Genomic DNA, 144,179 nt, shown 5'->3' on the forward strand with positions numbered 1-144,179 from the left:
GTCTATATCTTTCTTCCCCTCCAGTCAGTGTCTATATCTTTCCTCCCCTACAGTCAGTGTCTATATCTTTCCTCCCCTACAGTCAGTGTCTATATCTTTCCTCCCCTACAGTCAGTGTCTATATCTTTCCTCCCCTCCAGTCAGTGTCTATATCTTTCTTCCCCTACAGTCAGTGTCTATATCTTTCTTCCCCTACAGTCAGTGTCTATATCTTTCCTCCCCTCAAGTCAGTGTCTATATCTTTCTTCCCCTACAGTCAGTGTCTATATCTTTCCTCCCCTACAGTCAGTGTCTATATCTTTCTTCCCCTACAGTCAGTGTCTATATCTTTCTTCCCCTACAGTCAGTGTCTATATCTTTCCTCCCCTCCAGTCAGTGTCTATATCTTTCCTCCCCTACAGTCAGTGTCTATATCTTTCCTCCCCTACAGTCAGTGTCTATATCTTTCTTCCCCTACAGTCAGTGTCTATATCTTTCTTCCCCTACAGTCAGTGTCTATATCTTTCTTCCCCTACAGTCAGTGTCTATATCTTTCTTCCCCTACAGTCAGTGTCTATATCTTTCTTCCCCTACAGTCAGTGTCTATATCTTTCTTCCCCTACAGTCAGTGTCTATATCTTTCCTCCCCTCCAGTCAGTGTCTATATCTTTCCTCCCCTCCAGTCAGTGTCTATATCTTTCTTCCCCTACAGTCAGTGTCTATATCTTTCTTCCCCTACAGTCAGTGTCTATATCTTTCTTCCCCTACAGTCAGTGTCTCTATCTTTCCTCCCCTACAGTCAGTGTCTATATCTTTCTTCCCCTACAGTCAGTGTCTCTATCTTTCTTCCCCTACAGTCAGTGTCTATATCTTTCTTCCCCTACAGTCAGTGTCTCTATCTTTCCTCCCCTACAGTCAGTGTCTATATCTTTCCTCCCCTACAGTCAGTGTCTATATCTTTCTTCCCCTACAGTCAGTGTCTATATCTTTCTTCCCCTACAGTCAGTGTCTATATCTTTCTTCCCCTACAGTCAGTGTCTATATCTTTCTTCCCCTACAGTCAGTGTCTCTATCTTTCCTCCCCTACAGTCAGTGTCTATATCTTTCCTCCCCTACAGTCAGTGTCTATATCTTTCTTCCCCTACAGTCAGTGTCTATATCTTTCCTCCCCTACAGTCAGTGTCTATATCTTTCTTCCCCTACAGTCAGTGTCTCTATCTTTCCTCCCCTACAGTCAGTGTCTATATCTTTCTTCCCCTACAGTCAGTGTCTATATCTTTCCTCCCCTACAGTCAGTGTCTATATCTTTCTTCCCCTACAGTCAGTGTCTATATCTTTCTTCCCCTACAGTCAGTGTCTATATCTTTCCTCCCCTACAGTCAGTGTCTCTATCTTTCCTCCCCTACAGAGTCAGAGTGTCTATATCTTTCTTCCCCTACAGTCAGTGTCTATATCTTTCCTCCCCTACAGAGTCAGAGTGTCTATATCTTTCTTCCCCTACAGTCAGTGTCTATATCTTTCTTCCCCTAGAGTCAGTGTCTATATCTTTCCTCCCCTACAGTCAGTGTCTATATCTTTCTTCCCCTCCAGTCAGTGTCTATATCTTTCTTCCCCTACAGTCAGTGTCTATATCTTTCTTCCCCTACAGTCAGTGTCTATATCTTTCCTCCCCTACAGTCAGTGTCTATATCTTTCTTCCCCTACAGTCAGTGTCTATATCTTTCTTCCCCTACAGTCAGTGTCTATATCTTTCTTCCCCTACAGTCAGTGTCTATATCTTTCCTCCCCTACAGTCAGTGTCTATATCTTTCTTCCCCTACAGTCAGTGTCTATATCTTTCTTCCCCTACAGTCAGTGTCTATATCTTTCTTCCCCTACAGTCAGTGTCTATATCTTTCTTCCCCTACAGTCAGTGTCTATATCTTTCTTCCCCTACAGTCAGTGTCTATATCTTTCTTCCCCTACAGTCAGTGTCTATATCTTTCCTCCCCTACAGTCAGTGTCTATATCTTTCCTCCCCTACAGTCAGTGTCTATATCTTTCCTCCCCTACAGTCAGTGTCTATATCTTTCTTCCCCTACAGTCAGTGTCTATATCTTTCCTCCCCTACAGTCAGTGTCTATATCTTTCTTCCCCTACAGTCAGTGTCTATATCTTTCTTCCCCTACAGTCAGTGTCTATATCTTTCTTCCCCTACAGTCAGTGTCTATATCTTTCTTCCCCTACAGTCAGTGTCTATATCTTTCCTCCCCTACAGTCAGTGTCTATATCTTTCTTCCCCTACAGTCAGTGTCTATATCTTTCTTCCCCTACAGTCAGTGTCTATATCTTTCCTCCCCTACAGTCAGTGTCTATATCTTTCTTCCCCTCCAGTCAGTGTCTATATCTTTCTTCCCCTACAGTCAGTGTCTATATCTTTCTTCCCCTACAGTCAGTGTCTATATCTTTCTTCCCCTCCAGTCAGTGTCTATATCTTTCTTCCCCTACAGTCAGTGTCTATATCTTTCCTCCCCTCCAGTCAGTGTCTATATCTTTCTTCCCCTCCAGTCAGTGTCTATATCTTTCTTCCCCTACAGTCAGTGTCTATATCTTTCTTCCCCTACAGTCAGTGTCTATATCTTTCCTCCCCTCCAGTCAGTGTCTATATCTTTCTTCCCCTCCAGTCAGTGTCTATATCTTTCTTCCCCTACAGTCAGTGTCTATATCTTTCCTCCCCTCCAGTCAGTGTCTATATCTTTCTTCCCCTACAGTCAGTGTCTATATCTTTCTTCCCCTACAGTCAGTGTCTATATCTTTCTTCCCCTCCAGTCAGTGTCTATATCTTTCCTCCCCTACAGTCAGTGTCTATATCTTTCCTCCCCTACAGTCAGTGTCTATATCTTTCTTCCCCTACAGTCAGTGTCTATATCTTTCTTCCCCTCCAGTCAGTGTCTATATCTTTCCTCCCCTACAGTCAGTGTCTATATCTTTCCTCCCCTACAGTCAGTGTCTATATCTTTCTTCCCCTACAGTCAGTGTCTATATCTTTCTTCCCCTCCAGTCAGTGTCTATATCTTTCCTCCCCTACAGTCAGTGTCTCTATCTTTCCTCCCCTACAGTCAGTGTCTATATCTTTCTTCCCCTACAGTCAGTGTCTATATCTTTCCTCCCCTACAGTCAGTGTCTATATCTTTCTTCCCCTACAGTCAGTGTCTATATCTTTCCTCCCCTACAGTCAGTGTCTATATCTTTCTTCCCCTACAGTCAGTGTCTATATCTTTCTTCCCCTACAGTCAGTGTCTATATCTTTCTTCCCCTACAGTCAGTGTCTATATCTTTCCTCCCCTACAGAGTCAGTGTCTATATCTTTCCTCCCCTACAGAGTCAGTGTCTATATCTTTCTTCCCCTACAGTCAGTGTCTATATCTTTCTTCCCCTACAGTCAGTGTCTATATCTTTCTTCCCCTACAGTCAGTGTCTATATCTTTCCTCCCCTACAGAGTCAGTGTCTATATCTTTCCTCCCCTACAGAGTCAGTGTCTATATCTTTCTTCCCCTACAGTCAGTGTCTCTATCTTTCCTCCCCTACAGAGTCAGTGTCTATATCTTTCCTCCCCTACAGTCAGTGTCTATATCTTTCCTCCCCTACAGTCAGTGTCTATATCTTTCCTCCCCTACAGTCAGTGTCTATATCTTTCTTCCCCTACAGTCAGTGTCTATATCTTTCCTCCCCTACAGTCAGTGTCTATATCTTTCTTCCCCTACAGTCAGTGTCTCTATCTTTCCTCCCCTACAGAGTCAGTGTCTATATCTTTCCTCCCCTACAGAGTCAGTGTCTATATCTTTCCTCCCCTACAGAGTCAGAGTCTCTATCTTTCCTCCCCTATAGAGTCACTGTCTCTATCTTTCCTCCCCTACAGAGTCAGAGTGTCTCTATCTTTCCTTCCCTATAGAGTCACTGTCTCTATCTTTCCTCCCGTACAGAGTCAGAGTGTCTCTATCTTTCCTCCCCTATAGAGTCACTGTCTCTATCTTTCCTCCCCTACAGAGTCAGAGTGTCTATATCTTTCCTCCCCTATAGAGTCACTGTCTCTATCTTTCCTCCCCTACAGAGTCAGAGTGTCTCTATCTTTCCTGGACTACAGAGTCACTGTCTCTATCTTTCCTCCCCTACAGAGTCAGAGTGTCGAGGGGAGCCTGTGAGGGATTTCTACCAGGTGCAGCGTGGATACACCATCTGCCAGACCACACGCATGGTCTCCTGGGTAGAGTGCTCCGGCACCTGCGACACGGGTGCCTGCTGCGCCAGCCAGCGAATGAAACGTCGGAAATACACCTTTGAGTGCAGCGACGGAAGATCATTCAGCGAGGAAGTGGAGAAGACCATCAAGTGTGGCTGCGTGGGCTGTATGTAGCACGCTTCACACAAACCTGCTATTGCCACCGCCGCCGAACGCACCACAGAAAGAGAGAGAAGAAGAAGAAATAAGATAAATAGTATAAAGAAATGTATATAAAAACCGCTATGTATTATGGACAATAATCTTTATAAAATAGGACATTACCTCCTCTTTCTTTGGGTGTGTGACGTACAGAAACACAGAGGAAAAACACAACAACCAAACCATTGTATCTGCGACATTGTTTGGAAAGGGTTCTAAAGATGTGAAAGGTGTTGCATTCAGAGCAAGGACTCAACCAACCCCTCATACACACATGGTCTCAACCTTTGGCCTCTTGGACATCATCCATTAGGTCCCAGAAAGCCTCAGCACCATCTCTCATCTTTTCTTCCTGATGGCAGTGTGTGTAATGTAGCGTCTGGCCTGGTCAGGGTGGCAGGAGGGAAGAGGTACAGAGATATTGAAAGAGAGGGAGGAGACTGGGTTGGGCTGGAATTGAGTTTGGTTAGGCAAGACTGGAGTTGGGCTAGAGTTGAGTTTGGTTAGGCAAGACTGGAGTTGGGCTAGAGTTGAGTTTGGTTAGGCAAGACTGGAGTTGGGCTAGAGTTGAGTTTGGTTAGGCAAGACTGGAGTTGGGCTAGAGTTGAGTTTGGTTAGGCAAGACTGGAGTTGGGCTAGAGTTGAGTTTGGTTAGGCAAGACTGGAGTTGGGCTAGAGTTGAGTTTGGTTAGGCAAGACTGGAGTTGGGCTAGAGTTGAGTTTGGTTAGGCAAGACTGGAGTTGGGCTAGAGTTGAGTTTGGTTAGGCAAGACTGGAGTTGGGCTAGAGTTGAGTTTGGTTAGGCAAGACTGGAGTTGGGCTAGAGTTGAGTTTGGTTAGGCAAGACTGGAGTTGGGCTAGAGTTGAGTTTGGTTAGGCAAGACTGGAGTTGGGCTAGAGTTGAGTTTGGTTAGGCAAGACTGGAGTTGGGCTGGAGCTGAGCAGAAGCTGGGCAGGGCTGGTATAAGCTTGCCTGGGCTGAGTTGAGCCAAATAAAGTCAGGCTTAGCTGGGCTGGGCCGGATTGCAGTGGAGCTGTGCTGGGCTGAGCAGAGCTAGGGCTAGGTCGGGCTATAGCTGGTCTAGTCTGAAGCTTATTTGACTCCTGGAGTCTTTAGAACAAGATATGTCCATTATTTTCCTTATTTATAACACTACTGCACTGAAAATCAGTGCCCTTCACAGTGCACATACATACACGCACCCACACAGTAGAGAAAGGCCTTGTCTGAGCAGAAGGAAACACACACAAACACACATTTTCTGTCTGAGCAGAAAGGTCATTTCATTAGAAGCAATACACATTGTGATGCAGGTAGACTCTCCATTTCCCTACTGTGGGCTATAAGCTATAACCCCATCCGGAGCAGGCAGTGCCCGTTGGAGAACCATCTCCCAGCATGCATTGCCTCCGGATGATTTGCCCTCCCCACTTTGAGCAGGATGATTAGGCCCCTCAATGCCTTCAGTATTAAACGTGTGCAAATTGTTGCATGCAAGAAGTTTGCAAATTATTATGTAGAACTTTTTCTTATCATGATGTATATTATTACAGAACAAAGGTGCAGAGTATAATTTTTTGTTTGTTATGTTATGTCTAATTTCAATGATTTGTTTTGCATTATGTTGTTTTCTGATGTAACCTAAATCCTTTTGCCCTCTCTTTATACAAACATGCCTAACAGATTCTAATATATATATTTGTATTTCATTTTGGTATAGTATTTTTATATGTTAAAGAGTAAATCTGTGTTTTCTGGAAGCTTCCAATGGAACGGGCAGGACGGCATTTGATTGGTTCCATAGCTGTTTTCATTTGTTTATTTCAATTGCTCAAACAAGCTCGTTTGTAATTGTCCAAAACAAGGTAGCGAATGGTTGGCCTTGTTTTATAGGAGGCAGTATTTATGTAAAAACACGTTTAATATTGTATGTGTTGTCTTCCATGTGAATATGACGTGTAATTCATTTAAAAGTCTGTCTGCTGTTTTGTTTTATTTATTTTCTCTTAAGTCTTTTTCCTGTAGAGTATAAAAGGCATAATAATTGTTGCAGATTTTCAAAAATTATTGGGAAAAAAGGAATACAAAGTTACAATAAAAACTAGTGTAACAAAAAGAAAAGCTGGAAGGTATTTGTGACAGAGCTTGAACCCTCTGGCTCAGACAGATTCCTCATGGTCTGTTGGGCCCGAGTGGGTGGAGTTAAAATGCAAATGAGAGAGATGCCCCTCCTGCTCTGAAATACATTTGTCCTGTATTTACCATACTCTGAAATATAGTGAAAGGGTTTTGATCATCGTGTTGATTTTGTTGAAGTGTTCGGTTGAATTTCTGTCATTTTAAATTGGGGACATTTTCCGTCGTAGATAGAAGTAATTATAAGATTCAAGTGAAACAGTCACAGTTGACTGAAATGTATCTGCTGTAGGAAGCTTACTTATTGTGGATGTGCACAAAGATGGAGTCTACATTTTACCTCCATTAAGCACAATTGATGCTGCCATCTTACCATTGTACTGTGGTGGGGGCATGGGTTGAATGACAGCAAACTGTAGACCTACCATCTTTCTGTACATCTGCCATCTTACCATTGTACTGTGGTGGGGGCATGGGTTGAATGACAGCAAACTGTAGACCTACCATCTTTCTGTACATCTGCCATCTTACCATTGTACTGTGGTGGGGGCATGGGTTGAATGACAGCAAACTGTAGACCTACCATCTTTCTGTACATCTGCCATCTTACCATTGTACTGTGGTGGGGGCATGGGTTGAATGACAGCAAACTGTAGACCTACCATCTTTCTGTACATCTGCCATCTTACCATTGTACTGTGGTGGGGGCATGGGTTGAATGACAGCAAACTGTAGACCTACCATCTTTCTGTACATCTGCCATCTTACCATTGTACTGTGGTGGGGGCATGGGTTGAATGACAGCAAACTGTAGACCTACCATCTTTCTGTACATCTGCCATCTTACCATTGTACTGTGGTGGGGGCATGGGTTGAATGACAGCAAACTGTAGACCTACCATCTTTCTGTACATCTGCCATCTTACCATTGTACTGTGGTGGGGGCATGGGTTGAATGACAGCAAACTGTAGACCTACCATCTTTCTGTACATCTGCCATCTTACCATTGTACTGTGGTGGGGGCATGGGTTGAATGACAGCAAACTGTAGACCTACCATCTTTCTGTACATCTGCCATCTTACCATTGTACTGTGGTGGGGGCATGGGTTGAATGACAGCAAACTGTAGACCTACCATCTTTCTGTATATCTACAATTGGATCCACCTATGAGTGTTTTGTCCATTTTGACATGTACAGTTAAATCTCTCTACTCTGACAGGCTATAGAACAAGCTACAGAGATGAAAGAAGGTGCCATTCATAGTGTAGAACAGTCCAACCTGAATGTTTATAGATAAATATTTACTGAGCTCACTCCTGAAGGGGTTCAGCCATTATCCTGTTTAGTTCCCATTATAAAAGGTACATCACATCCTCTGTGTTTTAGAAGTGGGAGACCTACAGGACTGTGGAGTAGGATAGAGACCTACAGGACTGTGGAGTAGGATAGAGACCTACAGGACTGTGGAGTAGTATAGAGACCTACATGACTGTGGAGTAGGATAGAGACCTACAGGACTGTTGAGTAGCATAGAGACCTACAGGACTGTGGAGTAGCATAGAGACCTACAGGACTGTGGAGTAGGATAGAGACCTACAGGACTGTGGAGTAGGATAGAGACCTACAGGACTGTGGAGTAGTATAGAGACCTACAGGACTGTGGAGTAGGATAGAGACCTACAGGACTGTGGAGTAGGATAGAGACCTACAGGACTGTGGAGTAGGATAGAGACCTACAGGACTGTGGAGTAGTATAGAGACCTACAGGACTGTGGAGTAGGATAGAGACCTACAGGACTGTGGAGTAGGATAGAGACCTACAGGGCTGTGGAGTAGCATAGAGACCTACATGACTGTGGAGTAGGATAGAGACCTACAGTACTGTGGAGTAGCATAGAGACCTACAGGACTGTTGAGTAGGATGGAGACCTACAGGACTGTGGAGTAGGATAGAGACCTACAGGACTGTGGAGTAGTATAGAGACCTACAGGACTGTGGAGTAGTATAGAGACCTACAGGACTGTGGAGTAGTATAGAGACCTACAGGACTGTGGAGTAGTATAGAGACCTACAGGACTGTGGAGTAGTATAGAGACCTACAGGACTGTGGAGTAGGATAGAGACCTACAGGACTGTGGAGTAGTATAGAGACCTACAGGACTGTGGAGTAGGATAGAGACCTACAGGACTGTTGAGTAGGATGGAGGCCTACAGGACTGTTGAGTAGGATGGAGGCCTACAGGGCTGTGGAGTAGGATAGAGACCTACAGGACTGTGGAGTAGGATGGAGGCCTACAAGACTGTGGAGTAGGATAGAGACCTACAGGACTGTGGAGCAGGATAGAGACCTACATGACTGTGGAGTAGGATAGAGACCTACATGACTGTGGAGTAGGATAGAGACCTACAGGACTGTGGAGTAGGATAGAGACCTACAGGACTGTGGAGCAGGATAGAGACCGACATGACTGTGGAGTAGGATAGAGACCTACATGACTGTGGAGTAGGATAGAGACCTACATGACTGTGGAGTAGGATAGAGACCTACATGACTGTGGAGTAGGATAGAGACCTACATGACTGTGGAGTAGGATAGAGACCTACAGGACTGTGGAGTAGGATAGAGACCTACAGGACTGTTGAGTAGGATAGAGACCTACAGGACTGTGGAGTAGGATAGAGACCTACAGGACTGTGGAGTAGGATGGAGGCCTACAGGACTGTGGAGTAGGATAGAGACCTACAGGACTGTGGAGTAGTATAGAGACCTACACGACTGTTGAGTAGGATGGAGGCCTACAGGACTGTGGAGTAGGATAGAGACCTACAGGACTGTTGAGTAGGATAGAGACCTACAGGACTGTGGAGTAGCATAGAGACCTACAGGACTGTGGAGTAGCATAGAGACCTACAGGACTGTGGAGTAGGATAGAGACCTACAGGACTGTTGAGTAGGATGGAGGCCTACAGGACTGTGGAGTAGCATAGAGACCTACAGGACTGTTGAGTAGGATAGAGACCTACAGGACTGTGGAGTAGGATGGAGGCCTACAGGACTGTGGAGTAGGATAGAGACCTACATGACTGTGGAGTAGGATAGAGACCTACAGGACTGTGGAGTAGTATAGAGACCTACAGGACTGTGGAGTAGTATAGAGACCTACAGGACTGTGGAGTAGTATAGAGACCTACATGACTGTGGAGTAGTATAGAGACCTACAGGACTGTGGAGTAGGATAGAGACCTACAGGACTGTGGAGTAGGATAGAGACCTACATGACTGTGGAGTAGGATAGAGACCTACATGACTGTGGAGTAGCATAGAGACCTACAGGACTGTGGAGTAGTGTAGGCTTTATAGAAATAATTGAAAATCATTCAACTAAGTTAGAATTTCTCTCAGCCGAATCGAGGTGTAGATTATATATCACATTCCAATGTTCGAACTTGTAAACAAGGCTGCATGGGATTTCTGTTAATGCGACTCCGTGCGGCCAATAGAGCCTTACAGTGGAGGTGTCATAATACCCATAAAACCTAGCGGTCAAACAGGGAAATGGTTCCAATAATTTTTCGCATAGGGAATTTTCAAAGCACTTAAAATAAGGTCTGTGTTTCGTGTAGGCATACAGTACCATGGAGTGACGTTTTGACAACCATGTTCATCTCTCTAGGACAAGGTTCCTTTTATCAATGTATTAGTCTCTATTTACTCTCAAGATCAAAATGCTAATTAGCATCAAAGTAGACATCATGCAAGACTACAAATCCCTGCAAGCTCCTGCACGTAATCTCTGTTTGACACCTTTACTAACAAGCATTGAGTTAATTTAAAACTTGCACAAGACAGTTCACAGAATTCTAATTTTAAAGAAAGGTAGCCCATTCATTAATTACTCAATTTAGCTAACATTAGGTTGGAACCACTTCCTTGTTTGACCGCTAGGATTTATGGGTATTAAGACTCATACTGTGGTACACTATGACAATGTCCACTTTAGATAACACGCCAGGAGCTGCTTGTGGATTTGACAGCTCTAATGCAATGCCACCTCCGACACCACCAAAACAACTGTTCTTCAATGTCAGCTAAAGCAGATCTGATTGAATAGAGCCCTTAGTCTTGTATAGCCCTGAGGTTTTCCTAAGGTGTCCATATTGTATGATATTGATGAAGTGTCATCTCATCCTTTAGCTAAACATTTAGCTCTATCCCTCCTAGGTTTCAACATCAGTTCATCACAGTTCTCAGAAAAAGGACTTTCACAAATATGGATATGGATAGTTGAAATTCAGCCCGATCCTTTTGGTCTAGTGTGAAACCCTTAGAGACTCAACCACCATACATGGACAGAGAACTGTTCTCAGTATCATTTCATTGTGAAAGACACTCTGTTGTATTGAACTTGTGCAACAACAAAAATAATCACAAAAACTACACTGCTCAAAAAAAGGGAACACTAAAATAACACATCCTAGATCTGAATGAATGAAATATTCTTATTAAATACTTTTTTTCTTTACATAGTTGAATGTGCTGACAACAAAATCATACAAAAATGATCAATGGAAATCAAATTTATCAACCCATGGAGGTCTGGATTTGGAGTCACACTCAAAATTAAAGTGGAAAACCACACTACAGGCTGATCCAACTTTGATGTAATGTCCTTTAAACAAGTCAAAATGAGGCTCAGTAGTGTGTGTGGCCTCCACGTGCCTGTATGACCTCCTTACAACGCCTGGGCATGCTCCTGATGAGGTGGCGGAGGGTCTCCTGTGGGATCTCCTCCCAGACCTGGACTAAAGCATCCGCCAACTCCTGGACAGTCTGTGCTGCAACGTGGCGTTGGTGGATGGAGCGAAACATGATGTCCCAGATGTGCTCAATTGGATTCAGGTCTGGGGAACGGGCGGGCCAGTCCATAGCATCCAATGCCTTCCTCTTGCAGGAACTGCTGACACACTCCAGCCACATGAGGTCTAGCATTGTCTTGCATTAGAAGGAACCCAGGGCTAACCGCACCAGCATATGGTCTCACAAGGGGTCTGAGGATCTCATCTTGGTACCTAATGGCAGTCAGGCTCCCTCTGGCGAGCACATGGAGGGCTGTGCGGCCCCCCAAAGAAATGCCACCCCACACCATGACTGACCCACCGCCAAACCGATCATGCTGGAGGATGATGCAGGCAGCAGAACGTTCTCCACGGCGTCTCCAGACTGTCATGTCTGTCACATGTGCTCCAGACCAGACTGTCATGTCTGTCACATGTGCTCAGTGTGAACCTGCTTTCATCTGTGAAGAGCACAGGGCACCAGTGGCGAATTTGCCAATCTTGGTGTTCTCTGGCAAATGCCAAACGTCCTGCACGGTGTTGGGCTGTAAGCACAACCCCCAGCTGTGGACGTTGGGCCCTCATACCACCCTCATGGAGTCAGTTTCTGACCGTTTGAGCAGAGACATGCACATTTGTGGCCTGCTGGAGGTCATTTTGCAGGGCTCTGGCAGTGCTCCTCCTTGCACAAAGGCAGAGGTAGCGGTCCTGCTGCTGGGTTGTTGCCCTCCTACGGCCTCCTCCACGTCTCCTGATGTACTGGCCTGTCTCCTGACAGCGCCTCCATGTTCTGGACACTATGCTGACAGACACAGCAAACTTTCTTGCCACAGCTCGCATTGATGTGCCATCCTGGATGAGCTGCACTACCTGAGCCACTTGTGTGGGTTGTAGACTCCGTCTCATGCTACCACTAGAGTGAAAGCACCACCAGCATTCAAAAGTGACCAAAACATCAGCCTGGAAGCATTGGAACTGAGAAGTGGTCTATGGTCACCACCTGCAGAACCACTCCTTTATTGGGGGTGTCTTGCTAATTGCCTATAATTTCCACCTGTTGTCTATTCCATTTGCACAACAGCATGTGAAATTTTTTGTCAATCAGTGTTGCTTCCTAAGTGGACAGTTCGATTTCACAGAAGTGTGATTGACTTGGAGTTACATTGTGTTGTTTAAGTGTTCCCTTTATTTTTTGAGCACTGTATTTCCTACAGATGTGGTACTATAGTTGTGTTCCATCGCAGGTGTGATGGTGGGATTTAACTGGAAGTCCCAGTGATGCTGAATGTATGTAGTATCTATCTCATCTATTGCCACTGACAAAATGTTTACTCCTCCACTTCTCATTCATTAAACTTTAATGTGTGTACTTTTAATATGGACTCTAACGTGTCCCTTCATTGGTTTGAATGGATCTTGTGTGTGTGATAAGGTTGAGGGGAGGGGGGGGATCGACAGAGTTCAAAATCAGTTTGAGTGACCTGAGCTGGAAAATGTTTAAAATTTGTATTTTAAAGCATGTACAGTGCCTTTCAAGAAGTATTCAGATTCCTTGACATCAACTTGATTTGAGTCCTTGTGGTCAATTCAATTGATTGGATATGATTTGGAAAGGAACATACCGGTCTATATGAAGGTCCCATAGTTGGCAGAGCAAAAATCAAGCCATGAGGTCGAAAGAATTGTCCATAGAGCTCTGAGACAGGATTGTTTCGAAGCACCAATTTAGGGAAGGGTATAAAACTTTTTCTGCAGCACTGAAGGTCTCCAAGAACACAGTGGCCTCCATCATTCTTAAATTGAAGAAGTTTGGAACCACCAAGACTATTTCTAGAGCTGGCCTCCAGGCCAAACTGAGTAATCAGGGAAGAAGGGCCTTGGTCAGGGAGGTGATCAAGAACCTGATGGTCACTCTGACAGAGCTCTAGAGTTCCTCTGTAGAGATGGGAGAACCTTCCAGAAGGACTAACACTTCTGCAGCACTTCACCAATCAGGCCTTTATGGTAGAGTGGCCAGACGGAAACTATACCTCTGCAAAAGGCAGATGACAGCCCGCTTGGAGTTTGCCAAAAGGCACCTAAAGACTCTCAGACCATGAGAAGCCAGATTCTCTGATCCGATGAAACCAAGATTTAACTCCTTGGCCTGAATGCCAAGCCGACAGAGATGGCCACCTCGCTTCGCGCTATGCAGTTTTTTTTTTTACATGTTATTTCTTACATTAGTACCCCAGGTCATCTTAGGTTTCATTGCATACAGTCGAGAAGAACTACTGAATATAAGAGCAGCGTCAACTCACCATCAGTACGACCAAGAATATGACTTTCGCGAAGCGGATCCTGTGTTCTGCCTTTCACCCAAGACAACGGAATGGATCCCAGCAGGTGACCCAAAAAAACGACTTCGTAAAAGAGGGAAACGAAGCGGTCTTCTGGTCAGACTCCGGAGACGGGCACATCGTGCACCACTCCCTAATATACTTCTCGCCAATGTCCAGTCTCTTGACAACAAGGTTGATGAAATCCGAGCAAGGGTAGCATTCGAGAGGGACATCAGAGACTGTAACGTTCTTTGCTTCACGGAAACATGGCTCACTGGAGAGACGCTATTGGAGTCGGTGCAGCCAGCTGGTTTCTCCACGCATCGCGCCGACAGAAACAAACATCTTTCTGGTAAGAAGAGGGGCGGGGACGTATGCCTTATGGCTAACGAGACGTGGTGTGATCACAAAAACATACAGGAACTCAAATCCTTCTGTTCACCTGATTTAGAATTCCTCACAATCAAATGTCGACCGCATTATCTACCAAGGGAATTCTCTTCGATTATAATCACAGCCGTATATATTCCCCCCCAAGCAGACACATCGATGGCTCTGAACGAACTTTATTTGACTCTTTGAAAACTGGAACCCATACATCCTGAGGCTGCATTCATTGTAGCTGGGGATTTTAACAAGGCTAATCTGAAAACAAGACTCCCTAAATTGTATCAGCATATCGATTGCGCAACCAGGGCTGGCAAAACCTTGGATCATTGCTATTCTAACTATCGCGACGCATATAAGGCCCTGCCCTCCTTTCGGAAAAGCTGACCATGACTCCATTTTGTTGATCCCTGCCTACAGACAGAAACTAAAACAAGAAGCTCCCACGCTGAGGTCTGTCCAACGCTAGTCCGACCAATCTAATTCCACACTCCAAGACTGCTTCCATCACGTGGACTGGGATATGTTTCGTATTGCGTCAGACAACAACATTGACGAATACGCTGATTCGGTATGCGAGTTCATTAGAATGTGCGTTGAAGATGTCATTCCCATAGCAATGATTAAAACATTCCCAAACCAGAAACCGTGCATTGATGGCAGCATTCGCGTGAAACTGAAAGCGCGAACCACTGCTTTTAATCAGGGCAAGGTGACCGGAAACATGACCGAATACAAACAGTGTAGCTATTCCCTCCGCAAGGCAATCAAACAAGCTAAGCGTCAGTATAGAGACAAAGTAGAATCTCAATTCAATGGCTCAGACACAAGACGTATGTGGCAGGGTCTACAGTCAATCACGGATTACAAAAAGAAAACCAGCCCCGTCACGGACCAGGATGTCCTGCTCCCAGGCAGAGTAAATAACTTTTTTGCCTGCTTTGAGGACAATACAGTGCCACTGACACGGCTTGCAACCAAAAACTAAAACATTTAAACGTGTTATCCCTCGCAAGGCTGCAGGCCCAGACGGCATCCCCAGCCGCGCCCTCAGAGGATGCGCAAACCAGCTGGCTGGTGTGTTTACGGACATATTCAATCAATCCCTATCCCAGTCTGCTGTTCCCACATGCTTCAAGAGGGCCAGCATTGTTACTGTTCCCAAGAAAGCTAAGGTAACTGAGCTAAACGACTACCGCCCCGTAGCACTCACTTCCGTCATCATGAAGTGCTTTGAGAGACTAGTCAAGGACCATATCACCTCCACCCTACCTGACACCCTAGACCCACTCCAATTTGCTTACCGCCCAAATAGGTCCACAGACGATGCAATCTCAACCACACTGCCCTAACCCATCTGGACAAGAGGAATACCTATGTGAGAATGCTGTTCATCGACTACAGCTCGGCATTTAACACCATAGTACCCTCCAAGCTCGTCATCAAGCTCGAGACCCTGGGTCTCGACCCCGCCCTGTGCAACTGGGTACTGGACTTCCTGACGGGCCGCCCCCAGGTGGTGAGGGTAGGCAACAACATCTCCACCCCGCTGATCCTCAACACTGGGGCCCCACAAGGGTGCGTTCTGAGCCCTCTCCTATACTACCTGTTCAACCACGACTGCGTGGCCACGCACGCCTCCAACTCAATCATCAAGTTTGTGGACGACACAACAGTGGTAGGCTTGAGTACCAACAACGACGAGACGGCCTACAGGGAGGAGGTGAGGGCCCTCGGAGTGTGGTGTCAGGAAAATAACCTCACACTCAACGTCAACAAAACTAAGGAGATGATTGTGGACTTCAGGAAACAGCAGAGGGAACACCCCCCTATCCACATCGATGGAACAGTAGTGGAGAGGGTAGTACGTTTTAAGTTCCTCTGCATACACATCACAGACAAACTGAATTGGTCCACCCACACAGACAGCATCGTGAAGAAGGCGCAGCAGCGCCTCTTCAACCTCAGGAGGCTGAAGAAATTCGGCTTGTCACCAAAAGCACTCACAAACTTCTACAGATGCACAATCGAGAGCATCCTGGCAGGCTGTATCACCGCCTGGTACGGCAACTGCTCCGCTCACAACCGTAAGGCTCTCCAGAGGGTAGTGTGGTCTGCACAACGCATCACCGGGGGCAAACTACCTGCCCTCCAGGACACCTACACCACCCGATGTTACAGGAAGGCCATAAAGATCATCAAGGACAACAACCACCCGAGCCACTGCCTGTTCACCCCGCTATCATCCAGAAGGCGAGGTCAGTATAGGTGCATCAAAGCTGGGACCGAGAGACTGAAAAACAGCTTCTATCTCAAGGCCATCAGACTGTTAAACAGCCACCACTAACATTGAGTGGCTGCTGCCAACACACTGACTCAACTCCAGCCACTTTAATAATGGGAATTGATGGGAAATGATGTAACATGTATCACTAGCCACTTTAAACAATGCTACCTAATATAATGTTTACATACCCTACAATATTCATCTCATATGTATACGTATATACTGTACTCTATATCATCTACTGCATCCTTATGTAATACATGTATCACTAGCCACTTTAACTAGGCCACTTTGTTTACATACTCATCTCATATGTATATACTGTACTCGATACCATCTACTGTATCTTGCCTATGCTGCTCTGTACCATCACTCATTCATATATCTTTATGTACATATTCTTTATCCCCTTACACTTGTGTGTATAAGACAGTAGTTTTGGAATTGTTAGTTAGATTACTTGTTGGTTATTACTGCATTGTCGGAACTAGAAGCACAAGCATTTCGCTACACTCGCATTAACATCTGCTAACCATGTGTATGTGACAAATACAATTTGATTTGATTTGAAACATCACGTCTGGAGGAAACCTGGCACCATCCCTACGTTGAAGCACGGTGGTGGAAGCATCATGCTGTGGGGAGTTTTTCAGCGGCAGGGACTGGGAGGCTAGTCGGGATCGAATCAAAGATGAACGGAGCAAAGTACAGAGATCCTTGATGAAAACCTGCTCCAGAGCATTCAGGACCTCAGACTGGGTTGAAGGTTCACCTTCCAACAGGACAATGACCCTAAGCACACAGCCAAGACAATGCAGTCTCTGAATGTCCTTGAGTGGCCCAGCCAGAGCCTGGACTTGAACCCATCTCTGGAGAGACCTGAACTGGACTTGAACCCCATCCAACCTGACAGAGCTTGAGAGGATCTGCAGAGAAGAATGGGAAAACTCCCCAAATACAGGTGTGCCAAGCGTGTAGCATCATAACCAAAAAGACTTGAGACTGTAATTGCTGCCAAAGGTGCTTCAACAAAGTACTAAGTAAAGGGTCTGAATACTTAAGTAAATATGATATTTTGCCTTAATTTTTTTTAAATAAATTAGCAAAATGTTCTAAAAGACCTGTTTTTGCTTTGTCATTATGGGGTATTGTGTGTAGATTGAGGAGGTATCCAGTTTAAATTCAGGCTGTAACAAAATGTTGAAGGGGTCTGAATACTTTCCGAATGTTTTTAGAAACCTTTGCAAATGTACAGTATCTCATTTACCTAAGTATTCACGCCCCTGAGTCAATACATGTTAGAATCACCTTTGGCAGCGATTACAGCTGTGAGTCTTTCTAGGTAAGTCTAAGAGCTTTGCAAAGCTGGATTGGATTTAATTTAAACATAATTATTGAAATTATTCAAGCTCTGTGATGTTTCAAGTACAGTTTTAACTCAAAACTGTTAACTAGGACATTTAGGAAGATTAAATATTGTCTTGGTAACCAACTTGTGTAGATTTGGCCATACGTTTTAGGTTATTGTCCTGCTGAACGGTGAACTTCTCCCAGTGTCTGTTGGAAATCAGACAACCAGCTTCTCCTCCAGGATTTTGCTTCTCTCTATTCTATTTATTTTTATACTAAAAAATCTCCCTAGTTCTCGCCGATGACAAGAATACCCATAACATGATGCAGCCACCACCATGATTGAAAATATGAAGAGTGGTACTCAGTGATGTGGACATGAAGTTAATTTCTCTACCACATATTGCAGTTTTACTTTAGTGTCTTATTGCAATCAGGATGCATGATTCTGAATGTTTTTATTCTGTACAGGTGTCTTTTTCACTCTGTCATTTAGGTTGGTATTGTTGATACATCATTAATACACCGTCCAAAGTGTAATTGATAACTTCACCATCAAAGAGATATTCAACGTCTGCATAAATAAAATACTCGTCTACCAATAGGTGCCCTTTGCGAGGCATTGAAAAACCTCCCTGGTCATTGTGGTTGAAATTCAGTGCTCGACTGAGGGACCTAGCAGATAATGTATGTGTGGGGTACAGAGATAAGGTAGTCCTTAAAAAAAATCAGATTGAACACTATTGCACAGTTTTGTACTCCTGAACTTATTTAGGCTTGCCATAACAAAGGGGTTGAATACTTATTGACTTGAGACATAAGATTTTCATTTCTAATTCATACATGAATAACTCTAAAAACAATTCCACTGACATTATAGGATATTATGTTCAGGCCAATGACACAAAAATCAAATTGTAATCCATTTTTAATTCAACTTGAAACAATGTGGTAAAAAGTCAAGGGGTGTGAATACTTTCTGAAGGCACAATGAGGATGATTAGAGTGCAATTTGACTTGTAATTCCAGGACGGTATGAACATATGAGAATGATATTTATAAGATCAAAGTGAGGAATACAGTTGTTTTAGTTCTACCTCAAAATGCTTGACAGTAGATTAGTGAAAGCTAACCACTGGAGATGGACAAACGAAGCATGAAACCAAATATACAACTCAAACACCTTTTTATCGAGTCCAGCAAAAATACAGCGTCATCACCTTAAGACGTCTCATTATTGGGATTAACACATAAATCAGTTATTTATTTTCCAATATACAAAATCAAAAACTATAAATATCCACAGTAAAGAAGAATAAAACATGTTCAAGTTTGATATTTGGTGGGTTGCTTAATTTAGGTCTACTGTATGTATTTACCTATAGGGATTTCTTAAATAACAATATAAAACATGATTTATACCTTTTTGCATTTACAAATGATGAATACGTGAAATAACCATGATAAAAATAACATTGTGCTAAAATGTGTCTTCTTTCTATTGACGTAGACAAATGGAGGTCAAACTATTGCTGAAGTACAGAAGCGCCGCACCAAGAGAACATCTTCCTGAAGCAAAATATCAACACAATCTGACAACTACAAATAATACATGGCAGACAAGCCATTTCTATAACAGTGGGATAAACACTATCAGTCAAACGTTTTAGAACACATACTCATTTCAAGGGTTTTTCTTTATTTTTACTATTTTCTACATTGTAGAATAATAGTGAAGACATCATATGAAATAACACATATGGAATCATGTAGTAACCAAAAAAGTGTTAAACAAATCAAAATATATTTTATATTTGAGATTCTTCAAATCGCCAAAATTTGCCTTGATGACAGCTTTGCACAATTTAGGCATTCTCTCAACCAGCTTCATGAGATAGTCACCTGGAATGCACTTAAATTAACAGGTGTGTCTTCTTAAAGGTTCATTTGTGGATTTTCTTTCCTTCTTAATGCATGTGAGTAGTGTTATGAAAAGGTAGGGTGGGTATACAGAAGATAGCCCTATTTGGTAAAAGAGTCCATATTATGGCAAGAACAGCTCAAATAAGAAAAGAGAAATGACAGTCCATCATTACTTTCAGTCAAAACGGAAAATTGCAAGGACTTCGAAAGTTTCTTCAAATGCAGTCGCAAAAACAATCAAGCGCTATAATGAAACTGGCTCTCATGAGGACCGCCACAGGAATGGAAGACCCAGAGTTACCAGCCTCAGAAATCGTAGCCCAAATAAATGCTTCACAGAGCTCAAGTAACAGACACAGCTCAACACCAACTGTTCAGATGAGACTGTGTGTATCAGGCCTTCATGGTCAAATTGCTGCAAAGAAACTACTACTAAAGGACACCAATAAGAAGAAGACTTGCTTGGGCCAAGAAACATGAGCAACGGAAATTAGAACGGTGGAAATTTGTCCTTTGGAGATTTTTGGTTCCAACCGCTGTATCTTTGTGAGTGAACAGATGATCTCAGCATGTGTATTTCCCACCATGAAGCATGGAGGAGGTGGTGAGATGGTGCTTTGCTGGTGACACGGTCTGTGATTTATTTAGAACTCAAGGCACACTTAACCAGCATGGCTACCACAGCATTCTGTAGTGATACGCCATCCCATCTGGTTTGGGCTTAGTGGGACTATCATTTGTTTTTCAACAGGACAATGACCCAACACACCTCCAGGCTGTGTAAGGCCTATTTTACCAAGAAGGAGCATGATGGTGTGCTGCATCAGATGACCTGGCCTCCAGAATCACCTGACCTCACCCCAATTGAGATGGTTTGGGATTAGTTGGACCGCAGAGTGAAAGAAAAGCAGCCAACAAGTGCTCAGCATATGTGGGAACTCCTTCAAGACTGTTGGAAAAACATTCCAGGTGATGCTGGTTGAGAGAATGCCAAGAGTGTGCAAAGGGTAGCTATTTGAAGAATCTCAAATATAAAATATATTTTGATTTGTTTAACACTTTTGATTACTACATGATTCCATGTGTGTTATTTCATAGTTTTGATGTCTTCACTATTATTTTACAATGTAGAAAATAGTACAAATAAAGAAAAACCCTTGAATGAGTAGGTGTTCTAAAGCTTTTGACCAGTAGTATATAAATATATATAAAAAATATGAACGCAATATGTAAAGAGTTGGTCCCATGTTTCATGAACTGAAATAAAAGATCCCAGAATGTTTCCATATGCACTAAAAGCATATTTCTCAAATTTTGTGCACAAATTTGTTTCAATGTATTTATTTAAATGTCCTTATATGAACTGTAAACTCAGTAAAATGGTTGCATGTTGCGTTTATATTCTTGTTCCGTATAATACTTACAGATCATACAAAGATATGAAAAGGTGAAGCATTTTCTTCAACAGTTTTCAAATGGCCAACAGGGGTCATTATACGGCAATATTGTACAAATAAAAGGCAAACACTCCCATAAAGCACAGGAAAAACATATACAGCCAACATTAGATACAAAGTGTGGCTCCATGTAGCGTCAACCCTGGTATCTGCTCTCAAACAGCAAACCCCCTTCCAAAATAGCTGACCAATGACACGTCTTCCAAGGGTCCATTTCTTCAGTTGTTAATGCTCATACAGTTCAGCACACAGAGGGCCACGGTAACGTGCATGCATAGTCTTAGTTAAAGAAGTTTCAGAAACAAATGCTAGTTCAGGAAGAAAAAAAAAACAAGGTGAAAAGGCTCAACAAGAATTTTGTTAAATGTAAATGCTACAGGCAGCTACAGCATGCAATAAGCAGGTAATGACCACACCAGACCATTCAACTTTAACGGGAATCAAATAAGACAAGAAGGACTGGATCAGAGTTACAACATAACAAGGCAGGTGTAAATATCTCACACGCATTGCAACGGAAAAAAACCCTCCTTTGTTAACTCAGACAGTATTTGAAAGTTAAACAAAGCTACCATAACATCAGTTATAAGGCTACATCTCTGAAAAGAAATATCCCCAGGATCTAAAAACAAAAAGACATTAAAAAGAGAACTCATGGGAATAACAACCCATGATGGTGGTTTATATAGCAGGAAGACCGAGGAAACTCGGGAACATGGAGGGCTGAACCCATGGAGGGAAGTTGTGCATTAAGACGCACAAATCCACAAATATGGTGCAGGTCTTGAACAAATGACCTAGATCTACAAGATAACCGGAGAAGAGTTTAACCTGTGAAGGACCCCAACATGACAACGTGCGCTGACCTGCACCAAATCCATATCTAGAAAGCTCCCTTTCTCACTCTTCCTACAGTACACGTGTTTTTGCAATGGCCAGAGAACTGAGTCTTCACCTGTTGTCAACGCATTACTCTACATCTGATAAATAAGGCACCTGATCACAAAGTCACAAACTCCTTGATTGCGAGATGGGCGGGAGACATTGATGAATATAGGCTATAGTTCCAAGAGAATGTTCAGTGAAACCTGAGCTGTGCTACAGTCAGAGAACATCATCATTTATTTCGTAGCAACATGGTGCTGATGTTTTCATGCCAGTATACCTCACTATTTTTCAAACCGTGGAATAGACACTATGGAATATAAAAAACTTGGACAACCAAAGGTGGAGGACCTGGCATGCTGTAGTCTGAATAACTCATCAGCTCTGCATCAAAACCCCAAAATAAAATGGCTTACATGTTTACAATGCAGATATACCCGCATAATAAGATACATCTCCAGGCCAGTTAGACAAAACTAAACAAGACAAAACCACTATTTTTCCTCTTTCTTCAGCATGTCGATCTCCTTCCAAACGATCATTTACCAACACCGCTTGGGAAGTACACACAAAAATAGATAGATACTACCAGTCCTTTCTAATATATTCCAGAAAAAACAAAACAACTAAATGTCGTCAGATTGGCTGTTACAGTCCATGTCTGGACACAAGCTTTATTTCTGTAGGGATGTCCTGGTGCGCTTGGCTGGAGTCTGTGGGCTCTCCTGGCTTCTCTTTGTGGCACCTTTAGGAGTTCCGCTCTGAGCAGGTTCACTGGCTCTCTTTATGGCAGGCTTAGGGCTTGTACTAACAGTATGTGTAGGCTCCAGAGCTCTCTTTGTGGCACCCTTAGGAGTTCCACTCTGAGCAGGTTCATTTGCTTTCTTAGTGGCAGGCTTAGGGCTTGCACTCTGAGGGACGGAGGGGGGTGGAGTGGCCTCCATCTTCCTCTGTGACCTAGTGAGAACCTGGTCAGGAGAACCTGGTGTTTTGACGTCCATGTTCTGTTGAGGAGTCTCTGCAGCACTTTCAGCGCCATTGCGCTCATTACTTTTACTTTCAGTGACTTTAGTCTCAAAGACTCTACTTTGAGAGGGTCTCTTTGTTTGACCTTTTGTTGCCATAGTCTTATCCGCCACTGCCTTCTCTGCTCCAACCTGCTGCTTGTTAAAGTCAGTCTTGGGGATGGTGGCAGGAGCAGGGGTGTTTTTCTGTGCTTTTGGAGTCATTACTCTTTGGGGAGACCTCTGTGGTGATGCACTCTCTTTCCTACTGAGATCTCTTAAAGTTCTACTGCTTCTGCTAATCTTGACTGATCTCTCCAGGACAGCAGATTTTACTGGAGGCTTTCTACTAGGAGATGGCTGTGCTCGCTCTGTTTTTACTACACTTGTCTCCTTTACACTTTTATCACCAGAAACGGATAATTTCTGCCTCTGGGCAATGGCCGGTTTCAATTTTGACGGTTTTGCCAATTTTTTCTTTGGGGGTTTAGAGGGTTTGACTTTGGAAACTTCAAGCTCTTTTCTTGGGGCCCCTTTCGGATTCTTGGAGCTCTGTTGACCTTGCATCTTCTCCCTTATATTGGAGTACTTCCTCAGGATCCGGGCGCTGGCTGGGTTCTTGGCCTTTGCTGAGGCCTTCTGGCCGTCGGCTGGTTGGACCTGTGCCTCTGCAGAGGAAACATAGGCTTTGGTGGAGATCCGGGTGGCTGTAGTCAGCTCTCTCTTTTCCTTCCCTTTGGGCATACTTGTACTGACCTCCTGCTCCAGGGCTTTAGCAATCAGCTTCTGACTCTTAGGGTTGCTCTTCACAGGGGAAGCCATGGCAAACTTCTTCAAATGTTTCTTCAAGCGCTCGGCTTGAAGGCTAGGGAAAACCCCTTGAGATGGCCTTTGGGACATACCGGGGAAGAGCAGCTGGGTCTCAGAGGGAAGACGCGTGTTCACCTTCTTTACGATGACCAGTGATTGGGTTTCTGTTGACTCCATGTACCAGTGGCAAATGCTGGCTAGGTCCAAATCGTTCTTGAAAAGCATTTGAACTAGAGAGTACCTCTGATGATCCGAAGACTTGGGCTTGCGAACCCTGCGCTTACTCTTCCATATCGCTGCCTGTCTGTCTGCCTTATTTTTGTGTCTTGGCGTTGGATGTCCCTCTTTGTCCATCTGGACCCAGCCTCTTTGCATCTTATCGAACCTGGTGTTCAGAGAGGAGATTTTCTGTTGGTTTTCCTCTACATCCAGTAACTCCAGGAACTTGTGTCGAGTCTGTACTGGAAGCTCCAGCTTGGGCAGGAGGAGAGGAGTGACTGAGCTGGAGGGCAGAGGGGAACTGTCCAGCAAAGGTGATTCCCTCAATGGAGACTTGATGATCCTCTCTGGTTTGAACCTGATTGGTGATGGAAGTCTCACGGGGGATTTCAGCCTAATGGGAGATGCTACTTCACTCCATTTCTCAGCTGTGATTGGAGCACTGGTCGAGGGTGTGGGCGATCTCTGGACTCTCAAAGCTGACTTCCTGTTCTCCATTGGGGTTGGTGGGGTTGCCAGGGTAATGGACTGGCTGGCCACGTCAGTTTTACTACTCTCACTCCTCAATGGCATTCGCCCAGGTTTGTCTGAAGCACTGCTGACGGAAGACCTACTGGACCATTCAGATGAAGTTTTGTTATCCATTAAAGTTGGTGCCTCTGCCTTCTTTAGCAAAGTAGGTTCCTCTGAGTTTTTCAGCAAAGTCAATTTTCTTGATTCTCCATCCTTTTTGAGAGTTCTTTTGCTTCTTAGTGGACTACTTTGTGTGTGGGCCTCACTCTTTTTAATGCTTGTACCCTCTGTGAGAGCAGAATCCTCACTGCTAACTTGCTGACTCTCAACAACTTCAACTTCCTTTGCTACCATCATTGACGACCTAAGCTTCGGTCTAGTTTGCACCCTAGTTTCCTCTGCTGTTTTCTCTGTCTCGCTGGGTTTGGCATTTGGAGCTGGCTGAGATGTTTGAACTTTCAGCTCTGCAGAACTCTGGGTGACTGCACTGTTTTGATGAGATGAAGGAAAGAGATGGGAGACGGGGTTGAGCTCAGTGGAGGGGAGTGGGAGGGAGGTAGACGGTTCTGGGGAAACAATGAAAGTAACAGCCCCTTCAAAAGAAGGGGAGGCATCAGGGACGAAAAGGGGGGCGTCAGGGACGAGAGGGGAGGTGTCAGGGACAAGAGGGGAGGCGTCAGGGACGAGAGGGGAGGCGACAGGGGTGGCGACAGGGATGACATGGATGAGAGGGGAGGTGACAGGGACGAGACGGGAGGCGACAGGGACGAGAGGGGAGGCGTCAGGGACGAGAGGGGAGGCGTCAGGGACGAGAGGGGAGGCGTCAGGGACGAGAGGGGAGGCGTCAGGGACGAGAGGGGAGGCGTCAGGGACGAGAGGGGAGGCGTCAGGAACGAGAGGGGAGGCGTCAGGGACGAGAGGGGAGGCGTCAGGGACGAGAGGGGAGGCGTCAGGGACGAGAGGGGAGGCGTCAGGGACGAGAGGGGAGACGTCAGGGATGAGAGCTGAGGCGTCAGGGATGAGAGCTGAGGCGTCAGGGATGAGAGCTGAGGCGTCAGGGACGAGAGGGGAGGCAACAGCTGCTGCCTGTTGCAGTCTGGCAGATCTGAGGGGCTGTCTGGACCCAGGTCTCCTGGAGGAGTTGACTGGTGTTTCTGGGACTTGAGGAGTGTCAGGAATGCTCTGGCTTGCTGTTATAGGGGCAATAGGGGTCCTTGTGTCAGACATGTTCTGGCTTGCTTCAGCAGGGGTCAGTGTGTCAGGCAGGTTCTGGCTTGCTTCAGCAGGGGTCTGTGTGTCAGGCAGGTTCTGGCTTGCTTCAGCAGGGGTCTGTCTGTCAGACATGTTCTGGCTTGCTTCAGCAGGGGTCTGTGTGTCAGACATGTTCTGGCTTGCTTCAGCAGGGGTCTGTGTGTCAGACATGTTCTGGCTTGCTTCAGCAGGGGTCTGTGTGTCAGACATGTTCTGGCTTGCTTCAGCAGGGGTCAGTGTGTCAGGCAGGTTCTGGCTTGCTTCAGCAGGGGTCTGTGTGTCAGGCAGGTTCTGGCTTGCTTCAGCAGGGGTCTGTGTGTCAGACAGGTTCTGGGTGATTTTAGCTTTAGGGGTTCTTTTGGGCCGTATGGACACAGGGCTTTTGATCACTTCGGCTAAAGGGAGTGAGACTTGAGGAACCTCTGGCATGTTCTCAGAATATTTCTCAGATTGTTTCAGGGAGGCCTTGGTGAGGCGCTTCGACGAAGGGCTTTTGATCACTTCGGCTAAAGGGAGTGAGACTTGAGGAACCTCTGGCATGTTCTCAGAATATTTCTCAGATTGTTTCAGGGAGGCCTTGGTGAGGCGCTTCGCCGAAGGGCTTTTGATCACTTCGGCTAAAGGGAGTGAGACTTGAGGAACCTCTGGCATGTTCTCAGAATATTTCTCAGATTGTTTCAGGGAGGCCTTGGTGAGGCGCTTCGACGAAGGGCTTTTGATCACTTCGGCTAAAGGGAGTGAGACTTGAGGAAACTCTGGCATGTTCTCAGAATATTTCTCAGATTGTTTCAGGGAGGCCTTGGTGAGGCGCTTCGACGAAGGGCTTTTGACGCTTTCCCCAGCAGGGATCGGAGTGAGAGGAGTCTCAGGTGAGACTTGTGGAATCTCAGCCGCGTTCTCAGAAGGGTTCTCTGTCTGTTTCAGAGACGCCTTAGTGGGGCGTTTAGTCTTAGTAGGAGTAGACTCTGGGGTGGTTCTGGCTGGCCGTTCACGCAAACATCTGTCAGAATGTCCAATAGGTCTACCATTCACATATCCACATATAATCATACTCTCTGTATCAATCACTGCAGCTTCCTTCACCCTTGAAGGAATCACTCGTGCTGGAATACCCTGTTTTTCAGAACGCCTGAGAGTCAATTCTCTCTCAACTGCCTTACTGACCTTTTTAGAGGACGAATCAACATGTGTCTTTTCCTCTTCAGGCACATTGTCGCCATCGCCTGGACCCAAGTCTGGTTCAACCTTGCCCGTTTCCTGCACCTCTATCCTTTCGCTCTCTGTGGAAACCTCCATGCCAGCATTTGCTTCTCCTCCAGAGCCCTCAGACGGTTTCTGGTCAATTGAAATTTGAGGTTCCAGAGGCATGGCCTGCTCTTTGTCAACTGCACCTGCACCCACTACCTCTTTGTCAACTGCACCTGCACCCACTACCTCTTTGTCAACTGCACCTGCACCCACTACCTCTTTGTCAACTGCACTCACTACCTCTTTGTCTTCATTGCTCTCCAGGGAAGGGGTCAGTGATGCAGATTCCTGTTGGGTTTCAGAGATAACTTTCTGGCCCTCTGGCACACTCTGCAGTATATCCTGGACAAGCTCAGCTTCTTCTGATGTCTTATCCTGTGATAAGTTTACATCTTTCCCCATCACCACCTGCTCTGGGTTTTCACTTAAAACGATGTAATTGTGTATACTGTTTAAATCCTGATCTGGTGTCTCGACCACAGTCTGAGCTAGATTATCCTCTGGTGCTACGCTCTGCCTTGGCTGCTCCGAGTTCATCCCTGTACTCTGCTCGTTATCCACTGGGGGACTCTGTGAAGGAGGTGGAGGGGCAGTCTGCTCTTTACACTGACTCTGGTCTGTCTGACTAGTCTCAACGATCAGTGCCATCTCACTGGCTGATGCTGCTGCAGCCTCCACATCCCCAGCCACCTCACTTTCAGCTGGAAGCTCGGAAGGAGTTTTCTGATTGACCGTCTCCACAAAACCTCCAACAAAAGGCATATCCACAAGAGGTAGTCCCTCAGGCTTGCCAAGCACCTGTTTAGGTGTGACCAGAGTGATGGGCTCTGGCATTGGAGTGGGACAGTTGCCACTATCATTGCGGGCAGACGTCTTGGCTAATGTACGAACAGTCTTCAGCTCCCACATTTCTTCCACATACATGTGACCTCGGGTGCTTTTCCTGGCATTGCGTCGAGGGAGCAGACGGTGCTGCCGTTCCCGGAAACACTCTGTGATTGGTTTGTCGATGTAGACGATGTCGCAGTGGCCGAGATCAGGGTCGGTTACAAACCGACACACTGAGGAAGTGGCCCTAGGCCGATGGTAGGAAGACCCCTTTATGGTCTTCCTTGCTGTCCCGGGGGAAACTGGGGGTATGTTGTTGGGGGTCTTTTCAGGTGGACTTTGTTTGACCAGCGTGTCTTTGGTATGTTCAATGGAGCCTCTTTGTCTTGTTGAGCGATCAGCATGATCGTGCCTTTTCACAGAGGAGCCTTGTCCAGCACTGTAAGTATCTGCTCTGGTTGAGGAGTCAGAAATGCCCTGCATTTCTTCCAAAGTACCGGCGCCAGCAGGAAGAGATGTGGTGAGCACACAGGATAGCTTTTTACCATCAGCCAGGCTGCTGGACTTCATGATTTTGATCTTTAGCGGAGCATGGTCACTAAGACGTTTACTCACACTGTTATCTGCGCTTCTGAACAGTGTTGCCAAAGCCTTAGACTCCCCTGGGCCAGGTTTACGGAGATCCAAGGCCGGCCCAGAGGCCCCAGACACATTTCGTAACACAGCAGTCTGCTCTGGGGCTACCAACCTTTCTTGCCCCTCCGTCGATCCTTTTGGAGTGGAAGCCAGGGGAAGTTTCTGACCAGTCCTCCCCCTCTCTGGGGTCTGTAGGCAAGGTGCAGGGCTAGGACCCAGGAGGGCTCCGTGCTCCACTGAGCAAGAGGGTTTGGAGGCAGAAGCTAGCGAAGTGCTGGAGGAGGATATAGCCTTAACCTAGAACAAGAACCACCATGGGGTTATTCAATACCTCAGTTTAGTTTTTACATAGACAAATCCAGAGCCCTGTATAGAGTTTTGCCATTGGGGTTTATGGAATTGTTGCATTTACACTACAACTATAGATTTAGGAATTAGAATACTAGAATGAACATTAACCTTATGACAGTATAAAATGGCATCCATTTTGGTAAGGAAGCTGGTCAACCATGGTCAGCCAGTGCTGTGATAAGATGGTGTAAAATATTATTTGCACATTACCTTTGCTAGCTAGCCAGACAGTTTTAGTGGAATGATTCCAAATGTTTTCAAATGAACAGCCAATATGCCAACATTCCATTCAAACAATGCAGTCAATCGGCTGAAATCAGTTGATGACAGGACTTAGAAAAGTTGTAAATCCGACAACTACTGATATTGTATCTTATAATGAGACACAGCATTCCAAGAAAATAAACATCCAGACATTTATTGTCTGTTGACATATATTTTAGTGCAGGGATCATCAACTAGATTCAGCCGTGGGACGATATTTTCCTGAGCGCATGGTCAGGGGACCGGAACAAAATTACAAATCATTTGCAGACTGCAAATTGCCCGCAAGAAGCCCAAACATATATAATATTCGACTAAAACATAATCATTTCAAACATTGCTTGCATTTGTATACAATCAAATATCTCTCTACGATGCGTAGGCATACTTTAGAACAGATTTCCAAAATGAAAATTCCTTGGAGCTGATTTGCCAGTGTTTTTATAGTCCAGCAATAACATAAAATAAAATAAAGAAAAATGTTCAGAAAACTTAGGGAGAAAAATAAAATCACTGCCAATTGGCAGTTTTATAGGCTATTTAGACAAACAAAATATTGGTACATAATTGTCATAAAACCTGAATAAACTGTATTTATAATTATAGAACAATATTTTCAGGTGACAATTTCTGAAATATTAAATGCCTTTAATTTCCTGTATAAAGTAAAAGCAGGAAGTGCATCACCGAAGCCTCTATAGACATTCATTCAAATGAGACTGGTTTGGACTTCTGTATGACCAAAAGGGCTCCCATTATTCTACCGTTCTGGAACTGAGGGTTTATGTCAGAGATCCTATTAAATTACTAGAGGCTATGACTACAACAGTCTATGGCCGCCATGTTAGCGCCTCAACATTACATGGGGACTATTTCAATAATACTATGTACTTACCAGAACAGTATTCAAAAAGTTGGCCCAACTCTCTATATACATGGCTCTGGACAAAACAATCACTGGACAGTACCTCGGTCTTATTTACCTCCTCTGCTGTGCGGTATCTTCTTGTTTACGCATGTATGTATCCTCTGTTGCGTGTGATTTGCGATTTACTTTCAGGAAAAATAACTTCCTGTCAAATTTTACCGAATTGAAAATGCACAATGAGAGTAATGCCTATACAGACCTCTGTCTGTAGGAAGCCCAGAGCGTCGACAATCTGCCTCTGGTGGTGCAGACAGAGCTTGGTCATGAACTCCTCCAGCGTGGAGGTGGACTGCAGGTCCCGGGCCTTTTCTGTCGTCAGCTCCAGACATTCACTGCAAGACAAACAGGACAAGGATGTTTATATCGTTGTCATGAATATACAAGTACGCTTACAAAAATGTCCAAAAGCATATGAATTCATTTTCAATCAAAGGTTATTAGAAGGATAAAGAGAAGTCAGACTCGAGGTTAAAACATATGAAGCCCACATGGATTATAATGAGAGTTGTAGCGATAGGTAGTGGGAGGCGGTATGCCTTGTACACCGGGGTATTTTGAAATACCCACAGTATGATTTCAATACTGTAGAATATCTTTTTTTTTTAAATGTGGATATTTCTACTTTTTCCAATAAATACCTGCAGTCAACTTACTTACTGACTTTATTGTACCAATGGGGACATTTTGTTGCAGTGTCATGTACACGTTTAAAGTGCCGTTTAAATACGATAGGAACATTAGCCCAAGCTATTTAGGAAGGATATCACACCTGGCACAAATTGTGTTTTTCCTGCCGAGGGTTGCCCTATATCTGTGCCCAGAGGGGAGTAGTTCACAAGTTTACAGATTGCATTCTTTATTCCAGCCGTTAGATCATTTTTCCATTATGAAGCTTACCGGTAGTTCACCAAAACAGCTGATTAAGTGAGTCATGTGTTTGTTTACAAAGAAGCACAACCAGCAAACAGAAGCTTCATGAGGTGAGTGATACCTCTGCAGTGCAATTTAGAGAGGTGATCAAGTTAGAAATTCACTGCTCATGTTTGTCAGCAACACATCTTGGAACTATTGAGTAACTAACTAAGGTGTGCCAAATAAATTCTCTCCAGCGGTGTATTCGGTTTGCTAATTTGCCAAGTGACTCGCTTGCAACATCAAGCTTCTTGAATCTTGGTAACTGAAGAGACATTCCCCTCCTGGATTAAGATCCCTGCTGTCTAATAGTTTTGTGTGTGCAGCAAACTGAGTAGCCCTTTGAAAAACATGCATAACTTCATGAGCTGGGTTGTCTGTCCTTGCAATTAGTTTGCATGCGCTCGTTAGCATTTACCTAGCATCCGCTATGGGAATTCCTTAGTATTAGTTAAAATACGTTTTTGGGCCTTCTTTTTGTTTAAAAAAAATGGCGCCCCTTGTATTTACCACTGGTAATACGGTGTAACCAAGGATGGCACAGGCATGATATGAAGGTATGAAAATGTGAATAACGCCCAAACCCTAGCTGTAGGTACTTCATGCATTTATCCTGCTGTATGGCAGCTCCTTCAATCACTTTCCCTATGAAGATGAATAAAGTATTCACAGCACCCATCTAAATGAATTATGTTTCTATAGTTCAGAAAGAAATGCTATCATGAAAATGCAACATACTGGGCTGGGTTACATGCTAAGAGAAAAATGATATGGATATAAAACAAAACTGCCAGGATAAAGATGGGGAACAGTAACTGACCCATAATTCACTCATGTTCGGTTTTTGTAAACCCTAAACCAAACATATTGATTTCACTTGTCCATGTCAGGATTTCCATCAGTCCATGATATCCTCACATTCAATCAAATCTATAGAATGAACATGGACCCATGACAACAAAGAAGCAGTGGTCATCATCAAAGCCCGTCTGTTGGTCCATCTTGGTGACACCATTCCCAGGTAATTATTTCATAGACAGAACCATGAGGCTTATCATCCACATTGCTGGTGGAAAATGTTTACATTTTGATACTATTGACACACCATAGAGTTTAACAAGAGTTAAGGCCGAAATATTGTTCGAGTTGCATAAAAATATAACTTAATATCAACCCAATTAATGACTGAGTCAGACAATATGACCTTTATTACCAGCCATGGTTTCTAATTGTGTGGGAGGAATGAGAAGCTCATGAGCAGTGTTAAATATGTCTTTATCAAAATACGAGTATTCACAGAGTTGGCCTAATGAGATATTTGACAGCAATGAGTAGGAGCGTATAATTAGATACAGTATTTAATTAAATTCATATTTAATGTATTAATTTTATGAAACAACAAAAGAAAATCGAGCCCATTACAAAATTGTGAAAAATCCAATGCTAAGTGTTTGTTTGAAAAAGACGACAGAGAACATTACATTTTCACAAAATTTATTAGAAGAATAGGTGATTTTGAAAAGTGAATATTTCGTCCAGTGAATTTGACCTGTTAGATTGTTAGAATTCATCTCTTTTTCAAAATGGCATTTTTTTCCTTAAAAGGATACATTGAGTAAATTCTTACACTTACACAAAGACAATCATTGGTGCCCCAGGTTCAATGCAACATACACAAAATGGAGATCATATCAACCACTTCAGTTCAAATATTATAAAGGGGCATATAAGAAGCAGTCATATTTTATTAGTAAAGTTGCCAAATCAAAATTGCATTAAAAAAAAATGAAAATTTACCAGTGCAACCAAATTAACTTAGTGATCATTAAATTCTCTCTACTACAAAGACACTTGCCCATAGCCAAGTTCTAATAACATAGTAACCCCCCAAAAAAACATTCAGAAATAAATTACAATAGAAAACAAAACAAATCTGCCAAATTGTGCAAATGGCAATTATTGAAATGAGGTTGTTAGGTTTGTGTGTACCTGTTGTAATCTGAGCATCTGAATACATTAACCATTGAGACTAACGAATCCGAGGCATTTCATATGAAACCGAATTGCTTATAGCCCACTTAAGATAGAAAATATTTTCTGACGTTTTATTTCCATTTAATTCTTTCTGAAAAGCCTCCCAGTCTGTTTGACGTTTGACATGTTTGACGTGTATTGTTCCAAGCATTGCAAGTCATCACAATTAGTCCACCGTATAGGGTTGAAAAGAGCTGCTTTCAAACGTTTTAAAAGGGAATAACTTCCTATGACAGACTTCATATAGAACAGTCTTAGAGACAAGCAGCAGCATGTAGACTACCAAAACCAGCTCTAAATCCAGTGGGTTTAGAGAGAGGGAATAGGAGGGACTGCTCAGAGGACATTAACAAAATAAATCTCCCAACAAAAGGAGTCGCAAGTCAGAATCTCTTCATCTGTTCATATGCGGAAAGACCAGTTTTGAATCTTTTCTTTAACGATACCTTGCACTCAGAAGAAAGGTTCAACTAACGAGTTGTCCAGCTACATCAGTTTAGAAATTAGACCAAAATGCACTATTTTTTTTTCTTCAGGATTCACATTGTCCACAGATGCTCAGAGAGTAGGTTCAAACGTATTCTGTTAAACAGTAGTTAATTATCAACGGAGTGTGATAACTATGGTGTCTGAGGCACTGTGAGCAGGATAGATTACTGCAGTTTGGCTAACATCTTACCTGAACGGAGTTTACATTGACATTCATTGTGTTTAAATAAATAAAATAAACATTAAAAATAAAATTAAAACTCAGAGGTTCAATTGGATGTTTTTTTTTTGGCTCACTTGCAGGATCAGCTTCAGTCAAAGAAACCCCCACGCCCTCCCAAATCCACATGCAATTAAAAAGATCAACTGAAACAGACACTGTTAAGCCTAAATTAGTAACTGACCTGTTTTGTGGTGATTGTTGTGTTTTATTTACAGGACATTAAGTTGCTGCTAGGTCTAAATGTGTAGACAGTACCTGAAGGAGTGAGGGGTGTGTTTTATTTATTTACAGGACATTAAGTTGCTGCTAGGTCTAAATGTGTAGACAGTACCTGAAGGAGTGAGGGGTGTGTTTTATTTATTTACAGGACATTAAGTTGCTGCTAGGTCTAAATGTGTAGACAGTACCTGAAGGAGTGAGGGGTGTGTTTTATTTATTTACAGGACATTAAGTTGCTGCTAGGTCTAAATGTGTAGACAGTACCTGAAGGAGTGAGGGGTGTGTTTTATTTATTTACAGGACATTAAGTTGCTGCTAGGTCTAAATGTGTAGACAGTACCTGAAGGAGTGAGGGGTGTGTTTTATTTATTTACAGGACATTAAGTTGCTGCTAGGTCTAAATGTGTAGACAGTACCTGAAGGAGTGAGGGGTGTGTTTTATTTATTTACAGGACATTAAGTTGCTGCTAGGTCTAAATGTGTAGACAGTACCTGAAGGAGTGAGGGGTGTGTTTTATTTATTTACAGGACATTAAGTTGCTGCTAGGTCTAAATGTGTAGACAGTACCTGAAGGAGTGAGGGGTGTGTTTTATTTATTTACAGGACATTAAGTTGCTGCTAGGTCTAAATGTGTAGACAGTACCTGAAGGAGTGAGGGATGTGTTTTGTCCCTGAGGGTTTCTATGTCTCGATCTCTCCACTTTTCTTTCAACATTGTGAGTTAAGATCTGACCACAATAATCTGAATATGTGTACATGACAATTCACACATTTGTGTTTTCTCAACAAAAAAGGAGTGGACGGGAGAGACGAGCAGAAATAGAGCAAGAGACAACAGCAGCAAGAATAACAGAAGGGGAAGATATTTCACAAACGCATACAAAAAACAGATGGAAATACACCTCCTTTTTAAACCTTATAATACATAGAGGGAGTAAAAATAATTTAACAAACATTAAGAACACATGGTATGTATGAGTTCATTACACAAATCTTAAGTAGGTCATTGTATAGATCATGGCCGGGATGACTAAGAATTCAAGTCTCAAAGGTTGTCTGTGACAATAATTTGCCTTCCATACACCAGTGTTTTCAACCAATCCTTCGCCTACAGGATCAAACCAATTCCACTTCACATATCCAACAGTGTCTTGAATCCACACCGCCAATAATTCTAAATCTCATTCCTTCATACATTCCCCAAAATATAAAAGGTATTTTAAAGTAAAAAGTATATTGAAGTTAATGTCTTCAGAAATGAATACACAAGTACTTTAAATAAGTAGACAACGTGTATGTACAACAACCCAAACTGCATGTACACATCAGCTTAAAGTCTTTAAACAAAGGCCTTTATGAAGACTGCTTTCATATGGAATCATACCATCGTAGAACATCCACTCAAAACAGAGGAATGGAAATTAGAAAAGCAGTTTTGACATCAGCTGTTGCCTACCTCCCTGGATCTGTGATAGGAGCTAAATATAACTATGTATCAAGTAACACACACGTTCAAAAGTTTGGGGTCACTTAGACAATTCCTTGATTTTGAAAACAAAAGCAAATGTTTTGTCCACTAAAATATCATGAAATCGATAAGAAATACAGTGTAGACATTGTTAATGTTGTAAATGACTACTGTAACTGGAATGGCAGAATATCTACAGTGCCTTGCAAAAGCATTCATCCCCCTTGGCATTGTTCCATTACAACCTGTCATTTAAAAATCGATTTTTATTTGGATTTCATGTAATGGACATAAACAAAATAGACCAAATTGGTGAGAAAAAAAATAAAAACAGAAAAGTGGTGTGTGCATATGTATTCACCCCCTTTGTTATGAAGCCCCATTGGGGCGGCAGGGTAGCCTAGTGGTTAGAGTGTTGGACTAGTAACCGAAAGGTTGCAAGTTCAAATCCATGAGCTGACAAGGTACAAATCTGTCGTTCTGCCCCTGAACAGGCAGTTAACCCACTGTTCCTAGGCCATCATTGAAAATAAGAATTTGTTCTTAACTGACTTGCCTAGTAAAATAAAGGTAAAATTAAAAAATGAAGCCCCTAAATAAGATCTGGTGCTAACAATTACCTTCAGAAGTCACTTAGTTAAATAAAGTCCACCTGTGTGCAATCTAAGTGTCACATGATCTATATATATATATACACACACACACACACACACACCTGTTTTGAAAGGCTCCAGAGTCTGCAACACCACCAAGCAAGCAGCAAGGAGCTCTCCAAACAGGTCAGGGACAAAGTTGGGTAGAAGTACAGATCAGGGTTGGGTTATAAAAAAATATCAGAAACTTTGAACATCCCACGGATCAACATTAAATCCATTATTAAAAAAATGGAAAGAATATGGTCAACACAACAAACCTGCCAAGAGAGGGCCACCCACCAAAACTCACGGACCAGGCAAGGAGGGAATTAATCATAGAGGCAACAAAGATAACCCTGAAGTAGCTGCAAAGCTCCACAGCGGAGATTGGAGCAACTGTCCATAGGACCACCTTAAGCCGTACACTCCACAGAGCTGGACTTTACGGACGTGGCCAGAAAAAAAGCCAATGCTTAAAGAAAAAAAATAAGCAAACACGTATGGTGTTCACCAAAAGGCATGTGGGAGACTCCCCAAATGTATGGAAGAAGGTACTCTGGTCAGATGAGACTAAAATGTAGCTTTTTGGCCATCAAGGAAAATGCTTTGCCTGGCGCAAGCCCAACACTTCATCACACCGAGAACACCATCCCCACAGTGAAGTATGGTAGTGGTAGCATCATGCCATCCCATGTTTTCCCATCGGCAGGGACTGGGAAACTGGTCAGAATTGAAGGAATGATGGATGGCGCTAAATACAGGAAAATTCTTGAGGGAAACCTGTTTCAGTCTTCCAGAGATTTGAGACTGGGACGGAGGTTAACCTTCCAGCAGGACAATGACCCTAAGCATACTGCGAATACAACACTTCGGTGGTTTAAGAGGAAACATATGGAATGGCCTAGTCAAAGCCAAGACCTCAATCCAATTGAGAATCTGTGCTATGATTTAAAGATTGTTGTACACCAGCGGAACCCATCCAACCTGAAGGAGCTGGGGAAGATTTGCCTTGAAGAATGGGCAAAAATCCCAGTGGCTAGATGTGCCAAGCTTATAGAGACATGCCTAAAGAGACTTGCAGCTGTGATTGCTGTAAAAGATGGCTCTACAAAGTATTGACTTTGGGGGGGGTTGAATAGTTATGCACGCTCAAGTTGTTTGTCTTATTTCACAATAAAAAATATTTTTCTTATTCAAAAGTGGTAGGCATGTTGTGTAAATCAAATGATACAAACCACCCAAAAAAATACATTTGAATGCCAGGTTGTAAAGCAACAAAATAGGAAAAATGCCATGGGGGTATTTACGCAAGCCACTGTACATAAGTTTACAGAGGGCCATTATCAGCAACCATCACTCCTGTGTTCCAATGCCACGTTGTGTTAGCTAGTCCACGTTTATCATTTTAAAAAGGCTAACACAACGTGGCATTGGAACACAGGAGTGATGGTTGCTGATAGTGGCCCTCTGTAAACTTATGTAGTTATTCCATTTTATTCCAGTTTCCAGCTACAATAGTCATTTACAACATTAACAATGTCTACACCGTATTTCTGATTATTTTGAAATGGTCAAAAAGTGCTTTTCTTTCAGAAACAAGGACATTTCTAAGTGACCCCAAACTTTAACAATAGTGTATATATGAGGTTTTAATATAATGTGCATTCTGGAAATAGTCAAACCCCTTCCCTTTTCCACATTACAGCCTTATTCCAAAATGCCTTAAATCTACACACAATAACCCATAATGACAAAGCGAAAACACATTTTTAGAATTGTTTGCAAATTAAAAAACAGAAATACCCCATTTACATAAGAATTCAGACCCTTTGCTATGGAACTCGAAATTGAGCTCAGGTGCATCCTGTTTCCATTGATCATCATAGAGATGTTTCTACAACTTGGGAGTCCACCTGTGGTAAATTCAACTGACTGGACATGATTTATAAAAAAGGCACACACCTGTATATATGAAGTCCCACAGTTGACAGTGCATGTCAGAGCAAAAAACCAAGCCTCAGACAGGATTGTGTCTTAACACAGATCTGGGGAAGGGGACCAAAAAAAAAAAATCTGCAGCATTGATGGTCCCCAAGAACACAGTGGCATACATCAGTCTTAAATGGAATAAGTTAGGAACAACCAAGACTCTTCCTAGATCTAACAAGAATCTCTGGTCTGATGAATACCAAGATTGAGCTCATTTGCCTTAATGCCAAGCGACACGTCTGGAGGAAACCTGGCACCATCCCTACTGTGAGGAAAGGTGGTGGCAGCATGTTGGAGAGTTTTCCAGCGGCAGGGACTGGGAGACTAGTCAGGATCGAGGGAAAGATGAACGGAGCAAAGTACAGAGCGATCCTCAATGAAAACCTGCTCAGGACTTCAGAATGGGTCCAAGATTCAAATCAAATTGTATTTGTCACATGCACCGAATACAACCTTGCAAGTCCTTAACATTGCAGTTCAAAAAATAGAGTTAAGAAAATAAAAAAAGCGAAATATATATTGTTTTAATTACATAGCCTCTTTATTGTTATGTACAGGCGGTACCGGTACAGAGTCAATGTTCGGGGGTGCAGGTTTGTCGAGAAAAGGGACTATGCACAGATAAATGCGAGTAGCAGCAGTGTAAAAAACAAAGGGGGGGAGGATCAATGTAAAATGGTTGGCCATTTGATGAATTGTTCAGCAGTCTTATGGCTTGGGGGGTAGAAGCTGTTAAGGGGCCTTTTGGTCCTAAACGTGGTGCTCCGGTACCGCATGCCGTGCGGTAGCAGACAGAACGAACGGTCTATGGACTTAGGTGACTGGAGTCTGACAATTTTTGGGGTCTTTATCGGACACTGCCTAGTATAGGTCCTGGATGTCAGGAAGCCCCAGTGATGTGCTGGGCCATATGCACTACCCTCTGTAGTTCCTTACGGTCAGATGCCGAGCTATTGCCATACCAGATGGTGATGCAACCTGTCAGGATGCTCTTGATGGGGCATTTATAGAACTTTGAGGATCTGGGGACCCATGACAAATCTTTTCAGTCTCCTGGGAGAAAAGGTGTTGTCGTGCCCCCTTCACAACTGTCTTGGTGTGTCTGGACCATGATAGTTTGTTGACCCGCTTCATGTCAGCCCAGTTTGTTAATTGGGGCCTGATCGGCCCTCCTTTTCCGATAGTCCAGAATCAGCTCCTTTGTCTTTCTCGCATTGAGGGAGAAATAAGTGCCTGAATTGGATCACTTTCCTGTCCTTCTAAGCATTCACCATGTAAAAAGTATTTTGGGCGTCAGGAAAAATGTATGGAGTAAAAAGGAATGTAGTGAAGTAAAAGTTAAAATATAAAAGTAGAGTACAGATACTTTAAAGTACTAAAGTACTTGACTCCATTGGTTATTACAGACTTGGTCAGGGGTTGAAAATGTCAGTGAAGACACTTCCCAGTTGGTCCGTGCATGCTTTGAGTACACTTGCGGGGAATCCATCTGGCCCCGCGGCTTTGTGAATGTTGACCAGTTTAAAAAAGGTCTTCCTCACGTTGGCTACGAAGAGCGTGATCACAGCTGGTGCCCTCAAGCATTCTTCAGTGTTGCTTGCCTCGAGGGAGCATAAAAGGCATTTAGCTCATCTGGTTGAATCACGTCACTGGGCAGCTTGTGGTTGGGTTTCCCTTTGTTGTCCGTAATAGTTTTCAAGCCCTGCCACATCCGACAAGCGTCTGGAGCCAGTGTAGTAGGATTCAATCTTAGTCCTGTATTGACGCTTTGCTTGTTTGGTGGTTTGTCTGAGGTCATAGCGGGATTTCTTAGAAGCATACGGACTGGAAAACAGCAGCAGCTCTAATCTTTAGCTCGATGCGGATGTTGCCAGTAATCCATGGCTTCTGGTTGGGATGTGTATGTACGTTCACTGTGGGGACGACATCGTTGATGCACTTATTGATGAAGCCGGTGACCGAGGTGGTGTACCCCTCAATGCAATTGGATAAATCCCAGAACATATTCCAGAGCTAGCAAAAACAGTCCTGTAGTGTAGCATCCGTGTCATCTGACAACTTCCATATTGAGCGTGTCACTGGTAAAAATCGTAGATGGTCCAGTTTGTCTTCTAATGATGACATGGTGTCCAATAATACAGAGGGTATGGTGGTTTATCTCCTCGTCGGTGAATTCTTACAAGGCACCCCGCCCTCCTCCCCCTTTATCTCAGTTTTTTTCCCCACGAGGATGATGGGTATTTGGGCCATGTCTTGACAAAGCAGTATATGCTTCGCGTCGGACTCATTAAAGAAAAAATAATACTCATCCAGTTCGAGGTGAGTAAGCCCTGTTCTGATGCCTGTAAAACGGCAGCCGTCCTCTCTGGCGCCATTATCAACCTTCCAACAGGATCAATGACACTACGCACACAGCCAAGACAATGGAGAAGTGGCTTCGGGACAAGTCTCTGAATGTCCTTGAGTGGGCCCAGCCAGAGCCTGGACTTGAACCCGATCGAACATCTCTGTTGAGACCTGAAAATAGCTGTGCAGTGACGCTCACCATCCAACCGGACAGAGCCTGAGAGGATCTACAGAGAAGAATGAGAGCGTCAGACCCAAGAAGACTTGAGGCTGTAATCGCTGCTTCAACAAAGTACTGATTAAATTATCTAAATACTTATGTAAACGTGATATTTCAGTGTTTTTTTATACATTTGAAAAAATGTATAAAAACCTGATTTTGGGATATTGTGTGCAGACTGGAGGAAAAAACCAATTGAATCCATTTTAGAATAAGGCTGTAACATAACAAAATGTGGAAAAAGTCAAGGGGTCTGAATACTTTCTGAATGCATCTGTAAAATCTGTCTGTCTGTATAGTTTGGTATAATTAGTGTTAAGACTATTTTTATAAGTACTGCAGGAGTCAAAAGGACTACAACTATCTTGTCAAGAAACATCATCTAATTGACCTGAAGGGTGTGCAAGCTTCTGAAAAGCTTCTGATCGAAGCATTGGAGTGTGAAGGGTCAATTGACATGTCTGACTAATTGGGAAGAACGCCTACAAGCTATTTAATCAAAAACACATTAGTAGAAACACTGACAAAAACCAACAACCAAATATTGAAAAACATTAAACACCCTCACCTTTAAAATATGAATGAGTCAATTAGGGTGCATTTCACTTTTACAGAACCTTGACATATTTACAAAAAGTGTACCAACCAAGTCCTTCAATTTTCAGTAGTCTTGTATAATAGATCTCATCCAAGAAAATATTTGCTAATATCAACCTTTACCAAGTGGTATTCACATCTCCATACATTAATCATTTTGTAGCTTAATTAACCTGATGGGCCATGGACAGCAAATCGCAAAACTGTTGACAACAAGATTACGGCATACATCTAAAGCAGCGAGTCAACAAACAGCTAGCAGAGTTCAACACATACTGCAAAAAAGCTTTGGCCCATATCCTTCGCTTGTGTTTATGGGAAATTGCTCCATACCGCCTCAAGAAGTAAGATGTATTTGATGCAGGTTCAGTTTTTTTCAAGATGAGGTTGCAGAAACTAACAGTGGCTGCTGTGGATTTCTGTCATTTTAACATTAAAACAGGTTCCACAAGGGTTGTGTTAACACGGAAACTGTTTGTGTATTGTGGAAGAACATGCAAAAGGCTAATAAGAAACAAAACCTTGAATTTCTCTCCAAATAGTCTAATCTTGTCTCAGTATCTGGATTTATAAATGTCCATGTTATGGCAGCGACTACTTAGGAGCAAGGCTCCGTGATTGTCATGGTAACACAGAAAAGCCTTGCAACTGTTTCATTTGATTAAAAGTAACTCACTTTGATATGTTTACCTTTTTTGTTGTCAATCCCATCGAATCCACTAATAAAAACAGACTCATCCTCAAAACAAAGACGTAATCTTGATTGGTTTCCGACGATCAATTACCATGAAATGAAATCATCACCCAAACCTATTGCAACTACAGTGAAGCATATGTCTCGACTTGAGTGTTATCACAGTTGGTTTGCAAGTTCATCAAAAGATTTCTACATATACAGTACCAGTCAAAATAGCTGACACCTCATTCAAGGGGTTTTCTTTATTTTTACTATCATCTAAATTGTAGAATAATAGCAAAGACAAAACCCATATGGAATCATGTAGTAAAATAAAAAAAAGGTGTTGAATCAAAATATATTTTCTATATTTGAGATTCTTCAAAGAAGCAAACCTTTGCCTTGACAACAGCTTGCACACTTTGCATTCTCTCAACCAGCTTCATGAGGAATGCTTTTACAACAGTCTTGAAGGAGTTTCCATGTATGCTGAACACTTGTTGGCTACTTTTCCTTCACTCTGTGGTCCAACTCATCCCAAACCATCTCAAATTGGTTGAGGTCGGGTGATTGTGGCGGCCAGGTCATCTGATGCAGCACTCCATCACTCTCCTTGGTCAAATAGCCATTACGCAGCCTGGAGGTGTTTTGGGTCATTGTCCTGCTGAAAATCAACAGATGGGATGGCGTATCGCTGCAGAATACTGTGGTAGCCATGCTGGTTAAGTGTGCCTTGAATTCTAAATCAATCACAGTGTCACCAGCAAAGCTCCCCCACACCATCACACCTCCATGGTTCACGGTGGGGAAAACACACGCGGAGATCATCCGTTCACTTACTCTGCGTCTCACAAAGACACGGCAGTTGGAACCAAAAATCTCAAATTTGGACTCCACTGATCTAATGTCCATTGCTTAAGTTTCTTGGCCCAAGCAAGTCTCCGTTCTTATTGGTGTCCTTTAGTAGTAGTTTCTTTGCAGTAATTTGACCATGAAGGCCTGATTCACACAGTCTCATCTGAACAGTTGATGTTGAGATGTGTCTGTTAAGTGAACTCAGAAGCATTTATTTGGGCTGCAATTTCTGAGGCTGGTAACTCTAATAAATGTATCCTCTGCGGCAGAAAAGTTCTTTAAATTTTCCAGATTGACTGGCCTTCATGTCTTAAAGTAATGATGGACTGTCATTTCTCTTTGCTTATTTGAACTGTTTTTGCCATAATATGGACTTGGTCTTTTACCAAATAGGGCTATCTTCTGTATACCCCCTACCTTTTCACAACACAACTGATTGAATGCATTAAGAAAGAAAGAAATTCCACAAATTAACTTTTAAAAAGGAACCCCTGTTAATTGAAATGCATTCCAGGTGACTTCCTCCTGAAGCTGGTTGAGAATGCCAAGCGTGTGCAAAGGTATCATCAAGGCAAAGGGTGGATACTTTGAAGAATCTCAAATATAAAATAGCATTTTTGGTTACTGCATTTCTCGGTGTGTGTTATTTCATAGTTGACGTCTTAACTATTATTGTACAATGTAGAAAATAGTAAAAAAAAAAATAAAGAAAACCCCTTGAATGAGTAGGTGTGTACAAGCTTTTGACTGACATACATTGCACATTTAAAAAGTAGCATTTACAGTAGATTCATACTAATTAGTTAACCTAGTAGTATATTTATTTTCACTGTACTTATATACACCTGAAAGACTAAAGGAAATGTCAGAGATTCTGAAATGTAATAATAAAAAAATCTGAAAAGGAGACCGTAGGACCAGCCTTGCTTAAGGAAAGTTCTTGTTTTTTGCATTTCATGTGATATCAGTTAAGTTTGACCAATTATCTAAGAGTTTGTAGCTGTGTGTTCACGGTGGGCCAAAATCAAACTTTTAACTCAAATGTCTGTCTAAATATTTAATTTACATGAGTCTCAAAAATGCATAAGAACTTACTGGGTCAAGAGTAAGAAATAAACACCTTACAGTCTTGTTAACTATAAATATTTCCTTAGAACTGTTGTAATACAACCTGTCTGATGACAGTATTAAAACCAGCACTGTAATAGAAACCTTATACAAGGACAATAGGGGCTTGGTCTAATATTCTGAAATGTCCTGAGGTATAACTGTCGATAGGGTAAGTAGTACTCCCAGCAGTTTTGCCAAAATCACAGCGGGACGCCATGTTGCTGCTTCCGTGTGTTCTAGTCACAATGAGTATTTGGATTCTAGTTCTGATTGTAGAATTAGATAAGTAAACATTGTGTACAATTCTGAGATTTCCATAAATTGTTATTGGTCGGTATTACCAAGGAGGAGCAAATATGGCATCCATTGAATGTGACGTTTTCTAAAAACATCACGATGTTTAAACTGCAATGGGCTTCAGCATATTCTACACTTCTCCAAAGAATTTCCTTAGTGCTATGCGCCACATGGTGAAACCTTTGAAACCGTTGAGACTCATCAATTTACTGCACCTTAAAGCTGCAATCTAACACATGAATAAAACCAATCTTTAAATACATAGTTAAGATTTTTTTTTTATGTTTTAAGAACAAACATTTCCACCTGTCCCTTGTCCTCATCTTCTTCTGTTAAGCAGGGACAGTCATCACTAGAGCTAACGAAACTACCCGACTTCACACCTGAAGTTTGTGCTAACTGCAGCGCCGCACAGATTTAAAAATGTCCAGGAGGCTCAAACTGGTAAACAAATGCTCGGTTAAGGTAAGTTGTGAGAACATCTGATAAGAGTCGGGTGCATATATGTATCAGTCAATGGTAAGACATCCCAAAAGTGTCTGTTCGCAGACAACAACAACAAAATGAAAATGTACCCCTTTTCAGATGATTCTGAGTAAGATACAAGAGGCATGGAAATAAGTAGGAGATATACATCTGAGTGAGGTATGTTTGTGTATAGATATCTAACATAGTATATACATTTCTGATAAAGATAGAAATATACACATTCACACAAGTACTGCAGCCACACAGAAACATTATCCTGAGTTGTGGTGAAGGCTACAGGTAAACACAGGTAAAGAAATGTCCCAGTCACACAGCGGAGAGACATCTGAGTGGTTGTAAATTTGCCGTGCTTTTGGAGAGTATAAACGGTTAGCTTGCGTCACAAAAACAATGTGCAGACTTCAATGAGGCAGAAGTCGTGTGATTCTGGATGGCCAGACTGCTAGCAACAATGACAAGAAACTGCCACCTGGGGAATTGTGGGTGGCGTGTTTTAGCTAGTTTGATCTCTTTGATACAATGTCTTGTTTTGAGGTGTTTTGACTGATGTCACATCTATGCTAATATAGCCAAAATTCACTAGCTAGCTCACCAACAACTGACATGTACTTCAGAGAAAAGTGCTCATTGTGCAAATGTACGTTTCAATACACATTTGAGACAAAATATAGTTTACGTGTCAACAATCTAGGCCAAACCAGTTTCTCTATAGTGATTTTGTAGCTAAACAACCAACAAGTCTATAGCTGAGGTTTGGTTGGTAACTAAGGAGGAGGTGAAATTGCAGACGGAGGAATCTGTTCTCCCAACAAACAAAAACATACAACCTCACAATAAGATTTTCAGTAGTTGCGGGCATCCTTGCAAGCACATATTCTTTCTGCTGTAGTATGGTCTATTCAATCTCAGGTGTGCATTTGCTGAACAGTGACAGGGAAAGAGATTATGAGCTTAAAGTCAAACACTGGTTGACAAAGTAAAATAAACATTATAAACCCCATTTAGGTGATCAAATATGAAGAGTTTCAAATAGAAATAAGCCTTGATTCTACATGTCGAGGGCTGAGCGTTATCATTATGACCCAAACAAAGAAATGAGGTTGGTGAAGCCAACCCAAATGTCTCCAACCTTGGTGCTACAAGGTCTGCAGGCTTTTGATTCAGCTGGCCTCCAATAAGACCATACATTTCCTGTAGTTCTACAGGACCTGGGTTGCAGGCCGTTGGCTCAACCCGAAGTGCTGTAATACCTAGAGTACTCCTAGAAGACAGTAAGGGGCGCCACTGATCAATATAGAACTCTGAAGACAATTGGGCTTGGTCCAATTGCAATTTTGCCAACACATCACCCATTATATTAGTCAAATAGTAAAAATATTAGATTATGTTATAGCACTGTATCTAAAGCAGTTTCAGGATGAACAGCTACAATATTGTTTGATATCCTTATACAGTACAAACAAGCTTCATAAAACACTGCCAAAACATATTTAAAATATGGAGTGTTTCAACAATGTCTAGGACAACGTCGAGGGGCAGAGACAATTTAGTGTTTGATTGATTTAGACAACAGCTACTTATAGGCTTACCAAACATATTGAAACAATTAAAGAGCTAAGATGAATAGGTCAGATTGATTCACGGGGTAAATCACAGTAAGTAGAAGTGCATTTGGAATAAATCAACATACCTAACTCATCAATTGTGTACTAGCTATATAGACTCCACAGGAGGTTGGTGGCACCCTAATTGGGGAGGACAGGCTTGTGGTAATGGCTGGAGCGGAATGGTATCAAACACATGGTTTGATGCCATTTCATTTGCTCTGTTCCAAACATTATTATGAGCCATCCTCCCCTCAGCAGCCGCCCCTGATAGACTCCTCTGTCATTGCCACTGCCTGGCAAATGCAAACAATTACCTGGTCTGGGAAAAAACATCACATATCATGAAGTACTGAATCTCTTTCAATCGTGACTTTATTCGTCTGGGGAGAGGCGTGTACTGAGCAGTTGCCTGCCGTTCTCTCCGGATGCTGACACAGACTGAAGGTCCATGGTCGCATCCAGAGCTTCTTGGCTCTCTGGGGCCTCCGTATCCTCCGGTTCCTCCATGTGGCTCATCAGCTTCAGCTTCTTCTTGGGTGGATGTTTCAGGGTGCCAAGGCGCTCCTTGACTTTATACTCCAGCGTGCTGTGAGGGATCCCGTAGATGGTCTGAGCCTTGGACACGCTCATCTTCCCCTGCATCACCACTCCGATAGCTTCCTCGAGCAGCTCTGCGTTGTACTGGCGGTATCGTCCCCTCTTCTTCCTCAGGTGCATGTTGCTGAGGTCTGCCTCTGGGTCAGAGGTAGGATACTGCCCCCCAGAGGCAGGGAGGTCTGCATCGGATGAAGCCCAGTACTCCCGCTCTCCTCCACTGCTTCCCAGGCGGCTGTGTTTGGGCAGGATGGACCCCAGGCTGTTCTCACAGTGGTGGCTGAGGAGTCTGTAGGGATCAGAGCTCAGGGAGCCCAAGCAGAAGTCCATCCCCAGGCCTCCAAGGCCTCTCACCTGGGGGATTTTGAGGTCAACGGTTGGGGAGTGGGAAAGAGAGAGGCCCGGGTCTCTGGGGGCCTCCTGGATGATTGCCTTCCCACAGGAGGGCGACTTGGTAAAGAGCCCTGCAGCCTCCAGCAAGCTGGGTAGGTCTTTGAGGTGGTCTCCAGCTCTGCTGTTGGCCCGGAGCTTCAGGAGGGCTCCGAAGTGGGTCTTGGAGGCCCAGGACGGAGAGCCGTACCTGGAAAGGAGAGAGAGGTGGTCGAAGGGTCTGGACATCTGGTTCTGGTTGGGAGACAACTCTGGGCTGGAATATAGGTTCACTTCCTGTTTGATGTGCAGGGCGTGACAGAGAGGCGAGGGGGGCTTTAAAGGGACAGAGTGGCTGAAATTCTCCCTCCTCCCATCCTGCAGGCTCCACATAGGCAGCCCGGCCTGTCCGTCAGCACTCAGGGAACGCCTGATTGGATGGAAGGAAATTGGGTGTAAGCAGAGCTTGCACAGTGCTTTAATGTTTCTCTCTCTAGGGGAGGATGGGTTGGGGGAGGGAAGATGAGGCCACTCCTTTATTGGTTGATCTTGCTTAGGTAACATTATAAAATATATACGTCTGTGAGTGTGTGCTACTTTTAAGAACAAAAAAGGCTCAAGGTTTGGGAATTTGTTTATTTTGGCTTCGCATTATATTACAAATTATGCGTCAGTCAACATAACAATAAGAAAACAATAAAAAAAGGATATGCAGGAAAAAGAAAATCAACAGAAAAATATGAAATCTAAAAAAAGAAAAGTTAATAATGTCCAGCTCTGTTCAGATAGGGCAGGAGAGTGAGGAGGGCGTGTTGGTCATTAGTCCTGTCCATATAGCTCAGGGGGGGGCATGTTGGTCATTAGTCCTGTCCATATAGCTCAGGGGGGAGGGAGGAGGGCATGTTGGTCATTAGTCCTGTCCATATAGCTCAGGAGGGGAGGGAGGAGGGCATGTTGGTCATTAGTCCTGTCCATATAGCTCAGGGGGAGGGAGGGGTGCATGTTGGTCATTAGTCCTATCCATATAGCTCAGGGGGAGGGGGGCATGTTGGTCATTAGTCCTATCCATATAGCTCAGGGGGAGGGGGCATGTTGGTCATTAGTCCTGTCCATATAGCTCAGGAGGGGAGGGAGGAGGGCATGTTGGTCATTAGTCCTGTCCATATAGCTCAGGAGGGGAGGGAGGAGGGCATGTTGGTCATTAGTCCTGTCCATATAGCTCAGGGGGGAGGGAGGAGGACATGTTGGTCATTAGTCCTGTCCATGTAGCTCAGGGGGAGGGGGGCATGTTGGTCATAAGTCCTGTCCATATAGCTAAGGAGGGAGGGGGGCATGTTGGTCATAAGTCCTGTCCATATAGCTCAGGAGGGGGGGGGCATGTTGGTCATTAGTCCTGTCCATATAGCTCAGGAGGGGAGGGAGGAGGGCATGTTGGTCATTAGTCCTGTCCATATAGCTCAGGGGGAGGGAGGAGGGCATGTTGGTCATTAGTCCTGTCCATATAGCTCAGGAGGGGAGGGAGGAGGGCATGTTGGTCATTAGTCCTGTCCATATAGCTCAGGAGGGGAGGGAGGAGGGCATGTTGGTCATTAGTCCTGTCCATATAGCTCAGGGGGGAGGGAGGAGGACATGTTGGTCATTAGTCCTGTCCATGTAGCTCAGGGGAGGGGGGCATGTTGGTCATAAGTCCTGTCCATATAGCTCAGGAGGGAGGGGGGCATGTTGGTCATAAGTCCTGTCCATATAGCTCAGGAGGGAGGGGGGCATGTTGGTCACTAGTCCTGTCCATATAGCTCAGGGGGGAGGAGGACATGTTGGTCATTAGTCCTGTCCATTATAGCTCAGGGGGGAGTGAGGAGGGCATGTTGGTCATTAGTCCTGTCCATATAGCTCAGGGGGGAGTGAGGAGGGCATGTTGGTCATTTGTCCTGTCCATATAGCTCAGGGGGGAGTGAGGAGGGCATGTTGGTCATTTGTCCTGTCCATATAGCTCAGGGGGGAGTGAGGAGGGCATGTTGGTCATTTGTCCTGTCCATATAGCTCAGGGGGGAGTGAGGAGGGCATGTTGGTCATTTGTCCTGTCCATATAGCTCAGGGGGGAGTGAGGAGGGCATGTTGGTCATTAGTCCTGTCCATATAGCTCAGGGGGGAGGAGGGGGTGCATGTTGGTCAATTGCCCTGTCCATATAGTTCAGGGGGGAGTGGGGCATGTTGGTCATTAGTCCTGTCCATGTAGCTCAGGGGGAGGGGGGCATGTTGGTCATAAGTCCTGTCCATATAGCTCAGGAGGGAGGATGGCATGTTGGTCATTAGTCCTATCCATATAGCTCAGGGGGGGGGGTGGCATGTTTGTCATTAGTCCTGTCCATATAGCTCAGGGGGAGGGAGGGGGCATGTTGGTCATTAGTCCTGTTCATATAGCTCAGGGGGGGGGTGGCATGTTGGTCATTAGTCCTGTCCATATAGCTCATGGGGGAGGGAGGGGGCATGTTGGTCATTAGTCCTGTCCATATAGCTCAGGGGGGGGGGGGGGTGGCATGTTGGTCATTAGTCCTGTCCATATAGCTCAGGGGGGAGGGGGGCATGTTGGTCATTAGTCCTGTCCATATAGCTCAGGGGGAGGGAGGGGGCATGTTGGTCATTAGTCCTATCCATATAGCTCAGGGGGGAGGGGGGCATGTTGGTCATTAGTCCTATCCATATAGCTCAGGGGGGAGGGGGGCATGTTGGTCATTAGTCCTGTCCATATAGCTCAGGAGGGGAGGGAGGAGGGCATGTTGGTCATTAGTCCTGTCCATATAGCTCAGGAGGGGAGGGAGGAGGGCATGTTGGTCATTAGTCCTGTCCATATAGCTCAGGGGGAGGGAGGAGGACATGTTGGTCATTAGTCCTGTCCATGTAGCTCAGGGGGAGGGGGGCATGTTGGTCATAAGTCCTGTCCATATAGCTCAGGAGGGAGGGGGGCATGTTGGTCATAAGTCCTGTCCATATAGCTCAGGAGGGAGGGGGGCATGTTGGTCATTAGTCCTGTCCATATAGCTCAGGAGGGGAGGGAGGAGGGCATGTTGGTCATTAGTCCTGTCCATATAGCTCAGGGGGGAGGGAGGAGGGCATGTTGGTCATTAGTCCTGTCCATATAGCTCAGGAGGGGAGGGAGGAGGGCATGTTGGTCATTAGTCCTGTCCATATAGCTCAGGAGGGGAGGGAGGAGGGCATGTTGGTCATTAGTCTTGTCCATATAGCTCAGGGGGAGGAGGAGGACATGTTGGTCATTAGTCCTGTCCATGTAGCTCAGGGGAGGGGGGCATGTTGGTCATAAGTCCTGTCCATATAGCTCAGGAGGGAGGGGGGCATGTTGGTCATAAGTCCTGTCCATATAGCTCAGGAGGGAGGGAGGGGGCATGTTGGTCACTAGTCCTGTCCATATAGCTCAGGGGGAGGAGGACATGTTGGTCATAGTCCTGTCCATTATAGCTCAGGGGGAGTGAGGAGGGCATGTTGGTCATTAGTCCTGTCCATATAGCTCAGGGGGAGTGAGGAGGGCATGTTGGTCATTTGTCCTGTCCATATAGCTCAGGGGGGAGTGAGGAGGGCATGTTGGTCATTTGTCCTGTCCATATAGCTCAGGGGGAGTGAGGAGGGCATGTTGGTCATTTGTCCTGTCCATATAGCTCAGGGGGGAGTGAGGAGGGCATGTTGGTCATTTGTCCTGTCCATATAGCTCAGGGGGGAGTGAGGAGGGCATGTTGGTCATTTGTCCTGTCCATATAGCTCAGGGGGAGGAGGGGGTGCATGTTGGTCAATTGCCCTGTCCATATAGTTCAGGGGGAGTGGGGCATGTTGGTCATTAGTCCTGTCCATGTAGCTCAGGGGGAGGGGGCATGTTGGTCATAAGTCCTGTCCATATAGCTCAGGAGGGAGGATGGCATGTTGGTCATTAGTCCTATCCATATAGCTCAGGGGGGTGGCATGTTGGTCATTAGTCCTGTCCATATAGCTCAGGGGGAGGGAGGGGGCATGTTGGTCATTAGTCCTGTCCATATAGCTCAGGGGGGGGTGGCATGTTGGTCATTAGTCCTGTCCATATAGCTCATGGGGGAGGGAGGGGGGGCATGTTGGTCATTAGTCCTGCCCATATAGCTCAGGGGGGGGGGGGTGGCATGTTGGTCATTAGTCCTGTCCATATAGCTCAGGGGGAGGGAGGGGGCATGTTGGTCATTAGTCCTGTCCATATAGCTCAGGGGGAGGGCATGTTGGTCATTAGTCCTGTCCGTATAGCTCAGGGGGAGGGAGGATGGCATGTTGGTCATTCGTCCTGTCCATATAGCTCAGGAGGGGGAGGGGGCATGTTGGTCATTAGTCCTGCCCATATAGCTCAGGGGGGAGGGGGCATGTTGGTCATTAGTCCTGTCCATATAGCTCAGGGGGAGGGAGGAGGGCATGTTGGTCATTCGTCCTGTCCATATAGCTCAGGAGGGGGAGGGGGCATGTTGGTCATTAGTCCTGCCCATATAGCTCAGGGGGAGGGGGCATGTTGGTCATTAGTCCTGTCCATATAGCTCAGGGGGGAGGGGGGCATGTTGGTCATTAGTCCTGTCCATATAGCTCAGGGGGGGGAGGGAGGGCATGTTGGTCATTAGTCATGTCCATATAGCTCAGGGGGGAGGGAGGAGGGCATGTTGGTCATTACAGCAAGGCAGTCAGGCATTTAATAACAGAGCAGGGCACGATGACCGTGTTGCCAAATGACTAATGCTAACGTAGCGATAGCCCTTAGCGAGTGACGTTACCACTGAACAAGCACAGCAATAAAAGAGTAAGCCATCAGTATGGGATGTTATAGGGCTACTTACTGTACATAAACACTCACAATATCAACCTGACAAATACTGTTACTAAGAAAAACATCTGAAATACTTGTCTGCCAGGTCAGCACTCAAGGCACACACAGAATGTGTGACAGAACATAGCAAATCATCTGGTCTTATTGAGTGAACATGATTACATTAAATTGATGGGTGAATGATTGATTTGTGATGAGGAAATAATGACGGACACCGAGGCAAATAAAATAAGCATGTGCTTTACTGTTGCTAATGCACGAGCAGGCATTAACCAATATATTATGACTTGGCAGGTGTCTGGGGTTTTGCACTTCTAAATATTCCCTCCACCTTCAAATCAGTTCTCCATCTCACCTCAGCTTTGAAATATCATTTCAGAGAGAGAAAAGGGGGGAGAAAGAGAGAGGAGGTAGATTGGTAGATACTAGATATATGGACCTATACATCTGTGAATCTCTGCATATAGAGCTGTACATTGTGAACAGCTTTACCACAAGCAGCTGGCTCTCTTCCTTCACTCACTCCCTCACACTCACTCACTCACCCTCCCTTGCTTGCTTCCTTCCCTCCACACTCCCCTCCCTCCCCCTCACTTCACTCGCACCCCCCCTTCCTTCCCTTCGTGTCCTTCCCTTCCTTCACCCCCTCCCTTCCTTCCCTCCCCCTCGTGTCCTTCCCTTCACCCCCTCCCTTCCTTCCCTTCACCCCCTCCCTTCCTTCCCTCCCCCTCGTGTTCTTCCCTTCACCCCCCTTCCTTCCCTCCCCCTCGTGTCCTTCCCTTCACCCCCTTCCTTCCCTCCCCCTCATGTCCTTCCCTTCCTTCACCCCCTCCCTTCCTTCCCTCCCCCTCGTGTCCTTCCCTTCACCCCCTCCCTTCCTTCCCTCCCCCTCGTGTCCTTCCCTTCACCCCCTCCCTTCCCACCCCCTCGTGTCCTTCCCTTCACCCCCTCCCTTCCATCCCTCCCCCTCACCCCCCTTCCTTCCCATCCCTCCCCCTCACCCCCCTTCCTTCCCTCCCCCTCACCCCCTTCCTTCCCTCCCCCTCATGTCCTTCCCTTCACCCCCCTTCCTTCCCTCCCCCTCATGTCATTCCCTTCCTTCACCCCCTCGTGTCCTTCCCTTCACCCCCTCCCTTTCCACCCCCTCGTGTGTTTCCCTTCACCCCCTCCCTTCCATCCCTCCCCCTCACCCCCCTTCCTTCCCTCCCCCTCATGTCCTTCCCTTCCTTCACACCCCTCTAAAGACAGGAGTGTAGCTCGAGAGCGGAGAAACTTGCTTAATTAATCCAAATTAAAATGAAATACGCTGTGTTCCACTTCAAATGCACTAACATCCATACCACGGTGTGATGATATCATGAGGCATTGCCCTAGGGCAAAACACAAGAGTTTACTGGATTAAAGATTTTACATTATTTTTGACATTGAAATGAAGGTCAATGTAAACCATTGAACACCATGCAGTGTATTTAGTAGAACGGAAAGCTCTACTGGTTATGGGGTTATTTGGATTATTTTGCTTATTTCTAAAAATCCATTGGAATCTTAACTACATCCTATTGTGTATTTAAAAGGAATACGAATAGGAATAATACTAATATAATGTCTCCTGATACCAAAGCATTTCCTTCAAGATGTCCTTCTTGAAGATGCACATGTGAAACCACTAATGTCACAGTCAAATCAACACGCACACCATGCATCTCCCCAGGACCAGAGTTGGTGACAACCACTTCATGAGCTCCTACAGGTTATTATAAACTGTTGTTTGAACGGGTTGGGTAGTGAGCTATGGTAAAGCCCTACAGGAAGTAGAAACAGAAAGTTGGTCTTACCCTTTAAGAGTGGGCGTCTGGGAAAGATGTGGGCTGCGGAGCGATGATGTGCTGCTTTTGGCCCGCCCCTTTTTGAGTGACAGGTCCAGGACTCCATCTAGGTACAGGACACAAGGATTAGCGCAAAAGGGTTTAATATATTCCCAGTATTTTACAAAACGTTCCATCCCAAGAATAAATCCCTTTCTCCCGGGTAACCCAGTATTTCCCGCCAAAACCGGAAGGGTCTTTCAAAAGCATTATAAAGCATTGAAATATACTTTGATAAGCATGAAAATTCAAACCTGATGCTACCTCAGCCTGATAAGCAAAATAAGTCATATTTTACGAGCCTAACGACATTAACGACATTTAACGAGCCCAAGCAAGGCCAAATGTTCGTGCTGTTCACGAATAAATATCTGATATAGGCTACTGCACATTACGCACGACAGGAAAACATAAAAATCCATAGCTAGCTACAGTTGAAGTTGGAAGGTAACATACACCGAAGTTGGAGTCATTAAAACTTGTTTTTCAACCATTCCACAAATTTCTTGTAAACAAACTAGCATTTTGGCAATTAGGTTCGGACATCTACTTTGTGCATGACAAGTTATATTTCCAACAATTGTTTTCCAGACAGATTATTTCACTTATAACTCACTGTATCACAATTCCAGTGGGTCAGAAGTTTACATACACTAAGTTGACTGTGCCTTTAAACAGCTTGAAAAATTCCAGAAAATTAGGTCATGGCTTTAGAAGCTTCTGATAGGCTAATTGACATAAATGAGTCAATTGGAGGTGTATCTGTGGATGTATTTCAAGGTCTACCTTCAAAATTCATCCAACGTATTGTGGGAAGCTTGTGGAAGGCTACCCGAAACATTTGACCCAAGTTAAACAATTTAAAGGCAATGCTACCAAATACTAATTGAGTGCATGTAAACTTCTGACCTACTGGGAATGTGATGAAAGAAAAAAGCTGAAATAAATAATTCTCTACTATTCTACTGACATTTCACATTCTTAAAATAAAGTGGTGATCCTAATTGACCTGAGACAGGGAATTTTTACTACGATTAAATGTTAGGAATTGTGAAAAACTGAGTTGAAATGTATTTGGCTAAGGTGTATGTAAACTTCCGACTTCAGCTGTATGTGCTGTCTTGGGTAAATAAATTAAACTAGCTCCATTAAGCTAATCGTTTTGAGTGTGAACTATTACATGGACTGGAATTACGCACATCATTCAAACCATGATAAAGCAAAAGAGAACATGTGATTCTGGTGCAGCACATGCTGCCTACAAAGTTAAATGTAGCCTGTTTTGAAATATAAAAATGTGGCGCATTTCCATATTGAGTATGCTGACGCATATGTAGCTTTCATAATATTTCCACTAATGTTATTAGTCTTCCTCTTTCGCTTAATTCCTTCCTCGTTAAGTTAACAGTTAAGGACAACAAAACTTATTTAATTAATCGTCATCATGCTAATGACATCCTTGAATAATATAGGACTAGAATTAGATGCAGAAGGCTTTCACGTCTCTTCGTGAAGAGTGACTGGTTCTGGTTCTGAATTAATAACTGCTATAGCATACCGCCATCGCGTGTTCACTCTTCTTTCAAAGTACCCGAGAGTTCTATTGGCTGCTGAATTTAAAAATCTGCAAAAAAAAAAAAGAACTTGAGTCCCTCTTCGAATAGTTTATTGGTATAACGCTAAAATAAATTATGTCCAGCAGGCTATTCTAGTCTACCTTTTCCTGCTTGGGACTCCAAGAGCTAAGGAGTGGTTTTTAAGGAGAGGCCAGCGGAGAACAGGTCTGTGTATTGAGCAAGAGACATAATCTATAAGCTTATTATGCCCATCATTAATTAGCTAAATATAAGGCTAATACAGCAGTGAATGTAAATATGAAAGAGGTAGGCTAGGACATCAATATATAGGGCTATACATACACATACAAATCTAGAACAGGGTTATCTATTTTGGATGCAATTTGAATAGAGTTGGAGAGAGAGAAAGACAGTGTTTGCACATGCACTGATTTAAACAATATTAGAGTGATAGTCTGTTTAAAAACTCTGCAATTAAAAAATTATCTTTACAATGAAAAAACAAGGTGACCCTCAAAAGCCAGATGGAGATGGTAAATTAGATGCACATTTGGTCTATATGTTACTGTATCATAGGCTATGCTGCAGCAAATGCACCTGTCAGAAGGGGAGAAAAAGTTAGCATGGTGAGATGATAAGTCTACATGCATTGTGAACTGCGCTCCATACTGAGATGGGCTGTCCGTTCCCACCCTGAGGGTTGATGATTCATCAGAGGATATAGAGAGGCCAGATTTAGACATGACATATAATGTAGCAGTTTGATTTCACGCCATGCTGTTCATAAAAATAATTTATTATAATTTACCAGTATCTGGCAGTTACTTATCCTGGGAAAAAGGAGTGGTTTTGGGTGGTAAATTCCAATAAATTTCAGTAACCAGGTTCCCATCATTCAACCCTAGTGTGCAGTACAGTAGTGTAGTGAATCTGCTGGTACCTTGTTCTGCAGGCTGTGGCGGGAACCTCTTGAAAGTTAGGAAGAGGTTACTTTACATGAAATATATTACCAGTACAAGTGTGTCTGCTCGGTCAGTCTACTACCAGCACTAGTGCATCTGCTGCTACCTTGTTCTACAGGCTGTGGCAGAGGCTTCTTGACAGTGAGATCGAGAGGCAAGTCCTGGTCGGCCATCAGCAGCTTGGAGAGGACGGGGTTCTGGCTGGGTACGGAGTGGGTAGCAGTACCACCAGGGATGGCAGCTGGGGGCACCGTGGGCAGCGAGGGGGGAGGAGGCAGGCTTTGGTCTGGGTGGGGACCAGGCCTGGGAGTGGAGCGGCTGTCCGGAGTAGAGGAACTACTTTTTGAGGTATATTCTGCAGCAAACTGGCGGATCATCCTCTGCATTATGTCCAGAGCCACTCCTGGAATGTGCGGGTCTGAGAAGCTGGGCACATCTGAGGGAGGGACAGTGAAAAATAACATTATAAAGACACCTGTAGAGACGGTTGACCCTAAGCCCGTGAGGGAAAGCCATCTCAACCATAGCAACAGTTTCTCAAATGTAACTAAGATCACACATGGTCCTGTTAGATATTCCTGTCGATACACAATCTTATAGAAATTGCTGTAACAAATATAGTTCTTCGTAAGTAAAGACCTACCTTTTTTGTAGAGGACAGCATTAAAAAATTCCTCTGCTTGTTTCTCAAGTCTGTTGATCTTGGTCTGGTCTTTGACCAGCAGGGGTTCAGCCCCACTCTCCAACCCCTGGTTGCTCAGGCCAACTAAGTGCTCCTTGGAGAAGAGAGAAACAGAAACAAATGGATTAGCGTCTTAGCAGCAGAAGTGACATGCTGTGGCATATGGTAGACACGTACTTAACTTCTTGGTGACTGGGGGGCAGTATTGAGTAGCTTGGATGAATAAGGTGCCCAGAGTAAACAGCCTGCTACTCAGCCATAAAAGCTGGAATATGCATATAATTAGCAAATTTGGATAGAAAACACTCAAGTTTCTAAAACTGTTTGAATGATGTCTGAGTATAAACAACTCATATGGCAGGCGAAAACCTGAGACACATCCAAACAGGAAGTGGGAAATCTGAGGTTTGTAGTTTTTCAACTCATTGCCAATCCAATATACAGTGTCTGTGGGGTCATTTTGCACTTCATAAGGCTTCCACTAGATGTTAAGGGTCTTTAGAGACTTTGTCTGAGGATTCTACTGTGAAGTGGGAGTGAATGAGAGGGGATTGAGCCAGGTGTCTGGCAGATTGCCACGAGCTCGTGACACGCAGTCATGTGAAAGTTAGCTTGCGTTCCATTGCTTTTCTACAGACAAAAGAATTCTCCAGTTGGAACATTATTGAAGATTTATGATAAAAACATCCTAAAGATTGATTCTATACTTCATTTGACATGTTTCTACAGCCTGTAATATAACTTTTTGGACTTTTCATTCAACCTTTCGTCTGGACATGCACGCGCGTTTGCATTTGTTTACCAAACGCCCTAACAAAAGGAGGTATTTGGACATAAATTATGAACTTTATCGAACAAATCAAACATATATACACACTGCTCAAAAAAATTAAAGGGAACACAAACAACACAACGTAACTCCAAGTCAATCACACTTCTGTGAAATCAAACTGTCCACTTAGGAAGCAACACTGATTGATAATAAATTTCATATGCTGTTGTGCAAATGGAATCGACAACAGGTGGAAATTATAAGCAATTGGCAAGACACCCCCAATAAAGGAGTGGTTCTGCAGGTGGTGACCACAGACCACTTCATTTCCTATGCTTCCGGGCTCATGTTTTGGTCACTTTAGAATGCTGGCGGTGCTTTTACTCTAGTGTTGCATGAGACGGAGTCTATAACCCACACAAGTAGCTCAGGTAGTGCAGCTCATCCAGGATGGCACATCAATGCGAGCTGTGGCAAGAAGGTTTGCTGTGTCTGTCAGCATAGTGTCCAGAGCATGGAGGCGCTACCAGGAGACGGGCGAGTACATCAGGAGATGTGCAGGAGGCCGTAGGAGGGCAACAACCCAGCAGCAGGACCGCGACCTCCGCCTTTGTGCAAGGAGGAGCAGGAGGAGCACTGCAAAATGACCTCCAGCAGGCAACAAATGTGTATGTGTCTGCTCAAACGGTCAGAAACAGACTACATGAAGGTGGCATGAGGGCCCAATGTCCACAGGTGGGGGTTGTGCTTACAGCCCAACACCGTGCAGGACGTTTGGCATTTGCCAGAGAACACCAAGATTGGCAAATTCGCCACTGGCGCCCTGTGCAGATGAAAGCAGGTTCACACTGAGCACGTGACAGACGTGACAGTCTGGAGACGCCGTGGAGAACATTCTGCTGCCTGCAACATCTTCCAGCATGACCGGTTTGGCGGTGGGTCAGTCATGGTGTGGGGTGGCATTTCTTTGGGGGGCCGCACAGCCCTCCGTGTGCTCACCAGAGGTAGCCTGACTGCCATTAGGTACCGAGATGAGATCCTCAGACCCCTTGTGAGACCATATGCTAGTGCGGTTGGCCCTGGGTTCCTCCTAATGCAAGACAATGCTCGACCTCATGTGGCTGGAGTGTGTCAGCAGTTCCTGCAAGAGGAAGGCATTGATGCTATGGACTGGCCCGTCCGTTCCCCAGACCTGAATCCAATTGAGCACATCTGGGACATCATGTCTCGCTCCATCCACCAACGCCACGTTGCACCACAGACTGTCCAGGAGTTGGCGGATGCTTTAGTCCAGGTCTGGGAGGAGATCCCTCAGGAGACCATCCGCCACCTCATCAGGAGCATGCCCAGGAGTTGTAGGGAGGTCATACAGGCACGTGGAGGCCACACACACTACTGAGCCTCATTTTGACTTGTTTTAAGGACATTACATCAAAGTTTGATCAGCCTGTAGTGTTTTTTTCCACTTTAATTTTGAGTGTGACTCCAAATCCAGACCTCCATGGGTTGATAAATTTAAATTTGTGTGATTTTGTTGTCAGCACTTTGAACTATGTAAAGAAAAAAGTATTTAATAAGAATATTTCATTCATTCGTATCTAGGATGTGTTATTTTAGTGTTCCCTTTATTTTTTTGAACAGTGTATATCTCTTTGGCTGTTTTGGTCTCTGAGCGCCGTACTCAGATTATTGCATGTGTGCTTTTTCCGTGAAGTTTTTTTGAAATCTGACTCAGCTGTTGCATTAAGGATACGTTTATCTAAAGTTCCATGTATAATAGTTGTATCTTTCATCAATGTTTATTATGAGTACTTCTGTAAATTGATGTGGCTCTCTGCAAAATCACTGCATGTTTTGGAACTTCTGAACATAACACGCCAATGTAAAATTAGATTTTTGGATATAAATATGCACTTTATCGAACAAAACATACATGTATTGTGTAACATGAAGTCCTATGAGTGTCATCTGATGAAGATCAAAGGTTAGTGATTCATTTTATCTATATTCCTGCTTTTTGTGACTCCTCTCTTTGGCTTGAAAAATGGCTGTGTTTTTCTGTGACTTGGTGGTGACCAAACAATCGTTTGTGGTGCTTTCGCTGTTTAGCCTTTTTGAAATCGGACACTGTGGCTGGATTAACGAGAATTTTTAAAATGGTGTAAAATAATTGTATGCTTGAGGAATTTTAATAAGGAGATTTTTGTTGTTTTGAATTTGGCGCCCTGCACTTTCACTGGCTGTTGGCGGGGTGGGACGCTACCATCCCGAAAATCCCAGAGAGGTTAAGCAATAAGCCACAAGGGGGTGTGGTATATGGCCAATATACCACTGCTAAGGGGTGTTCTTATGCACGACAACACAGAGTGTCTGGATATAAGCCCTTTTACATGTATAAATGTATTTTGTCCCCCTACACCAAATGCGATCACGACACGCAGGTTAAAATAGCAAAACAAACTTTGAACCAATTACATTAATTTGGGGACAGGTCGAAAAGCATTAAACATGTATTGCAATTTAGCTAGTTCGCTTGCACTTGCTGGCTAATTTGTCCTTTTTAACTAGCTTGCTGTTGCTAGCTAATTTGTCCTGGGATAGAAACGTTGAGTTGTTATTTTACCTGAAATGCACAAGGTACTCTACTCTGCCAATTAATCCACACAAAAAACAGCCAACCGAATAATTTCTAGTCATCTCTCCTCCTTCCAGGCTTTTTCATCGTTGAACTTATATGGTGATTGGCATCTAAACTTTCATAGTATTACCACAACTACTGGGAAAACGGTTAATCTTTCAATCACCCACGTGGGTATAACCAATGAGATGAAGGCACATGGGTACCTGCTTCTATAAACCATTGAGGAGATGGGAGAGGCAGGACTTGCAGCACAATCTGCATCAGAAATAGAAAGGAGTTCTATTTTAGCCCTTTGAATCACAGACGCTTGTTGGCGTGCGTGAGCAGTGTGGGTGTAATAATTGAATAACATGGATTTCTACATTTATTTTGCCACGCTTGTGCACGCGATGTGTCCGGTCAGCATGTTAGCCATGGTGTATTGGCCATATACCACAAACCAAGGTGCCTTATTGCTATTATGAACTGGTTACCAACATAATTACAGCAGAGAAAATAAATGTTGTCATACCCATGGTATACGGTCTGACATACCACGGCTGTCAGTCAATCAGCACTCAGGGCTCAAACAAACCAGTTTATAAAAATAGATAAATACCTTTGCTGCATGAATGACATGACTTGCTATGTGAGTGTATTCTAAGAGCAATTGTCATCGTTATAAAGACCCTACACAGAGCTCATACCAGTGGATATCTGGAAAGATTGAATAATTACATGGCAGATTTGTCACAGAGCAAGCTAAGGATGTGCTGAATGGGTTAGCAGAGTGCTTGTGGTAAATCGAAGATTCCCCTAACTACAGATCTAGGATCAGATTAAGGTTACCATAGGGGATGGGGGTAGGGATGCAAAGGGTCGGAAACTTTCCAGGAAATTTCAGGAATTTTTCCGGAAATCTCCCATGGGAAGTTAAGAAATATTCTCTAATTCTCTAAATTCATTTTTTTTATTAAGTTAGCTTATAACAGTTAACCTTTGTGGTATTGCAACCCTCTGCATGCAGTGCCCTCTTCCATCACATGTGCAGCTGATTCTCAAGATCTTGCACACTAATGAGATGCTATTGAGCCCACACCACTACACTGTCTGAGACAAGGACTACATGCTTTATGGTACGTTTTAATTTCAATACTGGGTGGGGTGAATATATTTTATATAACAATCATGATTTTTTTGTTAACGAGTAAAGAGTAGACTACAGCAAATTGTGTTTAAATAATTTCTAACTTAGTTTTTGCGACCATGTGGGTTTTAGCTTGCTTGAGCCTGCTAACTGAGGAGTGTTAATTCACCTGTCTCATTTCAAAAACACTTCTTAAAGGAGTTGTTCAATCTAACTGCTTAACTATTTATCTGTACATGAAATTTAAATTGTTGTTTTTTTTACTCCTTTTTTTCTAATCTTAACAGGAAAATGCCAAGATTTCCAGAGACATTTCACTGCAGCTAATGTAGAAGGAATAGCTGTGTACATTTGTAAATACTGTGCCAAATCATGTGAAGAATGCAACAAAGATGCAGAATCATCTGGCCACGTGCATAAAGTTCCCTCAGCGCACACAACAAGCAACCTGACAAAAGTCCCTCTACTTCGATTCGAGGTGAAAATGATGAATCAGACACATTGTTAGCAACAGCTCATGGTCCTCCTGGAATCAGAAGTTTCTTTGACTCAATGGAGGAACGTAGTCTGATGAATGTCTTGCTCGAGCTGTGTATGCAACTGATTCACCTGATGCTCACAGGCAATGTGTATTGGAAGAGATTTCTGAATGTTCTTCACCCAGCATACACCCCTCCAACCAGACATGCTTTATCTAATAATTTATGGATGCAGAGTTCAAGTGAAGGTCAAGCAAATCATAGAGAAAGCAGACTATTGCAATCATCTGATGGGTGGTCGAATGTTCTTTGGCAGGGAATAATTAACATCCCCACCCCTCAACCAGCATTTTACAAGAGCGCAGACACAAGGGACAACAGACACACTGGTCTCTACATTGCAGATGAGCTGAAGGCAGTTATCAATGACCTTGGACCACAGAAGGTATTTGCACTGGACAATGCTGCGAACATGAAGGCTGCTTGGTCTCAAGTGGAGGAGTCCTACCCTCACATCACACCCATTGGCTGTGATGCTCATGCATTGAATCTGCTTCTCAAGGACATCATGGCACTGAAAACAATGGATACACTCTACAAGAGAGCCAAGGAAAAGGGTTAGATATGTGAAGGGTCATCAAGTTATAGCAGCAATCTACCTCATAAAGCAAATTGAAAAGAATAAGAGCACCACATTGAAGCTGCCCAGCAACAACCTGTTTGGGGTGGTGTTGTCATCATGTTTGACAGTCTCCTGGAGAGGAAGGAGTCTCTCCAAGAAATGGCCACAGAAATATCACAGTCCGCTGACATGGACAGCCCCATCAAGAGGATCCTACTGGATGATGTATTTTGGGAAAGCGTGGTAAGCAGAGTGAAACCTATAGCAGTAGCCATTGCACAGATTGAGGGAGACAATGCCATTCTGTCTGATGTTCAGACTCTGCTTGCAGATGTAATATAATAAATCCATACTTCCCTGCCCACTTCACTGTTGTGCCAAGCAGAGGAAACTACAGTTCTGAAATGCATCAAAAAGTGTGAAGACTTCTGCCTGAAGCCTAAAAACACTGCAATGTACATGTTGGACCCCAAGTATGCTGGCAAGAGCATCCTGTCTGGTGCAGAGATCAACAAGGCCTATGGTGTCATCACTACCGTGTCTCGCCACCTTGGCCTGGATGAGGGCAAGGTTCTTGGCAGTCTGGCAAAGTACACTTCTAAGCAAGGGCTTTGGGATGGAGATGCAATATGGCAGGTTTGCCAACATCTCATCAGCCACCGGGTGGAAGGGACTTTGTGGATCTGAGGCTCTTTCCCCTGTTGCCTCCATTATCCTCCAAATCCCACCAACATCAGCTGCATCAGAGCGCAACTGGTCCTTGTTTGGGAACACACACACCAAAGCACGCAACAGGCTGACCAGTAACAAGGGTTGAAAAATGTGTAGCCATCCGGGCAAATTTAAGGCTTGTTGAGCCTGACAACGAGCCATCCTCAACAAGGTTGGAAAGTGACAGTGAAGATGAGGCCTCAGAGTCTGAAGTTCAAGAGGTGGACATTGAGGAGGTCCAGGGTGAAGACAACCAAAGCCTTGGTTTCTAGACTGTCATTTTATGTTGAAAACATTTTTGGGAGATGCAATGGATCATTCAATATTCCCTTTTTGTTGTTCAGTGAAATAATCCCATGTGAAGAATCACATCATTTAATTAAACATTTATTTATTTATTTTTCAGTTGGAAGGATTTAATCAATTTGCAATTATGTATACTTATGATAAGGTAAAAGTAGTGTTTGTCTCCTTATGATATGGTAAATATATAATAATAATAATAATATTCAATGCAAAAACCATTACATTTAAATGGTATTAATATTAATTTGCATACATTCCTGTTAATTCCCATATATTCCCACAGAAAGATTCCACCTCTGAATATTCCCCAAAATGTGCAACCCGAGTTGGGGGTAAAGGCGCAGTGCCATTAAACACATGATTTCCTTGTTTTTTTGTACAAATATAACTCTGAAATTGTGAAAATTATGATACACACACAAAGGGCATAAGAGCTTTTTGAAAAAAAAAAATCCTAGAATTTCAGCCTGTTCAGGTGGGATGGAATTTATGGCCCACATCATGACACCACAATGTTATCTGATTAAAATAGTCCAGACTGTTCATCTAGGTAAGGATGGTCTAGAGCCCATCCCCTATCAGGGCTGTGCATGTAAATATCTTCAAAATGTGTTTCCTAACACCCACACGATTAGACTGAGCATTTCAAGGGCCAAAGGAGGCTCAGGGAAATAAATGATAAATCACTGTTTAATGAAAATATATTTATTAGATAGTGGTGATTACAAAATACTACATGGGGGCTTTATCCATTAGGGAGATGTCAATATTTGACCCTGGACTGTATCTGTTAGGGGCCATGTTTGTTGCTTTCCTAGATCAGCGGGTCCCAAACCTTTTCATTCAGGCCCCCTACCCAGCATTGGGGAACATCCCGCGGGTCACATCTATTTCTATGGGCAGAAGCACTGTTCATGACAAATGCTTCACACACACACCTCTTGCTGGCATTTACCTGTAATTCTACAAATTTTGTTGTGGGGTGAAATTAAAATTTAAAAAAAAATCATTTTAAAGCAAATTTCAATGCAGTTCTATAGATTACGCCACATCTAATGTGTATGCATGTGATATGAGTGATTCAAACATTAACACTAAATGTATAGGCTAAAAACAACTAGCTAAAAAATTATGGCTGAAATGGACTAGTTGATCCAGACACTTCTTATAAATAGCTCTAAGGTTAGCAATTACTGAGGAAAACTGATAATGCACTACTCAATTACAAAAAAATGGCACCTTGTGCATTCTACTATTATGACTTTCAAGAGTTAGCTGAAAGCTGGACTGAGTTTTGGAACCACTGTCCTAGATCAGAACAGTAGCCAGTTGGAATGGGAGGATGAGCAGCTTGTACTTTTGATTTCTCTTCAAGTGCAGATCTGCACTTGCTGTTCCACATTCAGTTCTGAATTTGCTTTCTTTGTAGCCTATGGTCTTTGAAAATATTACCACTTCACAGCAGATAGGTACGTGTACAACAGTTGCGCGAGAGAGAGAGATTGTTGAATTATTCCATTTCCAATTATTCAATCAGACACAAGGTGCTTCTAAAGGACAATGTTGCTGCTTTTGTAGTGTGGTAATACAGAAGATACACTCATCTCGGGGTGGAACAGCAGAACACAAGAGAAAGACGTGAAAAGAAAAGTCCTTACCTTGACTTTGTCTCGTCTTACGCAGCAGAACGGGCAGTTCTCATCAAATGACCAGTCTGTACCGCCTTCGGGCTCACTGCCTGTGGATCCACGAGAAGAGACATTTTAGAAAGGACAGGGCAGGGTATAGTATGACAAAATACATCTAAGATGGTGGTGAAGAACAAGGTAACAAAAGAAACACTTTAGAAGTTTTGGCTACACTGACACAGTCCCCTAGACTTAAGGATCACAGATGTCAGAGTCAACCACTTATTGTAGAAATCAAAACATGAGTAGACATTGACAATTGATTGGTAATTATTATTTTTTTTTGCATTTTCCAGTGAATGTGGTTTCTAAGGTTATATTATGCACTACATTCACAACTGATTGTTTTCTTTACTTACATGAATACCTAAAATGAGATTAGAGCAGTGTTTCCCTAACTCGGTCCTCGAGTGCCCTAGCACTGCACAGAGGATTCACATAATCAAATAATCATCGAGCTTTGATCATTTGAAATCAGCGGTGCAGTGTTAAGGCAAAAAACTAAACATGTACCCCTTGGGGATTCATTTAAGAGTCATGGGGAGGGGGGATTTAGACAAAATAAACATGAACAGACACAAGGAGTTCATCTCAGACCATCAACACAAAGAAAATTACCAAATGGTGTCAGTGAGCGCGAATTGGTGCCTGGTTTGTCAGTTGCCATGGAAATCCATTTGCTTTGAGTCCTACTAACCTTCAGCAAAGAGCATGATAATATACCTAGTCAGAGGCGTTGGGCATGTTCATATTGATTCACTGTTGAACTAGGTCTACAGGGACTATTAAACAATCTAAATGAAGAATGTCTGATGGAATAGGCTTTCATAGCCAGTTCATCGTTAACCACTCTAAATTCATATTGTATTCTGTGTTCTATGAGCAATGTGTTACACTAACTTAAAATCCAGTATATTTTTTACGGGTCTTTTTTTTATAAATGAATTCCTGTCTTAATCAAGTATAGAAATTAAGAGCCTCCCGGGTGGCACAGTGGTTAAGGGCGCTGTACTGCAGCGCCAGCTGTGCCACCAGAGACTCTGGGTTCACGCCCAGGCTCTGTCGTAATCGGCCGCGACTGGGAGGTCCGTGGGGCGACGCACAATTGGCCTAGCGTCGTCTGGGTTAGGGAGGTGTGATTATGACAAATTGAATGGAGCCGAGGGTTCTAGCTTTAGTTTTAGCTGAACCCCACTGACTTCCATCATTTTCTTGGTATGGATCCTGTTGTACTTTTCCTTAAAACCAAAATAAATGGTATTGTAGTCCCGTTTAGTTGTTTACAGCTCTCAAAAAGAAGTTGTCAAAACCCCAAATAATGCCTAAAAGAACCGTACAGGCTTTTACATCGGCTCCAAACTCCGACTTCATATGTAAGGGGGCGGGGCTTGGCGAGGGGGGGGGGTGTAAAAGCCTGTGATATGTTTGATTCTGTTAACAAAATCAACGCAGGCTACCGTTCAGGAGTCTTGGATCGATGATTTGTGGTTGTGAATGGAAGGGACATCATTTAGGTTTAAGTGATGTTGGTTTGTGTGTCAGTGCAACATACGGACTCACCTTTAAATAACGTTAGGTCCTCCACCAACCTCGACCCAAACAGCCCTTCTAGAATGCTCTCAAAACCTGTGGAAACAGAACAGCGCATTCCATGAATATACAGAACATTCCAGAAGTGCTGTGGAATTTGTATCCATTGGAGGCCCAAAAACATGTAGCCTATAGTTTCTCTGAAGATGTAAGCCTATGCATCCCGTTGCATTCACTGGAAATGTACGTACATAGGCCCTAGTCTTCTGCCAAATGGCACAATTGACCCTTTGCTAAGCCCTGCCCCCCTTGGTTACTGTTGCAACCGCAGACAATATTCTCCTGGGAAGACCAATTCCCCATTCAACCCCATTCAACCACTGATCACAATGATCCCTAACTGTGTTTCTAATACGCATTAAAACTGAATGAAATTAAAATCAGACTACCCCTTGCTAATCAGGATACTCTTGGGCATGTTGTGGTGGACTGTTGTGGTGGTGTAGCTAGCCTCTGAATGGCTCCGAATTCCCTGTCAGCATGCAGTCAAAGCTATATAACCACATTTTGGCGCTAACTAGTGCTCTCAAATCGTATCCTGATGTCGACAGCAGATGGGAGTCATACTCATAAAATTGTTAATTTGAGAAAACATTTTATATTAAGTGGCTAGCTAGCATTAGCATTGCTTTGAGCGGATTTGAAGGGTCATTAAAAAAATAAAAATGTAGCTTTTCTCCAAAATGGCAATTCCTGGGAATCTTTGACATTCTCAGTGATCAAACACCAATCCTTCCTATATAGGCCTAGCTAACCTAATTCTCCACAACGCCACGGACTTCCAATTTTATCTTGAAGTCCCCCTCATCAAATCCCCCCCCCCCCAAAAAAAAATAAAATACAAAAACATTAGCGGAATGCACATACACTACCGTTCAAATGGTTGGGGTCACTTAGAAATGTCCTTGTTTTTGAAAGAAAAGCTACATTTTTGGTCCATTAAAATAACATCAAATTGATCAGAAATACAGTGTAGACATTGTTAATGTTGTAAATTACTATTGTAGCTGGAAACCGCAGATTTGTAATGGAATATCTACATTGGCGTACAGAGGCCCATTATCAGCAACCATCACTCCTGTGTTCCAATGGCCCGTTTTGTTAGCTAATCCAAGTTTATGATTTTTAAAAGGCTAATTGAACATCAGAAAAACCCTTTTGCAATTATGTTAGCACAGCTGAAAACTGTTGTTCTGATAAAGAAGCAATAAAACTGGCCTTCTTTAGACTAGTTGAGTATCTGGAATATCAGCATGTGTGGGTTTGATTACAGGCTCATGATAGCCAGAAACAAAGCACTTTCTTCTGAAACTCAGTCTATTCTTGTTCTGAGAAATTAAGGCTATTCCATGCGAGAAACTGCCAAGAAACCGAAGATCTCGTACAGCGCTGTGTACTACTCCCTTCACAGAACAGCGCAAACAGGCTCTAACCAGAATAGAAAGAGAAGTGGGAGGCCCCGGTGCACAACTGAGCAAGAAGACAAGTACATTAGTGTCTAGTTTGAGAAACAGACACCTCACAAGACCTCAACTGGCAGCTTCATTAAATAGTACCCGCAAAACATTAGTCAACGTCAACAGTGAAGAGGCGACTCCAGGATGCTGGACTTCTAGGCAGAGTTGCAAAGAAAAAGCCATATCTCAGACTGGCCAACAAAAAGAAAAACCTCACCATAGTTTCAAAACCCTTAAACGCAGGATACCGTTGTTGTTTTGGTGTAATGGCAAAATCAAGGACAGAGTAGTTACATTGACATAGCCTATGTTGTAAGTAGTACAGTTTTAGTAGTCCACTCTACTCAAATAAAAATGTTGTAATTTGCTTATTTACATAGGATGTGTTACTTGGGCCAAACACTTTGCACAAGTTACTTTCCCGGTAAATACTGTCAGGACACAAACTAACACAACATGTATTTACTCCCTTTTAAAAAACGACGATCCAAGTCACCCACCCAATTCTCTTCTTCAACCAGTAATCAGCGTTGTTAGTTTAACCCCCCCCCCCCCAATTCCAACCCCTTCCTCCTCCAGAACATAATGTGAAAAAAGAAACTTGCCAATCAATCCAGCTAGAGCAGGGTTCTTTGGTTTCTGGGTTAGTGAACAGGACTTAGCCTAGCCACCACTTAAAATCCTGCCTCACTCCCATTACCCCAATCACATCCTCCTCCTTCAGAACAAAACGTGAGGAAAACTATTTCATAAAGAAGTGGTCAAATACAGCTATAGCCCCTAGCTGAAGGCAGTACTGTAAATTAAAAATACTTTAAAGTACTACTTAAGTAGTTGTTTGGGGTATCTATAGTTTATAATTGATAACTTTTACTTTACCACATTCCTAAAGAAAATAAATATACTTTTTACTCCATACATTTCCCCTGACGCCCAAAAGTACTCGTTACATTTTGAATGCTTAGCAGGACATGAAAGTGGTCCGATTCACACACTTATCAAGAGAAAAATCCCTGGTCAATCTGGCAGCTCACTAAACACAAATGCATTGTTTGGAAATGATGTCTGATTGTTGGAGTGTGCCTCTGGCTTTCCGTAAATATAAAAACACAAGAAAATGGCGCCAACTGGTTTGCTTAATAAGTCTGTGTATAACAGAACTGATGTTGCAAGCGAAAGCCTGAGAAAAATCCAATCCGGAAGTCCCCCAGGTTTTGAAAGCTCTGCGTTCCAATGACTCCCTATTTGGCTGTGAATGTACCATCAACGAGCTTACGCTTTCTACGTATCCCCCAAGGTGTCTACGGCATTGTGACGTAATTTTACGCATTTCTGTTGAAGAATAGCCGTAGGCGAGCACATTGCGTAAGTGGTCACATTGTGGCTCCAAGAGAGATTCTCGCATAAAGTACAGAGGTAGCCATTAATCCAATCGGTCCTAGAGAAAACGAATTTTCCCGACGGATATATTATCAAATAGATATTAGAAAAAAACCTTGAGGATGGATTCTAAACAACGTTTGCCATGTTTCTGTCGATATTATGGAGCCAATTTTGAAAAAATTTCACCGTTGTGGTGACCGCAATTTCCGGGCGATTTCTCAGCCAAACGTGAAGAACAAACGGAGCTGTTTCGCCTACAAATATAATATTTGGGGGGGGGGGGGATGAACTTTGGCTATTTACCTGGGAGTCTCGTGAGTGAAAACATCCTAAGTTCATCAAAGGTAAACGATTTAATTTGATTGCTTTTCTGATTTCCGTGACAAGGTTGCCTGCTGATAGCAAGGCATAATGCTATGCTAGGCTATTATAAACGTACACAAATGCTTGTCTCGCGTTGTCTGTAAAGCATATTTTGAAAATCTGAGATGACAGGGTGATTAACAAAAGGCTAAGCTGTGTCTCAATATATTTCATTTGTGATTTTCATGAATAGGAATATTTTCTAGGGATATTTATGTCCGCTGCTTTATGCTAATTAGTTTCAGGCGATGATTACGCTCCTGCATGCAGGTTTGGGAGTCACTAAAGGCTCTGGACAGTCAGGGAGCACCGAACATATATAAAAAAAATGAGGACTAGTTTTTGCTCATTTTGACAGCAAGCAAATAACACGTTTTCAGTGCGGCCCTCGGGACCTCGTGCGGCTCACAGGGCAAAAATGAGTGACTCTCCTACGCTACACAAAAATAGGCTAACTCATAGAGCATTCAGTATTGGGTTGTGGGTGTGGTGGTGCTGAATGCAACAAAAACACATGGAGAAAAAAAAATTGCCTACTATCTCACCATCAAAAACACACCACTAGCAGTGAGCTATCAAAAAGCATGCTAAACAATATAGGAAGGAAGCGGTAAACCAGTGACATGTGAGTTGGGACTTTGACCACCTGAAACCTCTAGGCCTAACCCATTCAATGACTGAAGAAATGAATGAGGCTGATGTGGATAAGCAGATATATAGGCCGACAGTATTTAGGGAAGAATAGGCCTACAGAGTAGAGACATGCTTCTGGCGCTCGCCTATAGCCTGTAGACATGGCAGTAACAAGGTGCAAGTTAAAGAAGTGTGGAACAAAGACTTAATGATTCAATAACCATTAGGCTTGGCTACACAACTAAATTAATGAGAGAGAAAATCTATTAAGGCCAATCGTGAAAAGATTCAGGCTAAATATCAAAGTATAACAAAGAAAGTTGCCCTACCATTACATTTTTTCCAATAAACCCCCCCCCCCCCCACCGGAACCTTCCATTTCCATTGGCTTTGTGCCCCGTCTCCAGTGTCGTGTTTCGTAACGGACCACACACACACAAATGGCAGATCACCATTTTGTTCATTTTGTTCGGCACAATGTGTTTTGGGGACCACCCCGCTGGGGGATGTCAGGCTGCCGTCACAAACCGACTCTACATGTAGTATCGTACAAACTACAGCACATTTACGCCCAAAAACGATTTTACTCTGTTTCACCAGTCCATTGTTGATATAGTCACAACATGTTTTGCATGTCAGTGTTCAAGTTTTCAAGATAGAACTTTCAAAAACACAGCCGATATGACGTAAAATACATCACATCATACCGCCTGTATCTTGAAAGTCATACAGCTTGAAAACAGGATTGTTGACGTGCAAAACATGTTGGGACTATATCAACAACGGACTGATGAAACAAAGAGCTAAATAGTTTTTGGGTGGAGTTTTCCTTTAAGAGCATCTGAACTGAGACCACCTCTCCTACATCCCAAAAGGCGGTTATGTATAAAAGATCACGTAGTCTAACTAAATGTTATATGAGCTCCTCATATAAGCTATACTTTAGGACTGCATGAAAACAGTTAAGCTTCTTTCTACTATGAGGAACCAGCTGCAGCACAACTGTCTGTTGTTACCATGCAGCTACACTGAGTTCACCACTCAATCTCCATTTTCCTACCTATATCTCTAACCAATCAGGGCTGAGGATGAAGAAGAGATTTGGAGCAACACCCTCTCCCCTCCCAAAAGCACTTAACTCCTGAAATCCCATTTTAGTAAAGCTCTGGGTAGTAATTCCCCTTAGGTACAGCTCTAGGATCAGTTTAACATCCCCAAATCTTAATCTTAACTATTTAAGGGAAACCTAGAATCTGACCTTGGATGAGTGTCATGGGAAAAACTTGATCCAAATCTAAAAGACTGGACCACTACAGTAAGCTAACTACTAATACAGAAAGTATAATACTGGTTAAGTGATCTTAAATGGACAAGATATACAGGCTGTAATGGTATAGGATGATATCAACTACTTTGGGCATGAAGCCTAACGAAAGACATACAGTGTTGATAAGACTAGGGTTCTGAACATTATGCCTACAGTTACATATTCATCAGATAAGCAGTGAAGGAAGAGGTTGAGAGTAGAGGTTGACCGATTATTCAGAATGGCCGATTAATTAGGGCCGATTTCAAGTTTTCATAAGAAATCGGAATTTCTGGACGCCGATGTTGCAGTTTTTTTATTTTATTTTTGACACCTTTATTTAACCTTTATTTAACTAGGCAAGTCAGTTAAGAACACATTCTTATTTTCAATGACGGCCTAGGAACGGTGGGTTAACTGCCTTGTTCAGGGGCAGAACGACAGATTTTTACCTTATCAGCTCAGGGATTCAATCTTGCAACCTTACGGTTAACTAGTCCAACGCTCTAACCACCTGCCTCACGAGGAGACTGCCTGTTACACAAATGCAGTAAGAAGCCAAGGTAAGCTGCTAGCTAGCATTAAACAGCTCATAAAAACAATGAATCATAATCACTAGTTATAACTACACATGGTTGATGATATTAGTAGTTTATCTAGCATGTCCTGCGCTCCATATAATCGATGCGGTGCACATTTGCGAAAAAGGACTGTCGTTGTGCCAACGTGTACCGAACCATAAACATCAATGCCTTTCTTAAAATCAATACACAGGTGTATATATTTTTAAACCTGCATATTTAGCTAAAATAAATGCAGATTAGATTAGGCAATATTAACCAGGTGAAATTGTGTCACTTCTCTTGTGTTCATTGCACGCAGAGTCAGGATATATGCAACAGTTTGGGCAGCCTGGCTCTTTGCGAACAAATTTGCCAGAATTTTATGTAATTATGACATAACATTGAAGGTAATGTAACAGCAATATTTAGACTTATGGATGCCATCCGTTAGAAAAATACGGAACGGCTCTGTATTTCACTGAAAGAATAAAAGTTTTGTTTTCAAAATTATAGTTTCTGGATGCGACCATATTAATGACCTAAGGGTCGAATTTCTGTGTGTTATTATGTTATAATTAAGTCTATGATTTGATAGAGCAGTCTGAGCGATGGTAGGCACCAGCAGACTCGTAAGCATTCATTCAAACAGCACTTTTGTGCGTTTTGCCAGCAGCTCATGGCAATGCTTCAAGCATTGAGCTGTTTATGACTTCAAGCCTATCAACTCCCGAGATTAGGCTGGTGTAACCAATGTGAAATGGCTAGGTAGTTAGCAGGGTGCACGCTAATAGTGTTTCAAACATCACTTGCTCTGAGACTTGGAGTAGTTGTTCCCCTTGCTCTGCATGGGTAACGCTGCTTTGAGGGTGGCTGTTGTCAATGTGTTCGTGGTTCGAGCCCAGGTAGCAGCGAGGAGAGGGATGGAAGCTATATTGTTACACTGGCGATACTGGGGCGGCAGTGTAGCCTAGTGGTTAGAGCATTGGACTAGTAACCAAAAGGTTGCAAGTTCAAATCCCCGAGCTGACAAGGTACAAAATCTGTCGTTCTGCCCCTGAACAGGACGTCATTGAAAATAAGAATTTGTTCTTAACAGACTTGCCTAGTAAAATAAAAAATAAAACAAACTAAAGTGCCTATAAGAACATCCAATAGTCAAAAAGCATATGAAATACAAATGGTATAGAGAGAAATAGTCATATTATTATAATAACCTCAACCTAAAAGTTCTTACCTGGGAATATTGAAGACTCATGTGAAGAGGAACCACCAGCTTTCATATGTTCTCATGTTCTGAGCAAGGAACTTAAACGTTAGCTTTCTTACATGGCACATACTTTCTTCTCCAAAACTTTGTTTTTGCATTATTTAAACCAAATTGAACATGTTTCATTAAATTACTTGAGGGTAAATTGATTTTATTGATGAATTATATTAAGTTAAAATAAGTGTTCATTCAGTATTGTTGTAATTATCATTATTACAAATAAATAAATACATTTAAAAATAATAATTGTAAAAAATAAAAATAGTCCGATTAACCGGTATCGGCTTTTTTGGTCCTCCAATAAATCGGTGTCGGGGCGGCAGGGTAGCCTAGTGGTTAGAGCGTTGGACTAGTAACCAGCAGGGTAGCCTAGTGGTTAGAGCGTTGGACTAGTAACCAGCAGGGTAGCCTAGTGGTTAGAGCGTTGGACTAGTAACCAGCAGGGTAGCCTAGTGGTTAGAGCGTTGGACTAGTAACCAGCAGGGTAGCCTAGTGGTTAGAGCGTTGGACTAGTAACCAGCAGGGTAGCCTAGTGGTTAGAACGTTGGACTAGTAACCAGCAGGGTAGCCTAGTGGTTAGAGCGTTGGACTAGTAACCAGCAGGGTAGCCTAATGGTTAGAGCGTTGGACTAGTAACCAGCAGGGTAGCCTAGTGGTTAGAGCGTTGGACTAGTAACCAGCAGGGTAGCCTAGTGGTTAGAGCGTTGGACTAGTAACCAGCAGGGTAGCCTAGTGGTTAGAGCGTTGGACTAGTAACCAGCAGGGTAGCCTAGTGGTTAGAGCGTTGGACTAGTAACCAGCAGGGTAGCCTAGTGGTTAGAGCGTTGGACTAGTAACCAGCAGGGTAGCCTAGTGGTTAGAGCGTTGGACTAGTAACCAGCAGGGTAGCCTAGTGGTTAGAACGTTGGACTAGTAACCAGCAGGGTAGCCTAGTGGTTAGAGCGTTGGACTAGTAACCAGCAGGGTAGCCTAGTGGTTAGAGCGTTGGACTAGTAACCAGCAGGGTAGCCTAGTGGTTAGAGCGTTGGACTAGTAACCAGCAGGGTAGCCTAGTGGTTAGAACGTTGGACTAGTAACCAGCAGGGTAGCCTAGTGGTTAGAGCGTTGGACTAGTAACCAGCAGGGTAGCCTAGTGGTTAGAGCGTTGGACTAGTAACCAGCAGGGTAGCCTAGTGGTTAGAGCGTTGGACTAGTAACCAGCAGGGTAGCCTAGTGGTTAGAGCGTTGGACTAGTAACCAGCAGGGTAGCCTAGTGGTTAGAGCGTTGGACTAGTAACCAGCAGGGTAGCCTAGTGGTTAGAGCGTTGGACTAGTAACCAGCAGGGTAGCCTAGTGGTTAGAGCGTTGGACTAGTAACCAGCAGGGTAGCCTAGTGGTTAGAGCGTTGGACTAGTAACCAGCAGGGTAGCCTAGTGGTTAGAGCGTTGGACTAGTAACCAGCAGGGTAGCCTAGTGGTTAGAGCGTTGGACTAGTAACCAGCAGGGTAGCCTAGTGGTTAGAGCGTTGGACTAGTAACCAGCAGGGTAGCCTAGTGGTTAGAGCGTTGGACTAGTAACCAGCAGGGTAGCCTAATGGTTAGAGCGTTGGACTAGTAACCAGCAGGTAGCCTAATGGTTAGAGCATTGGACTAGGAACCGAAAGGTTGCAAGTTTGAATCCCCAAGCTGACAAGGTACAAATCTGTCGTTCGGGCACTGAACAGGCAGTTAACCTACTGTTCCTAGGCCATCATTGAAAATAAGAATTTGTTCTTAACGGACTTGCCTAGTTAAGTTTTAAAAAAATTGGTATCGGCGTTGAAAAATCATAAATCAGTCAACCTCTAGTTGTGAGCCAAAGTTAGTATGTGTGTGTGTGTCAGAGTTGTGACAAACTGAACCTTTTTCTTCAAGTCTAAACTGCACATCTACATTGTGCTTCCCGCAGAGAGACAATGGTATCATGCTGCTGGCACTCTTGTTTTTCCACAAGAGTGGCACATGCAGCTTGTTGTTGTATAAAGACCCCAGCTGGGCCCCGAAGTGAGAGGGCCAGGAGGTATGCGGTCAACAATGCTTGACTCAGGGAGGAGTACGCCCCTGCCATGCCATGGGATGTTGGCTATCAACAACAAGGCAACTCCTATGACTAATTGGGAATGGGACGCAAGCGTAGGATTGATCTCCCTGTCGCTGGCCGCCTTTGGGGAGGGTGTGAAAGGCCGAAACACCCTAGGAACCAAAAAGGTACACTACTGACGATGCGCTCCCCAAATTTCACCAGGCTCACTGTTCATTAACTCTTGGAAGTGCTTGCACAAAGATAGTAACATCTCATCCTGTGTTCTTGGAATATATAATCACAAGTCATCAAACCTGCACTAAGCTACAGTCAAAGCAAGTCTCTGTTTGGCAAGTTATTAGGATATATCTAAGGTAAATAAATGGAAGATGGAATTAAAATGACAGAACTAAAAGTTAAATGAGATGGACAGGCTACAAAACAACAAAAAGTCAACAATGCAGTTCAAGAAATACTTGCTAAAGATACAAAAGTAAAAAATAAAACTTTAAAATAATAACGAGGCTATATACAGATGGTACCGATACCGGGTCAATGTGCAGGGATACAGGTTAGTTGAGGTAATTTGTACATGTAGGTAGGGGTAAAGTGACCATGCTTAGATAATAAAACAGAGAGTAGCAGCAGTGTAAAAGCAGAGTCATGTAAATAGTCCGGGTGGCCAGTTTATTAATTGTTTAGCAGTCTTATGACTTGGGGGTAGAAGCTGTTAAGGAGCCTAACATTTGATGTTCACATCCCTGGTTGGTTGGCTGGTTGGTTGGTAGGTAGGTATGTGTGTGTATATATGCATGTATGTACCAGAGGTCAACGGATTAATTAGGCCCGATTTCAAGTTTTCAGAACAATCGGAAACCGGTATTTTTTGACAGAGATTTTTTCCTTGTTAATTTTTTATTTTTTTTACACCTTTATTAAATCTTTATTTGACTAGGCAAGTCAGTTAAGAACACATTCTTATTTTCAATGACGGCCTAGGAACGGTGGGTTAACTGCCTCCTTCAGGGGCAGAACGACAGATTTTCACCTTGTCAGCACAGTTGGACTAGTTACAGTTAACTAGTCCAACACAATAACGACCTGCCTCTTGTTGCACTCCATGAGGAGACTGCCTGTTACGTGAATGCAGTAAGCCAAGGTAAGTTGCTAGCTAGCATTAAACTTATAAAAAACAACCAATCATAATCACTAGTTAACTACACATGGCTGATGATATTGCTAGATAATATCTAGCGTGTCCTGCGTTGCGTATAATCTGACTGAGCATACAAGTATCTAAGTATCTGACTGAGCAGTGGTAGGCAGAAGCAGGCACGTAAACATTCATTCAAACAGCACTTTCGTGCGTTTTGCCAGCAGCTCTTCATTGTGCGTCGAGCATTGCTCTGTTTATGACTTCAAGCCTATCAACTCCCGAAATGAGGCTGGTGTAACCGAAGTGAAGTGGCTGGCTAGTTAGCGCGCGCTAATAACGTTTCAAACGTCACTCGCTCTGAGCCTGTGGTTGTTTCCCTTGCTCTGCATGGGTAACGCTGCTTTGAGGGTGGCTGTCGTTGTTGTGTTTCTGCTTTGAGCCCAGGGAGGAGCGAGAAGAGGAAGCTATACTGTTACACTGGCAATACTAAAGTGCCTATAAATACTAGCAATACTAAAGTGCACCAAACCCTCCTGCAGCAAAGCACCCCAACAACATGATGCTGCCACCCCCGTGCTTCACGGCTGGGATGGTGTTCTTCAGCTTGCAAGCATCCCACTTTTCCTCCAAATATAACAATGGCCATTATGGCCAAACAGTTCTATTTTTGTTTCATCAGACCAGAGGACATTTCTTCAAAAAGAACGATCTTTGTCCCATGTGCAGTTGCAAACCGTAGTCTGGCTTTTTTTAATGGAGGTTTTGGAGCAGTGGCTTCTTCCTTACTGAGCAGCCTTTCAGGTTATGTCGATATAGGACTCGTTTTACTGTGGATATAGATACTTTTATACCGGTTTCCTCCAGCATCTTCACAAGGTCCTTTGCTGTTGTTCTGGGATTGATTTGCACTTTTCGCACCCAAGTACGTTCATCTCTAGGAGACAGAACGCGTCTCCTTCCTGAGCGGTATAAAGCTACGTGGTCCCATGCTGTTTATACTTGCATACTATTGTTTGTACCGATGAACGTGGTACCTTCAGTCATTTGGAAATTGCTACCAAGGATAAACCAGACTTGTTGAGGTCTACAATTTGTTTTCTGAGGTCTTGGCTGATTTCTTTTGACTTTCCCACAATGTCAAGCAAAGAGACACTGAGTTTGAAGTTAGGCCTTGAAATACATCCACAGGTACACCTCAAATGGACTCAAATTATGTCAATTAGCCTCTTAGAAGCTTCTAAAGCCATGACATAATTTTCTGGAATTTTCCAAGCTGTGTAAAAGGCACAATCAACTTAGTGTCTGTAAACTTCTGACCCACTGGAATTGTGATAAAGTGAATTATAAGTGAAATAATGTCTGTTAACAATTGTTAGAAAAATTACTTGTCATGCACAAAGTAGATGTCCTAACCGACTTGTCAAAACTATAGTTTGCCAACAAGAAATGTGTGGAGTGTTTGAAAAACAGGTTTTAAAGACTAAGTGTATGTAAACTTCAGACTTCAAATGTATGTATGTATGCATGTATGTACGTACAGTGGGGAGAACAAGTATTTGATAACCTGCAAAATCAGGCAGTGTTTCCTACTTACAAAGCATGTAGAGGTCTGTAATTTTTAATCATAGGTACATTTCTACTGTGAGAGACAGAATCTAAAACAAAAATCAAGAAAATCACATTGTATGATTTTTAAGTAATTAATTTGCATGACATAAGCATTTGATCACCTACCAACCAGTAAGAATTCCGTCTCTCACAGACCTGTTAGTTTTTCTTTAAGAAGCCCGCCTGTTCTCCACTCATTACCTGTATTAACTGCACCTGTCCACACACTCAATCAAACAGACTCCAACCAGAGAGCTGTGTAAGGACATCAGGGGTAAAATTGTAGACCTGCACAAGGCTGGGATGGACGACAGGACAATAGGCAAGCAGCTTGGTGAGAAGGCAACAACTGTTGGTGCAATTATTAGAAAATGTTCAAGATGACGGTCAATCACCCTCGGTCTGGGGCTCCATGCAAGATCTCACCTCGTGGGGCATCAATGATCATGAGGAAGGTGAGGGATCAGCCAAGAACTACACGGCTGGACCTGGTCAATGACCTGAAGAGAGCTGGGACCACAGTCTCAAAGAAAACCATTAGTAACACACTATGCCGTCATGGATTAAAATCCTGCAGCGCACGCAAGGTCCCCCTGCTCAAGCCAGCGCATGTCCAGGCCCGTCTGAAGTTTGCCAATGACCATCTGGATGATCCAAAGGAGGAATGGGAGAAGGTCATGTGGTCTGATGAGACAAAAATAGAGCTTTTTGGTCTAAACTCCACTCGCCGTGTTTGGAGGAAGAAGGAAGATTACAACCTCAAGAACACCATCCCAACAATGAAGCATGGGAGGTGGAAATATAATTATTTGGGGATGCTTTTCTGCAAAGGGGACAGGACAACTGCACTGTATTGAGAGGAGGATGGATGGGGCCATGTATCGCGAGATCTTGGCTAACAACCTCCTTCCCTCCGTAAGAGCATTGAAGATGGGTCGGGGCTGGGTCTTCCAGCATGATAACGACCCCAAACAAACAGCCAGGGCAACTAAGGAGTGGCTCCGTAAGAAGCATCTCAAGGTCCTGGAGTGGCCAAGCCAGTGTCCAGACCTGAACCCAATAGAACATCTTTGGAGGGTGCTGAAAGTCCATATTGCCCAGCAACAGCCCCAAAACCTGAAGGATCTGGAGAAGGTCTGTATGGAGGAGTGGGCCAAAATCCCTGCTGCAGTGTGCGCAAACCTGGTCAAGAACTACAGGAAACGTATGATCTCTGTAATTGCAAACAAAGTTCTCTGTCCCAAAAATTAAGTTCTGCTTTTCTGATGTATCAAATACTTATGTCATACAATAAAATGCAAATTAATTAATCATACAATGTGATTATCTGGATTTTTGTTTTAGATTCCGTCTCTCACAGTTGAAGTGTACCTATGAAAAAAATGACAGACCTCTACATGCTTTGTAAGTAGGAAAACCTGCAAAATCGGCAGTGTATCATATACTTGTCCTCCCCACTGTATGTATGTATGTATGTATGTATGTATGTATGTATGTATGTATGTATGTATGTATGTATGTATGTATGTATGTATGTATGTATGTATGTATGTATGTATGTATGTATGTATGTATGTATGTATGTATGTATGTATGTATGTATGTATGTATGTATGTATGTATGTATGTATGTATGTATGTATGTATGTATGTATGTATGTATGTATGTATGTATGTATGTATGTATGTATGTATGTATGTATGTATGTATGTATGTATGTATGTATGTATGTATGTATGTATGTATGTATGTATGTATGTATGTATGTATGTATGTATGTATGTATGTATGTATGTATGTATGTATGTATGTATGTATGTATGTATGTATGTATGTATGTATGTATGTATGTATGTATGTATGTATGTATGTATGTATGTATGTATGTATGTATGTATGTATGTATGTATGTATGTATGTATGTATGTATGTATGTATGTATGTATGTATGTATGTATGTATGTATGTATGTATGTATGTATGTATGTATGTATGTATGTATGTATGTATGTATGTATGTATGTATGTATGTATGTATGTATGTATGTATGTATGTATGTATGTATGTATGTATGTATGTATGTATGTATGTATGTATGTATGTATGTATGTATGTATGTATGTATGTATGTATGTATGTATGTATGTATGTATGTATGTATGTATGTATGTATGTATGTATGTATGTATGTATGTATGTATGTATGTATGTATGTATGTATGTATGTATGTATGTATGTATGTATGTATGTATGTATGTATGTATGTATGTATGTATGTATGTATGTATATAGATAAGGACGTTTGAGAGTCTCTTGCTGAGTTGACAGGAAAATCAAATCCGACTGATGATACTGGACCGTTTTATTCCTGTGAGTGTGTGTGCATGGGTCAGCTCTGACGTTTATGATGGGGGAAGAGTGAAAAGAGATGACGGACTCATCAAAAGAAAACAGCCTACATATCTGACACAATAGCAGCTATAGCAGGACTAGAGTCACTTCTATTTTAAGTAAATTGATTCAGTAGCCTGTGAATAAAAATCCTATTCATTAAAAGAAAAGTAAGGGACTTTGAGGGCACGCTCCCTAGCCTACTTCAAAACTCTGGCAATTTCTAAGCAGTGATATGAAGGCTCTAAGACCTTCTTACACCACAGTTTGAGCTGGAAAAAAAACATGTGCCTCAGCGCATGACGTTGTTACGTCTCTCTGTCCTAATGTTAATAGTATGCAAACATTTCATCATCAAGGTACTTCCTCTCCTCTTGGTTAGGGGCAGTGTACCATGCTCCCTCTCTCCAATCACTGTTCTCTACTCCAGACAGTATAGGGTTATGGCTGACATTTAGTCTCCTCTAAGCAGCCTTCACAGATCTTGCACACACACACACAGCGGTGGTCAGTGTCGCTTCCCTACATGAGCATTGTCTTATTTCTATTACAGCGTGTTGGATGACTGTCATTCATATTCCATTCACCCAGTTCAATGTAACAGCGATAGGTTTAGGCTACTACATGATACCAAATTTACCCTATACCCCTCACGAGGATACTACAACCTATCCTATGAGTTTACAACGTAGGTGCACACAGGTCGAAAGACAAATGTGACAGACATTGACATTCAATACCGCCTTGCACACTCTTGCCTACATCTAGCTGATATAGGGTGTAATCATTAGTCCAACAGTTGCAAACAAGAGTTTATATAGAACAAATTCAGGTATGTTTATCCTCATTTTGTTCCGTTTGCTTCCGTTTAAGAAGAGTAAACAGAAGAGGCGGAATGAATACACCCCTGATCACATAAACACAGTTCACATTCATAACAGCCACATTGTATTCCTTCTCTTCCCTTCAATTGTGGACTTCAAAGGCACAACACATCAGCTGTATGTGACCAGCTGAAAAAACCTTTCCAAACCAAACCATATCACTGCTACACACAGCCTACATCGTTGTCACCATATCAGCTAAAGTAACATCATAGTGAACATAGCTAATAGAACTAACGCATTATTTGAAAATGGGTGGTTTGAGCCCTGAATTCTGATTGGCTGAAAGTCATGGTATATCAGACGGTATACCACAGGTATGACAAAACATTTCGTTTTACTGCTCTATTTACGTTGGTAACCAGTCTATAACATCAATAAGGCACCTTTGGGGTTTGTGGTATATGGCGAATATACCACGGCCAAGGTCTGTATCCAGGCACTCGGCGTGGCGCATAACATCAGCCGTTGTATATTGGACATATATTTCACCTCCTCAGGCCTTATTGCTTAAGTAAACCCGCTACAATCATGCAGTAACGTTAGTGTACAGTCAGTAAGAAGTTACACCGACGGGCCTGGTGGCAATAAATGAGTAATAACAAAAGCTTCCCTTGACTAGGAAGAGTTCCAGTGCCGTGTTGGAAAGTCACGGCCAGCAAGCTAACATAGCAATCTGTGTTTGAGCAGGGTGTTTAAATAGCTATAAAATGCAGCTAGCTAGTTTAGCCTAAGTAAATGAAACTGAAAGAAAAACAAATTCTCTTTCTCTTGCTTCTTCATTTTGGAAGAAATTAAATTTGGTCAAAATGATTAGTTGACTCAAAGAGAGAGAGAAACACTCACCATGTTGTGCGCTGCAGTGCTAGCTAGTTAGCTAGCTGTAGTTTATGCTTTCAGTACTAGATTAATTATCTGATCCTTTAATTGGGTGGACAACATTTCAGTCCATGCTGCAAGAGGCTGGAGGATGTCCTCTGGAAGTTGTCATAATTACTATGCAAGTCTATGGAAGGGGGTGAGAAACATGAGCCTTCTATGTTTTGTTTTGAAGTCAATGTACCCCAGAGGAGGACGGATGCTAGCTGTCCTCAGACAACACCATGGTGCTACCCTACAGAGTGCTGTTGAGGCTACTGTAGAGCTTCTTTGCAAAAGTGTGTTTTAATCAGTTATTTGGTGATGTGATTATATTTAGTATAGTTTTTATCTAAAAAGGATCCCTTTGAATGTTTTACTATTTTAATTAAGAAATTCACTGAGGAGGATGGCCCTCACCTTCCTCTGAGGAGCCTCCACTGCACAGCACAAAGGAAATGCTAGAGCAAGGCTTAATGCATCAGAATCAGAGCAGACTATAGCCAAGTACACAGGGCTATCCTATGCTATATTTCTCTGACCCGAAAACATTTATTAGGGATGTCAGACAACAACAAAATTGGTTGACAGTATTTTTCTATATACAGACAAACACACCCTATGTGTTTGAATAAAATCCACTACATATGCACTGAGCTTGTCTGATGCTTTAAGCACACTATTTGATAAAATAATTAAGACTAGGGTTGCAAAGGGTCAGAAAAGTTTCTGTAAATTTCCAGATTTTTTCAGGAAATTTTCCATGGGAAGTTAAGCCCAGGAATATTGCTTAAATTCATCAAAAAAGTTAGCTTATAACAGTGAACCTTTTTGTGGGATACACAAGGCAATTCTAGGTCTTGTGGCATATTTTGGTAAACTTTCCCCAATTCAATGGAATTGCAACCCTCTGCATGCAGAGTGCATTCTTCCATCACATGTACAGCTGATTCTCAAGATCTTGCACACTAATGAGATGCTATTGAGCCAACACTACTACACTGTCTGAGCCAAGGACTACCTGCTTTATGGTAAGTTTTGATTACAATACTGGGTGGGGTGAATATATGACATTCATGATTTTTTGTTAACTAGTTAAAATAATTTCTAACAATTTCTGCTAGTTAGTTGTTGCTACCATGTGGGTTTCAGCTTGCTTGAGCCTGCTAACTGAGGAGTGTTAATTCACTTGTTTCATACATGTTTAATTTCAAAAAAACTTCTTACAAAGGAGTTGTTCAATCTAACTGCTTAACTATTTATCTGTATATGGAATTGTATTTGGGCTGTTTTTTTTCTAATTATTTCTAATATTTACAGGAATATGGCATGGGCACTATTTGATGTGTGGAGACATTTCACTGCAGCTAATGTAGAAGGAAAATGTGTATATATTTGCAAATATTGAGCCAAATCATGTGAAAAACGCAACAAAGATGCAGAATCCTCTGGCCAAGTGCATATCGGTCCCTCAGCGTTCACAACAAGCAACCTCTGACAAAGGTCACTCTACTTCTAATCGACGTGAAAATGATGAATCAGACACATTGTTAGCAACAGCTCATGGTCCTCCTGGAAGCAGAAGTATTTTTGACTCAATGGAGGAACGTAGTCAGAGAAATGCTGATGAATGTCTTGCTCGAGCTGTGTATGCAACTGATTCACCTGATGCTCACAGGCAATGTGTATTGGAAGAGATTTCTGAATGTTCTTCACCCAGCATACACCCCTCCAACCAGACATGCTTTGTCTACACTTTTGCTGGATGCAGAGTTCAGAGTTCAAGTAAAAGATCAAGCAAATCATAGAGATAGCAGACTGTACTGCAATCATCTCTGATGGTGGTCAATTGTCCGTATGCAAGGAACTAACTAACTCCATCATCTCCACCCCTCAACCATTATTCTACAATAGCACAGACAAGGGACAACAGACACACACAGTCTCTACATTGCAGATGGGCTGAAGGCAGTCATCAATGACCTTGGACCACAGAAGGTATTTGCACTGGTGACAGACAATGCTGCGAACATGAAGGCTGCTTGGTCTCAAGTGGAGGAGTCCAACCTTCACACCCATTGGTTGTGATGCTCATGCATTGAATCTGCTCCTCAAGGACATCATGGCACTGAAAACAATGGATACACTCTACAAGAGAGCCAAGGAAATGGTAAGGTATGTGAAGGGTGATCAAGTAACAGCAACAATTTACCTCATCAAGAAAAGTGAAAAGAAAAAGAGCACCACATTGAAGCTGCCCAGCAACAACCCTTGGGGTGGTTGTCATCATGTTTGACAAGTCTTCTGGAGGGGAAGGAGTCTCTCCAAGAAATTGCCATATCACAGTCTGCCGATATGGACAGCCACGTCAAAGGGATCCTCCTGGATGATGCATTTTGGGAGAGAGTGGTAAGCAGCCTGAAATCTATATCAGTAGCCATTGCACAGATTGATGGAGACAATGCCATCCTGTCTGATGTTCAGACTGCTTGCAGATGTAAGAGAAGAAATCCGTACTGCCCTGCTCACTTCACTGTCGCTCCAAGCAGTGGAAACTGCAGTTCTGAAATACATAAAAAGCGTGAAGACTTGTGCCTGAAGCCCAAACACGCCGCAGCGTACATGTTGGACCCCAAGTATGCGGGCAAGAGCATCCTGTCTGGTGCAGAGATCAACAAGGCCTATGGTGTCATCACTATCATGTCTCGCACCTTGGCCTGGATGAGGGCAAGGTTCTTGGCAGTCGGGCGATGTACACTTCCAAGCAAGGGCTTTGGGATGGTGACGCAATATGGCAGTCGTGCCAAGATATCTCATCAGCCACCTGGTGGAAGTGACTTTGTGGATCTGAGGGTCTTTCCCCTGTTGCCTCCATCGTCCTCCAAATCCCACCAACATCAGGCACCTCAGAGCGCAACTGGTCCATGTTTGGGAACACACACCAAAGCACACAACAGGCTGACCAATACAAGGGTTGAAAAATGTGTGGCCATCTGGGCAAATTTGAGGCTTTTTGAGCCTGACAATGAGCCATCCTCATCATGGTTGGAAAGTGACAGTGAAGAGTCTGATGTTCAAGAGGTGGACATTGAGGTCCAGGGAGAAGACATGGAAGCCTGAGAGAAAGACAACCAAAGACTTACATCTGTAAAATGATAGTTTCTAGACTATGTTGAATTCGTAACTGAATTGTTTTTTTGTTTTTTTCATTTGGAAGGATTTAATCAATTTGCAATTATGTCTACTTATGATAAAGTAAAAAGGTTTAATGTTTGTCTCCATTTGATATAGAAAATATATCCAAAGCAAAAAACATCTGCATTTAAATTGCATTCATATTAATTTGCATATATTTCCGTTAATTCCGATATATTCCCACGTAAAGTTTCCACCTCTGAATATTCCCCAAAATGTGCAACCCTAATGAAGACCTGGTCAATGAGCCCCATGGTCACAAAATAAATGATTGGGAGTTCCTGTGTGACAAGCGCACGTTGTCTCGCTCTCCACCCTACTGCAGCAAAAAAAAAAATCACCATAGCAAAGCAAGTGTTTGTTGTGCTGTCTGTGCTGAAGCTGCAACTTAATTTCAGTCATATAGATTCTTCTTCTTTGACTGAAAATTTCACATCAACAAATTGGTTATAACAAACTCCGATCACAGCAATGTCGACAGCAAAATGGATGCAGAGGACATGAAAAATAAACTTGAAAACAGGCAAATGTTTACTGGTTGCTCAGGAGGGAAAGGTGAAGATAGTTGTAGAAACTACTAGAGATCAAGAAAAAGGTGGTTTATCGGAGCAAGCATTGTATGAGTATTATGTGGACAAACAGTTACTATTAGATTACAATATTATTTTTTCTGACCATTTGGAACAGTAATGAACTCTCTAATAAATAAGTGTACTCTGCTGCCTCGTCTCTGCTGCCTCGTCTCTGCTGCCTCCACCACATTGTTCTCCCAATATGCTGCTTAACTTTGCTATTATGCAAATAGCAACATAGGGAAAGGTGTAAATTCTACAGCATACTGAAGACTATTTCAGAACCGCGGACAGCGACCAGAATCCAAAGTGGGAGACAGAGCATGTTATAAAATAATGATTTATTACTGTTGCAGCATTATTTTTACATAATATAATAATATACAATTTAAGTATCACGTCCTACAGTAGACTGTGCCATCCCCGTGGCTTCTACAATGGATTACACCACTAAGACAGGTGCCAATCAGACAGGTGTCTTGTGCACCAAAGAAAAATAAATGTGCAATTGCTCGACTAAAGAAATCCCAGTCGACCAAACCATTGACCAGTCGACTAAATGGGGTCAGCCAAATTCTACAGGACATTCAACATATCTTATAGGGTGCTGTCCTGTAGAGATGGAACAATAGGTGTGAAAATCAATGCGTCGTTTCCTATGCACCGTAAGGCGTCAGTAACAGTACTGAAAATGGCAAGGGTTACAGCATTCTGGGAGGGGAAACAAATACACGCTCAACTAATCCACCCTAAACCTAATGTGACCTAACAGTCCAATAGTGTAATGCTGCTCTTAAAATAACCTACAGAGACTAAAGCCTATGCACATATGTACGTCTCTATGTAAAACCAATTAAAAGGCCATGTGATAAAGTATGTTGGTGTTTTGGTGCATCTCTCTGTAAAGACTACCCGACCTATGGTATAGCCTACGGTCGTTACAATGAGGCCATGCACCAAATCAAGATTATTAGTCTACCAATTAGAAGACATGGTTTAATCTATGCTAGGGAAAAAATAATTAATTTAATCCCAAACATAGATATGCTAAATAAAAGGGGTCTTTAACCATTTTTTGCCCAGGGACCCCTCCCTGGTAAACCAGCGACCAACAACGTACATTAGAAAATAGCTTTCACATCAAGGCTTTACTTTTTTTTTGGCCACTTGTCCTTTGGACAAGTAGGTCAGATTCTTTGACAAATGCTCAACTCACTAGTGTGTATATAACATGTTTTACAGATATTTACATTATTGGCTGATGCAAGGAACCACTTTACAAAATAAAAGCCTGTCTTAAAATACACCACTGCTCCTTTAAGGCTCTCCTGGAGGATGATTGGTAAGACATGCTTCATAAAAATGACAAAATGGCCACAATTAAGTTCATGGTTAAATAATTTCAAAAAATCTTGAGCGCCTCTCTGCTCAGATTCAAGGTGGGTGATGTGCGGTGGACAACAGGCACTGTCCTTCTATCTCAAGTCTTGTAACCATTTGACCTAAACAAGCCATGTATGACCATGTCGACAGAATCAAGCCTTTGGAAATTAATTACCTTTGTCAAACATGACTGGCATTTAGCCTATATTTATGTAATTAAGTCTCCTCAAAGTTTGGCTACATTTCCTGGCGCCTCCCTCATGTCCAAACCGATGCTGACATGAGGCTGTATCCAATATGCATACAACCTACACTTTGAGTCTTTTTAAATGTTATTTATTTTCATGAAATGTATTTGAATAATATTCCAGTGAATCGAGTTGGGGTCAAAATAAGGAAACACATTATAAATTGGAAGAGGAAGTGTAAACTCTAACGTCGCCTATTAGCTAGAAAACGCCAAACACATTTTCACTAAGAACAGAGCAGTTAAACAAAAGGTCAGCCATGTGTTGTCAAAAACAAAAATGTTCAAGTCAAGAAACCAGCAGTCAGAGGCACTTGCCAAACTGATAACTAATTCACATTTGCTTTTTCAAAGCCTCGGTCAGATACTCCATCTTTTTTTCCGAAATATATTTTTGCAGATCCCTAGAGGACCCCGGTTGAATCCCCCGGTGCTAAATGATACAAAACAGCCCAACAACATACAATGTAAGCTACCTGTAAAGAGAAGAAAAGTGCACCATTCCCTTTTCTTTTGAAATAGAATTGTTTTAATAAGAATTATTGGTGGGTAAGGGGGGGGGGGGATTCTGCCTTCCATTAAGAAAATGCTTTAGCAGGGACGAAATGGCTTTTTATGTAGGCCTTGTTATAGTGGGAATTCTAAAGAATTCTGCCAATTGCGCTGGGCTACATAACTATGGATGAAGTACTGATATAAGCAGTGTATTAAAGACATAAAGATAAACCGTATAGCCATTGTGTTTTCAACCATGTTGTCAACTATAATCTACTGTCAAATGGAACACATTTTCACTCATTTGCACTGTTTGTCTAAGCACATCCCTGTGTAATAACACAGGCCCGGGCCACACCAAGGGCTTCTGTAGAAAATAACCAACGTCATTAGGATGAAGGAGCTACGCTAGTCTACCTCTTAGAACAGGCTCGGAGAAGCACATCAACTAAATGTTTCGAACCGCCAGCCATGACTTTGTTTGGAGACGCCACAACAGTGTTTCCCCTACTATTATTTAGACAGGGTGGGGTTCTCCACCTAGCCCTGAAGCCCCTAGCCATAATACACTCCTCTTCAAAAGGGAATCCTAAAGAATTAGGACTAGCCATGGCTTCAGCTGAAAGCTACATGTTGGTACTACGAGACTGTTGCTTTGAGGAAACCTTTCGACCCGCTCTGTAACAAGGAGAGAAGCACTGCACTATAACCCAGAACCCTCAAAATTAACACAGAGATAGAGAACTAGGCTACAACCCAATACTGGTGGGATTTTAGAGCTAGGCTACCTGCCTCGACCACTACAGCTCTGGTTTGGGGCAGTGCAGTGAAGAATGATTTAAACTAGACTAAGTGAGTGCCACATCTAGCCTAATTCACAGCAATGTGTTACTCCGCTCCCAGCAGTAAAAGTCAGTCAGTTCAGATACCATCTGAAATTGGTATGACCCCCCCCTCCAATTGACTTTTTCTCCACCATAAAATCTGTATTGGACTTCCATGTTTCACTGGCATTCATGGTTCTTGTTAGGCTATTCCAAACCATTTGGAATGCAAAACATTGCCAAAACAAAACAGAGGATTCATGTACAGTGAAGACACACTTTGCATACGGATGCTGGTGGACACAGAGACAGATAATAGTTCTGCTGTTCTATTGGACAATCACTCTCCTCTGCATTACTTTAGTGTTTAGTGTTCACCTGAAAACACACAACAAGGAACAAAATGTAAATTTCAGTTTGAGCAGGGCGGTGGTGCTACTCTTGTTCCTCTTGTTCCAAAACATTGTGTTGTCTTGACTTCAGGTAATAATAGGGGATGTTATGATGTCTGCTCCCCAGGCCTCCATACTGTAGCATAGCAGCAGGGAAACAACCGGAAAGTTGTGAGTCAAGGATGGAAGGCTGACCATAGGGGCTAACTATAGGGGCTGACTTGGCCTGGAGCAATGGACAGAGAGATTTACCTTTGTTTAGGTTTCTCTTTCACCCCCTTCCCCACTTTCCTTTTCACTGCATTAAAGATGCACTACACAGAAATTGCTCCACCATTTTATGGTTGCTAAAATTAGAAGAGGTCACCTAATTTCAGTTTGTGTGACAAAACAAGCAAGTACAGTGTAGAGAATTATTGTACCATCTAAACTGCTGTGAAATACATTTTCCATCAGCTGAAAATACATTTTTTTGGTTGTGTACAGAACGTAAAAAACACAAAAACTAAACTTAACAGGAAGCATAGAACTAGTGCACATAAAAACAGACCAACCGCTTCTTAGACTTCATTTGAATGACAGATCTATAACTAATATTTCTATATGAATTTGGACAGGTCGCCCAAAAAGTTATATATTGAAGCTTTAAGTAGACAACGGAGATCTGGGTGGGCTTCAGTAAGCATGTGACGAAACACGGATAAATGTTGTTGTTTTCTTAAACAGAAGAGGTAACCTACCTGCATCCCCCCCCCCCCCCCCCCCCAAAGCATTACATACTAAACGCTGCACATGTTATTATGTTCAAAATATTTTATCCCGTTTCGTGCATGCTGAAGTCCAGCTTGGCCAAATGCACTGTAAAAGAACAGCAGAGTGAAACAAAACAAAAACAAACAACATTTGACCCACTTCGCAAGTAGAGGTACAAATTGTTTCAATTCCATGGCCAGTATGTTTAACTCCTTCTGTAAGTAGGTGAGTGTCACTGAGAAATTGGGCCTGGGTATATCCACAGAATGAACACACACAAAGTTTAGGGAATTCTAATAGTAACCCGAGGTGTAATCATTAGTCCAAACAAGTAAAACAAGTTTATTTTGGACAAATGCAGGCCCCTCCCAGTTTCTTTCCGTTTGCTGATGTTAAAGAAACGTTTTGCAATAGAATCCGCATAATGAATACATCCCAGATTAGTAAGTAATTACAGGTAAGGTTGATTCAATGCCAAAACAACTAATCCCACTTACTGGAGCAAGAACACACTGATCAAGAGGTGTTGCAAGTCAGTTTCAGACTAGTGGAGTAGAATGCACATAATGTTGACAAACAATGCAGGAAATAAGAATTTAGTAGAGCCAAAAAGTGCTGCCTGACTGGCTTTTTTTCTAAGGAGCAAATTCCACCCTATCAGAGGGTCGAACCTTACTTCCTCATTGTAGCAAAGCGCGCTACCGAAAGCTGATTTGGAAGAAAGCTCGTTGACCCCCGAGCATCGCCCTCCCCCAACCAAAATACAGTAAAATAACGCGGGAGCGCGCATCTCAATGAAACGGAATCTGCGCTCATTGGTCGAGGAATCATTCCTGCTCGGTTTGACACTCCCTCTACAACTAACAGTGCCCTTTAAACAAATTATAAACTACAGATAAAACCACAAATACACAGATAACAGATAGATACACATGCATTAATAAATAGTAAACGTATAATACAGGGAGCCGTGTAATTACATTCCGATGTAAACAATATTACATTGCGCTCAACAGTGACTGTCGAGAGGAAATAGAACAGTTGAAGACAAAACAAAAAGTCGCTCTGTGTTGCCCCTGATGGTCACAGCCCGAATTTGCGCAACGTAAATAGCGAAGAAATGAACAATTACAGAAATTGGTACCTGAAAACCCGCCTGTCGCTTCGGCGTGCATTTCTGAACATCCTTACCTACACAATGAATGAGTTTATGCCGCCACGAATCAAGATCCTGCCGAAAGCCTCGCCTCTCGATCGTACATTGCTGCCTCTTGCACAGACTCGCCATTTTCTACCGAGCACTCTCGGGAACGCGCGCGTTGGCAGAGAGGAAGCGCTAACATTAAGATGAGCGCGCACGCAATGTAGAATAGGCGCTCTACCGAATGCGCACTAAAACGACTGTCAAAGCTCATTTGCGCTGTCGCACCGTACAAGTTCACATCTATTTAAAAAAATATATATATTTAACCTTTATTTAACTAGGCAAGTCAGTTAAAAATTACTATTTACAATGATGGCCTACCCTGGCCAAACCCTAACCTGGTTGTGATTACCGCCTGGAATCGAACCAGGGTCTGTAGTGCCTTAGACTGCTACGCCACACAGAAGCCTCAGATATTAACAGAAATTATTTTTCAATCTTGAAAATAAATGAAAATTGGGATAACTAGTCTGTTCTCCAACTGAATGCATTCAACTGAAATGTGTCTTCCGCATTTAACCCAACCCCTCTGAATCAGAAAGGTGTGGGGGGCTGCCATAATTGACAACCACATCTTCGGGGCCCTGGGTGTAGTGGGTTAACTGCCTTGCTAAGGGGCAGCACGACAGATTTTTACCTTGTCAGCTCAGGGATTCGATCCAGCAACCTTCCGGTTACTAGCCCAATGCTCTAACCACTAAAGCCTGACTTTGCTTTCTAAGATTCATTTAGCCGTGGACTACAGAATAATAAGTAGCCTTTGGATTTTGAAAAAACATGCATTTACTTTTTTTTTTTTTTTTTACAAATACAAGTTTTAAAATTCAATAACTGTACTATTTTAAGGCCTGTCAATTAGAACACCATTAAAACCATTCAAATAATTAACGACTGCTATACATTTTTGCCTATTCAATTAGGCTAATTAGGCTAATTCATTATTCAAAAATATTGTGCCTCTACATATTTGAGCTAGTCATTGAAATAGTCTTTAAAATGCAGCATTAATTCACTGCCCCATTGAACCATGTCTGCCAGAGTGCTGGAACACAGCGGTTCCCAAACTGTTTCACTCTGGGCCCCCTTATGTCATTGGGGAACATTCCGCCCCCCACCCTCCCACCCTGCGTGCGCACCACATCTATATCTATGGGAAAAATCATTGTTCATGGCACAAACTGTTCACACCGCTCTTGTTGGCGGAGAGACATTTTAGCAGTTTTGAAGCAAATTTTCTTGCAATTCAAATCAAATCAAAGTTTATTTGTTGTGCACCGAATACAACAGTGAAATGCTTACTTACAGGCTCTAACCAATAGTGTGGAGAAAAAAAAGTATGTGTGTGTGTGTTGTGTGTGTGTGTGCGTGTGTGTGTGCGTGTGTGTGCGTGTGTGTGCGTGTGTGTGCGTGTGTGTGTGTGTGTGTGTGTGTGTGTGTGTGTGTGTGTGTGTGTGTGTGTGTGTGTGTGTGTGTGTGTGTGTGGGTAAGTAAAGAAATAAAACAACAGTAAAAAGACGTGAAAATAAGAGTAGCATGGCTATTTACAGACACCGGTTAGTCAGGCTGATTGAGGTAGTATGTACATGTAGATATGGTTAAAGTGACTGTGATTATATGATGAACAGAGAGTAGCAGTAGCGTAAAAAGAGGGGTTGGCGGGTGGTGGGACACAATGCAGATAGCCCGGTTAGCCAATGTGCAGGAGCACTGGTTGGTCGGGCAAATTGATGTAGTATGTACATGAATGTATAGTTAAAGTGACTATGCATATAAGATAAACAGAGAGTAGAAGCAGCGTAAAAGAAGGGTTGGGGGGGGCACACAATGCAAATAGTCCGGGTAGCCATTTGATGACCTGTTCAGGAGTCTTATGGCTTGGGGGTAAAAACTGTTGAGAAGCCTTTTTGTCCTAAACTTGGCACTCCAGCACCGCTTGCCATGCGGTAGTAGAGAGAACAGTCTATGATTGGGGTAGCTGGGGTCTTTGACAATTTTCAGGGCCTTCCTCTGACACCGCCTGGTGTAGAGGTCCTGGATGGCAGGTAGCTCTGCCCCAGTGATGTACTGGGCCGTACGCACTACCCTCTGAAGTGCCTTGCGGTCGGAGGCCGAGCAATTGCCGTACCAGGCAGTGATGCAACCGGTCAGGATGCTCTCGATGTTGCAGCTGTAGAACCTTTTGAGGATCTCAGGACCCATGCCAAATCTATAATTCTATACATTTGTCCATATCTAACACAAACACTACAACAAAATATGGGCTAAAAACAAACCTGACTAAAAAATGTTACCTGACATTTCTGACAAGTTCTAAATAGCTCTCTAAGGTTTGCAATGACTAAGGAAAACTGATGATGCACTACCCAATTTCGAAATTGCACCTTGGGCATTCTAGTATTACAACTTTCAAGAGTTAACTGAAAGCTGGACTGAGTTCCTTAAAAATATACACTACTGTTCAAAAGTTTGGGGTCACTTAGAAATGTCCTTGTTTTTGCAAAATATTTGTCCATTAAAATAACATCACATTGATCAGAAATACTGTGTAGACATTGTTAATGTTGTAAATGACTCTTGTAGCTGGAAACGGCAGATTTTTTATGGAATATCTACAGAGGCCCATTATCAGCAACCATCACTCCTGTGTTCCAATGGCACGTTGTGTTAGCTAATCCAAGTTAATCATTTTAAAAGGCTAATTGATCCTTAGAAAACCCTTTTGCAATTATGTTAGAACAGTTGAAAACTGTTGTTCTGATAAAGAAGCAATAAAACTGGCCTTCTTTAGACTAGTTGAGTACCTGGAATGTCAGTATTAGTGGGTTTAATTACAGGCTCAAAATGGTCTGAAACAAATAACTTTCTTCTGAAACTCATCAGTCAATTCTTGTTCTGAGAAATGCGAGAAATTGCCAAGAAACTGAAGATCTCGTACAACGCTGTGTACTACTCCCTTCACAGAGCTCTAACCAGAATAGAAAGAGAAGTGGGAGGCCCCGGTGCACAACTGATTATGAGGACAAGTACATTACCGTGTCTAGTTTGAGAAACAGACGCCTAACAAGTCTTCAACTGGCAACTTCATTAAATAGTACCCACAAAACACCAGTCTCAACAACAACAGTGAAGAGGCGACTCCAGGATGCTGGCCTTCTAGGCAGAGTTCCTCTGTTCAGTGTCTGTGTTATTTTGCCCATCTTAATCTTTTATTTTTATTGGCCAGTCTGAGATACTGCATTTTCTTTTCAAATCTGCCTAGAATGCCAGCATCTTCACTGTCGACATTGAGAATGGTGTTTTGCGGGTACTATTTAATGAAGCTGCCAGTGACGTTGTTTTAATGGACAAAAAATGTGCTTTTCTTTCAAAATAAGAACATTTCTAAGTGACCCCAAACTTTTGAAGGTAGTGCATATATTTATCTTGAACACTACATGACCAAAATATATGTGGACAACTGCTCGTTGAAAGTCTCATTACAAAATCATTAATATGGAGTTGGTCCCCCCTTTGCTGCTATAACAGCCTCCACACTCTGGGAAGGCTTTCCACTAGAAAATTGCTGGGGGGACTTGCATCCATTCAGCCCCAAGAGCATTAGTGAGGTCGGCACTGATGTTGGGCGATTAGGCCTGGCTTGAAGTCGACGTTCCAATTCATCCCTAAGGTGTTCGATCTTGTTTATTTCAGTGCTCTGTGAAGGCCAGTCAAGTTCTTCCACACCGATCTCGTCAAACCATTTCTGCATATGGACCTAGCTTTGTGCACGGGAATTGTCATGCTGACACAGGCAAGGGCCTTCCCCAAACTGTTGCCATAAACGCCTAGCCCAAGCCATGAAAAACAGCCCCAGACCATCATTCCTCATCCACCAAACTTTACAGTTGGCACTATGCATTGGGACAAGTACCGTTCTCCAGGCATTCACCAAACCCAGATTAGTTCATCGGACTTCCAGATGGTGAAGCGTGATTCATCACTCCAGAGAACTTGTTTCCACTGCTCCAGAATTCAAAAGCAGCGAGCTTTACTCCACTCCACCTGACGCTTGGAATTGTTCATCGTGATCTTAGGCTTGTGGGCGGCTGCTCGGCCATGGAAACCCATTTCATGAAGCTCCAGGCTAACTGTTCTTGTGCTGACGTTGCTTCCAGAGGCATTTTGGAATATTGTTGCAATGGATTGCAGACGATTTTGATGCGCTACACGCTTCAGCACTCAGTTGTTCCGATTTTATACACTTGTCAGCAACTTGTGTGGCTGAAATAGCCAAATGCACTAATTTAAAGTGGTGTCCACATACATACGTATATAGTGCATTCAGAAAGTATTCTGACCCCTTGTCTTTTCCCACATTTGTTAGGTTTCAGCATTCTTCTAAAACAGATTAAATTGTTTAATACTCCATAATGACAAAGAAGAAACAGATTTTTGAAAATGTAGCAAATTTTTAAAAAATGACGAAAGTAAATATCACATTTACATACAGTAAATATTACTCAGTACTTTGTTGTATTATCTTAGGCAGCGATTATAGCCTTGAGTCATCTTGGGTATGATGCTACAAGCTTGGCACACCTGCATTTGGGGATTTTCTCCCATTCTTCTCTGCAGATTCTCTCAAGCTCTGTCAGATTGGTTGGGGAGCGTTGCTGCACAGCCATTTTCAGGTCTCTTCAGAGATGTTCAAGTCCGGGCTCTGGCTGGGTCACTCAAGGACATTCCCGAAGACTTGTCCCGAAGCCACTCATGCATTGTCTTGGCTGTGTGCTTAGGGTCATTGTCCTGTTCGCGCCACACTGAAGTCCTGAGCGCTCTGGAGCAGGTTTTCATCAAGGATCTCTCTGTATATTGCTTTGTTAATCTTTGCCTCAATCCTGACTAGTCTCCCAGTCTCTGCCACTGAAAAACATCACCAAGGCATGATGCTGCCACCACCATGCTTCACTGTAGGGGATGGTGCCAGGTCTCCTCCAGACATGACGTTTGTCAATCAGGCCAAAGAGTTTAATCTTGGTTTCATCAGATCAGAGTGTCTTGTTTCTCATGGCCTGAGAGTCTTTAGGTGCCTTTTGTCAAAATTCAAGCGGTCATCTGCCTTTGACTGAGGAGTGGCTTCCATCTGGCCGCTCTACCATAAAGGCCTGATTGGTGTCATGTTGCAAAGATGGTTGTCCTTCTGGAAGGTTCTCCAATCTCCCCAGAGGATCTCTGGAGCTCTGTCAGAGTGACCCTTGTGTTCTTGGTCACCTCCCTTACCAAGGCCCATCTCCACCGATTGCTCAGTTTTGCCGGGCGGCCAACTCTCGGAAGATTCTTGGTGGTTCCAAACTTCTTCCATTTAAGAATGATGGAGGTCACTGGGAACTTTAATGCTGAAGAAATGTTTTGTACCCTTCCCCAGATCTGTGCCTCGACACAATCCTGTCTCTATGGACAACCGTGAGACCTTAAATAGACAGGTGGGTTCCTTTCCAAATCAGAGAAATTAATCCATTTAATTTACCACAGGTGGATTCCAATCAAGTTGTAGAAACATCTGAAGGATAATCAGGGGAAACAGGTTGCACCTGTGCTCAATTTCGAGTCTCATAGCTAAGGGTCTGAATACTTATGGAAATAAGGTATTTCATTTTTATTTATTTTTTAACATTTACAATAAAAAAATAAAAAAACTGTTTTCGCTTTGTCATTAGAGGTATGGTATTGTGTGTAGATTGCTGAGGATTTGTTTTTATTTAATCAATTTTAGAACAAGGCTGTAAGGTAATAAAATGTGGAAAAAGTCAAGGGGTCTGAATACTTTCAGAAGGTACTGTGTGCATATGGAACCCGCGCCCCCCCGCCGCCCCTCGCGCCCCCCGGCTGACCCCCCCCGCCCCCCCTGCCCCACACACACACACCCTCTGCCCCCCACCCCAGGGGGCGTGCCCCACAGTCTGGGAACCACTGCTGAAACACATCAAACCAATCAGAACAGGGTTTAAATGAGCGGCAGCCTAAACCCTGCAATGAAACAGCACGGTTATGTGAGCGCGTAGTGATGCCATACGGTCCGCGTCAGGAACACTGAAGCTTATAGCGGCAGGCTTATAATGTCCACTAGTCGATATGTGCGTCTGCTCTCTAATCGTCAAATCAACTCGCTAATGTCGTAAAGGTGGATTCCAATGCTCCAGAGACAGAGAAGGTAGCGCACAGGTAAGCCGTTTGGTTATTTGATTGTAGGCTATGTACACTGTCAATAGAATGCATTTCAGGATTTGTCCAAATTGGCTCAGTTACTGTAGCTACAGTAGCTACAGTAGCTACTGTAATATACAGACATGATAGACGATACACCGGCGAAATAATAATACGAATGTTGACAACATGTATGAAGGCAGACGTGTGATCACCTAGGATTGCTCAACCAAGTGTTTTACAGGTGAGAATATAGCTGCATTGGGAGAGCGGTGTCACTGTAGCCTGATTTACATATAGACGAGTCTTTGAATAATTTATTACTCATCCAGTGTCAACGGGTTCATACTTGAATTACATCATTGGCAGCATTTGTCTCACATGCCAATGTGGCAGCGAATAGCCTACCTTATCAAGTGCTCTGACTGATTAGGTTATATTCCTGCTGCAAGTTGATAAGAAATTATTGAAAATGAAGGGAAGCTTTGCCAATCCTTTTTCTCACACATTCCCCTTTTCCTTTGTGTGTGTAAAAACCATTCAGTCCAGTAGAGGCCCCTGCTTTAGATTTTTGTGATGCACTGTCCATAGGCTAGCTAGCCCACCTCAAGTGTGCACACTTCACTTGATAGTACAGTCTCTGAAGAGCTATTGATCTTTTGTCTTTCCTGCTGTGCCTCTGGACTCAGCACCTGTCCTCTGCCCTCATGCCTACCTCGTCCCTCCTCTCCCTTCTCTTCTCTCTCTCCCCATCCTTGTCTTCTGCCCATCCTCTCCCCCGACCTCAGCCTATCAATTTGTCTCACATCTCTCCATTCGTCTTTCCCCAGCCTCCTTTGCCCATCCTTCAATCTCTCCCCATCCCTTAATCTCACTGTCCCTCCCTCCCCTCTCTCCACCGCCCTCTCTCCCCTTGACTTTAACATACTGTACCTCTGAGGTCACACTAATGTCAGGGTTACGTTAAGAGAGTGTGTGTGTGTGTGTGTGTGTGTGTGTGTGTGTGTGTGTGTGTGTGTGTGTGTGTGTGTGTGTGTGTGTGTGTGTGTGTGTGTGTGTGTGTGTGTGTGTGTGTGTGTGTGTGTGTGTGTGTGTGTGTGTGTGTGTGTGTGTTCAGAGCAGAGGAGCCATGACTCTGACGAGAGGGTCGTTCACCTACACCACGGGGGAGGAGTACCACGGGGAGTGGAAAGAAGGCAAGGCATCTCCTCTATTAACCTTCTCTATCAAGTTCACTTCATTTGACATCATTATACTGTACAGTAGGCACATACAGTGGCTGATCAATATGGCACCAAAGGGTCAGTGCATCATGCTCTATACTGTTATGTAGGCCTTCATGTATTTGAGAGTCTGGGGATTCTCTAATCCGCGTTGTGTTCTAATATTACTACGAAGCCTTCACACTGAAGTCCAGAGGGTACTCAATTCATAGGCTGAATAATCTGAGCGTAATATCTTCAGGGGGTAGCATCAGCCAGATAATTCATCCACAGAGCTGTCGGATATAACATCCTTACAGCCTCATTACCAGCAGCTAGCCTATCTAGGCAGTCCCCCGGCGTCTCTGACTCCATAATATGTTAACCGTCTCTCGTGGCTCTGTTTCTCTGTGTCATAACTAACAGTATCCCGCTGTCTGTTTCTCTGTGTCTTAACTAACAGTATCCCGTGTCTGTTTCTCTGTGTCTTAACTAACAGTATCCCGTGTCTGTTTCTCTGTGTCTTAACTAACAGTATCCCGTGTCTGTTTCTCTGTGTCTTAACTAACTGTATCCCGTGGCTCTGTTTCTCTGTGTCTTAACTAACAGTATCCCGTGGCTCTGTTTCTCTGTGTCTTAACTAACAGTATCCCGTGTCTGTTTCTCTGTGTCTTAACTAACAGTATCCCGTGTCTGTGTCTTAACTAACAGTATCCCGTGTCTGTGTCTTAACTAACAGTATCCCGTGTCTGTTTCTCTGTGTCTTAACTAACAGTATCCCGTGGCTCTGTTTCTCTGTGTCTTAACTAACAGTATCCCGTGTCTGTGTCTTAACTAACAGTATCCCGTGTCTGTTTCTCTGTGTCTTAACTAACAGTATCCTGTGGCTCTGTTTCTCTGTGTCTTAACTAACAGTATCCCGTGTCTGTGTCTTAACTGTACGTATTTATTGTGTTAGTCAGTAGTTGGTGCTGTCAGTAATTAGGGGTAATCTGGGCAGGATGAATACCACTGAGAGGATGGGGGTTGGGGGAATACTGTGAACTTAACAACCCTTTGTCTTCCTCCTGTCCTTTGTTCTTTCTGTAAGGCACCAGTCTAGGCTTTTAAACATAGAAACATATGTGACAAACATGTCTCTCCATTTCTAAAAGTGTTTGATCTTATTATTCTGACTACACACACAGTCGTAGTCTATTAAGCCAAATCCTAACTAACCTTTAACGTCAAGGCTGACCTCCCGTAGCTTTTTTTTTAAACCTTTATTTAACTAGTCAGTTAAGAACAAATTCTTATTTTCAGTGACAGCCTAGGAACAGTGGGTTAAATGCCTTGTTCAGGGACAGAATGACAGATTTTTACCTTGTCAGCTCGGGGATTTGATCTAGCAACCTTTCGGATACTAGTCCAACACTCTAACCACTAGGTTACCTGCCGCCCCATCAGGAATAGACCTTGGACTGCTTTCGTAAACACACACTAGAAAGCTCAGACTCAACCCCTGTTGAAGAGACAAAGTTGAAGCAGCGGAACAGCCAAACACATCTGCCAGGAGGAACTATAATATGCACGAGAATATCTCAAAACTAGAGATCGTTAAAACATACTCTTTGTTTAAAATGTCATCAAACAACACAGCCGTGTTATGAACAGTTCCTACGGTTTTAATGAGCATAGAAGTCCAATCCAAGGTCAAATAAGGTCAAGAGAGCAGGATTGCAGTTTATATACCATAACGTTTACTGTAAAATGTAGAATAACTATCCTAACCTTCTTGTATCCGACCTGTAGATGATTGGCTAAGTACACATTCTTAGGCGTATATACCTAGTAACATTTTTAAAAAATCTGGAGAGAACAGCCACATACATATTGGATTATACAGACAGCAGACACACATGAAGTGTGTGTGTGTGTGTGTGTGTGTGTGTGTGTGTGTGTGTGTGTGTGTGTGTGTGTGTGTGTGTGTGTGTGTGTGTGTGTGTGTGTGTGTGTGTGTGTGTGTGTGTGTGTGTGTGTGTGTGTGTGTGTGTGTGTGTGTGTGTGTGTGTGTGTGTGTGTGTGTGTGTGTGTGTGTGTGTGTGTGTGTGTGTGTGTGTGTGTGTGTGTGTGTGTGTGTGTGTGTGTGTGTGTGTGTGTGTGTGTATTAGATCACTTTAAGGAGACAGTAGACAGATGGTATCCTAATATACTAAACCTGCTGGATTAGATCACTTTAAGGAGACAGTAGACAGATGGTATCCTAATATACTAAACCTGCTGGATTAGATCACTTTAAGGAGACAATAGACAGATGGTATCCTAATATACTAAACCTGCTGGATCAGATCACTTTAAGAAGACAGTAGATAGATGGTATCCTAATATACTAAACCTGCTGGATTAGATCACTTTAAGGAGACAGTAGACAGATGGTATCCTAATATACTAAACCTGCTGGATTAGATCACTTTAAGAAGACAGTAGACAGATGGTATCTTAATATACTAAACCTGCTGGATTAGATCTCTTTAAGGAGACAGTAGACAGATGGTGTCCTAATATACTAAACCTGCTGGATTAGATCACTTTAAGGAGACAGTAGACAGATGGTATCCTAATATACTAAACCTGCTGGATTAGATCTCTTTAAGGAGACAGTAGACAGATGGTATCCTAATATACTAAACCTGCTGGATTAGATCACTTTAAGGAGACAGTAGACAGATGGTATCCTAATATACTAAACCTCTAGTTGATAGAGGGAAGGAAGATTACAATTCAAAATGGTGTGTATTCAGGACTCGTGCTAAGAAACACTGATTATTAAACCATCAAGTAGCCTATTACAAGAGCATTGGGCCATGCAGTAGGTTTAATTAGGAAGGAAGAAATGCTGCATTTCTAAATTAATGTAACAGCTCAGATTGTTGTATTTTCTGTTTCTGTGTTTAATAACTTTAAATGTTGTTTCCTGTGTGTGTGTGTGTCTCCCCCCCCCCTCAGGTCGGAGACATGGAATGGGCCAGCTGAAGTTCTCAGATGGAACGTGCTATGCGGGACAGTTTGAGAATGGACTGTTCCAAGGCTCGGGGGTGCTCCTCTTCCCAGACGGATCCAGGTGTGTGTACGTGTGTGTGCGTGCGTGTACATATTCTTTATTTCATATTTTGTTCTTCTTCATCCGTAGGTATGAGGGTCAGTTTACCCAGGGGAAGTTCCAGGGTGCCGGGGTCTTCAGTCGCTTTGATGGGATGAAGTTTGAAGGAGAGTTCAAGAGTGGTCGTGTGGAGGGATATGGTACGTTCATCAGACCACAAGGCTCTAATAGGAGAAACAGTTGCAAAGGAAACACAAGACCTACCCAATCTTGCTGTTCTTATTTTTTGTGTTCCAATCAGCAGCTCATCCTCCATCTTGTCTGTTGTCCAGGGTTACTGACGTTTCCAGATGGGAACCATGGTGTGCCGCGTAACGAGGGCCTGTTTGAGAACCACAAGCTGCAGAAGAGGGAGAAGTGCCAAGGGGTGGTACTGCAGGCACAGGGAGCCGCCTCCACTGCCCGCAGTCTGGCTCTATGACCCTGCAGACACCCGAGACCCCACCAGGACACTATGAGGAGTGGCTAGCTGTTCAGCAACTGGACTCATCTTTGATCCAAAATGGTGGAACAATGGGTCTCAACCATGGCCAGGGTACATCCTCATACAGGCACTCAGGGATGGACAACAGGGTCATGCACCAGGGTTGTGGTGATTCTTGAATTTGAATTAGCCACACTCCACAGGAAGAATAATTGAATTTGAATGAAAGGAAGTATCATTTAATTCAATGTATTTTATTTCAATTCAAATGTATAATTTATTATACACATCACTTGGCCTATGCACAATGTACAGTTACTAATACTATGTATAACATACTGTAGGTTAAACCTAACATTACCTCTGAGTTATAATCAAGTTCATATTTTAAATGGGGGTTTCTTTGTAGTAATAAGTTGCATATGCTTTTGGTAAAATACATGTCAAAGGCTTGAAACTTTCATGTCTCAGTTAAATTGATTTGAATTCAATGTCTACTTCCTTCAATTCAAAGTCTGCTTTCTGTGGGGTGTGGGCAATTGAAATAGAATTTGGCATTTCATGGGATGAATTAAATTCAGAATTGACCCCAACCCTGTCATTCTCGCTCTCTCTCTGTCTCTCCCTCTGTCTCTCTCCCTCTGTCTCTCTCTCTCTGTCTCTCTGTCTGTCTCTGTCTCTGTCTCTGTCTCTGTCTCTCTCTCTGTCTCTCTCTGTCTCTCTCTGTCTCTCTCTGTCTCTCTCTGTCTCTCTGTCTCTGCCTGTCTCTGTCTGTCTCTGTCTGTCTCTGTCTCTCTCTCTGTCTCTCGCTCTGTCTCTCTGCCTTTCTGTGTCCTCCTGCTACACCAATGCTGTTCTGCCTTCAAATTTTATTTGTCACATGCGCCGACTACAACAAGTGTAGACCTTACCGTGAAATGCTTACTTACAAGCCCTTAACCAACAATGCAGTTTAATAAATAATTAAGAAAATATTTACTAAATAAACTAAAGTAATAAAATCTAAAAGTAACACAAGAAAATGTCAAGCTTGGCCCCAGTGATATACTGGGCCGTACACAATACTGTGTACGGCCCTCTGTTGCGCCTTACGGTCAGATGCTGAGCAGTTGCCATACCAGGAGGTGAAGGATGTTATTGATGGTGCAGCTGTAGAACTCTTTGAGGATCTGGGGACCCATGCCAAATCTTTTCAGTCTCCTGAGAGGGAAAAGGTGTTGTCGTGCCCCCTTAACTGTCTTTGTATGTTTGGACCATATTTGTTTGTTGGTGATGTGGAGACCAAGGAACTTCAAACTCTCGACCCACTCCACCCCGTCGATGTTAATGGGGGCCTGTCCGGCCCTCCTTTTCCTATAGTCCAGGATCATCTCCTTTGTCTTGTTCACATTGAGGGAGAGGTAGATGTCCTGGCACCACACTGCCAGGTCTCATCTCCTCCCTATAGGCTGTCTCATCATTGTCGGTGATCAGGTCTACCACTGTTGTATCGTCAGCAAACTTAAGGATGGCGTTGGAGTCGTGCTTGGTCAGGTAGTCATGGGTGTACAGGAAGGGACTAAGTATGCACCCCTGAGGGGCCCCATTGTTGAGGATCAGCGTAGCAGAAATGTGGTTGCCTACCCTTACCACCTGGGGGCGTCCCGTCAGGAAAGTCCAGGATGCAGTTGCAGAGGGACATGTTTAGTCCCAGGGTCCTTAGCTTAGTGATGAGCTTTGTGGGCATCATGGTGTTGAACACAGCTGTAATCAATGAACAGCATTCTCACATAACTGTTCCTTTTGTCCTGGTGGGAATGGGCAGTGTGGAGTGCGATTGAGATTGCGTCATCTGTTGGGGCGGTATGTGAATTGGAGTGGGTCTAGGGTTTCCGGCATGATGGTGTTGATGTGACCCATGACCAGCCATTCAAAGCACTTCATGGCTACTGATGTGAGCGCTATGGAGCGGTAATCGTTTAGTCAGGTTACCTTCGCTTTCTTGGGCTCAAGGACTTTGGTGGTCTGCTTAAAACATGTAGTTATTACAGACTTGGTCAGAGATTGAAAATGTCAGTGAAGGCACTTACCAGTTGGTTTGCGCATGCTTTGCGTACACGTCCTGGTAATACATCTGGCCAGCGGCTTTGTGAATATTGACCAGTTTTTAAAGTTTTTGCACACATCGGCTACGGAGCGCGTGATCACAGTCATCTAGAACAGCTGGTGCTCTCATGCATGGTTCGGTGTTGCTTGCCTCGAAGCGAGCATAAAATACATTTAGCTTTTCTGGTAGGCTTGAGTCACTGGGTAGCCTGCATCTGTGTTTCCCTTTGTAGTCCGTAATATTTTTTGAGCCCTGCCACATCCGACGAGCGTCCGAGCCGGTGTAGTATGATTCAGTCTTAGTCCTATATTGACGCTTTGCCTGTTTGATGGTTTGTCTGAGGGTATAGCGGGATTTCTTCTAAGCGTCTGGATTAGTGTCCCGCTCCTTGAAAGCAGCAGCTCTAGCCTTTAACTTGGTGTGGATGCTGCCTGTAATCCATGGCTTCTGGTTGGGAAATGTACGTGCGGTCACTATGTGGACGTCATCGATGCATTTATTGATGAAGCTGGTGACTGAGGTGGTGTACTCTTCAAAGCTTCACCTTGGTGCCCACACCAGGTTTATGGCTCTAGTACTACACACCATTTTTGTGATTTTCTGTCCACCATTATGGCTATTCTGTACATAGCAGAAGTATATCACCTCAACAAGGGACGTAAAGGGAAACTGGGATGCCTTTCATTGTGTGGAACTGTGGTTGTGTGAATTCACCCAGAACTTACATTGGATGGACATGGGGCAAACTGAATGCCTGTCTGCTCTGCTAGGAGGGGCTACTGACTCTACACAGCCTTGGGATTGGTCTCTGTCTGTCAGTCAGGACTGTAGCAAATTTCAGCAACAACAATTGTCACCATAAGCCACCAGTGTCTGAAATGTAAATGATTAGAACTACAACAAGGACAACAGCATCTCACTTTAGAACAGGAAAACACTGCTTGCTGGCAATCTTAATGCCATACTCCATCTGACGCCTTTTCAGGTCAGCAGCTAAATGTTACTGAACGATACAATAACGACAGGTAGGATTGTTATTCAAGTAGAATGGAAAGTATGCAGTTAAATGAGCTGTTACTTGTCATTTAATATATGTCTTAATGCATGTGTGTGGGAACCTGTCAGGCCACATTGTTCTCTTTTGCTTTAAAATATCTTTATGTCAGGGCTATTTAATGTCGCTCTTGGAGGGCTGAAACACACACAGATGTTTTTCTTCTACCTGGTAGTTAATTGCACTCACATGGTGTCCCAGGTCTGAATTAGTCCCTTATTAGAAGGAGAGGGTGAAAATCAGAAGTGTTTCGTCCCTCCTGGACCGACATTGAACAGTGCTGCTTCATGATAACACTGGCAGGCAGCTTCTCAGGTTAGCCCTCGCCCCCCAGTCTTGGTCTTGACTCCGGTCTTGAATCGGTCTCACTTTAGGTCTCGAACAAACATTGCCCGCAGATGTATTGTTTTGAAAACATGGAAGTGTCCCAAAACATGATTAATTTATTATTCACTAAATAGTGGTTCTCAACTACAACATTAATCTGGATTATCATAATGGAATTGCACTATTTAAAGAATCTAGCATTTCATTTATCAGCTATTGATCAAATAGGCATCACTCTGGTGAACTAGTCCTATACTGAGACTTATCTACAATATGTGAATAATGACCTATTGATATGTTTTTATTGTAGATAAAACACACATTTCACATTTGCCTTAACAGGGTGTGTTGGAGAAATTGTCTAAATAGAGGAACTGTTCATTTGAGGAGATTCAAAATTAACTTCTTTCTCCCCTCTGCCATCCTCTACTTCCTTTCCCTCCTCTTCTACCCTCATCCATTCTCTTCTTCCTTTCCCTCCTCTTCTATCCTCATCCATCCTCTTCTTCCTTTCCCTCCTCCTATCTCAACCTCTTCTACCCTCATCCGTTCTCTCGTCCTCCCTCTGTAACCCCTCCCATCCTCTTCCTTAATTCCTCCTTCTCTTCCTCTCCTACACCTCCATTTGTTCTGAGGGTATATCCAGAAGCATGACATCCTAATGAGGCTAACACACACACACACACACACACACACACACACACACACACACATACTATCCTCTGAGATGCATGCTGTGGTGATGACAGGATTCAAATGACTCCAGTAGTTTTCCACTCTAACAGCCTCTCCAAGGATGTCATTTGTAAGGAGAGAGTAGGTTCAACACTATGATTTTGACAGGCATGAGTCCTTAGTTGCTACATCATTGATTCTTGAAGAATATAACTTATAAATGACTCATGTGCTTAGTTTAACTTGCATAACCATCAGAACCCAAATATACACTTGTTTTAGTCTGTTTAAAACCTCTACAGGATCGGTGTACCCCCGTGGGACGGTTGAGCTAACGTAGGCTAATGTGATTAGCATGAGGTAGTAAGTAACAAGAACATTTCCCAGGCCATAGACATATCTGATATTGTCAGAAAGCTTAAATTCTTGCTAATCAAACTGCACTGTCCAATTTACAGTAGCTATTACAGTGAAATAATACCATGCTATTGTTTGAGGGGAGTGCACAGTTATGAACTTAAACATTTATTAATAAACCAGTTTGGCACATTTGGGCAGTCTTGATACAACATTTTGAACAGAAACACAATGGTTCATTGGATCAGTCTAAAACGTTGTGCATAAACTGCTGCCATCTAGTGGTCAAAATCGAAATTGTGCCTGGGATGGAATAATACATTATGGCCTTTCACTTCCATTTCAAAGATGATGGTACAAACAAATACAAAAAATGGTTTGTTTTTTCTTCACTTTATCTTTGACCAGATCTAATGTGATTTATTCTCCTACATTCATTTCACATTTCCACAAACATCAAAGTGTTTCCTTTCAAATAGTATCAAGAATATGCATATCCTTGCTTTAGGTCCTGAGCTACAGGCAGTTAGATTTGGGTATGTCATTTTAGGGGAAAATTGAAGAAAAGGGGCGGATCCTTAAGAGGTTCGTACATTTAAACAAACACTGTACAGTCTCAAAACATGGCTAAAATGATACATTTGATGTTCAGTCCTTGAATCCATAGCTCTGTCTTTGAATTTGAGAGTGGTTACATTTCTCCAGACCCTCCTGTTGCTTTTTAGCGAAACGGGTGTGGAATATGCTTTGTTATTGATCCAATTAAACTCCAGCTTTAACAGAACGAATAGAGGGAAATGGTCAAAGTCTTGCACAGTCCGTATACTTCTAAAAACCAACATATAACAAACGCAACATTTCTGTCACATATCCTTCCCTTTGTCAAGACATGAGGGAAGGACATGGTTGATCCGATAGCAGGCTGTTTATTCTCTATGGTGTGTGTGTGTGTGTGTGTGTGTGTATAGCATTACATATGTGTCTTACAGTATATCTCTGTTAGGGGACAAGTGACACTTTATAGGCTAGGGACACTTTATTAACCATTAATTACACACCTATGTTAGTTGTCATTATTAGTCATAGGACGGTTGGTATCTGTATTCTGTGGGGTTGAATTGTATTCTACTAGAATTGATCACGGCTATAGTGTGATGAAACCCAGATGAATCCATTGTACATTAACAGTTTACTCTGACTGAGTAAATATATGCTTTTGTCAGTGGACAACTAGAGCCTTTACTAAAGACAATGGAATGATTAGATATACAGAGGATTTGGGAAGCAGACGTGTGTGTGTGTGTGTGTGTGTGTGTGTGTGTGTGTGTGTGTGTGTGTGTGTGTGTGTGTGTGTGTGTGTGTGTGTGTGTGTGTGTGTGTGTGTGTGTGTGTGTGTGTGTGTGTGTGTGTGTGTGTGTGTGTAATGAGACCATCATTATCAAGATATACTCTGTTATTCCCCAGAGGGTAGAATGACATGGAGATCAATGCTATATGGTAAAGACGTATCCCCTAGGGGTTTATGCTAATAACAAAGACAAAGGGATTGGCAGGAGACGTCTTATTGTTGACATTCTGGCTGCTAATTTGACAATAAAAAGTACCTTCTAATAAATCTGTACCTTTGTCGAGATTTCTTTGTTCGATAGGCAACACAGACTAGAGAGTGTTAAAAATAATCATTTAATTAATTTAACATTTTTATTTGATAGAGTGTTTCTTACGACGATAAAGGTTTACCCACATATGTATTCATCAAAATAAAGGAGAGTTCTCTTTCACTGGTTATCCTGAATATTTCCCTGTAGAGAGACAAAGAGCTGCCTATACCACAAAGTGAATGTCAACAGAAATAAATAGAAATTCTGTCAATAATGTGAATTCTGCTGTTGCTGGAACCCATTTGATCCTGCAGTTTACTGTCTTTAACACGGTCCTCTCGAAGCTAAGGGGATGAATAGATGTGGGTGTACGATTTTCCACCACATACAGAACTAACGCTCCTTCGAGCCCTTTTTGAAGTCTGTCACGCGCGTCATAATGATTGGATCAAGGCGCAGCGTGCGTAGAGTTCCACGTCTTTTTAATCAATCAAAACTCGAACAAAAACAACAAAGCACAAACTAAACGTGAAGCGACTGGTGTGCACACGGGCCACTATCTGTAGACAAGATCCCACAAAGCACAATGAGGAAATGGCTGCCTAAATATGATCCCCAATCAGAGACAACGCTAAACAGCTGTCTCTAATTGGGAACCATACCAGGCCAACATAAACCATTAATCACCGAGATGACCCACCCTAGTCACTATCACGTCCCAACCAACAGAGAATAAACAGCTCTCTAATGGTCAGGGCGTGACAGGGTCCCCCAAAAATCTGATTGTGAAAAGGTTGCGAGGTGGGGGCCCCAACCCAAGAGCTTTTGAGAAGCTCAACCTGTAAATGATCCACCCACAAGCCATCATAATAAGACTGATTTAGACAGATACAAATACCATGTATTGTCTGCAAAGGTTTGTCTCTTGCAGATGATTTTGCAAAGAAAATCTTTGGAAATTTGTACCACAACTGAGATTTTCTAATAGGGAAGTCCTTGAATAAATTAAGTGAATTGATGAGTTGAATTGAGGCAATTTGGAACATCATGTACATATAAGTCTGCCATGTCTGGTATGTCAGAATCATTTCAGGAAGCTTGTGTTATACATGCAGAGCCTAGTATGGAGGCCTACAGGCAAAAATGTTTTGTTTGTATGGCATTTTAGGTGCATTAGTTAAACCTTCATATATGTCTCTCTGTTGTGTATTTAAAGCATAATCTTCATTAGGGTCTCCGTCCTATATTATCTCTCCAGACATCCTCATTCGTAGTGAGACAGTAATGAGTCAGCCTTGGTTGTCATGACATTCATCTGAAGTTTCTGAATGGATTCTTTTCACTACGCCAGGCAGGAAGATATTTAAGTATTTGAGAGTGTTAATGGGACTCTATGGCAACAAGAAATAAATCAAAATGGAAGATAAACGGCTCATATATTTTGCCCACTGTGGTGTACTTGAGCAAGGTTTCCTGCCGAGCAGTCTATAAAAATAACCGTAAACAAAATAATCATACTCATCATGACAAACCAAACTTTTCACAACAGAGAATTCTGCAGGTTCTGTAGACTAAAGAGGTTGACATAAACCCGGTGGCAGTTGAAGACAACCCTGTTGTTATAATCGTTTAATAGTAAGCTAACAGGTCTGTCTGGTGGACTGCTGCAGGTGGGATCTCTTTTCCTCCCCCTCCCCGTCTTCATACTACTCTAATCCAGGACTGTATCTCAATAGTCAATATTGGTCTCCTCTCCTTCATTTCAATAGTATATAGTGGTCTCCTCTCCTGCATCTCAATAGTCTATAGTGGTCTCCTCTTCTGCATCTCAATAGTCTATAGTGGTCTCCTCTTCTGCATCTCAATAGTCTATAGTGGTCTCCTCTTCTGCATCTCAATAGTCTATAGTGGTCTCCTCTCCTCATCACCTCTCCTTCATTTCAATAGTCTATTGTGGTCTCCTCATCTCCTCTCCTTCATTTCAATAGTTTATAGTGGTCCCCTCATCTCCTCTCCTTCATTTCAATAGTCTATAGTGGTCTCCTCTCCTCATCTCCGCTCCTTCATTTCAATAGTCTATAGTGGTCTCCTCTCCTCCTCTCCTTCATTTCAATAGTCGATAGTGATCTCCTCTCCTTAATTTCATTAGTTTATAGTGGTCTCCTCTCCTCCTCTCCTTCATTTCAATAGTCTATGGTGGTCTCCTCTCCTCATCTCCACTCCTTAATTTCAATAGTCTATAGTGGTCTCCTCTCCTCATCTCCTCTCCTTCAACTCAGTAGTCGATAGTGGTCTCCTCTCTTCATCTCCTCTCCTTAATTTCAATAGTCGATAGTGGTCTCCTCTCCTCATCTCCTCCTTCATTTCAATAGTCGATAGTGGTCTCCTCTCCTCATCTCCTCTCCTTAATTTCAATAGTCTATAGTGGTCTCCTCTCCTCATCTCCTCTCCTTAATTTCAATAGTCGATAGTGGTCTCCTCTCCTCATCTCCTCTCCTTCATTTCAATAGTCGATAGTGGTCTCCTCTCCTCATCTCCTCTCCTTAATTTCAATAGTCTATAGTGGTCTCCTCTCCTCATCTCCTCTCCTTAATTTCAATAGTCTATAGTGGTCTCCTCTCCTCATCTCCTCTTCTTCATCTCAGTAGTCGATAGTGGTCTCCTCTCCTCATCTCCTCTCCTTCATTTCAATAGTCTATAGTGGTCTCCTCTCCTCTCCTTAATTTCAATAGTCTATAGTGGTCTCCTCTCCTCATCTCCTCTTCTTCATCTCAGTAGTCGATAGTGGTCTCCTCTCCTCATCTCCTCTCCTTAATTTCAATAGTCGATAGTGGTCTCCTCTCCTCATCTCCTCTCCTTCATTTCAATAGTCGATAGTGGTCTCCTCTCCTCATCTCCTCTCCTTAAATTCAATAGTCGATAGTAGTCTCCTCTCCTCATCTCCTCTCCTTAATTTCAATAGTCGATAGTGATCTCCTCTCCTCATCTCCTCTCCTTAATTTCAATAGTTTATAGTGGTCTCCTCTCCTCTCCTCATCTCCTCTCCTTAATTTCAATAGTCGATAGTGGTCTCCTCTCCTCATCTCCTCTCCTTAATTTCAATCGTCGATAGTGGTCTCCTCTCCTCTCCAATTTCACTAACTGTAAATACAGTGTAGAAGAGAGCAATATGGTGGAGACCTAATTGGAAATAGTTTTGATCTGTGCCAATGCTGTTCCTTCATGTCAGAGCAGATGTGGTTCAGGAGAAGAGGAGGTGACATATACGACTGTTGATATGTAGTATCAAGTATCATAGTTTTACTGTGCGTTTTGTAAAGTTGATGTTTACTGATTGAGAACTATACAGGTAAACAAAAATCACAGTTAGGGGCATCATCTCATCCAAGACCAAGGGAGTAATCTATCTCATCACCTGTTCATGTGGAAAAGCCTACGTAGGACAAACGAAAAGACAATTAATACAACGCATAGCTGAACACCGCAGCTCAATCAGGTGTACGAACATTGACTATCCAGTAGCAGCTCACTTTGTTGAAGCCAACCATCCAATCTCCTCCCTCAAATACACAGGCATTGAGCATGTTGCTCTACCAAGGAGAGGAGGTAACATCGAGATCCCACTACGACAAAGGGAGGCTTACTGGATATCCTACTGAAATCTGCTGTTTATTTGATTTGGAATAAGCTTTATGTGTGGATGTCAGCAATACACTACATGGTAAATTATGTACAGAAATATGCAGTTGATTATAGGTTTTCTAAGCTAATATAAATAACATTGGCATACACATACATTCTCTGTTGTTCAAAACAAACACGCTTGGATGCACCTTTTCTGTAGAATACACAACATACTGTCACTATGGCAACAATGTCCCCCGATGACTCAGAAGTCAAAGTTTAACCAGTTTTATTTATTTTTTATTTATTTTTGTTTGCCTTTATTTAACTAGACAGGAACATATTCTGTAAAGTGAGGATTGCTACTAATATTAATAGCTTTATCTTTCAGGTGCTTTTCAGACATTGCACTCAAATCGATACCATTGTAGTGATTTATGGAGAACCTATGGAGTGGGACTTGAACCAGCAACCCTACAGTTATCCAGACCTCTTGGCAAAGGTACAGTGAACTCACATTCACAGGGCTTATACTATTGTTACTACTGCTTTAAGTCCTTCCACTATTCAGAGATACACGTCAATGTCGTCAAACCAAAATACATTCTGACAGGTTTACCCCTGAGCTAGAGATCATTTCCTCTCAGGCAGGACTGTACCTATGATGACAACAGGAAAATATTTCCACTGGAACCACGGAAGTAAGTCCACACATTTCTAACCCAATCCGGGGTGTTTAACAAAGGAAAAACAGCCACCCCAACCATCCCATCCACCCCTGGGGCACCACAGAGACAATAGAGACTAACTAAACATTGTCTGTGACTCTAGCCTCTGTAAAATGAATAGGTTTCCAGTGACCTTTAAACGTGGAACAACTGCTGATGGACAGTCATTTGTTAATTACTGTAATAATGGTGGAGGATAAACCAAATGCAGTTTCAAATCAGAACCTAATGCTGATATAAAGCTATGATGATGCAATCAACACATGGGCCTACTGCATTGGTAGTATTTTAAATCTGCTCACAAAATACTGCTCATAAAGACTTTTAACAACAAGAACAAAAATGCACTTCGACATACATTTGTAAATGATTTGTTGATTTAATATCCCCATGGATGGTGTAATGATGGAGAGCAACGCCAGCAGTGAATGTACTGTGAATCTTGGATTCTCATATGGATTATCTGCCATTTACATTAAATATATGGTGACTAGCCTATATGGCAAGATTGTGCCTAGTGGGGACACTGACTTCAACGTCTTATGATTCTAATGTAAGAACACAGCTTGTCATTGGTTTTAAAGCTCTTCAGAAGAGAATCGCCAATGAGTTGCTTTAATAATTCCAGTCACCAGCACCACACTGCTCAGCTGAAAGGACTTTTCTAAAAATGTATTTTCAGCAAAAGCAGATGACATGAAAGCAGCAGTATCAGCCTCACTGGTATAACGGCACACAGAACTAATCTTTGAACTTCCGTCTGTTGTGTCCTAGAAAGACACACTGCAGATAACACATGAAGCAAATACCATGTACACGAGGGGTGTGAGCATACAGGAAATATATAACAAATACAGTAAACATGCTTATAACAAGTAAAAGTGCTTGGTTTATGTTCCTGAGAGCCATGCAGACACACACTAGGAGAGTAGAGCACATATTATCAGGCCACTACTGTAACGGTACGATCCTGTTACATCAAATATAACCAGAAAACAAGATGATGAGAGTTTGCCATGACTGTAGGTCTGCGTTGAAATGACTTGATCAAATATGCTGTCATGTCTTGTTATGTCTGTTCCTGTCCTTTCTCTTCATTCTCTCTCTCTGCTGGTCTTTTTAGGTTACCTTCTCTGTCTCTCATTCTTCAGCTGTTCTACATCTCCTCTAACTAGCTCATTCACTCTTTCACACCTGTTCTCTCTTCCCCCTCTGATTAGGTCTCTATTTCTTTCTCTGTTCCTGCTACTTTCAGTGTCTGATTCTTGTTTGTGTTTTTTGATGCCAGAAGCAAGCTGTCGTCTCGTTTGCTTCCACCTTGTCCTGTCCTGTCGGAGTCTGCCTGGCAGGAGCATCCTGCACTATACTAACGTTCTTTTTGTTCCGCTGACAACGTTGGAAGAGGATTTATGCCATTCCTGTATTTTCATTAAAGAACTCTGTTTTCTGTTAAAACCGCTTTTGGGTCTTCACTCAAGTTCATAACATATGCAGTAGCCCAATGGGCACAAACCTCACTTCATCGTCTAGTTTTGATTTACACTTGTAGACAAAAGGGTTACAAAATGTCCCCATTGGAGAACCCTTTTTGGTTCCAGATTGAAATCTTTTGGGTTCCATATACAGCCCTCTGTGGAAAGAATTCTCCCTTTAACCAAATAGGGTATGGGGACAGCCAAAGAACCTTTTTAGGTTCTAGGTAGCACTATTTGTTTCTAAGAGGACTCAAAAGCCTGCACACGCTGTGCCTGTCCAGGATGGGAGTTGAAGTTAAGCCCTATGCACTCAGTCAGGGGCTGAAATGGTGCTGTCTGGTTAGGTATGTACCAGTGGGATAGGAGGTTTAGGGCTGATTTGGTGGTCTGGTTAGGTATGTACCAGTGGGATAGGAGGTTTAGGGCTGATTTGGTGGTCTGGTTAGGTATGTACCAGTGGGATAGGAGGTTTAGGGCTGATTTGGTGGTCTGGTTAGGTATGTACCAGTGGGATAGGAGGTTTAGGGCTGATTTGGTGGTCTGGTTAGGTATGTACCAGTGGGATAGGAGGTTTAGGGCTGATTTGGTGATTTGGTGGTCTGGTTAGGTATGTACCAGTGGGATAGGAGGTTTAGGGCTGATTTGGTGGTCTGGTTAGGTATGTACCAGTGGGATAGGAGGTTTAGGGCTGATTTGGTGGTCTGGTTGGGTATGTACCAGTGGGATAGGAGGTTTAGGGCTGATTTGGTGGTCTGGTTAAGTATGTACCAGTGGGATGTGGAGGTTTAGGGCTGAAGGCTGATTTGGTGGTCTGGTTAGGTATGTACCAGTGGGATAGGAGGTTTAGGGCTGAAGGCTGATTTGGTGGTCTGGTTAGGTATGTACCAGTGGGATAGGAGGTTTAGGGCTGAAGGCTGATTTGGTGGTCTGGTTAGGTATGTACCAGTGACCAGTGGGATGTGGAGGTTTAGGGCTGAAGGCTGATTTGGTGGTCTGGTTAGGTATGTACCAGTGGGATGTGGAGGTTTAGGGCTGAAGGCTGATTTGGTGGTCTGGTTAAGTATGTACCAGTGACCAGTGGGATGTGGAGGTTTAGGGCTGAAGGCTGATTTGGTGGTCTGGTTAGGTATGTACCAGTGACCAGTGGGATGTGGAGGTTTAGGGCTGAAGGCTGATTTGGTGGTCTGGTAAGTTAGGTAACAGTGGGGGTACCAGACCAACCTCCCTCAGCTGGTCCAGTTTCTCCAGAGTCTCCTTGGTGTCAAACTGCCACTCTTTCACCTGCTCCACTGCTGTAAATCCCTCCTGAAACACACAGACACGTGATTGTACAAACAGTTACACACGGAAGAAAAAAGACACATTTGAATAGAAAATGTCTATGCCAACCTCAAGTTTTATTTGAGAAGATGTGATACTCACATGGTTTTTGAGCCTTGTATCAGCCCCTCCAACAATGAGCAGCTTGAGTATCTTATATCTGCCCAGACGCACAGCATCATGCAGAGGAGTGTCCCCCTCCTGGAATACACAATTACAATACTACACTATGAAGACAACCAAGATAATGATGACAACGAGGACAACCAAGATAATGACGACAACAAAGACAACCAAGATAATGACAACAAAGACAACCAAGGTAATGATGACAACTAAGACAACCAAGATAATGATGACAACAAAGACAACCAAGATAATGATGGCAACGAGGACAACCAAGATAATGAGGACAACGAGGACAACCAAGATAATGATGACAACGAGGACAACCAAGATAATGATGACAACGAGGACAACCAAGTTAATGACACAAAGACAACCAAGATAATGATGACAACAAAGGCAACCAAGATGATGAGCCACATTGTTACAATGATGATGTTTGTTTATTGTATTACAAGAGGAAAGGAATGATAAAAGGCTTTTTAAGCACCAATACCACACAAAACTGGTAGAAAGAGGAGGAACTGAAGCACTACTAAGGTACACAATAGTACATTTTGGTAGACAGAAGGAGCTCTTTGGTAAAAGGGGTAAATTGGTCATCAAAAAGAAAGGAGGACCAAGGCCTCTTCATGTAATTAATTAAAATGCCTGTATTTGTATGGCATGTTCAATAGAAACAAAGTTTTTAAAAATCAGACGCGTTTCGGCTGCATGGCCCTTGTCAGGGAGGACAAAGAAATAATACAATGTCCTCTTTTGAACAGCTTTTTCAATTAGCCCTAATTTGAAGAGGGCATAGTTACAAAATTGATTGCACACACCTAGTAAGCAATACCATACACATTAAAAAGTGAAATACTGTAACTATTTTATCAAAAAATTCAACTTCAAGCTAGAAATATCAGAACGCCTAGAAAGGTAGTTCTAACCTTAAATATGACTGGGAGAAGTGTCAAGAATAAGAAAGCTATATATTCCCTAGTACACTAGAACACAGCAAACATAGACAACAACAGTCTAAACATAGCTGAGGGCAATTTAGCAAAATGTCCACTAGATGACAGCAAATTGACCTATCATGACCCTACATGAAGGGTGAGAAATACATATCTTCATTTAAACCAGAGTACTTAGTGGCCTGTAGTTTGTAACTCCATATCTTCATTTAAACCAGGGTATTTAGTGGCCTGTAGTTTGTAAATCCATATCTTCATTTAAACCAGGGTACTTAGCGGCCTGTAGTTTGTGAATCCATATCTTCATTTAATTTAAACCAGGGTATTTAGTGGCCTGTAGTTGTAAATCCATATCTTCATTTAAACCAGGGTACTTAGTGGCCTGTAGTTTGTAAATCCATATCTACATTTAAACCAGGGTATTTAGTGGCCTGTAGTTTGTAAATCCATATCTACATTTAAACCAGGGTATTTAGTGGCCTGTAGTTTGTAAATCCATATCTACATTTAAACCAGGGTATTTAGTGGCCTGTAGTTGTAAATCCATATCTTCATTTAAACCAGGGTACTTAGTGGCCTGTAGTTTGTAAATCCATATCTTCATTTAAACCAGGGTATTTAGTGGCCTGTAGTTTGTAAATCCATATCTACATTTAAACCAGGGTACTTAGTGGCCTGTAGTTTGTAACTCCATATCTTCATTTAAACCAGGGTATTTAGTGGCCTGTAGTTTGTAAATCCATATCTACATTTAAACCAGGGTACTTAGTGGCCTGTAGTTTGTAAATCCATATCTTCATTTAATTTAAACCAGGGTATTTAGTGGCCTGTAGTTTGGTAATCCATATCTTCATTTAAACCAGGGTACTTAGTGGCCTGTAGTTTGTAAATCCATATCTACATTTAAACCAGGGTATTTAGTGGCCTGTAGTTTGTAAATCCATATCTACATTTAAACCAGGGTATTTAGTGGCCTGTAGTTGTAAATCCATATCTTCATTTAAACCAGGGTACTTAGTGGCCTGTAGTTTGTAAATCCATATCTTCATTTAAACCAGGGTATTTAGTGGCCTGTAGTTTGTAAATCCATATCTACATTTAAACCAGGGTACTAAGTGGCCTGTAGTTTGTATCTACATTTAAACCAGGGTACTAAGTGGCCTGTAGTTTGTAATCCATATCTTCATTTAAACCAGGGTATTTAGTGGCCTGTAGTTTGTGAATCCATATCTTCATTTAAACCAGGGTACTTAGTGGCCTGTAGTTTGTAAATCCATATCTTCATTTAAACCAGGGTACTTAGTGGCCTGTAGTTTGTAAATCCATATCTACATTTAAACCAGGGTATTTAGTGGCCTGTAGTTTGTAAATCCATATCTTCATTTAAACCAGGGTACTGAGTGGCCTGTAGTTTGTAAATCCAAAAACGTTCCCTTTGGTTTAACTGTTTAAGACGGTCCCCTTTTCTAATAGAGGCCGGAACATGAACAATACCCATAGCTCGTAGGGGGGCAGGGATACCATGGTGTAAGGACTTATGGTGCCTTGCCGTGGGGTAGTCTCCATTGCCTACCCGCATGGGGTACTCGTGTTCCGCTAAGTGGTCTTGAAGGTGTCTCTTTGTCTGTCCAATGTAGAACACATTGCACTGTGGACATTCCAATCTATAGATGACATGAGTGGTTTTGCAGTTAACGAAATGCTTGATGTAATACTCCATTTTAGAAGCTGTGTCAACAAAATACTTCTTCTGGACAACCAAGATAATTATGACAACGAGGACAACCAAGATGATGATGACAACAAAGACAACCAAGATAATGATGACAATGAGGACAACCAAGATGATGAGCCACATTAGTACAATGATGATGTTTGTTTATTGTATTTCAAGAGGAAAGGAATGATAAAAGGCTTTTTAAGCACCAAAGCACACAAAACTGGTTTACAAAATCATATTAGACCAGGTATGATGCAGTGAGAAAGCATGACGTCCTACCCTGTCTCTGGCGTTGATTTTGGCTCCACTGTTCAGCAGGTGTCCCACTACATCAGAATGGCCTGTCCTGGTGGCCACATGGAGAGGGCTGGCCATCAGCTAGGGATGAGAGAGAGAAAGAGAGAGAGTTACAGCCAATATGGGCGCGTTTCTACTCATTTCTTCCTCTTCACCGGGATTGATGTGAAATACATTGTGAAAGATGCTGCAGATAACAATTCCTTGTAGCTGAAATCTTCCCAATTCTACATGTCAAAGGACAAAGAAACATGTATATTCTTAATATACACTGCTCAAAAAAATAAAGGGAACACTTAAACAACACAATGTAACTCCAAGTCAATCACACTTCTGTGAAATCAAACTGTCCACTTTGATTGATTGACAATACATTTCACATGCTGTTGTGCAAATGGAATAGACAACAGGTGGAAATTATAGGCAATTAGCAAGACACCCCCAATAAAGGAGTGGTTCTGCAGGTGGGGACCACAGACCACTTCTCAGTTCCTATGCATCCTGGCTGATGTTTTGGTCGCTTTTGAATGCTGGCGGTGCTTTCACTCTAGTGGTAGCATGAGACGGAGTCTACAACCCACACAAGTGGCTCAGGTAGTGCAGCTCATCCAGGATGGCACATCAATGCGAGCTGTGGCAAGAAAGTTTGCTGTGTCTGTCAGCGTTGTGTCCAGAGCATGGAGGCGCTACCGGGAGACAGGCCAGTACATCAGGAGACGTGGAGGAGGCCGTAGGAGGGCAACAACCCAGCAGCAGGACCGCTACCTCCGCCTTTGTGCAAGGAGGAGCAGGAGGAGCACTGCCAGAGCCCTGCAAAATGACATCCAGCAGGCCACAAATGTGCATGTGTCTGCTCAAACGGTCAGAAACAGACTCCATGAGCGTGGTATGAGGGCCCGACGTCCACAGGTGGGGGTTGTGCTTACAGCCCAACACCGTGCAGGACGTTTTTCATTTTCCAGAGAACACCAAGATTGGCAGATTCTCCACTGGCGCCCTGTGCTCTTCACAGATGAAAGCAGATTCACACTGAGCACATGTGACAGACGTGACAGTCTGGAGATGCCGTGGAGAACGTTCTGCTGCCTGCAACATCCTCCAGCATGACCGGTTTGGCGGTGGGTCAGTCATGGTGTGGGGTGGCATTTCTTTGGGGGGCCGCACAGCCCTCCATGTGCTCGCCAGAGGTAGCCTGACTGCTATTAGGTACCGAGATGAGATCCTCAGACCCCTTGTGAGACCATATGCTGGTGCAGTTGGCCCTGGGTTCCTCCTAATGCAAGACAATGCTAGACCTCATGTGGCTGGAGTGTGTCAGTAGTTCCTGCAAGAGGAAGGCATTGATGCTATGGACTGGCCCGCCCGTTCCCCAGACCTGAATCCAATTGAGCACATCTGGGACATCATGTCTCGCTCCATCCACCAACGCCACGTTGTACCACAGACTGTCCAGGACTTGGCGGATGCTTTAGTCCAGGTCTGGGAGGAGATCCCTCAGGAGACCATCCACCACCTCATCAGGAGCATGCCCAGGCGTTGTAGGGAGGTCATACAAGCACGTGGAGGCCACACACACTACTGAGCCTCATTTTGACTTGTTTTAAGGACATTACATCAAAGTTGGATCAGCCTGTAGTGTGCTTTTCCACTTTAATTTTGAGTGTGACTCCAAATCCAGACCTCCATGTGTTTATACAATTTATTTCCATTGATACATTTTGTGTGATGTTGTTGTCAGCACATTCAACTCTGTAAAGAAAAAAGTATTTAATACGAATATTTAATTCATTCAGATCTAGGATGTGTTATTTTAGTGTTCCCTTTATTTTTTTGAGCAGTGTATCTTAATCCCACTGAGGACAACCCTGGACTGGTGAAATGATAAGGCCGTGAGTAGATGGCCATTCTATTAGGTGGCTAACTCCATAATGAATGAAATGTCAGTAGCTATAGTCACACAAAAGCATCATGACACACACACACACATCTCACCTTGTCCCTGATGTTGAGGTCTGCTCCATGTTTCTGGAGGATCTCGATCACAGCCAGGCTTCCTCCTCTACAGGCCCAGTGAACAGCTCTGGACTCCAGCTGGAACACACACATGGCCATCTTCACTGTACAATGTCTGAGACTTAACCACTGACTCATCACCAGCTTTCCGTTCCACAGCCCTAACCTTGTCAATTATCCAGTTATCAGCACAATACTTGAGGTTATATAGAGGTTACATACTGTATCTATGATTAAAAGTTGTCAGTTTGTTCCCTAGTATTGGAGTTAAAAACACAATTATGTCAACTATGTAATTTCATAGCTTTTATCACGGCAACGTACATTGACTATAGAACATACTGTGTTAATGGCAAGAGTCTCTCACCCGGTCTTTAGAATTGATGTTAGCTCCTTTCTCTAGAAGCTTCTGGATGACGGTAGAGTGCCCCTCGATGGAGGCAAAGTGCAGTGCTGTCCTCCTTAACTGGAAAAATATTTAGTTATGTAAGATGTTGAACTGTTAAAATTATATCTGTTTCAGGTAAAAGGTACAATTGAGTTTTTTTTAAATATATATTTTGTGCTACTGCTACAGTAGGGCAAGGCCATTGCAGATTGCTGGACCACAATCATTTCAATTTACCTCTTGGACAATACAGTTGAACTTTGAACTACTGAGGCCAGATCTTTCAACAAGTAAATACATATGTTTTGTGAAGTGAAGTCACATGCCTGGATTTGAACCTTTGTTTTAAGCCTTTTCCAGAAATGGGAATTAGACCAAAAATTAAAGCAATTGTCTAAGGATGGTGCTAGACCTTCTGACATTAAAAGAAAAAGTGATCGTTTGGTGAAAGAAGCTTAATAAAGGTTCAAATCCAGATCATGTGACATGATAAGCTGACCATATACCATACAGACTAGTACTTTCCTCATCACTGAAATTGGGGTCTCCTCCATCTTCCAGGTATTTCTCCACCACTTTGAGTTTACCCTGAGTCGCTGCCTTCATGAAGTCAAAAGTGTCTACAGGTCCTAACTGACAAACACAGAGACCCATGAAAACGTGTTTGTGTTACTCTCTGGGACTTGCAACTGATCCAGAATCAGCAAACCTTGGTCTCACTCTTCAAAATGACAAACAAGAGTATATTCTGCATTGTTCCGGTCATCAAAAATAAATATTGTTAAATGTAATATAAATGTTGCCTCACCACAGGTATGTCCATGTCCACCTTGGATGAGGACCCTGACTTCTTCAACTTCCTCCTCCGGCAGATCTCCTTGATGCTCTCTGGTCCTCCCTGATCAACTATCTTCCCCTCTGAAAATGAATTCCTCTCTCTCTCCTCTGGCTAGGGGAGACAAGATGGTGGTCAGAAGATTAGATTCTCCTCTCATACAGACTGACTCAGAATTGGTACCCCCCCCCTTTCTCTCTTTCTCTACCTTGACATAATAACAACAATAAAGAATACGACTGCCAAAACACGACACGAGATAGATCACATTCATCGTGTAATTATATCTAATATTGTCTTAACTATTAAAAGTATTACTATTGGCTCATTCTTCATACACCAGCCCTAGAGTCTGGTATGAGTGACTGGCCTCCCTTCCTTTGTTCTGTGTCTAGTGGAAACCAACAGCTGGTTGAACAGTAGCTAGCCTCCACCTGATTTACTACCGAGGATAGAAGGGGAGTTGGTGTGAGAGGGTCAGGTCAGTGCCTGTAAAAGCAGAGATGCCAGGGGCACATGTTGAAGTGGCTAATGGCCAGATACATTCATAGCATGGTAACCTCATAGCTTGTAAATGAGAACATGTTCTCAACAAAATATCTGGTAATAGAACAATGTTGTTGGCAGTAACCAACCTTGGGGAAATATAAACAGCCTCTTGAGGTAGATATAGGTGAATATAGATATAGGTGAATATAGATATAGGTGAATAGGTTGTGTGTTCTTCATGAAATACAGGTGAATAGAATCAAATGTTGTCTCAATAACAAGCCTGGTAAAAGAGAGTAGAATGTATTGACAGTAAACTATTGCTGGATTTACAATGTGGGATTCACAGACTGTAATGTAACTGAGGGTGAATACACAACCAAATGTATCAGAAGTTTACTTCCTTAACCTGGATGCTTTCAACGTTGTGATTGGTGGGTTCACAGCCTGGTTCTCCCTGTTCAGGTGTGTCCCACTTCATACGCCTCAGCCTCACGGCTCGCGCTCTGCGACGCTGGTTAATAACAGAGAAATAATATTCAAATCAGAACTCTATCTGAAGTGAAAAACACACCTTAATGTACTTTACAATTAACAGACATGCAAAAATAGAAAGACAAGCAAAACATTATTTTCCATTTGTAGAAAACCGGCGTAACCCTTCTGTGCCTGCAGTAAGAGTACTTATGTTTACAGTTTAAAAATAAAATAAAAGCTTTGGTACGTGATGAATTTTAAAAACTGTTAGTACACAACTCCAAACTGACAACACTCGTAAAGCAGCCATTTTACAATCAAAACCGTTCATTACGCATTCATTTTGTTTGCAGACATCTTTCACCACACAACCATTGATCCAAAATCTAAGTTTACTGTGAAATATAATGAGTACATTGGTTTAATCACCAAAACACAACATAATGATATCTTCTCAATTTAGTTATTTGAACAACCAGCTAATCCAACAGTACTGTAAAGTGCAATACATTACACTGTGTTTTCAACACTTGCACTACCCATTAATGTTAAATCTATGGGGGCGCTATTTCATTTTTGGATAAAAAGACGTGCCCGTTTTAAGCGCAATATTTTGTCACAAAAAGATGCTCGACTATGCATATAATTGATAGCTTTGGAAAGAAAACACTCTGAGGTTTCCAGAACTGCAAAGATATTGTCTGTGAGTGCCCCAGAACAGGAGCTACAGGCAAAACCAAGATGAAACTGCAACCAGGAAATGAGCAGGATTTTTGAGGCTCTGTTTTTCATTGTCTCCTTATATGGCTGTGAATGCGACAGGAATGAGCCTGCCCTATCTATCGTTTCCCCAAGGTGTCTGCAGCATTGTGACGTATTTGTAGGCATATCATTGGAAGATTGACCATAAGAGACTACATTTGCTAGGTGTCCTCCGTCGAAATTGGTGCGTCATTTTCAGCTGCTAGTATTTTTCCATGGGATTCTGAGACGAAAGCAGGCTTCCACGAACGGCATATCAATAAAGAGATATGTGAAAAAACACCTTGAGGATTGATTCTAAACAACGTTTGCCATGTTTCGGTCGATATTATGGAGTTAATTTGGAAAAAGTTTGACGTTTTGGTGACTGAATTTTCGTTTCGTTTCGGTAGCCAAATGTGATGTACAAAACGGAGCGATTTCTCCTACACAAAGATTCTTTCAGGAAAAACTGAACATTTCCTATGTAACTGAGAGTCTCCTCATTGAAAACATCCGAAGTTCTTCAAAGGTAAATGATTTTATTTATTTGGTTTTCTGTGTTTTTGTGAAAATGTTGCGTGCTAAATGCTACGCTAAATGCTAAGCTAGCTAGCAATACTCTTACACAAATGCTTGATTTGCTATGGTTCAAAAGCATATTTTGAAAATCTGAGATGACAGTGTTGTTAAGAAAAGGCTAAGCTTGAGAGCAGGCATATTAGTTTCATTTCATTTGCGATTTTCAGAAATTGTTAACGTTGCGTTATGGTAATGAGCCTGAGGCTGTATTCACGATCCCGGATACGGGATGGGTAGTATCAAGAAGAATTGACTCAACATCAAATTTCCATAATTTCTATCCCATGTGTGATCAAAGGTGTGATCATTGGAAACATCTTTCACAATGTATTCAAATGAAAGAAATTAAGGAAACAATGTTAAGCAGCACTAGTATGCATCAAGCCTGTTTTGAGCATTTCGCCCATAGAAAGAATTAACAATAAATATGTTAATTGTTCATGCACCCGGAGAAAAACCTTGTGGCATGGCGAATCCAAGCCTGACATAGGTCTGGACTGATGCCATTGCATGCCTCATCCATGGCCCAAAGGAAGGTAGTGGAAATCATGTATCTTCCACCTGCATTGTAATTGTGTATTGTATTGTATAGCATTGTACTTTATCTATTGTAGAGGTCCTGTACGTGACTCAGTTAGTAAGAGCATGGCACCAGCAAGACCAGAGTTGTGGGTTTGATTCCCACTGGGTTCACATGCCAAAATATGTAGAATGTTGTCACTTTAGATGAAAGTGTTTGCTACGTAAATGGCATATATTACTGTATTACAGTGCTGTATTAGCCTGTATTAAAGTACTGTATTGGCCAATGATATTTTAGTAAGGCAGTATGACATCTCCTGATCAAAAAAAGACCCCAGAAATGTCATTCTGCGTACATGTTTACTGTATAGAGGATGCATTTCTTTCTTCTTTTGGAATTTCTGTATAATTTTCATATTGGTATTGTATTTATTTCTGTATTATTTTCTTGTTGGTATTGTGTTTATTTCTGCACTGTAGGAGCTAAAAAAGACAAGCATTTCACTGCGCCTGCTGTAACATTATTAATCGGTGTACGCGACTGTTAAGTGCCTCCTGAGAAGACGTAGGTGCAGGAGAGCAAGGAATAGCCCGTGGCACAGTCGCTTATTGTAAAGTTCCAACCCAACAACAACAGGTGGGGAAACACACCCCAACGAAGTCGCCACACCTAGAGAAAATCACGAAACACACCCCAACGAAGTCGCCACACCTAGAGAAAATCACGAAACACACCCCAACGAAGTCGCCACACCTAGAGAAAATCACGAAACACACCCCAACGAAGTCGCCACACCTAGAGAAAATCACGAAAACACACCCCAACGAAGTCGCCACACCTAGAGAAAATCACGAAACACACCCAAACGATGTCGCCACACCTGGGGAAAATCACGAAACACACCCCAACGAAGTCGCCACACTTAGAGAAAATCACGAAACACACCCCAACGAAGTCGCCACACCTAGAGAAAATCACGAAACACACCCCAACGATGTCGCCACACCTAGGGAAAATCACGAAACACACCCCAACGAAGTCGCCACACCTAGAGAAAATCACGAAACACATGCCAACGAAGTCGCTACACCTAGAGAAAATCACGAAACACACCCCAACGAAGTCGCCACACCTAGAGAAAATCACGAAACACACCCCAACGATGTCGCCACACCTAGAGAAAATCACGAAACACACCCCAACTGAGTCGCCACACCTAGAGAAAATCACGAAACACACGCCAACGAAGTCGCCACACCTAGAGAAAATCACGAAACACACCCCAACGATGTCGCCACACCTAGAGAAAATCACAAAACACACCCCAACGATGTCGCCACACCTAGAGAAAATCACGAAACACACCCCAACGAAGTCGCCACACCTAGAGAAAATCACGAAACACATGCCAACGAAGTCGCCACACCTAGAGAAAATCACGAAACACACCCCAACGAAGTCGCCACACCTAGAGAAAATCACGAAACACACCCCAACGATGTCGCCACACCTAGAGAAAATCACGAAACACACCCCAACGAAGTCGCCACACCTAGAGAAAATCACGAAACACACGCCAACGAAGTCGCCACACCTAGAGAAAATCACGAAACACACCCCAACGATGTCGCCACACCTAGAGAAAATCACGAAACACATGCCAACGAAGTCGCCACACCTAGAGAAAATCACGAAACACACCCCAACGATGTCGCCACACCTAGAGAAAATCACGAAACACACCCCAACGAAGTCGCCACACCTGGGGAAAATCACGAAACACACCCCAACGAAGTCGCCACACCTAGAGAAAATCACGAAACACACCCCAACGAAGTCGCCACACCTGGGGAAAATCACGAAACACACCCCAACGATGTCGCCACAACTGGGGAAAATCACGAAACACACCCCAACGAAGTCGCCACACCTAGAGAAAATCACGAAACACACGCCAACGAAGTCGCCACACCTAGAGAAAATCACGAAACACACCCCAACGAAGTCGCCACACCTAGAGAAAATCACGAAACACACGCCAACGAAGTCGCCACACCTAGAGAAAATCACGAAACACACCCCAACGATGTCGCCACACCTAGAGAAAATCACGAAACACATGCCAACGAAGTCGCCACACCTAGAGAAAATCACGAAACACACCCCAACGATGTCGCCACACCTAGAGAAAATCACGAAACACACCCCAACGAAGTCGCCACACCTAGAGAAAATCACGAAACACACGCCAACGAAGTCGCCACACCTAGAGAAAATCACGAAACACACCCCAACGATGTCGCCACACCTAGAGAAAATCACAAAACACACCCCAACGATGTCGCCACACCTAGAGAAAATCACGAAACACACCCCAACGAAGTCGCCACACCTAGAGAAAATCACGAAACACATGCCAACGAAGTCGCCACACCTAGAGAAAATCACGAAACACACCCCAACGAAGTCGCCACACCTAGAGAAAATCACGAAACACACCCCAACGATGTCGCCACACCTAGAGAAAATCACGAAACACACCCCAACGAAGTCGCCACACCTAGAGAAAATCACGAAACACACGCCAACGAAGTCGCCACACCTAGAGAAAATCACGAAACACACCCCAACGATGTCGCCACACCTAGAGAAAATCACGAAACACATGCCAACGAAGTCGCCACACCTAGAGAAAATCACGAAACACACCCCAACGATGTCGCCACACCTAGAGAAAATCACAAAACACACCCCAACGATGTCGCCACACCTAGAGAAAATCACGAAACACACCCCAACGAAGTCGCCACACCTAGAGAAAATCACGAAACACATGCCAACGAAGTCGCCACACCTAGAGAAAATCACGAAACACACCCCAACGAAGTCGCCACACCTAGAGAAAATCACGAAACACACCCCAACGATGTCGCCACACCTAGAGAAAATCACGAAACACACCCCAACGAAGTCGCCACACCTAGAGAAAATCACGAAACACACGCCAACGAAGTCGCCACACCTAGAGAAAATCACGAAACACACCCCAACGATGTCGCCACACCTAGAGAAAATCACGAAACACATGCCAACGAAGTCGCCACACCTAGAGAAAATCACGAAACACACCCCAACGATGTCGCCACACCTAGAGAAAATCACGAAACACACCCCAACGAAGTCGCCACACCTGGGGAAAATCACGAAACACACCCCAACGAAGTCGCCACACCTGGGGAAAATCACGAAACACACCCCAACGAAGTCGCCACACCTGGGGAAAATCACGAAACACACCCCAACGATGTCGCCACACCTGGGGAAAATCACGAAACACACCCCAACGAAGTCGCCACACCTAGAGAAAATCACGAAACACACGCCAACGAAGTCGCCACACCTAGAGAAAATCACGAAACACACCCCAACGAAGTCGCCACACCTAGAGAAAATCACGAAACACACGCCAACGAAGTCGCCACACCTAGAGAAAATCACGAAACACACCCCAACGAAGTCGCCACACCTAGAGAAAATCACGAAACACACCCCAACGAAGTCGCCACACCTAGAGAAAATCACGAAACACACCCCAACGATGTCGCCACACCTAGAGAAAATCACGACACACCCCAACGAAGTCGCCACACCTAGAGAAAATCACAAAACACATGCCAACGAAGTCGCCACACCTAGAGAAAATCACGAAACACACCCCAACGAAGTCGCCACACCTAGAGAAAATCACGAAACACACCCCAACGATGTCGCCACACCTAGAGAAAATCACGAAACACACCCCAACGAAGTCGCCACACCTAGAGAAAATCACGAAACACACGCCAACGAAGTCGCCACACCTAGAGAAAATCACGAAACACACCCCAACGATGTCGCCACACCTAGAGAAAATCACGAAACACACGCCAACGAAGTCGCCACACCTAGAGAAAATCACGAAACACACCCCAACGATGTCGCCACACCTAGAGAAAATCACGAAACACACCCCAACGAAGTCGCCACACCTAGAGAAAATCACGAAACACATGCCAACGAAGTCGCCACACCTAGAGAAAATCACGAAACACACCCCAACGAAGTCGCCACACCTAGAGAAAATCACGAAACACACGCCAACGAAGTCGCCACACCTAGAGAAAATCACGAAACACACCCCAACGATGTCGCCACACCTAGAGAAAATCACGAAACACACCCCAACGAAGTCGCCACACCTAGGGAAAATCACGAAACACACGAAGGAGAAACCTCTACTCCTAATGCAGTGCCAATGGTACAACGACTGTGAGAAACAAAAAACTAATAATCCCGCACAAAGACTAGCAGGCAGCAGAGGTTAATAAACCCACCGAAATGAACTAACAGGACACAGGTGTAAACAAAACAGACAGACACAAACGAAAAGGAAAAATGGATTGGTGGCAGCTAGTAGGCCGGCGTTGACGACTGCCGAGCACCGCTCGAACAGGGAGAGGAGCCACCTTCTAGTAGGCTGGCAACGACGACCGCCGAGCGCCGCCCGAACAGGGAGAGGAGCCACCTTCTAGTAGGCCGGTGCTGACGACCGCCGAGCGCCGCCCGAACAGGGAGAGGAGCCACCTTCTAGTAGGCTGGCAACGACGACCGCTGAGCGCCGCCCGAACAGGGAGAGGAGCCACCTTCTAGTAGGCCGGTGCTGACGACCGCCGAGCGCTGCCCAAACAGGGAGAGGAGCCACCTTCTAGTAGGCCGGTGCTGACGACCGCCGAGCGCCGCCCGAACAGGGAGAGGAGCCACCTTCTAGTAGGCTGGCAACGACGACCGCTGAGCGCCGCCCGAACAGGGAGAGGAGCCACCTTCTAGTAGGCTGGCAACGACGACCGCTGAGCGCCGCCTGAACAGGGAGAGGAGCCACCTTCTAGTAGGCCGGTGCTGACGACCGCCGAGCGCTGCCCAAACAGGGAGAGGAGCCACCTTCTAGTAGGCCGGTGCTGACGACCGCCGAGCGCCGCCCGAACAGGGAGAGGAGCCACCTTCTAGTAGGCCGGTGCAGACGACCGCTGAGCGCCGCCCGAACAGGGAGAGGAGCCACCTTCCAGTAGGCTGGTGCTGACAACCGCCGAGCGCCGCCCGAACAGGGAGAGGAGCCACCTTCTAGTAGGCCAGCAACGACGACCGCTGAGCGCCGCCCGAACAGGGAGAGGAGCCACCTTCCAGTAGGCTGGTGCTGACGACCGCCGAGCACCGCCCGAACAGGGAGAGGAGCCACCTTCTAGTAGGCCGGTGCTGACGACCGCCGAGCGCCGCCCGAACAGGGAGAGGAGCCACCTTCTAGTAGGCCGGTGCTGACGACCACTGAGCGCTGCCCAAACAGGGAGAGGAGCCACCTTCCAGTAGGCCGGTGCTGACGACCACTGAGCGCCGCCCAAACAGGGAGAGGAGCCACCTTCCTGTAGGCCGGTGCTGACGACCACTGAGCGCCGCCCGAACAGGGAGAGGAGCCACCTTCCAGTAGGCCGGTGCTGACGACCACTGAGCGCCGCCCGAACAGGGAGAGGAGCCACCTTCCAGTAGGCCGGTGCTGACGACCACTGAGCGCCGCCCGAACAGGGAGAGGAGCCACCTTCTAGTAGGCCGGCGCTGACGACTGCCGAGCGCCGCCCGAACAGGGAGAGGAGCCACCTTCTAGCAGGCCGGTGCTGACGATCACTGAGCGCTGCCCGAACAGGGAGAGGAGCCACCTTCTAGTAGGCCGGCGCTGACGACCGCCGAGCGCCGCCCGAACAGGGAGAGGAGCCACCTTCTAGTAGGCCGGTGCTGACGACCGCCGAGCGCCGCCCGAACAGGGAGAGGAGCCACCTTCTAGTAGGCCGGCGCTGACGACTGCCGAGCACCGCCCGAACAGGGAGAGGAGCCACCTTCTAGTAGGCCGGCGCTGACGACCACTGAGCACCGCCCGAACAGGGAGAGGAGCCACCTTCTAGTAGGCCGGCACTGACGACCACTGAGCACCGCCCAAACAGGGACAGGAGCCACCTTCTAGTAGGCTGGCAACGACTACCGCCGAGCGCTGCCCGAACAGGGAGAGGAGCCACCTTCTAGTAGGCCAGTGTTGACGACCACTGAGCACCGCCCGAACAGGGAGAGGAGCCACCTTCTAGTAGGCCGGCGCTGACGACTGCCGAGCACCGCCCGAACAGGGAGAGGAGCCACCTTCTAGTAGGCCGGCGCTGACGACCACTGAGCACCGCCCAAACAGGGAGAGGAGCCACCTTCGGTGGAAGTCGTGACAGTGACCAGTAAACTTTGATTTGTTACATACAGTATATATCTGATCTTGTCAATAACATATTTTTATTTTATTTACTGTGAAGTAAAATCATAATAGTCATCATCATAGTAGTACATTCAATAGTGGTGCAGCGGTCTAAGGCACTGCATCTCAGTACTTGAGGCATCACTTCAGTGTCACTACAGACAGCCTGGTTCGAATCCACGCTGTATCACAACTGGCCAAGATTGGGAGTCCCATACGGTAGGGCAGCGCACAATTTGCCCAGCGTCGTCCAGGTTTGGCTGATGAAGGCTGTCATTGTAAATAATAACTTGTTCTTAACTGACTTGCCTGGTTAAATAAATAAAATTATGATAATTAAAATATATATAAAACCTTTTTTGTTTCTATTTTTCAGACATACATTTGAATTATGTAGTTCTCTAAATCTGTAGTAGACAAGCCAGTGTAAATTCTAGGTTTACCAGACAGTTAAGTGACTTTCGAATAAAGAGCAGTTGGATTAAGTAATGTTAAAATGTATTTTAGAAAATGAGAAAATAATCATATCAAAAGTAATGTGAGCATTGCATTATGAAAGGTAATTGCTTTATATGAACATGTATTGTAATGTGAAACATTTATTTCTAGATAAGACACTGATTACGTTTTGTGAAAAAGTGACTTATGATTTTGTGTGTTGAATTGTCAATTGAAAATGTGCTTAAAGTTTTGGAACAACTGCCGGTGTGATGATCTGTTTTGCATTTTGTACTAAGAGTTGTGAAAATGTACCACATGCTTGCACTAAATATTACACTAAAGCGATGAACAAAAGTGTAACATGAGATTAGTGGTAAATATAATGTATAACTAACAAGCTAATTTCCCTCTAGTGCTAAACTGCTGGTGTCAGAAAGTATAAATGAAGTCATTCATTAAAATCTGTGAATCCCAAATCTGTCTGCTTGTAGAGGAAGGTGATATGTAACTCTGCTCTCTCCCTGGAGCCAGTATCAAACAATCTGTTGAGGGGCATGGATCATAGAGGAATCTACAAGAACACTTGTTCATGCAATATCGTGTATTTTTGCACAGACTAGTCAAATGAATCATTGCAAACTGAAATGATGATATTAGAAGGGTAAAAACATGAACAAATATAAACAAAAATCCAGAAGTAAAATCCTTGCAGACACCATGACATTCAAATGTCTATGAAAGTGTCTATGAAACAAAATAAATGTCTAATCAAGGACATTACTTTATTTATATTTCAGTAATGACTTGATTTCATGTATTAGTTGTAAAGATGTAGCAATGTACTATAGATAGCCTACTGTAGGTCAGAGATCAGGCTGTTAAGTTAATAAGCTGTAAACTATTTCAGAAGCAGCAACGGGTCATGTGGTTATAGATACCTCAGATAACTATAGGTCACACCAGGGGGAGAACTGCCCCCTCTCATTGAAGCCATGACGTTCATGGCCGACCAGAGAACTGCAGGCTGTTGTTTTCAGAAAGCAGTATCCCCCTATGTACTGAATGTGAAAATGGCAATCTTCGTGGTCAATATTTGTGTGAATGAAATTAAAATCAGAAGACAGTCACAGTATCAATAATTGCTTCTATTACACCAGATGTACAGTATGTCCTTGAACGAATTATAAACAAATCTCACAAAGAACAAGTTAAAAGGATACATTTGTTGCTACCGGCAGCCTGCAGTCCCCGGTCGAACTTAAACTTGAAATACTCAATGAGAGTGGGCAGTCGTCCTCCCCACTTCCTGAAGCGGTCGCCATTCTCCCCACTTCCAAGAAACACCATCTTAGCAAGCTAAAACCGACTTCCTGAGCTTTAAATGGTGTGATGTCATTGATGGCTTTGTCCATTCTTATACAGTCAATGGGTCACACATAGTCACACAGTCACAGCAAAGGCTAGCTCAGGTCACTCAGCCTCACACACAGATCACACCAGCTAATGCAAGTGCATGTACTGTATGTGTGGGTGTGTGTACACATGTTTGTGTCTATGTTAAAATGTACAGTAGGATACGTCATTGCTTTAAAGGCCCAGGTATTTACCTGTGGTTTATATAAATTCCACACTATGAGGTTGAAAAAATACTGTGAAATAGTGAAAATCATGACAAAGCCCTTTTAGTGTAAGAGCTGTTCGAAAAGATCTCCTGAAATTTCAGCCTGTTTTGGTGGGATAGAGTTTTGACCTTCCATGGTAACAGCACCAAGCTGTATATTAGTTAATAGACCAATTAGAAAGAGAGTTCCAAACCGCTCTGCCAATAACAGATCGTTTCCAGTTTGTCCCTCCTTACTCAGTTCTAACATAATTCTTGCTTGAGAATTTTGCTTTGAAGCTATTTTTGTTTATTTTGAACCATTTTAAATGAAAACAAACTGTTACCCAGAAATGATTTGATATTGAGATTTTAAAAAAGCCTGCATTGGACCGTTAAATACTCACCTGTGGCTAAATATGATGGCATTATTTGAGCTCTCAGGCAACTTTCTCAATGTAAAACATTTGTCTATTATGTCATGAATCGGATTCAGCCCTGATGCTCCCATCCATCTTCATTAGAGCCTTGGTTAGGAAAAGGTGTGAGGCACAGAAAGTATACAGCCTCGCAGGTTAGTGTCCCACTAGCCATTTCAATAGAGTTCCCTTTCATTTGTCTTCCTGGATAGTCACCCGTTGAAGTGTTCTGGGGTAAGGAATGGGTTTTTTAATACACCATTGCTGTTTATGATAACGCAATAACGTGTTACCTATTTACTACTGGAATGCATCTTGAGTTTAATACGTGCTAAATAAGTGCTCCTTTCCCCCTACCTCAGACTTCTTGAGGTCCTGTTCTGCTGTCACATTGGTAGCCCACTGCACATCCTCCTCCATACTGGGATGTCCGTTCAGGTTGAAATGGAAACAAAACGACAGAAACACAACCTGTGGTGGAAACAACTTCACTATTCTCACAATCTAACAGTTCTAACAGCTGAATAGCAAACAGATTGTCTGTCTAAACGTCAGTATAACCTGCTCAGGGGACCGGTTGGTTACCAGCTGGGATGTGGCAGTCCAGATGCTCTTGTACTTCCTGATTGGAATGCCAGGCTCACCAGGGGCATTGTGAAACCCTAGTAGACTGGTCTACTACTGTAGACCTGGAGCGTGTGTGTGACCCCCCCACCCCCCTTACACACACACACGCACGCACGCACGCACGCACGCACGCACGCACGCACGCACGCACACACACACACACACACACACACACACACACACACACACACACACACACACACACACACACACACACACACACACACACACACACACACACACACACACACACACACACACACTCTAGAGTCATGAGCACAGGGTGCATTCGATCCACGAGCTCTTAGTTTTACCCTGCCCTGTGCCAGCCCTGTTAGCTGTCATTTTACAAGGCCTCCAGACTCCAGGCCTGTAAACTCACAGTTTTGGACGATTACGTTATTTATAAGTGCGTCAAGTGATACCTTGTAAATATCGGCAAGGCTCATACCCTGAAGCAACCAATCAGAGACCGGCGTCGAGGACCGTCCTTTAAGGATACAGTTTGACACAATTATCAGTCGGTTTATCAGTCTGTAACAAAAGCCTTTGTATGTTACAAATGTTGTTCACAGTCACCCCCCCCTCACGCACGCCCTTACGCACACACAGACACACACACACACACACACACACGCACACACGCACGCACACACATACACACATACACACAAACACACAACACACGCACACACGCACATGCACGCACACACACACACACACACACACACACACACACACACACACACACACACACACACACACACACACACACACACACACACACACACACACACACACACACACACACACACACACACACACACACACACAGCACACCGCCCTTTCACATGCACACCTTTGAAAAGCAGTTGATTGCAAAGGTCAGGCTAACATACTGAGCAGCCCACCACCAGAGCATGCTACTTATCTGAGCTGTAATAAATGTGTGATCCAGCAGGATGAGTCATGGTGATTGATATAAATCTCAGGTTAAGAGGACATTAGAGAGCAGTAAATAAATATAGTTATTACTTAGGCTGTGTGTGTGTGTGACATCACCAGGACACTTGGGCCGAGAGCAGTGCACAGAACAAGCCTCAATATGAGTGCTCAGACGGATCAATGTAAAAAGGCTTACACAAAAGTTATTATATTTGTACAGATGGTCCCGTATTTCTCTACATACTGTTCAAAAGTTTGGGGTCACTTACAAATGTCCTTGTTTTTGAAAGAAAAGCACAGCGCAAACTGGCTCTAACCAGAATAGAAAGAGGAGTGGGAGGCCCCGGTGCACAACTGAGCAAGAGGACAAGTACATTACACTGTCTAGTTTGAGAAACAGATGCCTCACAAGTCCTCAACTGGCAGCTTCATTAAATAGTACCTGCAAAACACCCGTCTCAACGTCAACAGTGAAGAGGCGACTCCGGGATACTGGACTTCTAGGCAGAGTTGCAAAGAAAAAGCCATATCTCAGACTGGCCAATAAAAATAAATGATTAAGATGGGCAAAAGAACACAGACACTGGACAGAGGAACTCTGCCTAGAAGGCCAGCATCCCGGAGTCGCCTCTTCACTGTTGACGTTGAGACTGGTGTTTTGTGGGTACTATTTAATGAAGCTAGATACTCAACTAGTCTAAAGAAGGCCAGTTTTATTGCTTCTTTATTTAGAACAACAGTTGTGCTAACATTATTGCAAAAGGTTTTTCTAATGATCAATTCATCTTTTAAAATTATAAGCTAACACAACGTGTTATTGGAACACAGGAGTGATGGTTGCTGATAATGGGCCGATGTAGATATTCCATAAAAAATCTGCTGTTTCTAGCTACAATAGTAATTTACAACATTAATAATGTCTACACTGTATTTCTGAGCAATTTTATGTTGTTTTAACAGGCAAAAAAATTTGCTTTTCTTTAAAAAACAAGGACATTTCTAAGTGACCCCAAACTTTTGAATGGTTGTGTACGTTAGCATACACACACACACACACAGAGGTGCACATCCTCAATTTTCCAACGACACGCACACACACACACACACACACACTGGCTGTTGTTCCTGTGAGCCTGACCGTCTTACTGTGTAACAGTAGGTAAATTATTAATTTTCAGTTAGAAAGGAGGAGGCAGAGTTCACTGGATTACAGCATTACACACTCTCTGACACAGATGTAGAATCTGCTCACCCTCACCTTAATCTTAACGTTTACCACAAGTAGTACAAACGCAAAACTGACCTATATCAGCGGTTAGGGACATCTTCAGTTTAGTGTGGCAGCCATTTTAGCTGATTATAGTAATTTGCCTTCTTGTTCGTCACCAGAGCACGGAGGAAAGAAGAACAACACCACAGACGACTGCTGTCTACAGACTTTCTCTAACATCTCTGAGCCCCTAGTCTTTAGGTAGGTATTTTTGCTTAGTTTTTCTTTTATGAAATATTTTGAATTGTTCTATTCAACCTTCATTTAGACAAGTTTGTCACTGAGATATGTCTTTGTTAAGTTTACTAGTGGCTGTGTGGAGTTAGCTAGCAACAGCACCCTTCAGTAAATATTGTCAATGTCTTGGTGTGGACAGTTTTAATGGATTTCAGGACAAGCACAGAAAAATAGGATCTCATCCCTAACCTTTCCCCTGGTGTGACACTAACCCTATAATAATTTGAAGGGTGTTTATTTTTGCACTGTCATGGAAATGCATGTATTGAATAGCCCAACTCTCACTGAGACACCCGCACGGAATGGGGACACAGACAGAATCATCATCGTCCAGCACCCCTGGAGCAGTTGGTGACAAGGGCACAGCAACAGCTTTTTTCACAATGTCAGCTCCAGGACTCGAACCAAAAACTTGCGGGTACTGGCCCAATGCTTGAACCTCAAGGTTACCTGCCTCCCCTGCTGAATAGCCACAATCTGGCTGAACCCTAACCCTAGCCACAACCACAATCGTGATCCTACCTTTCCCTGGTCTGACCCCAGGTCAGCATGGTGACTCTGAAACACCTTAGTGTGGAGGACCCAGATGACTACAGCTCCCCTCCGGTGCCTGATTCTGACTTCACTGAGATAACAGCTGTTACAGTTACTCACAGGAGACCTACACCTGACACCAGGGAGATGCTACTCAGCAGGTATGGCTCTGTGTGTGTGTGTGTGTGTGTGTGTGTGTGTGTGTGTGTGTGTGTGTGTGTGTGTGTGTGTGTGTGTGTGTGTGTGTGTGTGTGTGTGTGTGTGTGTGTGTGTGTGTGTGTGTGTGTGTGTGTGTGTGTGTGTGTGTGTGTGTGTGTGTGTGTGTGTGTGTGTGTGTGTGTGTGTGTGTGTGTGTGTGTGTGTGTGTGTGTGTGTGTGTGTGTGTGTGTGTGTCATTCACATATATCCTTTCTATTCCAGGACTAACAACCTAGCCTTGAGTCTAGTGCTGCTGGTGGGATGCTACTCTGCTATCCTGGTCCCTGCTCTTATACCTTCAGACCCTCTGTCAGGGGTTAACGACAACCAACACACTGACATGGTACTGAACACACAAAAAAAGCACATGAATACAGTTGAAGTCTGACGTTTACATACACCTTAGCCAAATTCATTTTAACTCAGTTTGTCACCATTCCTGACATTTAATCCTAGTAAAAATTCCCTGTTTTAGGTCAGTTAGGATCACCACTTTATTTTAAGAATGTGAAATGTCAGAATTATAGTAGAGAGAATGATTTATTTCAGCTTTTATTTCTATCATTGCATTCCCAGTGGGTCAGAAGTGTACATACACTCAATTAGTATTTGGTAGCATTGCCATTAAATTGCTTAATGTGGGACAAATGTTTGGGTAGCCTTCCACAAGCTTCCCACAATAAGTGAGAGAACTGCTGTAACTGAGTCAGGTTTGTAGGCCTCCTTGCTCGCACACGCTTTTTCAGTTCTGCCTATTTTCTATAGGATTGAGGTCAGGACTTTGTCACTCCAATACCTTGACTTTGTTGTCCTTAAATCCTTAAAATAAATTGGCCAAAACTTTGGAAGTATGCTTGGGGTCATTGTCTATTTGGAAGACACATTTGCGACCAAGCTTTAACTTCCTGACTGATGTCTTGAGATGTTGCTTCAATATATCCACATTATTTTCCGTCCTCATGATGCCATCTATTTTGTGAAGTGCACCAGTCCCCCCTACAGCAAAGCACCCACACAACATGATGCTGCCACCCCCGTGCTTCACGGCTGGGATGGTGTTCTTCGGCTTGCAAGCCTCCCCCTTTTTCATAACGATGGCTATTATGGTCACACAGTTCTATTTTTGTTTCATCAGACCAGAGGACATTTCTCCCAAAAGTACGATCTTCGTCCCCATGTGCAGTTGCAAACCGTAGTCTGACATTTTTATGACGGCTTTGGAGAAGTGGCTTCTTCCTTGCTGAGCGGCCATTCAGGTTATGTCGATATAAGACACGTTTTACTATGGATATAGATACTTTTGTACCTGTTCCCTCCAGCATCTTCACAAGGTCCTTTGCTGCTGTTCTGGGATTGATTTTCACTTTTTGCACCAAAGTACGTTCATCTGTAAGAGACAAAACGCGTCTCCTTCCTGAGCTGTATGACGGCTGTGTGGTCCCATGGTGTTTATACTTGCGTACTATTGGTTGTACAGATGAACGTGGTACCTTCAGACATTTGGAAATTGCTCCCAAGGATGAACCAGACTTGTGGAGATCTACAATTTCTTTTGATTTTCCCATGATGTCAAAGAGGCAGTGAGTTTGAAGGTCGGCCTTGAAATACATCTACAGGTACACCTCCAATTGACTCAAATGATGTCAATTAGCCTATCAGAAGCGTCTAATTTCATGACATAATTTTCTGGAATTTTCCAAGCTTTTTAAAGGCACAGTCAACTTAGTGTATGTAAACTTCTGACCCACTGGAATTGTGATACAGTGAATTATAAGTGAAATAATCTCTAAACAATTGTTGGAAAAATGACTTGTGTCATGCACAAAGTAGATGTCCTAACCTACTTGCCAAAACTATAGTTTGTTAACAAGAAATTTGTGGAGTGGTTGAAAAACTAGTTTTAATGACTCCAACCTAAGTGTATGGAAACTTCCGACTTCAACTATATATTTTTGGTGCGTGTTGTGTGTATTAAACTGCTTTCTTGTGATGAACTGATTTCTCTTACTCTAGTCTGTGCTGTAGGATTTATTGAACTCCCCCTCTCACTCCCTCTCCTCTCTCTTCCAGGTCTTACTAAATTCCCCGTCCCTCTCCCCTCTCCTCTCTCCTCCAGGTCATACTAAACTCCCATCCCTCTCTCCTCTACTCTCTCCTCCAGGTCATACTAAACTCCCCGACCCTCTCCCCTCACCTCTCTACTCCAGGTCATACTAAACTCCCCGACCCTCTCCCCTCTCCTCTCTCCTCCAGGTCATACTAAACTCCCCGACCCTCTCCCCTCTCCTCTCTCCTCCAGGTCATACTAAACTCCCCGACCCTCTCCCCTCTGCTCTCTCCCCTCTCCTCTCTCCTCCAGGTCATACTAAACTCCCCGACCCTCTCCCCTCTCCTCTCTCCCCTCTCCTCTCTACTCCAGGTCATACTAAACTCCCCGACCCTCTCCCCTCTCCTCTCTCCCCTCTCCCCTCTCCCCTCTCCCCTCTCCCCTCTCCTCCAGGTCATACTAAACTCCCCGACCCTCTCCCCTCTCCCCTCTCCCCTCTCCTCCAGGTCATACTAAACTCCCCGACCCTCTCCCCTCTCACCTCTCCTCTCTCCCCTCTCCTCTCTCCTCCAGGTCATACTAAACTCCCCGACCCTCTCCCCTCTCCCCTCTCCTCCAGGTCATACTAAACTCCCCGACCCTCTCCCCTCTCCTCTCTCCTCCAGGTCATACTAAACTCCCCGACCCTCTCCCCTCTCCTCTCTCCTCCAGGTCATACTAAACTCCCCGACCCTCTCCCCTCTCCTCTCTCCTCCAGGTCATACTAAACTCCCCGACAATCTCTCCCCTCTGCTCTCTCCTCCAGGTCATACTAAACTCCCCGTCCCTCTCCCCTCTCCTCTCTCCTCCAGGTCATACTAAACTCCCCGTCCCTCTCCCCTCTCCCCTCTCCCCTCTACTCCAGGTCATAATAAACTCCCCGACCCTCTCCCCTCTCCCCTCTCCTCCAGGTCATACTAAACTCCCCGACCCTCTTCCCTCTCCCCTCTCCTCCAGGTCATACTAAACTCCCCGACTCTCTACCCTCTCCTCTCTCCTCCAAGTCATACTAAACTCCCCGTCCCTCTCCCCTCTCCTCTCTCCTCCAGGTCATACTAAACTCCCCGTCCCTCTCCCCTCTCCCCTCTCCCCTCTCCTCCAGGTCATACTAAACTCCCCGACCCTCTCCCCTCTCCCCTCTCCCCTCTCCCCTCTCCTCCAGGTCATACTAAACTCCCCGACCCTCTCCCCTCTCCTCTCTCATCCAGGTCATACTAAACTCCCCGACCCTCTCCCCTCTCCTCTCTCCTCCAGGTCATACTAAACTCCCCGACCCTCTCCCCTCTCCTCTCTCCTCCAGGTCATACTAAACTCCCCGTCCCTCTCCCCTCTCCTCTCTCCTCCAGGTCATACTAAACTCCTCGTCCCTCTCCCCTCTCCCCTCTCCTCCAGGTCATACTAAACTCCCCGTCCCTCTCCCCTCTCCCCTCTCCCCTCTCCTCCAGGTCATACTAAACTCCCCGACCCTCTCCCCTCTCACCTCTCCTCTCTCTCCCTCTCCTCTCTCCTCCAGGTCATACTAAACTCCCGACCCTCTCCCCTCTCCCCTAACCTACAGGTCATACTAAACTCCCCGACCCTCTCCCTCTCCCCCTCTCTCCTCCAGGTCATACTAAACTCCCCCGTCCCTCTCCCCTCTCCCCTCTCCTCCAGGTCATACTAAACTCCCCGTCCCTCTCCCCTCCCCTCTCCTCCAGGTCATAATAAACTCCCTCCACCCTCTCCCCTCTCCAGGTCCTAAATCCCCTCTCCCCTCTCCTCTCTCCTCCAGGTCATACTAAACTCCCCGACCCTCTCCCCTCTCCCCTCTCCTCCAGGTCATACTAAACTCCCCGACCCTCTCCCCTCTCCTCTCTCCTCCAGGTCATACTAAACTCCCCGACCCTCTCCCCTCTCCCCTCTCCTCCAGGTCATACTAAACTTCCCGACCCTCTCCCCTCTCCTCTCTCCTCCAGGTCATACTAAACTCCCCGACCCTCTCACCTCTCCCTCTCTCCTCCAGGTCATACTAAACTCCCCGACCCCTCTCCCCTCTCCCCTCTCCTCCAGGTCATACTAAACTCCCCGACCCTTTCCCCTCTCCTCTCTCCTCCAGGTCATACTAAACTCCCCGACCCTCTCCCCTCTCTCCTCTCTCCTCCAGGTCATACTAAACCCTCTCCCTCCCTCTCCTCCAGGTCCTAAACTCCCCTCTCCCCTCCTCCTCCAGGTCATACTAAACTCCCCGACCCTCTCCCCTCTCCTCTCTCCTCCAGGTCATACTAAACTCCCCGACCCTCTCCCCCTCCCTCTCTCCTCCAGGTCATACTAAACTCCCCGTCCCTCTCCCCTCTCCCCTCTCTCTCCTCCAGGTCATACTAAACTCCCCTTCCCTCTCCCCTCTCCCCTCTCCCCTCTCCTCCAGGTCATACTAAACTCCACGACCCTCTCCCCTCTCCCCTCTCCTCCAGGTCATACTAAACTCCCCGACCCTCCCTCCCTCTCCCCTCCCTCCTCATACTAAACTCCCCCCCTCTCCCCTCTCCTCCCCTCTCCTCCAGGTCATACTAAACTCCCCGTCCCTCTCCCCTCTCCCCTCTCCCCTCTCCTCCAGGTCATACTAAACTCCCCGTCCCTCTCCCAACTCCTCTCTCCTCCAGGTCATACTAAACTCCCCGTCCCTCTCCCCTCTCCCCTCTCCCCTCTCCGCTCTCCTCCAGGTCATACTAAACTCCCCGTCCCTCTCCCCTCTCCCCTCTCCCCTCTCCTCCAGGTCATACTAAACTCCCCGTCCCTCTCCCTCTCCCCTCTCCCCTCCTCCTCTCCTCCAGGTCATACTAAACTCCCCGTCCCTCTCCCCCCTCCCTCTCCCCTCTCTCCTCCAGGTCATACTAAACTCCCCGACCCTCTCCCCTCTCCTCTCTCCTCCAGGTCATACTAAACTCCCCGACCCTCTCCCCTCTCTCTCTCTCCTCCAGGTCATACTAAACTCCCCGACCCTCTCCCCTCTCCCCTCCTCTCTCCTCCAGGTCATACTAAACTCCCCGACCCTCTCCCCTCTCCTCTCTCCTCCAGGTCTTACTAAACTCCCCCCCGTCCCTCTCCCCTCTCCTCTCTCCTCCAGGTCATACTAAACTCCCCGACCCTCTCCCCTCTCCTCTCTCCTCCAGGTCATACTAAGCTCCCCGTCCCTCTCCCCTCTCCCCTCTCCTCCAGGTCATACTAAACTCCCCATCAGGTCCTAAACTCCCCGACCCTCTCCTCTCCTCTCCTCCAGGTCATACTAAACTCCCGTCCCTCTCCCTCTCCTCTCTCCTCCAGGTCATACTAAACTCCCCCCTCTCCCTCTCCCCTCTCCAGGTCATACTAAACTCCCCTCTCCCTCTCCCCTCTCCTCCAGGTCTCTCTCCCCTCCAGGTCCTCTCCCTCTCCTCCAGGTCTCTCCCCTCCCTCTCCTCCTCCTCATACTAAACTCCTCCAGGTCATACTAAACTCCCCTCCCCTCTCCAGGTCCCCTCTCCCTCTCCTCCAGGTCATACTAAAACCCTCTCCCCTCTCCCTCTCCTCCAGGTCATACTAAACTCCCCGACCCTCTCCCCCTCTCCCCTCTCCCTCTCCTCCAGGTCATACTAAACTCCCGACCCTCTCCCCTCTTCCCTCTCCTCCAGGTCATACTAAACTCCCATCCCTCTCCCCCTCTCCCCTCTCCTCCAGGTCATACTAAACTCCCCACCCTCTCCCTCTCCTCTCTCCTCCAGGTCATACTAAACTCCCATCCCTCTCCCATCTCCTCTCTCCTCCAGGTCATACTAAACTCCCCATCCCTCTCCCCTCTTCCCTCTCCTCCAGGTCATACTAAACTCCCATCCCTCTCCTCTCTCCCCTCTCCTCCAGGTCATACTAAACTCCCATCCCCTCCCCTCTCCCCTCTCCTCTCTCCTCCAGGTCATACTAAACTCCCATCCCTCTCCCCTCTCCCCTCTCCCCTCTCCTCCAGGTCATACTAAACTCCCCTCCCTCTCCCCTCTCCCCCTCCCCTCTCCTCCAGGTCATACTAAACTCCCCGTCCCTCTCCCCTCTCCCCTCTCCTCCAGGTCATACTAAACTCCCCATCCCTCTCCTCTCTCCCCTCTCCCCTCTCCTCTCTCCTCCAGGTCATACTAAACTCC

At 43.7% G+C, this 144,179-nt stretch overlaps 4 protein-coding genes across 7 annotated transcripts in view; 3 read left to right on the forward strand and 1 right to left on the reverse strand.

Moving 5' to 3' along the window:
• LOC135523480 (slit homolog 1 protein-like) overlaps positions 1-8,000 on the forward strand; it is a 217,819-nt gene extending 209,819 nt beyond the window's left edge. Inside the window, exon 35 of the mRNA XM_064950176.1 lies at positions 4,135-8,000. Within this exon, the coding sequence (XP_064806248.1) occupies positions 4,135-4,373 (239 nt within the window). The 3' untranslated portion in view covers positions 4,374-8,000. The remainder of the gene's footprint in view (positions 1-4,134) is intronic.
• A 10,891-nt stretch (positions 8,001-18,891) lies between these two features.
• wu:fc17b08 (titin) lies at positions 18,892-92,102 on the reverse strand. Of its 4 annotated transcripts, none has more exons than XM_064950177.1 (8): positions 91,998-92,102; positions 67,004-67,069; positions 65,414-65,493; positions 57,060-57,192; positions 56,523-56,852; positions 53,848-53,944; positions 30,239-30,371; positions 18,892-28,793 (listed from the first exon to the last, which is right to left on the reverse strand). In XM_064950177.1, exons 1-8 carry the CDS (start codon positions 92,092-92,094, stop codon positions 22,662-22,664), a joined length of 7,068 nt encoding a protein of 2,355 aa, XP_064806249.1. In that variant the 5' UTR covers positions 92,095-92,102; the 3' UTR covers positions 18,892-22,661. The 4 variants fall into 4 exon arrangements, with proteins under 4 accessions (XP_064806249.1, XP_064806250.1, XP_064806251.1 ...); XM_064950178.1 differs by having other exon boundaries at positions 91,951-92,035; XM_064950179.1 differs by having other exon boundaries at positions 92,002-92,011.
• Positions 92,103-98,086: 5,984 nt separating this feature from the next.
• Positions 98,087-103,588, forward strand: morn4 (MORN repeat containing 4). Its single transcript, XM_064952861.1, has 5 exons — positions 98,087-98,211; positions 99,311-99,389; positions 102,381-102,495; positions 102,565-102,674; positions 102,807-103,588. The coding sequence occupies exons 2-5, from the start codon at positions 99,323-99,325 to the stop codon at positions 102,953-102,955; spliced, it is 441 nt and encodes a 146-aa protein (XP_064808933.1). The 5' UTR covers positions 98,087-98,211; positions 99,311-99,322; the 3' UTR covers positions 102,956-103,588.
• Positions 103,589-136,903: 33,315 nt separating this feature from the next.
• st3gal7 (ST3 beta-galactoside alpha-2,3-sialyltransferase 7) overlaps positions 136,904-144,179 on the forward strand; it is a 14,064-nt gene continuing 6,788 nt past the window's right edge. Inside the window, exons 1-3 of the mRNA XM_064950181.1 lie at positions 136,904-137,177; positions 137,757-137,908; positions 138,168-138,288. Coding sequence (XP_064806253.1) covers positions 137,763-137,908; positions 138,168-138,288 — 267 coding nt within the window. The 5' untranslated portion in view covers positions 136,904-137,177; positions 137,757-137,762. The remainder of the gene's footprint in view (positions 137,178-137,756; positions 137,909-138,167; positions 138,289-144,179) is intronic.

Source organism: Oncorhynchus masou, chromosome 31 (genome assembly GCF_036934945.1).
Source record: "Oncorhynchus masou masou isolate Uvic2021 chromosome 31, UVic_Omas_1.1, whole genome shotgun sequence".
Classification (NCBI taxonomy): Eukaryota; Metazoa; Chordata; class Actinopteri; order Salmoniformes; family Salmonidae; genus Oncorhynchus; species Oncorhynchus masou.

Coding starts and splice junctions, on each gene's coding strand:
- morn4 (XM_064952861.1), top strand. CDS start 99,323: ATGACTCTGACGAGAGGGTCGTTCACCTACACCACGGGGGAGGAGTAC. Junction 99,390..102,380: donor CCACGGGGAGTGGAAAGAAG/GCAAGGCATCTC, acceptor CCCCCCCCTCAG/GTCGGAGACATGGAATGGGC. Junction 102,496..102,564: donor CTCTTCCCAGACGGATCCAG/GTGTGTGTACGT, acceptor CTTCATCCGTAG/GTATGAGGGTCAGTTTACCC.
- wu:fc17b08 (XM_064950177.1), bottom strand. CDS start 92,094: ATGGCGAGTCTGTGCAAGAGGCAGCAATGTACGATCGAGAGGCGAGGC. Junction 57,193..65,413: donor TAAGACGAGACAAAGTCAAG/GTAAGGACTTTT, acceptor CTCTTCTCCAAG/GAGCACTTAGTTGGCCTGAG. Junction 30,372..53,847: donor CAGACGCCCACTCTTAAAGG/GTAAGACCAACT, acceptor TTTGTCTTGCAG/TGAATGTCTGGAGCTGACGA.